Source organism: Anguilla rostrata, chromosome 15 (genome assembly GCF_018555375.3).
Source record: "Anguilla rostrata isolate EN2019 chromosome 15, ASM1855537v3, whole genome shotgun sequence".
NCBI classification, from domain to species: domain Eukaryota; kingdom Metazoa; phylum Chordata; class Actinopteri; order Anguilliformes; family Anguillidae; genus Anguilla; species Anguilla rostrata.
The window spans coordinates 11959282-12061030 of record NC_057947.1 but is presented as its reverse complement, the minus strand read 5'-3'; the positions used below and the strand labels follow the sequence as shown (position 1 = coordinate 12061030).

General features: G+C 44.5%; 2 protein-coding genes across 6 annotated transcripts; both read right to left on the bottom strand.

The window, feature by feature from the left end:
• Positions 1–11301: 11301 nt before the first annotated feature.
• On the bottom strand, positions 11302–22617 carry LOC135240908 (solute carrier family 15 member 1-like). Its single transcript, XM_064310949.1, has 23 exons — positions 22444–22617; positions 22000–22037; positions 21170–21251; positions 20673–20814; positions 20454–20573; positions 18903–19002; positions 18114–18204; positions 17629–17712; positions 17377–17459; positions 16893–16979; positions 16449–16538; positions 16213–16257; positions 16066–16098; positions 15800–15888; positions 15504–15585; positions 15163–15282; positions 14494–14631; positions 13934–13980; positions 13475–13582; positions 13073–13187; positions 12852–12989; positions 12491–12598; positions 11302–12235 (listed from the first exon to the last, which is right to left on the bottom strand). The coding sequence occupies exons 1-23, from the start codon at positions 22448–22450 to the stop codon at positions 12011–12013; spliced, it is 2172 nt and encodes a 723-aa protein (XP_064167019.1). The 5' UTR covers positions 22451–22617; the 3' UTR covers positions 11302–12010.
• A 3552-nt stretch (positions 22618–26169) lies between these two features.
• Positions 26170–101526, bottom strand: LOC135240905 (dedicator of cytokinesis protein 9-like). 5 transcript variants are annotated; one of them, XM_064310942.1, is made up of 54 exons: positions 101467–101526; positions 83303–83419; positions 75139–75228; positions 73422–73504; positions 72809–72878; positions 70074–70169; positions 69692–69826; positions 67675–67849; positions 66725–66777; positions 66128–66202; positions 65819–65959; positions 65172–65384; positions 64704–64826; positions 63542–63624; positions 62567–62689; positions 62074–62153; positions 61745–61932; positions 60871–60936; positions 60531–60623; positions 59850–59973; positions 58848–58966; positions 58181–58267; positions 57442–57531; positions 57204–57340; positions 56995–57064; positions 56704–56829; positions 56287–56358; positions 55907–56053; positions 55536–55619; positions 54992–55103; positions 54052–54093; positions 51919–52097; positions 50431–50547; positions 50174–50288; positions 49798–49931; positions 47341–47455; positions 46754–46820; positions 46404–46451; positions 44853–44989; positions 43216–43331; positions 42448–42585; positions 41805–41987; positions 41320–41433; positions 40577–40792; positions 38531–38588; positions 37111–37217; positions 35488–35610; positions 34698–34811; positions 32057–32203; positions 30855–31065; positions 29248–29438; positions 28730–28830; positions 28266–28404; positions 26170–27797 (listed from the first exon to the last, which is right to left on the bottom strand). In XM_064310942.1, exons 1-54 carry the CDS (start codon positions 101509–101511, stop codon positions 27672–27674), a joined length of 6255 nt encoding a protein of 2084 aa, XP_064167012.1. In that variant the 5' UTR covers positions 101512–101526; the 3' UTR covers positions 26170–27671. The 5 variants fall into 5 exon arrangements, with proteins under 5 accessions (XP_064167012.1, XP_064167013.1, XP_064167009.1 ...); XM_064310943.1 differs by lacking the exons at positions 54052–54093; positions 101467–101526 and adding exons at positions 33428–33463; positions 97004–97194; XM_064310939.1 differs by lacking the exon at positions 101467–101526 and adding an exon at positions 97004–97193.
• Positions 101527–101749: the final 223 nt, after the last annotated feature.

Here is a 101749-nt window from a genome sequence, read left to right as displayed (position 1 = left end):
ATGAATAGCATTTTTAATTTAGCATTATTTTCATTTATAATATTGTATTTTCGTTTCCCGACATATATTTCTCCCAAAACTCTTCAACACATTGTTACTCTTATTTCACGTTGTTCAATAAGTGATTTCCATCGTAAATCAATTAATTGCATTTTAATTTTTGCATTTTTTCATTTGGACATAAGCCTTTGTTATGTATTTTCGATTTTCCACTGACATATTTTCTCAAAAAGGCTTCAAACACATTTTGTCATTTATTTACTGGGTTGTTCATAAGATGATTTCCATGCATTGAATTAATGATTGCATTTAAAGTTGTTATTTTCATTTGACATAAGCCTATTGCCTATATTTTCTGATTTCATGACATATATTTCTTCAAAATCTTAAAAATTGTTGTCTTTATTTCCTGTGGTTGTTCAATAAAGTGATTCCGTTGGAATAATTCATTTTAATTTGCATTATTTTCACATTTTGGACAAACCTATAGCTTATTATTTTCGATTTTCCACTGACATTATTTCTTCCAAAGTCTTCAAACACATTGTTGCTCATTTATTTCACTGTGGTTGTTCAATAAAGATGATTTCCCATGCATTGGAATTAATGAATGCATTTTTAAAAATTTAGCATTATTTTCACATTTTGGACATAAGCTTATAGCCTTATGTATTTTCTGATTTTCCACTGACATATATTTCTTCCAAAAAAGTCTTCAAACATTGTTGCTCATTTATTTCACGGGGTTGTTCAATTAAGATGATTTCCATCATGCATTGGAATCAATTAATTGCATTTTTAAAATTTTTGCATTATTTTCACATTTTGGACATAAGCCTTTGCCTTATGTATTTTCTGATTTTCCACTGAATATATTTTTCCAAAAAAATCTTCAAACACATTGTTCTCATTTATTTTACCGGGTTTTAATAAAGTGATTTTCTTTGATCCAAAAAATTGCATTTTTTTTATTGATTATTTTCAATTTTTTGGGCATAAACCTATGCCTTATGTATTTTTTTTGATTTTCCCCTGACATTATTTCTTCCAAAAAATCTTCAAACACATTGTTCTCATTTATTTCACCGGGGGTTTTTCAATAAAGATATTTATGATTAATTAATAATTGCATTTTTAATTTAGTTTTTTTCCCTTTTGGACATAAGCCATGCCTTTGTATTTTTTTGATTTTCCCCTGCATATTTCTTCCAAAAGTCTTCAAACACATTGTTCTATTTATTTCACGGGGTTGTTCAATAAAGTGATTTCCATGCAAAAAAATTAATTCATTTTAAAATTTTTTTTATTTCACATTTTGGGCATAACCATAGCCCTTTTGTATTTTTCTATTTTCCCCTGACAAATTTTTTCCAAAAATCTTAAAACATTTTTATTTATTTCCTGGGTTGTTCAATAAAGGTGATTTCCATGGTTTAATAATTAATTGCATTTTTAATTTATTTATTATTTTCACATTTTGGGCATAACCTATAGCCTTATGTATTTTCTGATTTTCCCCCGACATATATTTCTTCCAAAAAAATCTTCAAACACTTTTTTCTCATTTTTTCACCGGGGGTTCAATAAAATATTTTCCTTTGAATAATTAATTGCATTTTTTTAAATTTTTTGATTATTTTTACATTTTTGGGCATAAAACCTTGCCTTATGTATTTTTCGATTTTCCCCGACATATTTTTCCAAAAAAAATCTTAAAACATTTTTCATTTATTTTCCCCGGGGGTTTTTAATAAAAATGATTTCCCATGATTAATTAATAATTGCATTTTTAATTTAGATTATTTTCAATTTTGGGCATAAGCCTTAGCCCATGTATTTTTTTTGATTTTCCACTGACATATATTTTTCCAAAAATTTTAAACACATTGTTGCTCATTTATTTCACCCGGGGTTTTCAATAAAGATGATTTCCCCTTTTCCAAAAAAATTAATTATTTTAATTTTTGCATTATTTTCACATTTTGGGCATAATTGGGCCCTTTTTTTTTCTGATTTTCCACTGACATATATTTTTCCAAAAAAATTTCAAAACATTGTTCTCATTTATTTCCCGGGGGTTTTTCAATAAAGATGATTCCAGATTAATTAATAATTGCATTTTTAATTTATTGATTTTTTCACATTTTGGACATAAGCCTATAGCCTTATGTATTTTTTTGATTTTCACTGACATATATTTTTCCAAAAAAATTTTAAACACATTGTTCTTTTATTTCACGGGTTTTTCAATAAGATGATTTCCCATGATTAATTAAAAATTGCATTTTTTTTTGATTTTTTTAATTTTTTGGGGTAAAGGGCCCTTTTGTATTTTCTGATTTTCCACTGACATATTTTTTTTCCAAAAAATCTTCAAACACATTGTTCTCATTTATTTCACGGGTTGTTCAATAAAGGTGATTTCCGTTAAAATAATTGCATTTTTTTTTTGATTATTTTCACTTTTGGGCCTAAGCCCATGTATTTTCTGATTTCCCCTGACATATTTTTTTCCAAAAGTCTTAAAAAATTTTTCTCATTTATTTCACCGGGTTGTTCAATAAAGTGATTTCCATTTATAAAAAATTAATTGCATTTTTAATTTAGATTATTTTCACTTTTTGGGCATAACCTATAGCCTTATGTATTTTTCATTTTCCCCCTGACATATATTTTTTCCAAAAGTCTTAAAAATTTCTATTTTTTCAGGGTTGTTCAATAAAGATGATTTCCATTTATAAAAAAATTAATTGCATTTTAATTTTTGATTATTTTCACATTTGGGCATAAGCCTATAGCCTTATGTTTTTCTGATTTTCCCCTGACATATTTTCTTTCCAAAAAGTCTTCAAAAACATTGTTCTCATTTATTTTACCGGGTTTTTTAATAAGATGATTTCCATTTATAAAAAATTAATTGCATTTTAATTTTTTTATTATTTTCACATTTTGGACATAAGCCTATAGCCTTATGTTTTTTCTGATTTTCACTGACATATTTTTCCAAAAAGTCTTCAAACACATTGTTTCATTTATTTCACTGTGGTTGTTCAATAAAGGTGATTTCCATCTTGGAATTAATGAATTGCATTTTTAAAAAATTTTGCATTATTTTCACATTTTGGGCATAAACCCCTTTGCCCTTTTGTTTTTTCTATTTTACTGCAATTTTTTCCAAAAATCTTCAAAAATTGTTGCTCATTTATTTAGGGGTTGTTAATAAAGGTGTTTCCCTTTTTTAATAAAAATTCATTTTAATTTAGATTATTTTCACATTTTGGACATAAACCCTTTGCCTTTGTATTTTTTTGATTTTTCCCCTGACATATTTTTCTTTCCAAAAGTCTTCAAACACATTGTTCTCATTTATTTCACGGGTTTTTAATAAAGTGATTTCCATTTATAAAAAATTAATTCATTTTTAATTTTTTGCATTTTTCACATTTTTGGGCATAACCTATAGCCTTATGTATTTTCTGATTTTCCCCTGACATATATTTCTTCCAAAAAAATCTTCAAAACATTGTTGCTCATTTATTTCACGGGGGTTCAATAAAATGATTTTATTGGAATTAATAATTGCATTTTTAATTTTTAATTTTTTTCCTTTTTGGGCATGCCCTTTGCCTTATGTATTTTTTTGATTTTACGACATATTTTCTTCCAAAAAAATTTTAAACACATTGTTCTCATTTTTTTCACCGGGTTGTTCAATAAAGATTTTTTGATTAATTAATAATTGCATTTTTAATTTTTGATTATTTTCACATTTTGGGCATGCCTATGCCTTATGTTTTTTCTGATTTTCACTGAATATTTTTTCCCAAAAAATCTTCAAAACATTGTTGCTCATTTATTTCACGGGGTTTTTAATAAGTGATTTCCCATGCATTGGAATTAATGAATTGCATTTTTAATTTGATTATTTTTCATTTTGGGAAAAAGCCTATGCCCATGTATTTTTTTATTTTCCACTGAACTATTTTTCCAAAAAGTCTTTAAACACATTGTTGCTCATTTTTTCACCGGGGGTTCAATAAAAATGATTTCCCATCTTGGAATTTTAAAAAGCATTTTTAAAAATTTAATTATTTTTCATTTTGGAATAAGCCATGCCCATGTATTTTTCTGATTTTCCACTGACATATTTTTTTCCAAAAACTTCAAACACATTGTTCTCATTTATTTCACGGTTGTTTAATAAAGGTGATTTCCAATTTAATCATTAAATTTCATTTTTTAATTTTTGATTATTTTAATTTTGGACCAAAACCTTTAGCCTTATGTATTTTTTTATTTTTCCACTGACTATTTTTTCCCAAAAAAACTTCAAACAATTTTGCTCATTTATTTCACGGGGTTGTTCAATAAAGTGATTTCCCCCTTTGAATTTTTCATTTTAAAATTGATTATTTTCACATTTTGGACTAAGCCTATGCCTTATGTATTTTCTGATTTTTCCCCTGACATATATTTCTTCCAAAATTTTTCAAACACATTGTTCTCATTTATTTCACGGGTTTTTTCAATAAAGTGATTTCCAGGTTAATAATTAATTGCATTTTTTATTGATTATTTTTTACATTTGGACATAAATTTGCCTTATGTATTTTTGATTTTCCCCTGACATATATTTCTTCCAAAAAAATCTTCAAACACATTTTCTATTTATTTCCCCGGGGGTTTTTCAATAAAAATGATTTCCCATTTAAAAAATTAATTGCATTTTTAAAATTTTTGATTATTTTCACTTTTGGGCATAAGCCTATAGCCTTATGTTTTTTCTGATTTTCCCCTGACATATATTTTTTCCAAAAAAATCTTCAAACACATTGTTCTCATTTATTTCCCGGGTTGTTCAATAAAGTGATTTCCATTGTAAATCAAATTTAAATTTCATTTTTTAAATTTTTGATTATTTTCACATTTTGGACATGTATAGCCTTATGTATTTTTTTGATTTTCCCGCATATATTTCTTCCAAAAGTCTTCAAACACATTGTTCTCATTTATTTCACGGGTTGTTAATAAAAATGATTTCCATTTATAAAAAATTAATTGCATTTTAATTTAGCATTATTTTCACATTTTGGACATAAGCCTATAGCCTTTGTATTTTTTTGATTTTCCCCTGACAAAATTTTTAAAAAATCTTCAAACACATTTTCTATTTATTTCACGGGGGTTTTTCAATAAAAATGATTTCCATGTTAATAATTAATTGCATTTTTTAAATTTTTGATTTTTTTCACATTTTGGACATAATATAGCTTATGTATTTTCTATTTTCCACTGACAAATTTTTTCCCCCAAATTTTTCAAACCATTGTTCTCCCTTTATTTAAGGGTTTTTCAATAAAATGATTTCCCCCCCTTAATTAATAATTTCATTTTTAAAAATTTTTTAAAATTTTTTTTACATTTTGGACATAAGCCTTTGTTTTTTTTTTTTCTGATTTTCCCCTGACATATTTTTTTCCCAAAAATCTTCAAACACATTTTGCTCATTTATTTCACGGGTTGTTAATAAAAATTTATTTCCCCCCCATTGGGAAATTTAAAGAATTGCATTTTTAAAAATTTAGCATTATTTTCCCTTTTGGAATAATTTGCCCCTTTTTTATTTTTTTATTTTCCCCTGACAAATTTTTTCCAAAAAAATTCAAACCATTGTTTCTCATTTTTTTTTAGGGGGGTTCAATAAAAATGATTTCCATTTTTAAAACAATTAATTGCATTTTTTAAAATTTTTTTTTTTTTTTCACATTTTGGACATTTGTTTGATTTTTTTATTTTCCCCTGACATATTTTTTCCCCCCCAAAAAACTTCAAAACATTGTTTTCTCATTTATTTCCGGGTTGTTCAATAAAATGTTTCCCCTTGGAAAATTAATTGCATTTTTTTAAAAAATTTTTTATTATTTTTTTACATTTTTTTTGGGCAAACCTATGCCTTATGTATTTTCGTTTTCCCCCGACATATATTTCTTAAAAAAATCTTCAAACACATTGTTCTCAATTTTTTTTCACCGGGGGGGTTTTAAAAAGTGATTTCCCCTTTTTAAAATTTTAATTTCATTTTTAATTTATTGGTTTTTTTTCCATTTTGGCTAAGGGCCCTTTTCCTTTTGTATTTTCGATTTTTTACATATATTTTTTCCCAAAAATCTTTAAAAAACATTGTTGCTCATTTATTTCACCCGGGGGTTTTTAATTAAAAATGTTTCCCTGATTTAATTAATAATTGCATTTTTTTAAAAAAAAAGCATTATTTTTACCTTTTTGGGAAAAAATTTGCCTTATGTTTTTCTAATTTTTCCCCCCACATATTTCTTCCAAAAAAAAATTCCCAAAAAATTGTTGTCATTTATTTCCCCCCCGGGGGTTTTTCCCAAAAAAGTGATTTTTCCCTTTTAAAAAAATTTTGCAAAATTTTTTTATTATTTTCCCTTTTGGAATAAGCCCATAAATTTTTTGTATTTTTTATTTTCCACTGAAAATATTTCTTCCGTCTTCAAACACTTTTCTCATTTTTTTTTCCCCCGGGGTTTTTTAATAAAATGATTTTATTGATTAAAAAAAAATTTAAATTTCATTTTTTTAAATTTTTGATTTTTTTCCCCATTTTGGGCATAAGCCTATAGCCCCCTTTTGTATTTTCTGATTTTCCACTGACATATATTTCTTCCAAAAATGTCTTCAAACACATTGTTACTCATTTATTTCACCGGGGTTGTTCAATAAGATGATTTCCATTGATTCCAAATCATTAATTGCATTTTTACATTTATTGCATTATTTTCACATTTTGGACATAAGCCTATAGCCTTATGTATTTTTCTGATTTTCCACTGACATATATTTCTCCAAAAAGTCTTCAAACACATTGTTACTCATTTATTTCACCGTGGTTGTTCAATAAAGGTGATTTCTCATGCGTTGGAATCCATTAATTGCATTTTTTAATTTATTGCATTATTTTCACATTTTGGACATAAGCCTATAGCCTTATGTATTTTTCTGATTTTCCACTGACATATATTTCTTCCAAAAAAGTCTTCAAAACACATTGTTGCTCATTTATTTCACCGGGGTTGTTCAATAAAGATGATTTCCATTGATCCAAATTAATTAATTGCATTTTTAAATTTATTGCATTATTTTCACATTTGGACATAAGCCTATAGCCTTATGTATTTTTCTGATTTTCCACTGACACTATATTTTCTTCCAAAAAGTCTTCAAACACATTGTTGCTCATTTATTTCACTGTGGGTTGTTCAATAAAGATGATTTCCCATGCATTGGAATGAATGAATTGCATTTTTAAAAATTTAGCATTATTTTCACATTTTGGACATAAGCCTATAGCCTTATGTATTTTTTCTGATTTTCCACTGACATATATTTCTTCCAAAAAAGTCTTCAAACACATTGTTACTCATTTATTTCACCGGGGTTGTTCAATAAAGATGATTTCCTATTGATGCCAATCAATTAATTGCATTTTTACATTATTGCATTATTTTCACATTTTGGACATAAGCCTATAGCCTTATGTATTTTTCTGATTTTCCACTGACATATATTTCTTCCAAAAAGTCTTCAAACACATTGTTGCTCATTTATTTCACCGGGTTGTTCAATAAAGATGATTTCCATGCATTGGAATTAATGAATTGCATTTTTAAAATTTAGCATTATTTTCACATTTTGGACATAAGCCTATAGCCTTATGTATTTTTCTGATTTTCCACTGACATATATTTCTTCCAAAAAAGTCTTCAAACACATTGTTGCTCATTTATTTCACCGGGGTTGTTCAATAAAGATGATTTCCTATTGATCAATCAATTAATTGCATTTTTTAAATTTATGCATTATTTTCACATTTTGGACATAAGCCTATAGCCTTATGTATTTTCTGATTTTCCACTGACATATTTTTCCAAAAAGTCTTCAAACACATTGTTGCTCATTTATTTCACGGGGTTGTTCAATAAAGATGATTTCCCATGCATTGGAATTAATGAATTGCATTTTAAAATTTAGCATTATTTTCACATTTTGGACATAAGCCTATAGCCTATGTATTTTGTATTTCTGATTTTCCACTGACATATTTTTTCCAAAAAAGTCTTCAAACACATTGTTGCTCATTTATTTCACTGGGTTGTTCAATAAAGTGATTTCCCAGCATTGGAATTAAAATTGCATTTTAAATTTAGCATTATTTCACATTTTGGACATAGCCTATAGCTTATGTATTTTTCTGATTTTCCACTGACATATATTCTTCCAAAAAAGTCTTCAAACACATTGTTGCTCATTATTTCACCGGGGTTGTTCAATAAGATGATTTCCATTGATCAATCAATAATTGCATTTTTTAATTATGCATTATTTTCACATTTGTTTCTTCCAAAAAAGTCTTCAAACACATTGTTGCTCATTTATTTCCGGGTTGTTCAATAAAGTGATTTCCATCTTGGAATCAATAATTGCATTTTAAATATTGCATTATTTTCACATTTTGGACATAAGCCTATGCCTATGTATTTTTCTGATTTTCCACTGACATATATTTTTCCAAAAAAGTCTTCAAAACATTGTTGCTCATTATTTCACCGGGTTGTTCAATAAAGATGATTTCCATTGATCCAAATCAATAATTGCATTTTTAATTTTTGCATTATTTTCACATTTTGGACATAAGCCTATAGCCTTATGTATTTTTCTGATTTCCACTGACATATTTTTCCAAAAAAGTCTTCAACACATTGTTGCTCATTTATTTCACGGGGTGTTCAATAAAGATGATTTCCATGCATGGAATTAATTGCATTTTTAAATTTGCATTATTTTCACATTTGGACATAAGCCTATGCCTTATGTATTTTTCTGATTTTCCACTGACATATATTTCTTCCAAAAAAGTCTTCAAACACATTGTTCTCATTTATTTCACCGGGGTTGTTCAATAAAGATGATTTCCCATGCATTGGAATAATGAATTGCATTTTTTAATTTAGCATATTTTCACATTTGGACATAAGCCTATAGCCTTATGTATTTTTCTGATTTCCACTGACATATATTTCTTCCAAAAAGTCTTCAAACACATTGTTGCTCATTTATTTCACGGGGTGTTCAATAAAGATGATTTCCATGCATTGAATTAATGAATTGCATTTTTTAATTATGCATTATTTTCAATTTTGGACATAAGCCTATAGCCTTATGTATTTTTTGATTTTCCACTGACATATTTTTCCAAAAAGTCTTCAAACACATTGTGCTCATTTATTTCACGGGTTGTTCAATAAAGATGATTTCCATGATAATAATAATTGCATTTTACATTTTGCATTATTTTCACATTTTGGACATAAGCCTTAGCCTTATGTATTTTTCTGATTTTCCACTGACATATTTTTCCAAAAAAGTCTTCAAACACATTGTTGCTCATTTATTTCACTGGGTTGTTCAATAAAGATGATTCCCATGCATAAATAATGAATTGCATTTTTAATTTAGCATTATTTTCACATTTGGACATAAGCCTATAGCTTATGTATTTTTCTGATTTTCCACTGACATATTTCTTCCAAAAAAGTCTTCAAACACATTGTTGCTCATTTATTCACCGGGTTGTTCAATAAAGATGATTTCCATGCATGAATAATAATTGCATTTTTAATTTGCATTATTTCACATTTTGGACATAAGCCTATAGCCTTATGTATTTTTCTGATTTTCCACTGACATATTTCTTCCAAAAAAGTCTTCAAACACATTGTTGCTCATTTATTTCACTGTGGTTGTTCAATAAAGGATGATTTCCATGCATTGGAAATAATGAATTGCATTTTTAAATTTAGCATTATTTTCACATTTGGGGCATAAGCCTATAGCCTATGTATTTTTCTGATTTCCACTGACATATATTTCTTCCAAAAAGTCTTCAAACACATTGTTGCTCATTTATTTCACTGGGTTGTTCAATAAAGATGATTTCCATGCATCAAATCAATTAATTGCATTTTTTAATTTATTGCATTATTTTCACATTTTGGACATAAGCCTATAGCCTTATGTATTTTTCTGATTTTCCACTGACATATATTTCTTCCAAAAAAGTCTTCAACCATTGTTGCTCATTTATTTCACCCGGGTTGTTCAATAAAGATGATTTCCCCATGCATTGTAAATAATAATTGCATTTTTAAATTTTTGCATTATTTTCACATTTTGGACATAAGCCTATAGCCTTATGTATTTTTCTGATTTTCCAACTGACATATATTTTTCCAAAAAGTCTCAAACACATTGTTGCTCATTTATTTCCATGGGGTTTTCAATAAAGATGATTTCCATATTGTAATCATTAATTGCATTTTTACTTTATTGCATTATTTTCACATTTTGGACATAAGCCTATAGCCTTATGTATTTTTCTGATTTTCCACTGACATGATATTTCTCCAAAAAAGTCTTCAGACCATTGTTGCTCATTTATTTCATGGTTTTTCAATAAGTGATTTCCCATGATTGGAATTAATGAATTGCATTTTAAAATTTAGCATTATTTTCACATTTTGGACATAAGCCTATAGCCTATGTATTTTTCTTATTTTCCACTGACTACTGATTTTAAAATCACGAGAAAATGTTTTGTTCAAACCCACATTGTGCTGGACCATAATTCACTTCTTTGTTCAAAACAGGGATTCAGCCATGCATTGTGCATTATTACCTCATGCAATTTTACACAAATTTTTCCAATTAGGTATTTCAATTGATTATTGAAAAAAATACAGATGACAAATGCTTTCAAGTTCAATAGCTCGTAGATAATAGAGCCTAGGACCATCAAACCATTTGTAAATTGTTCACAAACAATGGCCACAAGATGCAGAGCCTATGCTTTGTGCATTATTACCTCATGCAATTTTACACAAATATTTCCAATTATGAATGTAAACTGATATTTGAAAAAAAAACAGCTGACAAATGCTTTCAAGTTCAATAGCTCCTAGATAATAGGGCCTAGGACCATCAAACCAATTGTAAATTGTTCACAAACATGGCCACAAGATGCAGAGCCTATGCTTTGTGCATTATTACCTCATGCAATTTTACACAAATATTTCCAATTATGATTCTGGGAATAGGTCCAGACTTTGTGGAGCAACTTTGGCTTTATCGTGGCTATCCTATCAGAGAGCACATCATCAGCATAATATTTTAGTATTATTTGAAATGAAACTAATTCAAATGAAGGCATCGGGACACAGCATGTTGGACAAATGTTGTTTTATTATTCTTTATTTAAGCTCTTATTGATTGACAGGAACATGTCTGACATCCAGTTTTACTGTTCAACATGACTGAGAGCAATAGTGTCTGTTCTTACAGGAACCACTGTCCACATCATTAAAAAAACACATGTACAATAATGTCAAAAATACAAGTTACACAGTACATAAAAAACAATACGTGCAAATGCTGGAATGGTCACTTGTAATTTTTCCTCTTTCATAATCCCTTCGAATAATATATATAGGGCAAAAAAGGCAATAGAAATATCCCCTTTGCTACACGGTGCAAAATAATCATTGTAAACAAATTATTTACAATATTAAGGAAATTAAACCATATGGCTGAAATCTGACACATTTTCCATGACATGTTTATCTTGTTTAAAAAAAAAAAATTAAAACTGTTTAGCTCTCTCCCATAAATCAGAGGAAATTCACTGTTTGTGTAGAAAGTTGTGCTGCATGCCTTTACTCAGCCGTTCCCTCTCCCCCCGCTCATCTCCCCAGGGCGAAGCCTGCTAAATCTGAATTTGGAAGCATCTCAGTGTCAGAGTTAATGATCGAAACGCCGCTGTGGTGTTGTTTCCTCCTTGCCTCCAGCAGGCCTTGCCCTCATGCTCCTCAAGCTCATGCTGAAGCCCCAAACACAAAGCGCCGAAACCCAGCCGAAAAGAAGCCTATGAGGGTGTTTATATCTTGGTCTGTTTCATGTCTTCGTCGTGCTCCTTCTTTTCCGGAGATATGCTGTCCATCTCATGTTTCTCTTTCTCCTTCTCTTTCTCTGTCTCAGAGTCGTCCTTCTGGAACTGGGCCTCGATCTCAGTGGGGTCCACATAGGTGTAGAAGTAAGCCATCACGGCGAAAATCACGCACACTGCTATCAGGAGGGCAGCGAAGAGGATGTACTCTGCCCACTGTAGGAAACACACTCACAAGTAAACAACTGGTCACATCCCCAGAAACTCTTCATTAATTGTTCATTATTTATAATAAGATCAATTTAAATTCTAGGGGCAATGAAAACAAAAAACTACAGTTACTTCAGCGATTAAGGTGAAGTAAAAACACACACAAGCATTTATGAATACTCCACCCACTCATGCGCACACACACATTCACGCACATATGCACGTACATGTGCACATGTGCACACACACACTCACACACACCTGTTCTGGTATCTGCGCTGCTTCTGCCACAATCAGCACAACGATGTTGCCCACAGCGACAGTGAAGAGCCATCCAGCCTGGAGCACTGCCTTCATGTTGCTTGGCGCCTAGTAACCAAGAATGTGCAGCTCAGAGGCAAATTACAGAGTGACCAGAATTAACTGGTAGTTTAATAAGCAATATTTTAAAAATCTATTAATGAGAATTAGGAAATAAAACATTAAAACAGAACCTCTAAAATATATGATTTTTTTCTCATCCAATAATTACATTTCGGATGCTTTTTTGCTTACCCATCACCAAAGCTACCCTTTCTGTAGAGCTAGGACATAATCTGCCTGTTGGACATGCTCCCCCTACCTGTGAGTAAGAGAACTCCAGACCAGTGACAGAGAAGACCACCTCTCCAGCGGTTATGAGGAAGTACTGAGGGATCTGCCAGGCCATGTGGATAGTGTTGGGCTTGATGTCCAGGCTCTCTTTAATGGTGTCGCCACACTTGATTGGGAGACAATAAACAATCCATTCACGTACCGGTAAAGGTTGTTGGAAGGATTGAATTTTACGGGAAACCAACTCACATTTTCTGTCCACTGGATGTCACTGGGAATGACTAGCGTGTAGGAGCTGCCGAATTTGTAAGTCTTCGAGAACTGGCACGTCTGTCCCCCCTCACTGGTAAGAGTGAAGGTCGACCTGGCCAAATGAAATTGGTAAAACATCTAAACAAAAGCATAGGTGTCCAAAAAATGGGACATTGTTTTTGCGCGTCTAATAATTACAAAATATCAGAATAAATTTGATGCAAATTGAAGGAGAGATAAGCAAAAACTGAATATCAGTTAGGAAATGCCAAACTCCAGGAATGGAGACCACTTAAAATTCTGATTCCGATAAGCTAACACACAGGGAAGGTTGGCACCCACACAGATGTGTATCACTCATGCACTTCCTTTTCATGCACTCACAGGGAACACACTTACTTTCCCTCGTGTAACAGAGAGTAGTTTGAAACTGAAGAGGGTGCTATCACTCCAAAGTCCACTGCTGCGGTAGTCACGTTCACCATAGTGTCCAATCCATTAACAAATCTGTACATACACAAAAAAAGAAATAATGAGAAATAATCACAAGAAAGAATAGTGTACACTCACATCTTTTGACATCACTAATATTGCATGCCACAATGAATGTGTTGTTAAATTAGTTTTTCAACTTCCCACAGTATTAATTGAACTGTCAATCAAGGTGGTTGAGGACCAGACATCAAAATCTTTTCCAAGATCGTGTGTTTCCTTGCCAGTTTTATTTGCTCAATCTCTCTCACAGTCAAATTTAGGCCCAAACAGAAAAGTACTATTTCTGAGGACAGCCATGGGACTAACGGATGTTAAAGAGTGTCACCTGTTCCTTCTACTGACAGATAAAAAGCACCTGCGTACCTGATGCCATTGTCTCCCTGCTCCGGCTTGGCCATTAAATCATTCATCTGGAAGGGGATAATGGAAGAGTGACATTTCATTTAGAGTCATTTAGCCTTTCCCTCCTCAGGTCCTCAACCGCTAAGCTTTCATTAAAAAGCAGACGAATGTGGCGTGTGGCTCCAGGACCCGATGTAGGTTTACAAAGCTATGGGGGGACAGGGGGGATGGATGGCTTTATCTTGTGCTTCCAATGACTCCCTGCTTTGTCAACAATGTGTGCTGCTGCTGTATGGCAAATGGAGTCCACTGGTTCCAAGCATTCCAAGATTGACAGAAAAGGGTAGCCCCGCCCATTCTCAAGTTCATTAAAAACCGAGTTGTCCCATCTGTGGTTCACAGTGCAGTGGGATTTGTCCTCTATAGATTTATCTCAAACTCGTTTGGACTTGCCCAAGACAAAATGACAGCGGCTGCAGTGTGTCTGCAATGTGTGTACATATTGGGGTCCAAGGGGAAGGTCTGTGTCTGTAACATTTCCACAGCTTTATTATTTAATTAGTAAATATCGTCATAGTTACCGCCTCCATTGTTTTAGTTGCTGGATTGATTAACAGCGTCTGCCGTTTTCCTTTCTCCAACGTGATTGTTTTGTTGAAGCCTACTCCGGCAGAGACCTGAATTTCACTCTCTGAAAACGACAAATACTCTGGATTGGCCTGCAAATGGAATGGGAGACATTGGACAGGATGAGTTTACATTAACATTCTATTATATAGGGATGTTTCAGTGTAGATCCCTAGCAGGAAGTCAGAGAATGGCTAGTCGACACATCTCGTTTCATCTCCATAGTTTCTGGCTCAAGAAAAGGCATTAAAAATGCCGGCTGTGGCTCACTGAAGCTCAAAACGTGGACAGGACCTCGGCCTTCACCATGTGGTGATGAGTGGGAAGGAGCAGACCTGGGTGTGAGCGACTGAGTGACTGGGCGTGGCATTGCGTAAAAGAGGTCACAGGCTTCTGTGGTCTGAAACTTTAACTAGATGTGCCTCAGTACAAATCTATATAACGAATAAACAGGATAAAATCTATAAACATAAGCGTATGTAAGAAAATAGTGACACAATGTACAACATACTTGTCATAACCAAGGGCTACTTACATCCATAATGCAGGTTATTTGAGAAAGGGTATGGTTTGCATATTCTCATTTTATTTGTTGTGTTTTGACCTTCCTGTTGTGAATTTACCTGAAACGGTGGAACTGTCAGTGGGGCATTGGTGGCACCAGTTATCTCCAGCTGGCTGCTACCCAGGTTCAGGAATTTGAGCTGGCTCTCACTGGACGATGGGAAGATGGGTAGGGTTTTCTGCAAGATTAGCACAATTAGAAAAGCTCAATGAAAGCAATGCTATTAAAAGTGGGATCAGAGTAATGCCTGTGTGTGTGTATGTGTGTGTGTGTATGAATGTGTGAGTGTGTGCATGCATGTATTAGCGTATTTAGGTGTGTGTGTGTGTATGTGCGTGGGTGTGTGAGTGAGTTAGAGAGAGAGAGAGAAAGAGAGAGAGAGAGAGAGTCTTTACTCACGTCGATCTCAATCTGTACCAGGGCTGCAACCACAAACGCCAGGCCTGCCAGCAGCATTCCAACTGTCATTCTCCTCAGTGGCCTGCAGGGTGAGCACGCGCACACACACATACACACACACGCACGCACGCACGCACACGCACACACACACACACACACACACACACACACACACACACCTCGTGAAGTGACAGTGCAACACATTAACACACCATCAGTGTCAGTTTGCCTTCACTAGCCATGCAGACAGAAAAGCCTTTTGAACATGCAGACCTCCTGTGCTGGCAGGGACTCACGTGAAATTGAGGCCACACTTCTTTATCAACGGGTACACCGCGCTGTCCATGATGGGCACCAGCACCAGGATCAGGATAGGGTTGACCGTCTGTCAAAGAACAGGCTTTAGGATTGGACACTGTGACCAGGGACATAGGCTGATCAATAATACCATTTTGACTGGGGAGATTAAAGTGAGAGAGAGTCAGACAGAAAGAGAGAGAGAGATATGGAGAGAGAGAGATGGAAAGAGTCAAAATGAGAGAAAGAGATTTATCAAACTCACTTGCATCTGGTCTGGTTGAATAATGAGCACTCCCTGTTAAACATAAAGAAAACAGGACACCATAATTAGTTTAAGGGGAAGGCAAGGGGATTATATAAGTTACAATAAAACACAGTATCCTGCAAAAATGCAGTCTGTAACACCTACAAAGTTTCCATCCATGGTGGTGGCCTGCAGTGTCCATCGAGAGCCCTGCAGTGGAAGCCAGAGAGTTCAGGGATAGTATTCTCGGAACACACTACTACATTTCCCACATGGACTAGACTAGTGATAATTGCTACACATGCTAGCTTATGTAACATTCCTGTTTAGGTCTTAGCGTGCTCATGCATCAAAGATTTTCTTCAACAGTTGGATAACCGCTGAAGAAGTGTCCGTGGTACCTGCTGGTCAAAGAGTGCCCAGAACATAGGCAGGGGGATGTAGAGGAACAGGACCCTCAGCACCATCTTCACCTGAGCGATGAGCAGTTTCTGTAGGGGCACAGAAGCGGTGAGGCATTATCCAGATCCACATCACCCTGAGGAGGTATGGTGACCAGTGGACAGCGTGGACTGTGGAGTGTGCGGTGCGCATCAGGGTCGGGATCAACTTCATTTCAACTTAAAATTAAATGGAAATTCAATTCACAAATAAAAAAAATTGTCCATAATTGCCCATTAAGTTTTTAAAAGAAATTAGAGACTTAACTTTAATTTCCTGAATTGAACTGAACTGGTGTACTGTGTACATTGTGCAGGGTGTACAGGGTTTGGTTCGAGGGACCAAACTGGTGTACTATGTGCATCGTGCAGGGTGTACAGGGTTTGGTTTGAGGGCAGGCGTACTTCGTATTTCTCCTCAGCCCAGTCCATCCAGTGCTCCCTCTTGGGGTACTCATCGCTCCTGTGTCTGAAACGGTTCTTCACTGCAAACTGCGAAAGGGGAAAGCCTCACATGAACACGCCTCAACTTCTGTTGAGTGACAGGTAAGGAAAATGCCTTCGGTGTACTGTACACTGAAGCCGATGTTAAAATGCGGGAAGTATGTACGTATTTTAACATTTAGGTAAAATATGTAATTTTGTCTTCAAGTAATCATTTTGGAACAGCATATTTTAGTTTTAGTCTTGTTGTTTAATACATTTTGGATAAACATTTGGTTAAAATCCTTACATTTACTTTAAACGTGAGGTAAAATTAAAATTTGAATCCTTTTTATCTTGCTTTTTGGCAGCTTACAGTTAATGACGTGTATCCCTGACTTACAGTGTAAATGGGAAGGTTGGAGGCAGAATGAGGTCAGAGAGGGTGTGTTTAGCCTGAACTCACCCCAATGCATTTGCTCACTTCCAGCATAATGTTGCCCTTGGGGGCGGCCTTGATGTACATTTTGCTCCCGACAATGAATACCACTGCAGAGACACAGGACCACACCAGTAACAGCCGTCAGCCAGATGAAAAAGAAGTGGGGAGAGCATAAGGACAGATGGTAGATGAAGAGAGTAATAGATGAAGAGAGCGAGAGAAAGAGAGAGAGTGATTGTGGGTGGTATGCATGAAAGGCTGAACTGAAGATCTTACCCAGGGCGACCACCATGAGGGCGGCGGGCACACCGAAAGCCAGCGGGTAGCACTTCTGGTGTGTGTGGATGCCACACTCCTGGGCTGAGAACACAGAGCACACAGGAGACCATTACACAGAGAACCTACAATAATGGCCATTACAATCTGAAAACCCACTGACATACAGTATGACTGAAATATGGGACAAATCGAGATCATATCAGAATAAATTGAGACGTGTGAAATATGACTGAAATACAGGGCTGTCCAGGGAAAAACAGGACATGGGGTCCCCCTACAGAACAGCAACTCAACAGGAGGAGCCACCCTGCAGGCTCCAGTGCACCTCTGTTTTTAACCAAAAGGGCTGCAATGAGAGCACAATCCATTTCTATTCAAAATGTCTAACAAAGTTCCATCAACACATCTCTCTGGTTCCAGGCCAGGTTTCAGAACCAGACTTGTGTCCATTTGTTTCCATTTCATGTGTGTTTCACCAGTACCTCTGAGGATTGGGGTGATGACGGTGGACAGGAGACTTCCAGCATTGATGGACAGGTAGAAGATGGAGAAGAAGGTGCTCCTCTGTTTCTCCTTTAAGAAAGACGGTGAACAGACGGTAAGGGCGCTAAACATGTTCTCTGAGACAGGAGCTGTGATGAACAGCCAGTGACAGGAGCAGACAAATGAACAAGAGGTGGGAGGCGGTAAATGTAGATGGTAAATCATGAAGAAAAATACGGTAAACACACAAAAGACAGTTACACAGACTATGGAAAATGGTACCTTCTCTATAGATGGTGAAGATGGTGAAAACTTATGGAACAAGATGGTAAAGATGGTGAAAAAAATCAAATATAAGACAGACAAAGATGGTGAACAGTTGGTGGAGATGGCAAACAGACAGTCAAGACAGTAAGCAGACAAGCAGTCAGTGAACGATTGAGCGACCTTCCAGTATATGCACAAAAAACTGCCTTCTTTTAACAAACTGAGGTGATCGAAACTATATTCTGAATGCAGCCCTGTCTAAATAATGAGTTAATGCAGAAATGTCTTCAGTCTTTCAAGAGTTGAGTGAAGGCTTTGTCTTATCAGTGTTATGTTGTAAAAGTTCCCAGAGTTCAGCCTTGAGATGAGATAAAAGAGATAATGCCTGAAGGCTATGGATAATGCACCTGGAATGTGTTCCTCAGGTACTGCTGACAGTGTTTCTTTCAGGAGAGGTGGGGGTGGTGGTGAACAGTGGGGGGGGGGGGGTAATCACATGTAAGATGCAGGTGTGCTCTCACCTGCTCATCAGAAAACTGGTCCCCTCCAAAAGCCGCCACGCAGGGCTTGATCCCGCCTGTCCCCAGAGCAATGAGGATGAGGCCAGTCATTGAGAGGGCCCTGAGACAAAGCACAAATGTTACCATCCGCCGTGCCCCAAACCTGTAGCATTACCCCATACCTACTGCATTACCCCATACCTACTGCCCCAAACCTGTAGCATTACCCCATACCTACTGCATTACCCCATACCTACTGCCCCAAACCTGTAGCATTACCCCATACCTACTGCATTACCCCATACCTACTGCCCCAAACCTGTAGCATTACCCCATACCTACTGCATTACCCCATACCTACTGCCCCAAACCTGTAGCATTACACCATACCTACTGCATTACCCCATACCTACTGCCCCAAACCTGTAGCATTACCCCATACCTACTGCCCCAAACCTGTAGCATTACCCCATACCTACTGCATTACCCCATACCTACTGCCCCAAACCTGTAGCATTACCCCATACCTACTGCATTACCCCATACCTACTGCCCCAAACCTGTAGCATTACCCCATACCTACTGCATTACCCCATACCTACTGCCCCAAACCTGTAGTATTACCCCATACCTACTGCATTACCCCATACCTACTGCCCCAAACCTGTAGCATTACCCCATACCTACTGCATTACCCCATACCTGTAGCATTGCCGTGTACCTACAGCATTACCCCAAACCTGCAGCATTGCCCTGCACCTGCAGCATTGCCCTGTACCTGCAGCATGCCCACACCTGCAGCATTGCCCTGCACCTGCAGCATCGCCCTGTACCTGCAGCATTGCCCTGCACCTGCAGCATCGCCCTGTACCTGCAGCATTGCCCTGTACATGCAGCATGCCCACACCTGCAGCATTGCCCTGTACCTGCAGCATCACCTACAGCATTGCCCTGCACCTGCAGAATTGCCCTGTACCTGCAGCATTGCCCTACACCTGCAGCATGCCCACACCTGCATGCACTCACACCTAAGATTTGTTAGGAAAACTATTTTCCCTTTTGATAGGTTACAAATGTCAACATTGCACTTATGAGAAAATGCATTTCTACCCACAGATATTGGCAAGAGACCTTGCTGTCTCTTTCTCTATTTCCCTAAAGGCTTTAGTGACTGTCCAGACTCAGACTCAGTCCAAGAAGCAAACTGATGCCCAGTGCAGATCAAATTTACTACAATAGAAAGTTTTAATTCAAAATAAAATATATAGTAGAATGCTTCTTAGGGCGTTATATTTAGAATAAAGACTACAGAGTCCACATAGGTATACAGTGAACATATTAAATGACTATTCCCATGACAATGAGATGTGAGCCATTTAAAAGGATAAATCTCATCTATCTCTGGACACGCTGAATATTGTAAAGAAGAGCAGCCATCACTGGGTGCTCTAAGATTCAATATTTTACACTGGGCAAAATTTACTCTACCAACATTCTATAACTGTCACTTTGGGTGGTGACTTTCTGATCTGAACTGACTCTAATGGAAGGCGCATGCTCAGGGGAACTCACACATGGAAGGTCAGGTTGTTTGGAGTTCCATCTTTATCCTCGTCCGTGATGTCATGGATGGCGCTGATGGCCAGCACGGCCTGGCCGATGGTGTACACGATGGACAGGTAGACGATGGTCCTGCGGGGACAGGAGACTCAGCGCTCTGCCTGAGGGGAACACTGAGGGAGTCACAGGCGCCTCTAACGTTTTTTGGCGTGCGCTTGGCGGGTCACTCACTTGAACTTCCCCAGCCAGGAGTCGGCCACGATGGCCCCCATGATGGGCGTCAGGTAGCACAGGGCCACGAAGGTGTGGTAGATGGAGGTGGCCGTGTCGTCGTCCCAGCGGAGGAAGTACCTGAAGTACAGCACCAGCACGGCTGCAGGGAGAGGCGCATGGGTCAGCTTCCAAACACGCGCTCGCTTCCGCACGTCATTACCATTATTACCATTGCGGTTATGAGGATGATTTCGGCTATTCTTATGCTCCTTCTTCGTTTCCTCGTTGTTATTCTTATATTTACTTTTGTTCTTGTTCCTTTTGTTATTCTTGTCCCACTGCAAGGGTTTGGCAGCAAGGAAACAATTGTGCAATGTTCAGAACATGCGTTTGATGTTTCACCCCACTGTACCCGAGGGACTGGCACACCCAAATATGCCCCCGTTACTCCCCTACCTCGCGACCGTTATTGTTCCATGGTGTGATGCACGCAGGCAGACTGTGTGCATCCGTACCTCGCATGCCATAGTAGGAGAACCTCTCGCAGAACTCGTTCACCACAATGAAGAATATGCTGATGGGGTATCCGCAGACCGCCTGAGATAGGGGAGAAAGGACTGTGAGACACTGGTGAGAGATGGTGACAGGACTGTGAGACACTACAGAGACATGGTGAGAGGAATGTGAGAAAAAGACCAACATAGGGAAGAGGACTGTGTGAGGGAGATTGAGACACAGGGAAGAGTTAGGACTGTGACTAAGGAATTAGACCGACCCTAAATATTATTTTGAGGCACTCAGAAGGAAGTATTTTCTGAAAAACCAACAACCAAGATAAAAACAACAAAGATAAAAATGATAAGAAATTTTAACTCTCCCACTATCAGTTTGCTTTCTGATAATCTCTTCAGCAGTACAACCAAAACAATCCAGGAAAAATTATATTAAATGAGAAATATAGTCACCCGCAATAAAATCAATTCAAGACTTCCTCATGACACTAAGAAATGGGAAACCAATAAAGTATAACAGAGCAATCTTAGTCAATAAAGGATATCAGAGTAGACAATCAAGGATGCTTTTCTGAATAAAGACTTCATCAATAAAAAATATCATAAATGTCTTCAAAATAAACCATATCTGAGCAGGGCAGATCACAGCAGAATGACATCATAAGGAACATTGATCCTGCTGTCCTGAATGATACATGTCTAAAGACAGATCTACAGCAAATGCTTTGAAAAATCAGGATTAAATTGTACAAACTGGTTTTATATTTTTCTACTTATCTGTAATTCCTGCTGTGAAATGTGGAAATGTGCGATGGATGGTCATGATCTCTTACCTTTGACTTGGGCTTCTTCTTCTCCCTTTTCTCTAAGTCTGTGAAAAATAAAATCAATCAACGAAAGATCCACGACAGAGATCAAACACCATGCAAACCCCTGCGAGCAGGTCTGAATGTCCCGCAGTAAGAAACATCCCCTACATGCAGCAGTAATTAAGCAAACCAATTAATTACATAGGTTTAATGTTTTTTTTTTAAACTAACAATATTATAATCATTAAAAACTGCACAAACAAGGTACACACCTGTGCACGCAAAGCTGAAAAACACTTACACTCAGACCGGGGACTTGTTTAACCTAAGGTGATATGTAGTGTGTCCTGTGTGCAGCAGGCTAACACTAGGCTTGAGTTAAATGAAATATACACTTAGAGTGGGAAGTGTAAAGTGTCCCAGAGGGGCCAGTGCTGGCTCTGACAGACAGGCATCCCCATGACTGACCTGTCATGATGGCGGTGTTTGGGTAGCAGCTCCTGATGTCCTCTCTCCTAAAAGGTCCTGCAGCAAAAAGAAAGATGGGCTAAGGGCGGCTCGACTTTAACGCCGGAGAGGCTGGCCTGGGTGTTTTTGTAACTTGCGTTCTGATTGGCTCCCGCTTCCTCCTCCCAGAATGCCGCGGGTGGACTGCGCCCGGGCTTTATGGCGCTGCGGCGTGTGCGAGAACACGAGGGGGCAGGACGACGATCAGCCAGGTGAGAGCAGGCACGCAGGCACGCAGGTGAGACCGTCTGAAGGCAGTCCTGGAACTGTGGAGGGGGAGAGGTGTCTCTCACAGACTGGATTGTGAGGAGCACTGATTTTTTTGGTTGTTGTTTCACCTGTCACTTTAACTGGGGTCATTTTGGAGAGGTTGTTAATATTATTTTTTGTTTTGGTGATTGCACACCCCGTGATGCTGACTTGTATTGACACACAGTGTACTCTCATAACTGCTTATAATTGAAAAAAATGCAGGACAAACAAACACAAACTCGCTTCCAGAATTACATCCTGGAAGAAAGGCCCTGTCTGTGTGTGACTGTGGCCTGTGCTTAACCTATATTTGTCCTTAAATTTGACTTTCAAGTTGTTGCAAGCAAGCATGCCAAACTGAGTTTGGCAGTTTAGTTTCAGTCATTGCTGAACTATGAAGAAAATTCTTGCTTTTAATTGTTAGTCAAAGTAACGCTCAAATTGAATAAATCCCAACTTGCACCTGTTCACAAAGTGGCCAATCCTGTCCAAGAGCGAGGTGGTGATAGGCCTGTACTCCACTGTCCTTCAGGGAGGACAATAAAGGCCCAAAGCCAGCACTCAGAGTCATGTTTGCATGAATAAAATTGCATGTCAGCTAGCAAAGGAAATATAATCTTCTATCAAAATAGGCTGTGCAATAGCCTTACCATTCTCCATATTGTGGTATTTTGATTATTGTCTGTGCATAAAATATTCCTGGAAACTGGATTATTTCAGCAAAGTATAATCTGTGGCATTTCAAATGTGTGAAAGCATTCTGTCATATCAAGACTGAAATGATACTGAACCCCCCCCCCCCCTCCACAAAAAATAAAGGCACCACATTCAAGTGGACAAAAATAATAGCAATGATGACTACTCTAAACTTCTATTCATGTCATTTTTGACAAAATGGGAAATTAAGTCATGTAGTTCCACTTCTGTATTCGTAAGAGCAATGCTGATGTTCGCCACTCTTATCGTTCACTCTGGAGCGGAGTGTCTGCTAAATGGCTGTAATGTAACTCAATGTAACGCAGTCTCCACAGCCGATGCAGGGGAGTGTGGACCAGCACACGCTCTCCTCTGAAGCGTGCGCTGGCAGCAGTTTCTTTTCACACCACAGCAAAGGAAGACTCTTCATATGCGGCTTTAACAAGCAGAAGGGTGCTGCGAGAGAGTGATGAGACACCGATCTCAGACTAATGAGCCCTCCCTTTCCCCTGGGCAACACTACAGCCGGTTATGCGCCGCATGGTGACGCTAACGGTCACAGCCAGCTTTCACAGTTTAGTTTATTTACAGTGTAATCATTTAGCAGATGCTTTTAGCCAAAGTGACTTACAGAAGTGCATTTCACGTGGTAAGCAAACACTATAAGAGACAGAGCTAAGTGCACTTACAGTACACTTACAGTCATATTAGTGGCACCAACAAGGTGCTTGCCTCAAGACTTACATGACAAAGGATGAGAATGTTTCTATATATATATATATATTTTAAAACAGTTACAATTTGAAGAGGTGGGTTTTGAGTGACTGACAGCGGAAGAATGGTCCTCCATTGGAGGGCAGAGCTGAGCTGGGGCAGTGAGCAGGGGCTTCTGGGACTTCAGATGGGTGGTAAAGCCAGCTGGCAGGAGGATTCTGAAACTAAGTCCGGTTGGATTATATGGTGTGGTCGTTGTCTGAAGACAGGAAGGGGGAGTACCTTTTGCAGCTTGGTATGCCAGTGTGAGAAATGTGAATTAAGATTGGGCACAGTTGGGATTTGATTTAATTTGCATTAGATCAGTGCCTCAACAGGATAGGCCACTCAGCAGCCGCATACCGACCACATTTACCAGATACGTAACGTGTACAAGCGAACATACAGCTAAGGCTTACTAACGGGAAAGGCCTGGCCTCTCGATGAGCATATAGCACAGCCTGTAATTATTTGGGCAACAACACAATTTTTGTTGAATTGACTCTGTACTCCAGCACATTGGATTTGAAATAGAACAGTGAATGTGAGGTAAAAGTGCAGACTGTCACATTTATTGTGAGGGAATTTAAATCCATATCAGGTGAACTATGTAGGAACTGCAGCCCTTTTTATCCATTGTCCCCTAACACTTTGACAAATTAATTTCAATTCAATGTGTTCAACAAAAATTGTGCCACTGTCCAAATACTTTTGGACTGCACTGCATATCAGAAGCCAACAGTCCAGACCTGCCAGATGCACAATAAAGCCAGATAAGGTTCACATGTAAAAAGTGCTGAATTCATCTTTTCAGACGCACGTGTCCATCGTTTTTATACGTGCAATAAAAGCTTTGTTATTACTGGCGCATTCCAAATTCTCCACAGGTGGGAGGCAGAGATGAGAAAACAAACCAGGAGAGAGAGCGAGACAGAGAGAGAAAAGGAGAGAGAGCAATAAGAGAGATGAAGACAGACAGAAAAGAAAGAGAAAGAATAGAAAGATAGATGTAGACACAGATACTGAGAGGCAGAAACAGAGAAACGAAGGGAGAAGACGTGAACCCGTTTCACTCACATGGCAAACATGGTCCCCCTGCTGTCCCCAAACGCATGTGCCACTGCCACCGGCACAAACAGGATTAAACCTGTTTACCGGCGGCAAAAAGAGCTTTCCAGCGCATCAGCACCCCTCTTTCAAACAACCCCCACCTCACCAGACAAACCCCCAGCACAGAGCATAATCACCTCATTCAATCATACACAACACACCCTCCCTGTCCCACCACACACCGAAGGTCACAGTTCAGCTCCACTCTTAGGAACATAATCTACCAGGACCTTTGATCAATCAAATTTCACAATCAAACATTATAAATGTCTCATGAGTCATTATCAATCATAAATGAGCAGCTCGAGGCCAACACCATTTCCTTACGGGAGTTTTATCCCGATAATGAAGCCTCGTCACACATGATCTATTATGGATGGTTCTGGGAATCTTGTGATTAGCCTGTAATGATAAAAAAAGATGGATGTGCTAATTTCAGTCCTAGCTTTGCCGACTGTAGTTCGGGTGAGCCAGAGAGGAGGGTATGTGCAAAAGACAGGACTGGACTTACTGTGGGCTGGCTTACAGTGATACCTTACTGCAGACAGATGCTGTCATAATCTTACAAAGGTCCAGTAACACTCTTAAAGGAGCACCTTTCACAAGACAGGAAAATAATACTCTTATAGTAGCACTTTACTCGAGAGAGAAGAACAGTGGCATCTCACCTGGAACAGGGGTAAATAACACTCCTAAAGCAGCACTTTTACAGTGGCATCTCACCTGGAACAGGGGTAAATAACACTCCTAAAGCAGCACTTTTACAGCGGCATCTCACCTGGGCCAGGTGCCTCATGGGAGGCTCATGCAGGACCTAAATGTTCCCACTTGATTCAATATTACAATGACCCAAAGGAACACATCACAGACGTGCGCTGAGATATTAATGAACTTTAATTCAAAGAGAAGCATTAGGGAACAGTTTACAGTTAAATACAGCAGAACAGTGACTTTTCTGTTAAATAAAAATAAAAAACCCTCACTTCCCAAATATAAAATGATTTCATTAACATTAAAATGGTAAAACGCTTCATGGTACAAATGAGTGTGGACCACCGCTGGATCTACACTTCCATGGCTTTGGCATAAAGGATCAATGTCATCTTTACAGTGTATGAACCCCAAAGCAAGACACCTTGCATAAGAGGCAAATATTGCACTCCTCTTTTCTATGTACAAGAATAGTGGGACAGAGACTGGGTGCCGTGGCCGTTGGAAAAGCAAGCTCCAAGATGTCAAAGTGTTCCATAAGACAGAAGACCAAAGCTACTTAAAATCTCTTTGAAATAAGATGCGTTTGTGTAGAAATATAATGTCTTAATTTACATAGGGACTGGTGCCAACACACAAGAGGGTGCAGTGAACACTGTCCATTACGCACCAGGAGACGTGGACCGTTCCTGTCCAAAGGCGAGGTTTATCATACACCGGCATACTGTACATACAAAGGTACTGACAGTCCATAACCTGACCTACTGTAAATAATACGGAAAGACAACGAGAAAGAAAGGAATGGAAGAAAAAGAAAAGAATAGGTCAGACAGAAGCAGAGAAATGACCTGGCTGAAGTCATCCTCTTGCTTAAGGATCCCTATTGGATGTCTCCACAGGAAACAGCACAGAAAACCCCCACACTGCCACAGTGCAGGAGGGGACACGTCACAACTGCCCCCACACTGCCACAGTGCAGGAGGGGACACGTCACAACTGCCCCCACACTGCCACAGTGCAGGAGGGGACACGTCACAACTGCCCCCACTCTGCCACAGTGCAGGAGGGGACACGTCACAACAGTTAAAATTTTTCTTGTCCTCAACCCCACGACCTATCCCACCCTACCCCAACCCAACCCACCTAAACTCATCTCATCTAATCCCACCTCAACGTTCCCTACCCCACTCCACCCCACCTCAACTTAACTCTACCAACCCCACCTCAACTCTCCCTCTGCCCCATCCCACCTCAATGTTCCCTACTCCATCCCACCCCACTCAGTTTGTCCACATTTATGCTCCCATCCTCCTTTTCTCTTCCTGCCCAAACACCACTGCACTCACTCACCACAGACAGAGAGAGAGAGAGAGAGAGAGAGAGAGGGGGGGGAGATGGAAAGACAGACCTGGCTGTTCTGTGAGACAGGAGGAGTTTCTGGGTAAATGCACAGTCTAGGGTCTAGGGCTTGTCCGTCTACGGTTTTGGCCTGCCACAGACAGGTTACCTGCTCCTGGGAATGAGAACAGGTGGGGTGAAGATGGGGGGGGGGGGGGGGGGCAGGTGAGTCCCATGGCAGCGCTGACTGCCTCTCCCCACCCCCCCTCCCCTCTCCCTCTCAGAGACCGTGGAAGTGGTAGGTCAAAGTTCAAGGATCAGAGTTGAATTCAGACCACAGAGGTGGAGCTGGGGATGCCCTGTATGGTGGTGCTGGTGGGGGTGCCACTGATGGCGTTGAAGATGTGCAGAGAGTCCGGCAGGACGTTCTTCAGGCCATCTTCCACCGTGCAGATCTGGGAGAGACGGAGACAGAGTCTGGGATATTGTACTGTGATTGCATGCAATATATATACAGATTGGCCAGTAAAGCAAATAGCAAAAAAAGAAGGAAGGAGGAGAGACAGAGAGAGAGCAAGATGAGAACAGAAAGAGGGAGAGAGAGAGAGAGAGAGAGAGAGAGAGAAAGAGAGAGAAACTACAATCCATTAAACTACAACACCACCAAGGCGGGAACCTGACACCAAGGGCAGGCCAACAGAGGAGTCAGGGGCAGAGATCTTATATTGTTTTCTGGGCAAATCTTAAAAAAACACACATTACCATCCCATCTGCTTACGTCAGCATGAGGAGAATGAGGAGGAGAAATAAAGGGTTATTTTTCGTGTTACTCTAATAAGCCCGAGTCTCTTTGCTCAACACGACCAGCAGAACACTGCAGTGTGCTCATCCCGCCGTGATGGCGGGGTTCGGCTGTGTCCTACCGGCTCATGCATGATGATGGACAGCTCTCTGGCCAGGTCTCTGTAGCTGGCCTTCATCTCGTCATGGTACTCCTGCTGGTCCTCTTTAATCAGGCGCTCATTGATGCTCAGCCCTTGCCCACAGGCGTCCACAAATTGCCTGAACAGGATCAAGACCGACACATCTCAGTAACGCTCAGTGGCATGATTTTTCTGTGGTTTTTTTTCTTTTACTGTAGCTTTTGCTGTAGTGTGTTTGTGCATTGAGAGAAAATTGGGATTGTGAAAAGATAAAGGTTGCAGTTTGCAAACCCAGGTTAAGTGTAGCCACTGAAAAATGCCTCAGTTAGATTTAGCAACATATCTAGTAAACATTTTGAAGGGACTACGTGTGTAAATTATACGCCAAATAAATTCCTGGCTAAGCTGAAAAATGATATTAAATATGAGTAAATAATGATATTCTTAGATGTTCAGGGGCTCACCTGAACACCTCCTTCAGCTGTTTGACTTTGTTGTCGGGGTACTTCTTGGTGCTGCCATCGTCCAGGAAGGCCCTGGCGTACGCAAGGGGTCCAGCGTTGACCTGTTGGGCAGGACAGCAGCACAGGTACCCCCATTACAGCAATACCGATAGGCTTGGGAGGGTGGGGGGGGTGGGGAACAGCACAGGCTGTGTGTAAATGTGAGTATGGGTTTGTTTCTGTGCACGTATGCCTCTGTATGTGTGTGAAAGTGTATGTGTAGGTGTGAATGAGTATGTGTGTGTGTGTATATGTGTTCATGTGTGTATGCATGATATGGTGTGTGTGTATGATACATTGTGTGTGTGTGTGTGTGCACGTGTGTGTGCGTGTTAGAGTGTTTTTCAGCGTAGGAGAGTGTGCTGATGCGTGTGTGTGTGCGTGTGCACATGTGTGTGTGTGTTAGAGTGTTTTTCAGCGTAGGAGAGTGTGCTGATGCGTGTGTGTGTGTGTGTGAGTGTGGGTGTACACGCGTGTACCTGCACGCTGATGCTGCCCTGCAGTTTGAGCTGCAGGCGGATCATGTCCACCTCGCTGGTGGAGCAGAGCTCCCGCAGCTCGCCCACCTTCCTGTTCATCTCATCGATGGCCACCTCGATGGGGTTCAGATCCGCATGGTGCTGGTACATCACCGCGATGCGCTTCTTCACGTACGGGAAGCAGTGAGTGGCTGAGACACACACATAAGCGCGTGTGAACACACAAATACACACCCAGATGTGCACGTGCACACGCACACACAAACATGTGCACACACACACGCACACACTCACACGCGCACACGCACTCATACACAAACACAAACATACAAAGAGTGGTCTGGCCTCAGACCCAATCGTATATCTATTTATCCAATAAACACTACACACAGTAAGAGTGGAACTGGCCAGCGGGTGAACCCAGGCTGAACCCAGGCTAAACCCAGGCTGAACCTAGGCTGAACCCAGGCTAAACCCAGGCTAAACCCAGGCTAAACCCAGGCAGGCAGAACATGGCGAGGGGGGCAGTTTCTGTGGGCCCCGCCCTCTTGCCCTCCGCAGTCCCAGGAGGTTTTATCAGGCAGCAGAGATAACTGCTGCACTTTGGATCTTTCCGATCATATAATGATAAGCAGCTGCAAGGCACTTGATTACAAAAGTCATCCCCTAATCTCTCATTATATAATTATATAATATTTATATATGTATATTATATACACACACACACACATACATACACACATACATACATACGTACGTACACATATATATATATATACATAAACCAATACACATACAGTACATACACTGTAATGTATTATCACATCACACATTTATCAAGCAGCTTCTTACAGCTGATATTACCACTGATTGAGCAAGGTGCGATGACAAGGCAATTAGAATGTTCATCGTATCATCTCCCATTCCCTTAAGAGGAGTGTGAGATTTGTTTTTTTTTGTATTGAGAGAAAAAGGTTATCGCCAGTCCAAAACAGGTGGAAACACAATACATCGTCTCTGACACGATTGGTAGAAACCGTGGTTTTTTGACCCAGGCAGCCTCTCGTTGTTTGAGTCTACGATTAAGCTGGCTCCACCTGTTATGGGGTCTATGAAAGGTCACCACTGAGAGGACCTGTTGCTAGGAGGATTCAAGCAAAGATTCTGCTTACTAGATAGGCCCTCCACAAACAAACTGCACTTGGCACAGTGGTAAAGGCCAATGCCTTCATCAGCATACAGAATAACTGCTAAAAAACGTGCTGCAGATGGATCCTCTTCTGGGAGAGCCACCTTCAGAAGGCCTTACTCCCCTGTCACTAGACCCTCACTAGCCTGTAGGGCACAAGGACACCAGTAGTCACTATGCTGGAGGTACAAGAATAATAGGTGGAGATACATGGATACAAGTGTTCACTAGGCTGGGGACACAGGGATGCTTGTGATAACTAGCTTTAGGCCACAATGACATCAGTGGTCACTAACCTGAAAGTAAAAAAAAACACCTGGTGGTAACTAGCCTGGGGGATGGTGATGCTAGTGGTCACTATGGTGGCGGAAACAAGGACACTAGTGGTCACCACGCTGGGGGAAACAGTGACACCTACTGGTCAGGATGGTGCAACGCTTGCACTGCTCCTCCACCCCACCCTGCTTCTTGCCGGACACGGTGAAGGGCGTCTCGAACACGAAGCGGCGGATGTTGTGGCTCCTCTCAAAGTCGGTCTTCCTGTCGGCCAGCTCCTTCTCCTCCAGAAACGGGGTCACGTGGGTCACCTGGATGTAGGCGTACTTGGAATCCAGGTCTTTGGGGTTCACCTGCATAGAGCATTTTCGCAGTTGTTTTGCTGACCTTTGTTGATTTTGCCATAAGTTTATCATGGCATCACAATGTGTGCCAAACATGGCAAATGCCAAAAAGCTTGTATTCGATAATATATTTAATTACTCTGTTGTTGTGCTGCTCATAAGGAAATACAGCTAGCAGTGATGGCTCAGATAGAGAACACTCGGATAAGGATAAGAGCTTTGCTTCTGGAATGGATCTCCTTCCAATGAAACACGAGGTAACAAGAAAAGAAGGCCGAAACCCCATTGGCTGTTACTAATGTGAGAGTGAACATTCAACTGAAAACAGTTTGGTGAGCCAGCAATCATGGCCCTGGAGATTAGTAGCGGGGTTATCTCAGAAACACTAAATGATGAGCTTCTTCAGACTAATTATTAAACGTGACATGTCTGAAAAAAAAAAAACTATATTAAGATTAGATATTATCATTCTATCTTGAATGGTTTCTCCCCCCTCTCTTCTCCCCAGTTCGGGAGGCGCAGGAAGGTTCACGCTGCTGTCGATGTGGAGGAGTGCAGAAAAGCATGCTCTCCCTGTGAAGCGCGTGAGGTCAGCTGCCGCTTCTTATCACTCTACAGCTCACAAGGCTTGCACACATGAGTCGTAGGAAGACTCTTCGTGTGCAGTTCAGCGAATGAATTCGCAGGCACTCGATTGATCAGCAGGAGTGTGCTAGTGTGAGACACTGTCACCCCAGTGAACCGCAGTGAGCCAACTGTGCATCCCTCTGCAGAGCTGCAGCCACAGATTGGCACTGGCACAGCCTGGATTTGATACCAGATACTAGAACAGGGCCTTAACAGGATGAGCCACCTAGCAGCCCCTTAAAATATATGTCACAATAACAAGAAGAAGCAGAATGAGAATATTAGCATTGTGATTATTATTTATTATTATTTTTATGCTGATAAGATAAGATGTACACATTGCCCTGGTAGGCAGACCCAGGGAGACTCGTACCTTTCCTGAGTCCTGGATCATCTTCACGTTCTCGGGCCCAAATTTGTCAGAGTACAGCTTCAGCAGCCTCTGGGAGATTTCTGAGAGGGGGGTGAATTTGGGCTCTTTGTAGATGTACTCTTTACCATCCTCATCCTCAAAGTACCCCTGTGAGGAAGGCAGGAACACTGTGAGCTCATTCAGATGTAAAAATTGCTACGTTTATGGCACACCAACACATGTTGTTTATGAAGGAGCATCTTAGTGATGCATTTATTAGCCACTGAAAATAAATGCTTACGCCACACTAAGGATATTGAGAAAGTGACGACTGTGTTAGTTCCTCACTTAGCCTCTGATATGCAGTAATGGCACTCCATATTTCACAGCAAGATACAGAAACAGTATGTGTGTTAATGATCTCTAATTAACACCAAAACGATGACGATGAAACAAGACTAAGAAACACCTCTGAAAATCTGTTGCGGTAAAAAAGCAAAATCAAAGACACACCCATGAACACACACACACAAACACACACATACACAAACACACACACACAAAAAATATCAACCACAAAACACAAGGAAGAAAACATTAAAGGAGGGACTGCAAATGAAATACTGAAATTATTAAAGGATCTGAAGAGGGAGAACGGTGTAACTGCTCGAAGCGGTAACACGTAATAAACTATGATTGAAAATTGTTTATTTTAATTATTATATTTTCTAAATGCACAATTTCAAATAATACTTCCATGCACTCGAACCCCCCATAAATTACACCCTTAGATCTGGTATAAATGGACGACAGGTGATTAGGTGTGAATGGACTACAGGTGTTTTGTTTTGTTCAATCTCTTTCAAGCATATTCAGATCAAAAGGAAAAATAAATCCATCCTTGCAAGTCCATCCTTATTTCAAATTGTGAGTGAACACGACAGTGAATGAGCACATGGGGGGGGGGCTGATGGGAGTACCATTAATGTCAGGATTTCAATACAATGCACAGCAAGGGGGGGGGGGGTGACTAATGGTGGAGCTACCACTGGATATGAAATAATTTAGTTAATAGAATTTGTCATTGACCCTGTCAACCAATCAAAAGACTTCATGCAGCAAACCACTAGAACTGCTTTAAATCAGTGAGTCACTGACAGCTCGCAATAGCTCCACCAATTAGGAGATTTGAAACAATTCAAGTCAACCATGTAAAACAATGGCCAACAGACACCTTGATTTAACTGAAAGACTAGACTAGTGAAATGCATGGACTGGGGTAGGGACAAGGGATTAATGGTCAGGACATTTACAGTAAGTCTGACAACAGTGAGGAGAAAAGATTAAACCCACGAGGTCTAATGCAGCATGTCCACTGCAATAATAATTTACCTCTGTATCGCTCTCACTGTCAGTAAACTGGTACTGCTACAGCGCCACAAACAATAAAAAACAAACAAGATTATACAAAAAAACAAAAATGAAAGTTATTCCAAATACACCCAGAAAGTACAAACCCAACAGGAGATAAGTGAGCCTCAGACGCTCAATGAGGACAACTCTGAAAACAAACCAAGGGAGCGTGTTTGGGTGGACATAACATGCACTGCGTGGGCCTAAATGCAACTGAAATGCACTGTGCTGTGTGTAGGGGGACCGTGTGTCCAACCAAACACCTTCTCTTGGTTTCAATTCCAAATGACTCTTGTATTTTAAAAGAGAGCATACAAACACCGTTATTGTTATATGCACATTAGACACGCACTATTAAATGGCAGCAGTGTGGTTACATGTGAGCGGATATCTTGAGCGATCTATTCAGTATGCTGATTAAAAGCAATAAGCCATGTCACACAGAGCCTTCAGAGACAAAGTTCAGTTCACTTTTTTTTTTTTAAGATTCTTAAAATGGGCCACAGACAAAACAAAACCACCACGTCAAACAAAGGTGCAGACGAGACTCGGAGACGCGTGAAGGCAGACAGATGAGGCTTTCACAGTAACGTTAGAGAGGCACACTCAGACGCCGCGTTTTTAATTCTCATATTCAGCCGCATGCGTTGCTGCTGCACAGGAGCACGATGCACAGGTGAAGCTGCAGAGGACCGTGAGAACAAACACAGACTGCCTGTGTGGAGAGGTTGCAGTGAGAGTGAGAAGCACGAGAACACACAGCACTCTAAGCGTTAATCTCCAGAGGAGACAGAGCACAACCTGCAGCCGAACTTACCACTGCCTATAAGACAGACAAGAAAAGAAGCAGAGAGATTTGATTAAAATGAATCATAAAATTGGGGGTGGGGGGTGAGGAAGGGAAAATCATGCTTTTAATAAAAAACGATTTCTGCTGCATTCATGCTCAACAGAAAGCCCCTGAATACACAAAAGGAAAAGGCGAACTCTCCCCTACAAGAGAGCTTCGGTTTGGGCGTGGCATTTGAGAAAAAGCAGAAAGGCAGCGAAGTTGCTATCTGAGAGAAGAGCTTCACATGTTCACTGGCACTTCAGAATGACTGGTGAACAGAGTGATACAGGAGAGAGAACACTGGGGAGCTTAGACTTGAGTAAATACGGGGGTCAAATGTTACCATTTCTCGTCTGCGGAACACTTTGGACCGAAACACTAAACGTGGCCCCAGCAGGCCACCGTTCCTATCCTCACCTGGCCGAAGAACGCCACTCTGAAGTACGTTCCCAGAAGCCTCTTCCCCGTGTGCATGACCTCGGTGACCTTGCTGTAGGCGCGGTGCAGCGTGTCGTACAGGTGGGCCAGTTTCTACACAACACAAGCAGCGGGAGAAAGGCGCTTAGGTCACTGCACAGGAACCCCAGCATTTCAGTGGTGTTGGGCTTTCTTTGGTCCTCATCTCTTCAGCGGGGTCATCTGGTGCTCATTACACTCAAACATTTTTTTTTCAGGTGTTGCTGTACTGGTGTTACCCATGAGCATTCATGGGTTTTGGAAATACAGTTTACTGTAGTTTAAAAACAAAAGCTACATTAGGAAAAACCACGATATATATGGTATATATGAAACGAAACGAATTAGACAAGACAAAAGTTACATGAGGTAAATCTAAACGAATATTTTTGAATTGAGCCACCAATAAAACACATAAGAATGAGTTCTGCATGTGTGAACAGAAGAGCGGGTTCTGTTAAGAGAGCCATGCGGGTCTGTGAGCACGCTCATACTCTGTGTGAAGGCACATGTGGTGTGGACAGAACCTTGTTCTGTATGAACAGGGGGACGTGTGGTGCGGACAGAACCTTGTTCTGTGTGAACAGGGGGACGTGTGGTGCAGACAGAACCTTGTTCTGTGTGAACAGAGGGACGTGTGGGGCAGACAGAACCTTGTTCTGTGTGAACAGAGGGACGTGTGATGTGGACAGAACCTTGTTCTATGTGAACAGAGGGACGTGTGGTGCAGACAGAACAGACGGGGGAGCACCTCAAAGTCGCGGCGTTTCTCGTAAATGGGGATGATCAGCTTGTAGACGTCAGAGATGAGCTCATAGCGCTCGGCTTTCCACAGCCCGTCCGCACACTCCTCCAGCAGCTCGACCAGCACATCCTGTGTACACAAACACTGCTGTTACTAGCGGTGGCCAACAAGGAGGCACTCCTCCATACATATATAGCGCCACACTATCAAAGTGTCAATAATCAATATCCTACATGCAAGAAAAAAAAGAAAAAAAAACCGATCACCAGGCTTGTGTAAAAGGTAAGATGAGCTTAAAATGGTTTATCCAAATTAAAACAAAAGGACTGTGGTTACACTGGACAGAGGGCTCACAGTCCCTAATAGGGAAATAGGTAGTTCATTTTTTTCCATTTATATTTGGAGTGATTCTACATGTCAGCATGAAGAGCATCGCCCTGACATCAGGTGCACAAGCTCAGCCAGACCAGACATAAAAAGCACATCTGTGCCCACATCAAAAACAGAGCAAAAACCACTGACATGAAGTACCACTGGTTATTAATTTACTTAAAAGCTAAAGGAAATGGCTGAGAGATTCAGAAACAGAACAAGCGCTGTTGAAACTGCTCTGAGGTGCAGTTCTGATGTGGGCGGGACAGCTCAAACGCAGGCTCCCCGTGGCTAAGCAGCGCCTTCATTAGGGATCAGACGAGAGGATGAGCACATGGTAATCACCCTGCTGGCTGTTTACCCTGAGAGATGACTACTGCTTCTCTCCACTAACAGCCTTCTCCCCCGCTCTACCTGAGAGGAAATGGGCCAGCACGTGTCATAAGATAAAGGCGCAGGAAGGTGTACGCAGAGGAGGGTTTCCGGAGCAATCCCGGAGTGGACGTGCTGTGGGGGGCTGTGAGGTGCACTCCTGGTCGGACAGCATGGAACGGAGTGCATCTCCTGATTAAGGTCTTGGAAAGCATCTACTCGGTTATCTGCACGAAAAGTGCATATTCTGCAGTAGGGCTGGGCTTGAATTACACAGCACACTCAGAGTGCAATTGATACTCCGCACGGGGAGATAAGCTGGCTCTGAGAACGCACTTTATAGCATCAAAAGTCATAATCGCAAAAGCAGAGGCGGTGGTTTTGATGCGGGTTCACACCGTAGCCCGAGAAACGACTGCCGTTCCTGCAAAATTTACTGGGCGGTTGTGAAACATTCAAGGCTCGCCAAAACTAACTTGCCACCACTAGCTTGCTATTTATATTTCACTTTACAGGTTTTATAGGTGATATTGACCAAATTAAATGAAGCATAAAAAAGAAAAGTGCATGAATCAGCAATCTGGTGTGGGATAATCTATACCTGGCTTTCATCCAGAGCTTCTGGGGGACTTACTGTACATTCAGTTCTAACCAGAGAGAATGACAGAGCAGCCTCTACTGTTCCTGTAGACACGCCTTAAATGTCCTGAACATGCCTTTCCATCACTGGACCATAGATATCTACCTTTCTTAGAGTGCTTACCTATGTAATATTCCTTTTTGGTAACCTCCCCTTTTCAGGTCAAAAGGTGGGTCACACAGCTGAGGGCAACCCCCTCTTTTTTGCTCCCGACTCCCCCTCGCCCCCGCAAATGCCCCGCCCACCTCGTTAAAGTGCACGTCCTGCATGCCCACGTCCTCCATCATGGCTGCCTCCTCGTCGATGTTGGGCGTGATCACCCGGAAAGCCGAGCAGCCCTGTTTGAACATGGCTGAGACACACACAGGAGAAGGTCACCCCACACATTTAAAACAAATATCTAAGGGAGGACGTTCAGGGAAAAGGCTAATCAGTGCATTAATGTGCATATTAAATATAATGTGCGATGCTGGCTGAACTGGATTGGCCTAGCAGTGCATTGATGTAAATGTATGTAAATACACTGTTGTTGGTATTCTTGCTTGAAAATGCCTGAAAATGTGGATATTCTTAGCACACATTCATATTCATATTACACTTAAGACATTACAGTCTCAGAACCAACAACAAAAAAAATCTATGCAACTAATAAGATTCTGCTTTTTATCTAGACTTACAAAAACCAGAAAGCAGATTATGGTCTAGATTCAGCCTAGCTGCAGCATGTATTGTACACTAACAAGTGGGCTTTCCCAGCTGAACTGATGAACAAGCAAACTTTTATGCTAATATTTGAAAAATACATCAAACATCAAACCTTGTTTCTGCAAAACCTAATACTGTCCACCAAACCAGGACTTTGGCCTTAAGACTGTAATCAATTGGATAATTGGGTTCATGCAGGAACACTGATTTTTCAGTCAGTCAATCTGAGCCACTACATGCTGAAGGATAATCCCACGTCCCCCAGCTCTCCCCACTCACTGGGCTGTGGCCATGGCCATGAGAGGAACCCTGCACCATAAACCTGATTGCCAAATAATGGCTGCAAAAATGCCCCTGATATCTACAAGAACTACAAAACATCTTATCAGAGGACTGTAGGGCCTACCTTTGAACCCCACGCAAAGACAACATCACGAGACAGTTCATCTGCCAAAGTGGCAAAACAACCAAACATCACTGCTATTAATCCCTCTTTTGCCTCATATACTAAGCCTGTGCAGAACACCTGAAAAAGACCATGTGCAGTGGATTCAGAATTTCTTTTAAGATACATATTTCAGGCTGAACATAATAATAATCATGATCATTGTGATCTCTCTTTCTATGATATCTGTAACATCATATTTTAAAGCATACTATTCTGTTTAAAACAGACTGAAATTATTTTTCAAACAACTTTACAGTATATTTACAGGTCATACCAGCAGTGGTTTGATGGAAGAGAAAAGCCCAAAGTGTATGATTAATTTAAAGGTTAAATATACTTGAAAACGTGTCATAGACTTGTTGAGTATAAACATACCATTAAAAGGGCTGACTGCAAACAGACCAGCACAGAAGTGTGACTACAGGACAGTATATGAAGGGGACTAGTTTGTGAACAGAGGCACAGAGACTCTGGCGCCCCCCTGTGGTGTAAAGCCGCAGGCTGAAGCGCACCTTTTCGCCGCAGGTATTCTGCCACCAGAGCTGCCACATGCACGTAGCACATTCCTGCCTGCGGAGGACACGGAGAAACGCACGCCAATCAAAGATATGACAAGTTACCTGAGGAACACCTTCAGTCAAACACCACCCACTGGCTCTTCCCTACCACACTGACACATGCCAAGCTATTCTTTATTAACTAGAACCCATTTCAATCCACAAATTTACATCTTACATTTACATTCAGCCATATGACAGATGCTCTAATCCACAGAGACTGATGCACTCAGACAAAAAAGGACAGTCTATGATAAAAATCTCAGTCAGAAGTAAATGTCAATACACAAATTTACATCCTCGCACTTCCTCTCGTAGGCACAAGAGGAAGTGCGAGGATACTGTGCTATAAGTCACAAGGTCATTTGGAAATACCCAAGTTGTTTTTGTAAGCCTGACTTGCAAGATTGGATTCAGTTCAAAATCAATACAGTTAAGGCAGGAAATGAATTTAAGGTCACTTCCTGCGGTGGTAAAAGAGGCAGGCTGTGTCAGTGCTAGCTGTAAGCCTGTGTAATGGCGCTCAGTACGGGCTGTGTCAGTGCTAGCTGTAAGCCTGTGTAATGACGCTCAGTACGGGCTGTGTCAGTGCTAGCTGTAAGCCTGTGTAATGACGCTCGGTACAGGCTGTGTCAGTGCTAGCTGTAAGCCTGTGTAATGGCGCTCAGTACGGGCTGTGTCAGTGCTAGCTGTAAGCCTGTGTAATGACGCTCGGTACGGGCTGTGTCAGTGCTAGCTGTAAGCCTGTGTAATGGCACTCGGTACGGGCTGTGTCAGTGCTAGCTGTAAGCCTGCGTAATGACGCTCGGTACAGGCTGTGTCAGTGCTAGCTGTAAGCCTGCGTAATGACGCTCGGTACGGGCTGTGTCAGTGCTAGCTGTAAGCCTGTGTAATGGCGCTCAGTACGGGCTGTGTCAGTGCTAGCTGTAAGCCTGTGTAATGACGCTCGGTACAGGCTGTGTCAGTGCTAGCTGTAAGCCTGTGTAATGACGCTCGGTACGGGCTGTGTCAGTGCTAGCTGTAAGCCTGTGTAATGGCGCTCGGTACGGGCTGTGTCAGTGCTAGCTGTAAGCCTGTGTAATGACGCTCGGTACAGGCTGTGTCAGTGCTAGCTGTAAGCCTGTGTAATGGCACTCGGTACGGGCTGTGTCAGTGCTAGCTGTAAGCCTGTGTAATGGCACTCGGTACGGGCTGTGTCAGTGCTAGCTGTAAGCCTGTGTAATGGCGCTCGGTACGGGCTGTGTCAGTGCTAGCTGTAAGCCTGTGTAATGATGCTCTGTACGGGCTGTGTCAGTGCTAGCTGTAAGCCTGTGTAATGGCGCTCGGTACGGGCTGTGTCAGTGCTAGCTGTAAGCCTGTGTAATGGCACTCGGTACGGGCTGTGTCAGTGCTAGCTGTAAGCCTGTGTAATGGCACTCGGTACGGGCTGTGTCAGTGCTAGCTGTAAGCCTGTGTAATGGCACTCGGTACGGGCTGTGTCAGTGCTAGCTGTAAGCCTGTGTAATGCACTCGGTACAGGCTGTGTCAGCGCTAGCTGTAAGCCTGTGTAATGGCACTCGGTACAGGCTGTGTCAGTGCTAGCTGTAAGCCTGTGTAATGGCGCTCAGTACGGGCTGTCAGTGCTAGCTGTAAGCCTGTGTAATAGCACTCGGTACGGGCTGTGTCAGTGCTAGCTGTAAGCCTGTGTAATGGCACTCGGTACGGGCTGTGTCAGTGCTAGCTGTAAGCCTGTGTAATGGCACTCGGTACGGGCTGTGTCAGTGCTAGCTGTAAGCCTGTGTAATGGCACTCGGTACGGGCTGTGTCAGTGCTAGCTGTAAGCCTGTGTAATAGCACTCGGTACAGGCTGTGTCAGTGCTAGCTGTAAGCCTGTGTAATGGCACTCGGTACAGGCTGTGTCAGTGCTAGCTGTAAGCCTGTGTAATGCACTCGGTACAGGCTGTGTCAGCGCTAGCTGTAAGCCTGTGTAATGTCACTCGGTACAGGCTGTGACGCAGATACCTCGGACAGGTCCCCGTTCTTGACGTGGATGCGCGCCATGCTGTCCAGCCAGGTCTTGCGCAGCTCGGGGGTGCTGGCGTAGGACTTGGCCAGGCTGTACTGCAGGTCCACCAGCATCTCGGGGTCCCGCTCGTGCTCCTTCATCTGCTCGGTGGCCATCAGCACCGTGCGGATGCGCTTGGTCAGGTCCTTCACGTCCGAGGGGAACGCCGTGTTCTGGAGGGGGGGGGCGGGGGCAGGGGGGGGCGAAGCAGGCACACGGTGTTTGACTGCAGCCAGCAGAAATGTTTTGAAGCGGGGGAAACCTCCACACCCAGGAATTCCCACACATGACTGAAATTTTGACGACTGAGGTTCTGCATGCTACAACCTGCACCAGAATTCTATTAAATATTTGTGCGCTAACATTAGCTTTAGCAGCACCCGTTTTTAAACTCATCAGCAGAGGAAAGCAGTTTTAGTAGCCATGGCAGTAAACACACTGCATCACATACATACGGGGCAAATGCCATAGGCTCAACAGTGCATTAATGTGCATTAAAAATGTATACCGTGTTAGCCTTGCAGTATAAGGAAATTAGCATAATGCACTGGCTTGGAAATGTAGTGCTGTACATATAAATGAAAACAGCAGAGTTCCATTGCAAATGTCCAGTTTCATACATGCCTCAAGTCTGTGTAGAAACAAGATGGTGCCTCACACAGAGGTTATCACAGAGGATGGCAGTGGTCAGCGTGCTCACCTTGATGGTCTTGTCACTGTTTGCGCAGGTGTTGATGATGGAGAGGGACTGCTGGAAGCGGGTTCCGCCGATTCCGATGACATCAGCGATCAGCTGACTGACAGCGATCACCACCTGGAGAAACGGGGCGGAGACTTCAGGGGGAATTTGGGCACAGGGCCACCCTGAGCGATGGGAATATTCATCACTGCGGGTGAGCTGAGAAGTTGTGGCTTTAAATCCATTCAGTGCACAAGGGAGAGGGCAATGAGGTCACTTCTTTCAATACTCTCACTTAAACTTGACATGTAATAATACATTTAAAATAACATATAATAATAATAATAATAATAATAATAATAATAATGATGATGATGATAATAATAATCTTTTAACCCTTTTTTCTTTTCATTTCCATTATAAATGTTCTGAAACAGGAATGAAATATGCTTCATAAAGATTATTATTATTATTATAATAATAAGAACAGTGCAGAGTCCCCTGACCTGCAGGTGTGTCCGCACAAAGGACTTGCGGCCTGTGTAGTCGAAGTTGCTCTTCATGAGGAAGTAGAGCAGGTGGGCGGCGTCGCTGCGGATGGAGCTCAGCTTGGAGTTACAGCATTTCAGGATCTCATAGCAGAACGAGGCACACATGTCTGCACGCCCCTCGAAAAACGTACAGGGGAACTGAGAGAGGGAGGGAGGGAGGAGAGGGAGAGGGAGAGGGTGAGAAGGTGACAGAGGGAGAGAGAGAGAGTGTGTGAGAGAGAGAGAGAGAAAGAGAGGGAGAGAGAGAGAAATGGGGAGAGGGAGAGAGAGAGAAATGGGGGAGAGGGGGAGAGAGAGAGAGAGAGAAAGAGAGAGGGTGGGAGAGGGACATAAATACATCTGTTTAAGGATTTGTCATATACTGTAATGTAATTGCTGTGTTTTTCAAATTAAGCCACGTGTGACTGCTTTGGTATGCAGTGCCAGTTAAAGTGAACGGGGAGATAAAGAGTAGAGAGAGCAGTGCAAAATTATAGAGAGGTTAAACTAGGTTAACTTAACTAGGTTAAATCTCTCAAGGATCTGAGCATCAAGAGACTAAACTGCACTTAAGGTAAAATTGGGCTGATTTCCTCTGCGTGACCCAGATGATCTTTACCTTGTAGATGAAGGTGCGCAGAGAGGTGAAGACCTGCTTGAGGGCAGCCTCTGATTGGTTGATCCTCAGGAAGCACAGGTGGACTGCGAACACCTTCTTCATCAGGGGGTTGTGACCGTAGTCGGCACACAGCTGCGTCTGAGGGCACACAGCATCATGTGAGAACCTTCCAGAGAGGGCCCCCAAACTCCCAAATTAGACAGAACAGAGTTTCCAGGGTGAGAGGGTAGATATTTCCCAACTGAACACAATAGCCTTCCATCCAGACAGAGATGTGGTCCCCATTAAATTCAATGATCCAAACAAATGCGTCTTAAGGGAAGTGTGCAAACAGGTATTAATGGCAGTGATAGCTCAGGTGAGAGTGCACACAGGTATTAATGGCAGTGATAGCTCAGGTGAGAGTGCACACAGGCATTAATGGCAGTGATAGGTCACGTGAGAGTGCACACAGGTATTAATGGCAGTGATAGCTCAGTTGAGAGTGCACACAGGTATTAATGGCAGTGATAGCTCAGGTGAGTGTGCACACAGGCATTAATGGCAGTGATAGCTCAGGTGAGAGTGCACACAGGTATTAATGGCAGTGATAGCTCAGGTGAGAGTGCACACAGGCATTAATGGCAGTGATAGCTCAGGTGAGAGTGCACACAGGCATTAATGGCAGTGATAGCTCAGGTGAGAGTGCACACAGGTATTAATGGCAGTGATAGCTCAGGTGAGTGTGCACACAGGTATTAAAGACAGTTACTCCTGTGCTCATTGTACCTTAAAGCCCATGATGAAGATGCTGAGGGTGTCCAGGACAGTCAGACACACTTCAGTGGCGATGTTGCCCTCCAGCAGGGACTGGTTCAGCACGTCAGCATCGGAGTGGGAATAGGCTGCAACAGACACGACACACAGCTGTTAGCACACGCCTACTCCACTCCACACCTGCACCAATCACATTTCACACAGCTGCACCAATCACACGCTCAGACTTCACAAACCTACCCCAATCACACACTCACATTTCATACACCTGCACCAATCACATGCTCACATTTATGCACACCAGCACCAATCACACGCTCACACTTCTGTTCACCTGCACCAATCACAGGCTCACACTTACACGCACCTGCACCAATCACATGCTCAAACTTCACACACCTGCACCAATCACACGCACATACTTCACACACACACACACACACACACACACCTGCACCAATCACATGCTCACACTTCTATTCACCTGCACCAATCACACGCTCATACTTCACACACCTGCACCAATCACACCTGAGCAAAAGGGCTACAAGCCATGGCCAGTCTGGCAGCCAGATATCAGGCACAATGCAGGGGCAGCCGTATTCAATAGCAACATAGCAAAAGGGACAACCAGTAAATAAGAGAAAGCTCACACTGCACTTAAAATAAATATGTATGGAGGAATATTTAAAACATTTAAGATGTGGCAAATGCAGTGAAATGGAGTATAGTCAGTAATGGAGGAGGACAGGGTTCAGAGGATGGGAATGAGTGGGTGTTTTTGGAGGAGAACATGCCCAGCTGAATCTTCATGCACTTTCCAATGAATGCCATTTAACTCTAACGAGCTGATAACAGCTTGCAAGCTGGCTGCCAACCTGGTACATTCTTACCATGGTCTACAGAAATTCCAAGAACACTTGAAACTTTTCTCACACTGGAAACACAGAGGAAACCATTTTATTAAAGGTGAATTAACTTCAGCCTGACCTCTATAAGCCCTCAAAAAAGTTCTTATTTTCAGTGAAATACAAACCAGCAGATAGCTCAGCAGCCTCTATGACCATTGTAGTCATGTTGTGCAGTTGTGGTCCCGGTCACTTGGTAAATGTGTGACCACCTTCCAAGTTGCCACACACACACACACACACACACACACACACACACACACGCACGCACACGCACACACGCACACACGCACACGCACACGGCCCTGTTCACACAGGGAGCTGTGCCAACATAGTATGGCAGGGCGGCTGTGTCGAGTCAGCCTGATTGAGATGTGATGATCAGAAAGGAGGTTCAGAGGGGAAGAGGGAACATGGGATAGAGGAGGAGCAGGAGGTAGCTGCATTTACTGGTTATCGGGATCCAGGGGAAGGGGGCATACGGTAAAGTGGGAGTTCAGTGGAGGCGGGCAGGTAGGGCGGGCATTACTGTGGCAAGGTGTAGAGTTATCCAGTGGGATAGGGCGGGGCACTTACTGTGGCTAAAGGTGTAAGAGTTATCCAGTGGGATAGGGCGGGGCAGGTTAGGGCGGGGCACTTACTGTGGCTAAAGGTGTAAGAGTTATCCAGTGGGATAGGGCGGGGCACTTACTGTGGCTAAAGGTGTAAGAGTTATCCAGTGGGATAGGGCGGGGCACTTACTGTGGCTAAAGGTGTAAGAGTTATCCAGGCTGCTGAGCTGCTGCAGGCGGGCATGCGTCATTCCCGCCCTGCTGCGAGACACAGGCAGCGTCTGAGACTTGCGCTCGTGCACGCTGGGCCCCGCCCCCTCCTGGTGCCTGACGCAGGAGCAGAGCAAAGGGGGTTAGTACGGGTACGGTAAAGGGCAGGTAATGCCGCTTAGCACCTTCATCTTCAAGATGAGAGAGAAGCTCAACACACTCACTATCTACACAAAGTGCCCCTGAAGGAGTTTGTGTAACAATGAATGCACACATAAATAAGGTCATGCAGAAACACCTTTACTTGAACTAGGCTAAGAGTAGTTTCTTTACCATTATTCTACACAGTTGCATATTGCATTGGTCATAAGCTGTAATACATTGTCATGAGAGGTGTTACTTCACACTTTGGTTTTTATGGCCAAAGGAAAGTGTTGCCAGATACATGAATATTTTATCATTGATTCCACATCTTCCCCACTATAGGAGCCGTATGACCTCACGGTCTGATTTAAGGGTGTTAAAGCAGGGTGTAGTGCAGCATGCAGAACTACACACATGCAGATGCAGCGCACATGCACACACAGTATCTGACAACACAAGTTAGCGGTAGCGGAGTCTCAGCTGTACTGACGGACTGACTGATGGACAGACAGACTCACTGTTATCCCAGAGGAGGACATATGCTGTGTTGTGCTGTGTTGTGTTACAAAGTGGCCAAGCAGGACACAGAGGAGATACCGCATGCATTCAGTGAGGGCGAGGGCAAAGGCGAAGAATCCCCCCCAAGTCTTACCCAATCAGGAGAGGGCAGGAACCATGTGATTTATTATGTTAATTTTGAAAGCATTTAAGCGCAAACAGAGAGAGTGATGGTGGGTTAGAGAGTGAAGAGACCCACAGCCCATTGTACCAGAGAGAGAGTGTGTGTGTGCATGTGTGCATGTGCATGTGTGTGTACTGCATGTGAGTGTGTATGTGTGCCTGTGTGTGTTTGTGCACGTGTGTGTGTTACCCTACAACAGCATAGAGTTCACGTGTTACATTTCTATGGAGAGCAACATCAGCACTCACACAGAACATTGCTGGAAGAAGAATAATGTAAAAAAAAAATGGTGCAGTTCACTAATTTCGGTTACTCCATTACTTTTTATTTCTGTAAGTTCCTGGGACCACTATGCATGTCAATTTATATTTAATATGAAATGAATTTTTATTGCAGTATACATATGTGGGAGTCACTTATAAGTATTTCCAAGTCACTGCATCTTCTGAAAGCTACTTAAGGTGACATTTCTCTACTTTCTTATAGATTTTTTTTGTTTCTCTGAAGCAATTGATGTAAGTCTGGCTCTACACAACTCAATATTTAAGTAAATCAATGGCTTTTCGTGTACAGCTAGACATTTTACTGAAGCAACTGAGGCAGTGCCACAGCACTGAATCAAAGTATTTCATATTGTGTTATTGTACTCTGTGAAATTTAACACTTCAATTGGACTGACAGCATCAGAAAGAGTTTAAAAGTTACCTGGCAATGTAGCGCTTCCCCATGTACCTGAACTGGTGGAGACACACCCTGCAGGAACACAAAGAAGACCAGAATCCTTCTTAAATTGTGGGTATACTGTATGGGGGTCTGGATCAAAGGTCACTTTAAAATTGTGCATGTTGCCATCCACGCTGCCACATTTTACATTTACTCTTTTTTTAGTAGCAATGGCTAAAAACTGTAGGCTGCTAAACTAATGGCTTATGGCTAATTGCTAAGGCCCAAAAGCAGAGGCCACTCTGGATTAAGCTCCCAGGCCTAGCTGTTGGAAATGCCCGATGCCTCTGGTGATGTCAGTGGGAGAATGTCACCTGGAAGAGGGGACTTACTCTATAAGCGTGAAGAAATCCATCAGCTCAGCAGAGCTGGCCTTGTTCCAGTAGGTGAACAAAGCATCTGTGGGGAAAAAAGGAAGTTAGAAAGATAGAGGCACACCCTTCTGACAAATCAGATGTAGTTAAATGGATTTTCATTGAACCTAGAAGCATTTCTGAAAGGAAATTCAATATGAACATTTAAGTGCTGTGTGGTCTGGGTGAGGCTAATGAGGAGGTTTGAGGTGATGAGGTGGTGTGGGGTGATGAGGAGGTGTGAAGTGATGAGGAGGTGTGGAGTGATGAGGTGGTGTGGGGTGATGAGGAGGTGTGAAGTGATAAGGAGGTGTGAAGTGATGAGCTGGTGTGGGGTGATGAGGAGGTGTGGAGTGATGAGGTGGGTGTGGGGTGATGTGGGGTAATGTGTGGTGGGGGTCAGTGTGGGGTGATGAGGTGGTGTGGGGTGGTGTGAGGTGGTTTGAGGTGGAAGGTGATGAGGTGGTGGGTGGTGTTGGGTGATGAGATGGTGTGTGGTGATGAGGTGGTGGGCAGTATGTGGTGATGCGGTGGTGTTGGGTGATGAGGTGGCAGTGGCAGCCTACCTTCAGACATGCTCTTGAGCACGTGCAGGAAGCACATGAGCAGGCTCTTGACCTCGGCCTGCTCCAGCCTTTCACAGCGCAGGATGCTGCTCCCCAGGGCTGAGGTAGGCTGGTTCTGGTGGGGGGGGGGGGGGTCAGAATCAGGGCATAACAGAGAGAAAGGAACTCCCCACACCAAACACACAAACACACACCTGCAGGGAGAGCTCCCCTGAAACAAAGCTGATCTCACTCAATAATAATAATAATAATTATTCTTATTATTATTATAAAAATATTATTTTTTAGGTTAAATTGATTGGAATACCAGGAACCCCATTTCTCGTGACATACAGGTTCATAGACAAGGCCTTTCTGTGTGGAGTTTGCATGCTCTCCTATGTCTGCCGGGTACTGCAGTCTCCTCCAATGAAACACTCCAAACACTTGCAGTAGGGTGAGTGGAGATTTATATATTGCTTTCACACAGGACACTGAGAGCACAAAGCACTTAGATATTACTCTCTAATGAATGTCTCTCGGCCTCCTACTGTAGTTAGGCGATATTGCTCTGTCGCTCAAATGAGTCTAAATCACTCCGAGTTTATCTCTCTCTAATCAATCATTGACAGGATGCACCACATTTGTGCAACTGTGTGTCCATTTGGACCCTGGTCAAACAAGAGCCTGAAGTGCTCACACAAACAGCATAAGGTAGATAGAGGTAAATATATCATGGAAATGAACATCTTTTCCATTGTAGTCAGAACTAAAGAACACAAGACGCCAAGAAAGAGTAGGAACTGTCAGGGTACGTTGCGTCTTTAAGGAAAATCAGATTGTACTCCACACAAGCCAAACTGCAACAGAAAAGCACAGCCAAACTCCAACAGCTGTGGCTCTGAGTAACTCAAGACGAGCAGCAGGAGATTGGCATCGCTTTACACTCTGCAGTCCATCCTCAGTGGAAATCTCTCATGTGTGACCCAAGTTCAATTCACAAAGTGCATAATGAGCAGGTACTCAACACTAATTTACACTACTTATTTAAATTCATCCAGTAATCATACTTGATGTTTGAATCAAAAACGGAATCTGTTATGCATCTTAATGATACTCATAACTGGGTTACACACTTCAGGTTTTCACACAGTTTGAGTTTCCACTAGTCTAAATCGCTAAAGGCTCCAATAACATCACCAACTGCATGTGTCAAACACAATACAGTGCAGAAGCTAGAGCTTTGTGAAGTGAAACTACAAGAAGAAAAACAAAAACACATTGAGGGTGTCGTTTTAACGTCTCTCTTCAGCAGTACTTCAAGACCAGACACTAAATCTAAAAACTGATTGTAATTTCTGCTTTGTGTTAAATGTAGGAAATCATGGACGTATTTACCCAAGACACCCCCAGAATGAGCTGAGTTTGAGAGTGAGAAAGAGAGAGAGAGCTGGAGGAGCTGCTGAGGTGAGGGGCATGGTCCAGGTATAGGTATGCCTCCTGAGGTTAGCACGGGCGTGAACATGCTACCCTTCTCACAGTGAGCAGCAGCAAGCCCATGAAGCCAGACGTACTGTTTCATGGTGGCGCCAGCCAATCACAGGCCCCGCAGAGACAATGGAACCTCAGCACAGTCAATCGCACAGGCCCCCTCCCAAACCATGGGTACGGGGGCAGAGAGGGGACAGAAAGCGCGTTGCTGTACTTGCAGCACCAGGCTGACGGGCACGGCGTTCCCTGGCAGAGCGGGCACCGTGAGCAGGGAGAAGTCCACGGTCATGTGCTTGGGGCGGGCGGAGGGCGCCGAGTCTTCCGTTTGGGAAAAGAAGCAGAGCACGTTGGCCGAGTGCCTCCGGGCAAACCTGGCTCTCTGGGGGCGGTGGTGAGGAGAGGCCGGAGCAGGGCGGGGTTAGTGGTGCAGGGAAAGGGTTAGAGGAGGCGGCTCAGGGATATAGCCCCACGGGCAGGACAAAAACACGCACCTCTGGCGTTCAACACACACTGGCTTAGTGGCGCAGTGCTGGTACGAGAACGGCCTTGGGTTGTCATGGTGCATTTTCATTAGTTTATTAGCCACACACCTCCCCTTGTAATAGCAGTGAAATCCAATGTGTTTACATTTCAGTTCTTGGAAAACCTGAAAGGTTGCTGTAATGATCACTAAGTAAACACGTACATAGATAAGCAAGTAAGTAAGTAACTAAATACATAAAGGGAAATGACATCACAGCTGCTGACATCACAGCCTCTTTATCCAAACGGCCTCCTGTGTGATGCTTTCATACAGCACAGAACACCGGAAATTGTAGAACCCTGCCCTCCAAAGCCAGTTCTGGTCTGAGTGAGGCAGGTCAATGGGAGTGCAAGGGTCAGAGGTCAGAGGCATGGCAGAGGTCAGGGGTCAGGGTTCAGGGGCAGGGCAGAGGTAAGGGTTCAGAGGCAGGGCAGAGGTCAGGTTTCAGGCGTCAGAGGCAGTACCTTCTCCAGGGAGCAGGCCTTTTCGCTGCTCCTCTCGGCGAGGCTGTTCCCGGAGTCAGTGCTGATGAGGGAGCCGCGGGAGTCGGTGTGGCGCACAGAGTTAATGTTGGGAGTGGAGGAGGCGTGAGGAGAGGCTGCAGGAGGGACGCAGTGTGAGGCCGTGATGAACAAACACACACATACACACGCATGCACACACACACACACACACCCTTACACGTACACACGCACACACACAAACTAAAAAACACCCTTACACACAGACTCACATAGGCTAACACACAGACATTTGCTGTGATACATATGATACAAACATTCGCTAAAACATATTTACATTAATTTAAAGCAGCTAAAGGAGTGAGCATTTCTCACACACCTGTGCCAGAGATCACTCCAAACAAGTCCTTATGCAGGCTGCTGTTCTCCAGGCTGCCCCCTGCTTTCTGTGGGGTCACCAGGGAGCCGGATAGGATAGAGTCCTCTCTCCCATTCTGAGCCCGAGAAGAGAAACACCATGAGCTTCATGCTTTGCCGCTGTATTTCCATACACGACCACTAGGGGCCAGCCTTACACTGTAGGAATGATCCAGGACAGGTATAATTGTATATATGGCCAGTAGGGATCAGGCTTACATTGTTGGACAAGCTGATGGGGAAAGGGGAGACTTCCCTCACGTTGAGCCGATGGACGTTCTCCTGCAGCAGGCCAAACAGAGGCAGGTAGAGAGTGGCCAGCCTGGCCTGCTGGCTCTGGGAAACGACAAAACACCACAGCAAAATCCACTAATTAACATCCCTCCAGTCATTAATGCACACCATTATTACTGCAGTATATCTCACAAGTAATACATGATCTCATTCATACATCCCACAATTAACAGGCTGTCAATAAAATATCCCGCTGGTAATACAGTGTCCAACTGTTACAATAAGAGTATCTCGCGGCACATGCCTGCCCACTTGCAGCGCTGCATGTCAGTATTGGGGTGCTGTGTCTGTCAGTATAGGGGCACTATATGAATACAGTATAATGGGGCGCTGTGTAAATTAAAAGTTGCTGTTTGTTACAGTTCTGGGAGTTGTGCGTTAGTATTGAGGGTCTCTGCCTGCTACATGCAAGTACTGGAGGTTGTGTGAGAGTATTAGAGTGCTGTGTGTGAATATGGGGGGTGATGTGTGTGAGTATGGGGTCGTGTGTGTGAGTTTGGGGTGGTGTGTGTGAGTTTGGGGTGGTGTGTGTGAGTACGGAGTGCTGTGTGTGAGTTTGGGGTGGTGTGTGTGAGTATGGAGTGGTGTGTGTGAGTTTGGGGTGGTGTGTGTGAGTTTGGGGTGATGTGTGTGAGTTTGGGGTGGTGTGTGTGAGTACGGAGTGCTGTGTGTGAGTTTGGGGTGATGTGTGTGAGTTTGGGGTGGTGTGTGTGAGTACGGAGTGCTGTGTGTGAGTTTGGGGTGGTGTGTGTGAGTATGGGGTGGTGTGTGTGAGTATGGAGTGGTATTTGTGAGTTTGGGGGTGTGTGGGTGAGTATGGGGTGGTGTGTGTGAGTACGGAGTGCTGTGTGAGTTTGGGGTGATGTGTTGAGTTTGGGGTGTGTGTGAGTACGGAGTGCTGTGTGTGAGTTGGGTGGTGTTTGAGTTTGGGTGGTGTGTGGAGTACGGAGGCGTGTGTGAGTTTGGGGTGATGGTGTGAGTTTGGGGTGGTGTGTGTGAGTACTGGAGTGCTGTGTGGAGTTGGGGTGATGTGTGTGAGTTTGGGGTGGTGTGTGTGAGTACGGAGTGCTGTGTGTGAGTTTGGGGTGGTGTGTGTGAGTATGGGGTGGTGTGTGTGAGTATGGAGTGGTATTTGTGAGTTTGGGGTGGTGTGTGTGAGTTTGGGGTGGTGTGTGTGAGTACGGAGTGCTGTGTGTGAGTTTGGGGTGATGTGTGTGAGTTTGGGGTGGTGTGTGTGAGTACGGAGTGCTGTGTGTGAGTTTGGGGTGGTGTGTGTGAGTATGGGGTGGTGTGTGTGAGTATGGGGTGGTGTGTGTGAGTACGGAGTGCTGTGTGTGAGTTTGGGGTGGTGTGTGTGAGTATGGGGTGGTGTGTGTGAGTTTGGGGTGCTGAGTGACGGTACGGGGGCTCTACCTTGGAGGCGTATCGGTCATCGAAGGTGTGCTTAATCATCAGGTTCTTCAGCACTTGGATGGCGATCTGCCGGATCTCCCGGAACTCCTGCAGGGCTCCGCACACCTCTCTCAGCAGAAGCCCAACCAGGAAGTGGTTCTTACAGAAGTCATCTGTCAGCGAGTAGTCTAACTGCAGATCTGAGAGAGAGAGAGAAACAAAGTGACACACCCTTCTGACAAATCAGATTTAATAAAGTGGAGAGAGATGAGCGAGGGGTCCGCCGCCCCCTACTGCCCCTCCTCAGCGTGCACTCCCCATTACACACGACTTTTACTGTTTCAAACTCACACTGTCATCACCAATTCAAGGCCAAATCTGTTCTGGACTTTTGTCCTATACCACTGGTGTACTCTGTCATTACTCAATGGCTGTAAGTTATTATAGTACTTTACTCTTTTTCAAGAATTACTCAGTGGTCTTAGGACGCTATCGCAGTACTCCACTGCTGTGCTCTAATCTACCATTACAATGACCATACTGTACTATACCACTACTCCACTGCTAGGTCTTCAAGAATGTGTAGAGCTGGGTTTGATCCAGACACTTTTTAAGTTGCTGAATCATCTCCTATTAAAAGCCATCTTCAGAATTCTTTAATTAATCTGAGATTAACATGCAATATCTGTTCCCATTGGATCACTGGAAAGGTACAAAGCTCTAAAACTCGTTAGGAACACTTGAGTGAACAGTAGGCTGACCTGCAAATCTAAACACGTGACTCCTACAGTAAGTCAACATTTGGCTTTGGAAAATGAACAGGCCCAATCTTCCGTAAAAGGCTGTCTTAAAGTTTATATTTAAAATAAGGACCTGAACACCTGAAAGGGCTCTAAGACCAGGTATCTTTCTGTGTGCTTGTGTAGATCGTTTAGCCTCTGTCCTGGTCTTGTGAGGGCCACCACTGCAGTTTCCATTCTAAAGGCTGGTAAAGTGAGTCTTCCGGATCTGTACCAGATAATGTGTGCTATTGTCGAAACGGCACTGATATGCAGTCAAAATCAGTAAAGAATTTGCTTTAATCTGGGTTTAATCATCTAAAATGATTAGGCAGAGAGATTAACGGCACACAAGTGCACTCATTGTCCGGTATGGGGTTACAGTACAGCCAAATCCACAAGGCAGACAAAACAGAATTTAAACCCAATTCCGATTAGGCGATGGCTGGAATGAGCTTTTGATGAATGATTGTGACATGTGATCTAAACAGTGTACAATGTAGCACAAAGGAACAAAAAAAAATGTAAAAACTAAAATAAGCAACAGAAACTACTCACTCAGACACAGCGAACATAAGGAAAGCACTAAATAAGCAGGCTAGTACTGCAGCACACGGTATTTGGTGCAAGTAAAACACAAATCTAATCACAGCAATCACTCAGAAAAAAGCCCTCTGAAATAACATTGGTAGCCACGCAAACCGTCCACCTCGTATGGGCTGTAATTGGTTTGAGCTCACATGTGAATGTGAACAACGCCTCTGAGAAAACATTTTCTTTCACTCACATTGTTTGGTACGAAAGATTGGGGGTACTGCTCACTCCGGGAGGATTACTGTCACATGATTATTAGTCTGCTGACAGTGCATTTGACTGGAAGGATGAAAATATATTTACTCATTTTAATTTGTGCTTTTCCTCAAAAATGAATAATTTAATCTCGCTGAGAGCAGGATCTCCAGCACAGTTCAGACCTTCTTCCCCCATAACGGACCTGGCGTGTGTCACACACACACACACTCACCTCGCTCACACACACACACACACACACACACACACACAGGAAATAAGGACTAAGTTAATTATGTTCAAATAATTATATCCTTTATAGATATCCATAATTAGGTCCCTGAGTATGACCTCACAGGAGAATCAGCCAATTACAATCCACGTTGATGGAAACCAATTCAATCATTTAAGATTTAGTAATGAGTGAGTGTGACAGATTAGTCATTCCACACCAGATACAAAATGACAGAGGATTGAGTAATTGAATTAGGAGGGCAAATCCATTCATTCCTTGCGGTATCCAAGAGGAGAAGCCAAATCGAGACGTCTCAGGACAGTAAACGCAAGCAGCACGCCTCACACCTACCTACTGGACCGTCATGTGACTCCACGCTGGGAGACAGAAAAGCTAATTCACCAGGAAAGAAAAGGGGAACAACAAAATACAAACAAATAAAAAACAAACAAAAAAGTGCCAGTCAAAAGAGCAGTAGCTGAAAATGAAGAATATTAATGCACAGAAACCCCTGCAGTCCAGTATCTGCACAGGAGAGAGCATGTAGATGAGCTACAGTATACACATCTCACTCTGAGTAGAGAGACTGCAGAGGCGACTCATAACAGCTACAATCGGAGTAACACAGGACATGTTGCTATGACAATATCCATAGCATCTCAGGGTATTTAGATAATAGTAATATCTGCAGGTTAAAGCAACTGACATGTTACTGTGGCAATGCCTACAGGCTGAATCCCAGGGCATGTTGCTATGGTAACATCTGTAGTTTGAAGCACAGGGCATGTTGCTATGGAAATATCTACAGTTTGAAGCACAGAACATGTTGCTATGGTAACGTCCTTTAACCAAGGGAGGGTTATCCTCAAAAGAGGCCAAATTCCAGTATCGCCTTCACACACGTGGGGGCAGAATAGCTCATTTAAATCTTCTGGGTGTGTTCTGGCACCAGAGTTTAGAATCAAGTGGGAGGAGCTCAAGCAGAGTGACAGGTAATACCGTGGATCAAAAAAACACCCCCCACAGACCAGTGCTGTTCACTCCTGCCACACCCTCCTACACCCTGACCCCAGTCAGCTCAGACTGTTTGCTCAAACGTTACTGGAGGACCTGACAGCACTTTTGCCCATCGTTAGGGTGCCCTACAGAGTGTTTAAACATTGATGGGGTTACCTGAACTGAACTGCTGATGCTGAGCAGGAGACTTAACCTGCTGTGCCGTCACTTAATAACGGTAGCGAATGGAGGAGAGTGTGGGAGGTGCACAGGTGAGAGGGAGAGGGTTCTTTACCTTGAAACCTCTGTATTCTCCCCTTCCCAAAAGGCATGGGCAGGTTCAGAGGGATGTAGTGTTCGTGGTTACACACCACGCGCAGGAACTCAAACTTTAACTCGTACAGAGTCTGAAAGAGAGGGAGAGAATGTGGGGGCTCCATCAGGGCACTGATACACACTCTGCCCATGTCAATTACATTCTCACACACCACACACTTCAAGAATTTCTGCAGCTGCATACTGATGCTGTTCTGTGGAAGTGACTTCAAGGGTATGGCATTAAAACTCAGAGTAACTACATCAGATATTGGATGTTCCATTGTTCATGAGATCACCAATAAATTCTATTGTGTCACACTTTCATAGATAATGAGCGGTTAAGCATAACTGTGAAGTAATTTCACTCTTTTAATAATGTAGATTCCTTATTGTTTGAAACTTCCAGAGCTTATAGTATGGCAAATACTACTTGACTGATTGACTAGAGAATAATGCTGAATAATACTGAATATACAGTACGACTGGTAAATTAATTCATATGAAATCTGCTGCCAAACTACCTTGGAGTCTCCTGGCAGGAAGCAGTTGACGTAGTTGTTGATCTGCTTGAAGACAAAGCCTCTGTCCATGAAGGTGAAGCAGCGCTGTGGGAAAGCAGAGCAAATTAAGATAAATTAAAGCAGGTAAACTGGATTAAGGCAGGTAAAAAGGATGAAACCAGGTAAACTATATTAAGGCAGATAAACTGGATTAAGACAGGTAATCTACACTAAACCAGGTAAAATAGACTAAAACAGGACAACTAGATTAAGCCAGGTAAACAGAATTAAAACAGGTAAACTAGATTAAGACAGATAAACTGGATTAAGACAAACTATATTAAGACAAGTAAACTGGATTAACACAGATGTAAACTAAATTAAAGCCCAACCTTGATGAAGACGGCGAGGCTGTGGTTGGCATTGCGGGCAGCGTCCAGGTTGCCCTTGTACCTCTGGGTGATGTGCGGCATCAGCATGGTAACCAGCGTCTCCACTGTGTGATGGAACGAGGCTGAGAAACGCTGGTTTCTGGACAGCTGACAGACGGGGCTCCAGTTAACTTTCAGAAAATGGCAAATCCTTATCTCTGACAGTGTACTTAAGAGAGATGATCTGAGATAGTGAGAGTAATACAGCTGTCACTGAGTTTAGCTACTGATTACAGTACTGTGGGCTATGGTTCACATTATTAACATGATATAAAGTTTGTTGGGTATTACAGTATTACAGCACAATAAATTGTGAAGACGCAGTAAAATGTACGACTTACCCTGACCTTGGAGCTCTCTATTAGATACTGGGCCATGGACTTCACTAGAGCCTCAAAGAAATACCAGGAGTACTGAAAAACACACAGAAGAATTAAAACACACACACACACACACACACACACACACACACACACATTAACTGGTCAAATCTGGCACCACTCACAGAGGTACATACTGCAATGCAATGCAGTTATGCATTATGTTCATAACATAATGTTCACCTTGTAACAATCCCATACATAAATTCTGCATAGAATGCTGTTTCTCTCATACAGAACTCCCACCAAAGCACGAAAGAAGAATTTTGTTCTGAATACCGATGAAATATAATGTTTATTTTAAAATCGTCAGTAATCTGCTGAAGGGCTTAAAGTATTTCAAACAGAGCTGTCTGAGGCTCGGGGAGCAGGCGTTACCTTGAGCAGCTTGTTGCTGGTGAGGAAGTCCGTAGAGGGCTTGAGGATGGTGGTCATGGCTTTGGCCAGCTCCTCGTGCACCGTCCTGAAGCTGGAGGCCGAGTACGGCTCCGTCTTAAACACGTACTGCAGGGAAGGAGCACAGGAACACACACACACACACACACACACACACACACACGCACGCACGCACGCACACGGGAGATGTGTTTTAAATCTGACGGGGTAGTATGGGACGGGCTGGGGTGCAGTGGGGAGAATGCAGCACTGCGCAGCAGCGACTGCGCTTACCTTCATGTAGGAGCGCAGGCAGTGCTCCAGGCCCTCCTCGTGGCACAGGGAGACCATGTGGATCATGACCCTGCGAGGGCAGGAGAGTGACCGGGGTCAGGGGTCAGAGGTCACAGGTGTGAGACAGGAGGGTGAATCACAGATTGTCTATAACCCAAACAGACTGTGGGAAAGGGTTTGGGGGGGGTTGGGGTAGGGGGGCAACTCACTTGGTGACGTTGACAGCTATGTCCTCATGGGTGGCGCTGGCGTCCTCATAGGTGGAGCTGGTCAGAATGCAGAACAGCTGGTTGAGGATGGAGGGCAGGAAGTTGATCATCACATGACTCTCCATGGCATGCAGACTCTGTGGAGGGGGGGAGGGGGGGCAAAAGTAAGTAGTCTCATTTATTGACTGATCTATTCACCTCCTTTTACTCCTCCATCTGACTGCGCCTCCTGCTTCACCTTCAGGAACTTGACCAGCTCCCCCCCGGCCCCCTCCTCCGCAGGCTCCACGCTCTGGCAGTGGTGGAAGAAATTGTGCAGATGCTGGTCCTGAGGGAATGGGGGGAAAAAGGCAGATTTTTCATTCATTTTCTATTTCTGTTGCTTTTGTAGTCTTTATTCCAGGGTGCTTATGTGGCTGATGCTTTACACAAAGCTGGGTATGTACTGAAGGGGCTCTTGTTAAATGTTAAATTATTATAATAGTGCCCCACGCAATATTACATCCAAGTACTCAAAACCTGGTCCTGATAACTGAGTGCTGCTTGACTGCCTCGCCTCTGAACATTTAATGGCGTCTCGTCTCCCACTAGACATAAAGCAGTCTAATCTGAAAAAGGTATTGGGTAGATTATGCTATTTTAAGTACCTCAGAATTCCTGCCCTACCCTGGGGGTGTATTATGAGGAAAACCAAGCATTTTGCCAAAAGTTTCAGCTGCCATTGACGGTCGGAGAAAACATTTTTCTTCACGACAAGAGCCATCCTCTATACAGACACCCCAAAAACCCCTCTAGCATACCATCACCCCAAAAATGACATACGGCCTTATTATACTACAGCTCCGGTGTCCGTAATGTTAATGTGACCACATTGCTAATTATACCAGCTCTGATAATGCAGCGATACCGGACCAAACCCAAACTGAAACAGGTGCACAGTAAGGGACACGTGACTCAGTCCCAGAGATATCACTCACCTGAGTGTAGACAGTGGAAACCAGGTGAGTGGACACCTTGAACAAAGGTTTTCCCCCGTCCACCCACTTCACTTCAGCACCCGAATGCTGTCATTGACAAGGAAGGACACCAGTAAATAAACATCTAATGCTGCATCTATCTTCAGCAGCAAATAGATACCAAAATGCCAATGGACAACCTCATCTTAGAGAAGGACTTGTATTACTCCACAATGGATTGACATGCATTTGGCTCATGCATTTGTCAGACTTGATTGAAACTTGTCCAAATGTCCAAATGACTTCTGCTACATATTCTGATCTGTGCCCATTGAAATAAAGATTCAGAAAGTCCCCATTTAATCGTCACTCAATAAATAAGGTTCATCTGTCTGATCTTTCTGTACAAAATTAGTCAGCAGATAAACGGCAGTTGTGCTCACAGTTACAGGACGTTAGCTGATAAGCTAATGACCTTTGAGTGACCCTGAGAGGCAAACCAGGCAATGACCACAGAACCGACTCGAAGAATGCGTGTGCACACCATTGCACACCTGTACACTCCTGTACACTCCTGTACACACACACACACAGGAACACACACACACACACACACACGGACACAGGGACACACACACACACAAGCCCCCCCCTCCCCCCCCCCGGCACCTCCACAGGTGATCGTTACCTTGCCAGCGCCTTCCTGGGAGCTCAGGTACCCAGCAGGCAGGTTGGCCGACACGGGGACCTGCTGCTCACTCATGATCACCCTGCCGTCCTTCAGTAAGGGGAGCCAGGCGTACCCCACTGCACACGAGGGCACAGGACAGTCATTTATCTGTTTTCATCAACAATCTCTTGAATTTGCCCAATTGTATAAGATATTTAGCCAAATTTGTGTGTGATTCAGTTGGTTATTATCAGACACACCACTCTACCTGAAGGATAAATTGCCTACAACGGATAAGAAAATGCAACTTCGTTTTTGTTTTTTTATTTGCTTGCACATGAATGCTGGTTAAATGAACATGACACATAAATAAGCATCTGCTATTATTTCAGCATGTGAATATGCATGAATGAACTTATTCAACCAGCCGTTTCCAAAGTATTTATTACCAACAAATTTGATTTCAGATGTATTCTTCAATTCGGACACTAACAATAACACAGACAATATGAAGCGACAAATTTGTTTCACTAATCTACGAAAATATTTCTTAATTATCCCATGTGAATTCTTGCTGTATACGCTCAGACAACAGACACATTTGGAATATAGAATTATAGTGCATTGTTATGTACATGTATATTATGAGATGTTAACTCTGATCTAATTTTGCTGATTACATATTAACTGCTATGTCACATAAGCGCTGGTATCCTGTGCATTAAACTACTCATAGCCTATTTGAAACTTACAAGCTATTTTTCAACTTTAAATGGACTGACCCTGTGTAAGATCTGTGATTGGCTATGGGACTACTTGTTAAAAATAACACTTATGACGGGCGATATGTCCAATCTAGTTTGCTCATCACTTTCTCGACTTTTCAGATACTTCCGGGAAGGAAAAGAGTGGTGGGGAACTGGAGAAAAGTGGCAAAAGCACTGGGACACACTCATGAAGTGACATGTGCCAACGGAAGACACAGGAAGTGACATATGGGAAGTGAGGCTGGAGACCTACCCTGGGTCTCCACCTGCTCCTTCCTCTTGGTGCTGGCCTTGCTGCTGGTGTCACAGCTCACGTGGTAGAAGGAGAAGAGCAGGTGGTGCTTCTCATGAAGCTGGATGGGGAGCTCGATCTTCACCTGAGAGACGAGTCACAGACAATCAGATACAAACACCTCAGCCTTTCAACATACACATAGCTGCTAACAATACAAACACACACACACACACACACACACATACTCGTGCCTGTACTCACACACACAGCTGCTAACAAGCTTAACATACATGTGCAGCAACTGTAACAGCACACATAGCCACTAATGATCCAAGACACAGGTAAACATATTTGCTCAGATATAATTGTGGCTTCTAGTCCAGTCACTCTTAAATACATGTTTCTCTGACTCACCCCCTTCCTAACACACATAAAGAGTTTCCCTAACTCAACCCTAAAACATTGGCACAATGACTGGGCTTTCAGGCATACGGGTGACCTCAACACAGGAGTCACTCACACTCCAATAAACATTCTGTTGTTCTCCAAATAACAAATCTGCAGTAAAGGACAAAGAACAAATCTGAATCTTCATTTCAGCACCCACTCTGTTCATACATTTCCACTTCATACCCCAGCTGGGTCAAGGAGGACAGGTGGCTGTTGCAACAGGTTCAGCTTAAACGTGGTTCCACTCACCTCATCATAAAACTCTGGGTTCTGTTGGTGGTGCAGTACCGTAGCAAAGGCATTTTTGGCAAATAGGGGTCCCCCGGGACGGCCATATATACACTGCAGTGTCACAGAAACACAAAGGATTATTAAAAATTAAATAATAAGCAACAGTTTTTTAAATCTAATTTAGCATTCAGAACGTGTCTTGTAGTCCACAAAGCAGAAGTACCAAATTAGATAAAAAAGAAAATGTATTTTCTTTAAAGACAACATTATACCACTCTCTGCCCTGTTCCTTCTGCAGAGGAGACAGCCAGGCCCAGGCCCAGGGACAGGTGACAGGTGACAGGTAGCAGGAGCTCACCTTGAGGGGCTGGGCCTCCTCCTCGTCCGAATCCCTGAACTCGATGCAAACGGCGATGTTCCTCGCCTGAGGAGAGAGAAGCAGCCCAGTCAGTCAGAGAAGGGACTTCTGCAGCATTCGATTCCAGCTGATTATTTTCACAACCTATACATTCTTTTCCTTTTTTTCCCCTGAAAGTGACCTGGTTGGCACAGAAACGCAGCTCAGCAGCACAATATTTCAACTCCAGCCGTGGTGTAATAATCAAGACAAACTGGCAACTGGGAGCAATTTAGATCTACCAGATATTATTTACAGCTTACGGTGAGTCACATTCAGAATCTCTGCTGTGGCTGGAAAGTACTGTACACTCTGTAATACCCAAGGATTTTACGATTTGCATTAAACTTTATGGTGATGCTTAAGAGTGATATGTGGATAGTATGTAGCATATCAGTCACCACCATCTCTACACCAAAAAATACTCTCTTAAACACTCTCAGGCCTATTACTGTGCACAAATGTTGGTTATATTTACTATAATCATATTTTACCCCTGTAAATATTCTTGCATACACGAGCTATGGTTCACAAAATAAATAAATAGCTTGAATACCAAAAGTTTATGTGGGGTGGTAGGGTTGAACCTTCAAAATGAATCAAAAATAATTTCACCGAAAGTAAAAGAGCCAGCTCGTAATCAAGGTAAAATCGTACATCTTCTCTATGATATTGTCACTTATATAGTCAGAAAGATTACTCCAAATAAAACTACTCTCCCGAGACCCAACCAAGCCTGTAACTCCATTTTAAAAATCCTGCGCTGTTGTGCAAGCTCGCCTTGTGTGTGCGGGCCTGTGTGTGGTCCAGGTGGAATCCAGGTGTGTGGTCGTACCTTGGCGAATGCCTTTTGGCCGTCGTACTTCAGGCTCTTGGGGTACAGGTACAGGTGGTTGTTGTAAGTGGTGAAGGGCTGGGAGCACTTGGCAATGCAGGGAACGAACTCTTCCACCTCAAACAGGACGTTGCCCCGCCCGTTGGTCTCAAACTGCCGCACTGGGATGTAGGACGGCGTCACACAGTCTGCTCGGGGAGGGTGGGGTTGGTTGGGGGGGGGGGGGGGGTTATAAATGAGAAGTGCAGTGAGATCCAAACTCCCCTCCACTGGAAGAGGAGAAGATGCTTTGTGGTTTTGCTGTGCATGTTGAATTCAGAGATTCTTACTCATCACGTCTGGTGCCACATTGTCGATGGTGACGTCCAGGTTTCCTAGGATTACAGGAAGCTTGGCCATCTTCTCTGGCCTGCAGAAGACAGCCAAATACACAACGCTGAAAGTCTGCCTTTAGCTGGGGGATCAAATTTTGGCCAAATTTATGGATATGAAGACTATTTCAAAACATAGGACGCTATTGCTTCACTCTGAAATATTTCAATGAAAGCATCATCAATCACTGACTGGTGAGCCTGAATTACCTAAAAAGATAATGCAGGATTAATTAGATTGTATGGCCAATCTTTTCACATTTGATTTTCCAGAAGCACCAGTCTCCCAAATACAGGGATGTTTTTGGATAGTTGGTGCTTTCCTCTGTGCGGGTTCATTGCAGTACTAATACACATACAGAACTGGAGGAGGTGAGGTACAGTTCGCATCCTGTAACCCGGCTGCTCAGGACAGCCCCCAATGCCTCGAGCGTTCACGAGTCAGACTAACTTTTTGAAATCCGCCAGCAGTTTGAACATGTCCTCATTGGAGAGTTTCCCGCTGTCCTGCCTGTAGAGGGCGGAGAAGCGGGCAGACTTGTCCAGGATCCCTGACGCGTCTCTGAACAGGGGCCTGTGGGGAGACAGGGGGGTCAGACTGGGAGGAAAAGGCTAAACTCCAGCAGCGTTCCACTCTCCAGGGTCACTCAGAACAGGGCCTTCAGAGCGTTCCATCTGGCTTTTCCAATGTTCCGTCAGCCATCTTGGCTCATCTTTTTTTTTCTACAGGGTAAACACAGTTTCCTGTTTCCTCTCACAGACTTTATTGCGAAAGTGCATATCTGAATGCATCTTCTTTGGCAGGATAAAAATCATCCTCTTTGCCAAGTGTGAGGGACGTATACTGCTTGCACAGCCACAGGAAATCACTTTAAACTAGCCAGGAAAGGGAGACCACTGAAACCTGCACTCACACAATCCGCTAATATCAGGACAGAGGACACACTATCTATAACTGCTGTGCCACTCACTGTTCTGACCCGCACTTTATGGCCTGGTTACTCTAACGATCATAAATATACATTATAACCATAACTATGAACAACAAAGATAAATACAGTACTATAAATCATAAGAATACCACAAAAGCACTGACTTACCATTTGCTAGCAGCCAGTGGAAATTCAATTCAATACTCCTATCAATCCATTACTTTAAGCACTCTACAATCTCTGCACTACAGTTTAGCTCTGATAGGTCAGATGAATTTATTTCTGGATTGCAGAATAAATAAGGAATTCTGAAAGTGATCCCATCGATGTTGTGATCATCAGGACAGGTCAAAGATGTCAAATATTCCATCTGTATATAGACTGGCTGGCTCATATCTACTTAGACTTACTGAGTGAAAATGTGCAAGATTCAGCTTCATTTTCCATTAGAGCAGCGCATGCATGATGTCACTGGACAGGTGATTAACCCTTACCTGGCTGCCCAGGCGAAGGGCATGCGGTATTGACCCAACCTGCTGCAGGCCAGCTTGGCATTCCTAAGAACCTTCTGAGCAGCCTGAGAGAGAGAGAGAGAGAGAGAGAGAGGGGGGGGGGGGAGAGAGAGAGAGAGAGGGGGGGGAGAGGGAGAGAGAGAGAGAGAGAGAGAGAGGAAGGAAAGGAGAGAGAGGGGAGAGACAGAGAGAGAGTCTCAATCATACATTCAAAATGATCACAGGGGAATCTCATACTTACATTTTACTGAAAATTCCAACACAGCACTACAACCGCCAGGCAGAATTAATGAAAAGAGTGCCTTTAAGTTTGTGGACTCATTTAATTGTGGACTCATCTACATACATACACTCTCATGCAGAGTGACTATTCATTAATGCAGCAAAGCATTTATTGAAGCACTTCAGGTAATCTAGCTTGCACAAGGGAACATTATTAGTCTCCCAACAGTGATTTTATTCTACATCCACTCAAGAGGTTGATTACTTTACCAAAACAACACATTTCTCTTCCTTAACTGGGGGAGAGTTCACTGTTGGTGGAGTCTGAGTGAGTTAATGACTGGTCTAATGGTCCAATCAGAGCGAAGTACTGCAGTTTGGTGGAAACTGGTTTTGTGTGAGATACTGTTTAATAATTAGTGTAGCATGGAATACAGTTTAATTATTAGTGTAGTGCGGAATAAGGTTTAATCATTAGTGTAGTGTGAGATGCTGATGAATCATTAGTGTAGTGTGAGATGCTGATGAATCATTAGTGTAGTGTGAGATGCTGTTGAATCATTAGTGTAGTGTGAGATGCTGATGAATCATTAGTGTAGTGTGAGATGCTGTTGAATCATTAGTGTAGTGTGAGATGCTGTTGAATCACTAATGTAGTGTGAGATGCTGTTGAATCATTAGTGTAGTGTGAGATGCTGATGAATAATTAGTGTAGTGTGAAATGCTGATGAATCACTAGTGTAGTGTGAGATGCTGTTGAATCATTAGTGTAGTGTGAGATGCTGTTGAATCACTAGTGTAGTGTGAGATGCTGATGAATCATTAGTGTAGTGTGAGATGCTGTTGAATCATTGGTGTAGTGTGAGATGCTGTTGACTTGCTGGTGTGGTCTTTAGATATTGAGGGCTTCTGTCATTCGCACCTTGCTGGAGTCCGAGCTCTTCATGTACGGCTCTGCACAGTGTGTGATGCCGCCCTGCAGAACCTTCTCGATGCGAGCCACCAGGAATATGTCCGGGTGCGGACACGTCACAGAAAACACGCCCTGCAGACAGACAGACGGACAAACAGAGCTTCAGCTGACATCCGCCAACTTCACCATTCACCACTTCTCCTCACTGAATCAGACAGAAAAACTACAATAAATCCAAAACTAAGAAACGTGTACATGTTACTGGGGTATTTTATTCCCTGTGTCAATACAAGAGTTATTCCATTCTGTGTGTTAAATGGGGACCCACCTGGATGAAGGTACATGTTATCATCTTAATTGAGCAGACAGCACCCTTTCCTGTTTGGAGGTATATATTGTATTCTGTATTGGGGAAACAGTGCCCCCAGCTGCCTGGGGTAAACACTGCGTTCTGTATTTGGGAGATAGTGCCCCCACCTGTCTGGGGTATTGCAGTAGTGCCTCTGGTAAGCCACAGGGCAGCCGCTGGGGACTTTGGGGGGCATCTCCGGCCCCATTCGTCAGCTGGCCCCCAGAGTTGGACGCCATCTGTCGAACCGAGGGGTGGTTCAGGTCCACGTGGAAATCGGCTGAGATCTTTCTGTTGTTCTGGACGTCGAAGAGTGACAGAGTGACGTAAAATGGCTCCACCTGGAGACAGAAAACAGCCCATCCAGGTAAAGTCAGGTACACAGGGAGCACCTACTGCACAGGAGGTCATGTTATTTTCAGATGATATCAGAACTGGTTTGAACAGAATCAGACGCATCAGCGACCCTGTAGTGCCCTTTTAGTTATTAGTGTCAAGGCTTCCTGAATGAAAAAACAATGCCGCCAGTCTACTGTGTGTACAACATATGTGTGTGTGTGTGCCTGTGTGTTCTCTGTTGCGTAGGTATGGTAAGTGTGTGTGAGCATGTAACCATGTATGTTTACGTGCATGCTTGTTCATATGTGCGAGTGGGGCCATGAGTATGTCTATGCTTGTATGCGTGTGTGCATGCATTTTTGTGTCAGTGTGCATGTGTGTACATGTCTGTGCACGGATGTGAGTGTGTGTGCTTAGGTGTCTGTGCGTGTTGTACATTTGTCGTTGGCCCCTCCTCATTCTCCGCCACACAGCTCTGCAGGTTGAAGGACAGGTCATTGCAGTTCACCAAAATGCGCTTCCCAAACTTCTCCTCAAACGGTTTGACGTCTGGCTCGATTCCTGAGAAGTCCAGTTTCTGAAGAAAAGAGAAACACAAAATCGGACCGTATCTCCACAGGCATAAAATCCAATGGCAGGATATTTCAGTGAGAGTTAAAGGAGCTCTGGCAGCATGCAGCGTAGCATGACTCAGGGCTTTATAAAATGTCTGACGCTGTAGATACTTCCTGTTGCACGTACTCACCTGTGTGTCGGGGTCCAAGGTGAACAGCTTCAGCCTGGTCTCACTCCGCATTTTACATTCAATGTCTCTCGTGCTCTGGTGGGAGGGGGCAAAAAAGGCATCAGAACAAACTTCCCTTTCACCAGCTCAGATCCAGCACAGCATTTCACAAACAGCGCACTCTCTCTGCACAGCTACAGTACGCACCATTTCACCGTCTCTGCCACTGTACAGGAAACGGCACAGAATCAGGCCATCATTACCAGAAGAGCTGTGCCTTAGACTGGGGATATTTTTACCCCCTCATTACAGGGAAAGTGCTCAGTCAGGGCACAGCACGCAGCTTTAGCGCTTATCACCCAAATCTGCCCTGTCTGTCAGCCCCCAAGTCCTGTCCCCACCGGGAGGGATCATCCCACTCCTGTCTGTAAAGGGTCAGGGATCAATACCATTTCAGTTCAGTCAGCTCAGGAAATTAAATGAACTGCAATGATACAAATCAACTGAAAATCCTCACAGAGAGATTGACTCTTAAGTGATTGGCTGTTACTGTTTTGTGGCCTGATGGGAACACGCACGTCCTGAGTCCTGACCTATGACCTCCGGCCGCAGACTCACCTGGAAGCTGTCTAAACTCCCGGAGTAGCTGTCCGCTTTGCCCAGCTCCTCGTCTGCAGAGGACATGAATAATTCATCATTAAGAGCCGAACGTGCAGAGTACAGAAACCCTTCCTTTGACTTAGAGCCATTTACTCAAATCAAAATGTGAACCTACAGGGGGATAAGCAAACTCAGTTCCTGCAGGGCTTTAGTGTCTGTGGGTTTTTGTGGTTTCCTGTTTCCATCAGCAGCCAGTTCAGGCTTTGTAAACAAGGTGTGTGGGCTCTCTAGCCAATCAATGAAGCACTAAAAAGCTGAAATGCACCGGAAGCGAGCTGAGAGGACTCAGCCTGTTTTGGATTTCTGTCACTCCCATACCAGAGAAAGCAGATCCAATGTGCACCCAAAATAGCCATAAGGACCAATCGCTCAGCCAGCCCTGATGTTCCCTTGCATGTGGCTGTGTGGGATTTGACTTGCACCATCACTGAAACAGGAGGGGTAAGGGCACAGTTCTAGCTCAGATGAGACGTGTAGTCAAACAAAATCTATTTTATTGGTATGGCGCTAGGGAAAACTGTCAAAAAAAGACACTCTTACAGGGTAGCAGAAAAAGAGAAAAGGCCAGGCCCAAACAGCAAGCACATGAGGTAAAAAAAAAAAAACACACACACAGGCACACATACATGCACACACGCACATGCACACACACGCATACACATACACATGCACAGGCACACATACACACGTACACGCACGCACACGCACACACATGCACGCACACACGCACGCACACACGCCACACGCACACACAAACGCGCACACGCACACACACACACACACACACACGCACACACACACGTACACGCACGCACACGCAGGCGCATACGGACGCACACACGCCACACGCACACACAAACGCGCACACGCACACACACACACACACACACGCACACGCATACACACACCATCGTGCAGGTCCCCGTTCCTCTTCTCCTGCATGGCGATCTCGAAGCTGCTGTGGAGGATCCTGTTGAGGGTGCTGATCCACTCCTCCATCTCGGCCTCGCTGTCGGCCGCCAGCAGGTAGGTGCTCTTATCCTGCATCTTCAGCTCGAACGCAAAGCGCCGCACCTTCGTGTTCTGCACACAAACACCCGGCACACTGAGAGGCTGAAACCCCGCCCATATCCCATACAGTGGGCACGCAGGAGAGCTTCATTCTCTCTGTGTTTTACTCAGAGAAAGGGGTTTAATGCCAGGCAGATAGAAAGAGAAGACATGGACATTTCCATTCACATCCATACTGCACACGCTGGCCAGGAGAGTGGAGAATTTGTGCTATGACTGCATTTACTACATATTCATTCACATATAACATATTAGGGTTTGGAAAGAAATGAATGATGAATTTAACATGAAAGACAGCAAAAATAATTTTTTTTGACATAAATGAAGCCATCTACAGTCATGGCAAATAAGCATGCGGCATGTATTCACATATACCTGATCTAAGACTTTATCTAAGCAGATTTGCTAATCAAAGACCTGAAAATAACGTATAGCATGGGTATCATATACACAAAACAATTGCAGTGCAGTGACCTTGATTTCCTACGGGGCCTTTGAACAGCTAAGAACAAACCTTACGAACACACCAATTACGTAGGTGCAATTCATTATTTTTATAAACGCTATGACCAGGAATCCATGGCAGGAAGCACTGTGGATCCCATCCCACGAGGGGAATGTGGGCTCAGCTGGGGCCAAGGTTCCATAGGACACTGTTACATCAGCTCCTGCCAGTTATCCACTGGGTACCAGCTATCACCGGAGAAAGAAGCGCCTCTCAGTCTCATAATGTACTCACACACGCTCGCATGCACACACGCACGCACACACACACACACGCTCGCACGCATTCACAAACGCACACACACACACATAAACGCATGCACAAATGCACGCACCCACACACATGCACGCACGCGCACACACACACACACACACACACACACACGCAAGCACATATGCACACACACACACACATACACACTGCAGGAAATCTAGGTAACACAACAGAACAGAAGAGAGATGGAGAGAGACCACATTCCTCCTCTGCTCTCCTCATCATGGAAAGTCTGGAGGGATAATGGGGTTTGGCCCGATGGCTGACAGAATCAAGATGGAAAATTACGAGTTTCCAGACCTCGATCTCAGTGGTGGGGATTTTTTCAGAGGTGGGGGACAGATGGGCCAGTGAAGGCCAGTTGGACTTGGGGGGGTGAGCCAGTGAAACAAAGGGGGCAGAGGGACAAGGTAAACTGTGAAACAATGTCATCAAACACATGGGAAAAAGAAGGGCCTGCATACTTCTGATATCAGAGAGGACACAATACTGTGCAGCTGCTAAAAGCTGCTCCAGGGAGAATGACTTCCTTTGTTTTTTATTTTTTCTATTATTTAAGCAGATCTCATATTTAATGAAAAGGCAACTGCAAATAAGCCTTGGCCTTCTATGAAGAAAAAACAAAATTCCCCAATAGGGTGACACTGCTCAGTGCCCAGCAGAGGGCGCTGTGGAACTGCCCTCTACATACTCGTGGAGTCAAGGGTGAAGGACTACCTGGTTAGATGACAGCTTTCTCACTGCACCACACACACCACACACACCACACCTGGACTCCACAATACTTTAAAGACTAAAATACCTGGATATAATTTAATTTTGGAATAAAATAAGACAAGGGACTGGAAGAAACATAAACACATTGCTCAGATACACATTGACCAACACAATGCTGGTGCTCATGCAACAGCGACATCTTTTCTGGCCCCTAAAAGAGCAGGTACCTCCACACAAACAAACTGTGGGTTCTAACAATTGATCTCGAAACCAACCTGGAGTGAAATGTCTTGGCATATCTGGTACAGCTTGCTTGTAGCCAAGGAGACTTGTGGATTATTAAGAGGCTTTGAAGTTACCTGGATGACCCCCATGCAGGAATCCAGGAAGATGGTCCCCTTCGGCTCCCTGGAGATTTTCTCATCCTTGTAGAAGTTGAGGTTGTACGAGCCATCCCCCAGCTGGGTCAGGTGGAAGTATCTCCTCTTAAAAGACTGGAGAGCAGATGGAAAATCAAACCCAGCTCAACAAAAAGCAAGTAGTGCCACGTGTTATAGAGGAGTGGACTAGCAAGTGCAAATCTGATTGGCGCAATGGATGTGCCTGGCAGTTGGGTGTGATTCAGTGTACATGTGATTTATTGTATGCGTGTTATTTCCCGTGTGGATGTAATTCACAGTGGATGTGATTAGCAGGGTAGACATGATCACAGTGCGGATGTGAGACGGTGGTCTCTCTCACCCTCATGGTGACGCTGATGGCGCTGTTCATGTTGCCTTTGTAGAGCCAGCCGTGTTTGGAGACCTCATCCTTCTGCGACCCCAGTGAGGCCGTGTCCTGGTAAAGGAAAAGACAGCCGATGAGTGTGTCCAATGTGTATGCACTCAGCCACACAAGCACGCAAACACACCCACACACACACACACACAAACATACACACACGCACATGCACAATGCTTTTCTTACACAACATAATTAGGAACCGGTGTTTCAGTAAGACTGAAGGACACCTGCCTCTCTCCCTCCTCTCCCTAGTTGGGGCTGTGAGATGGGGCAGGGCAGGGAAGGGCAGGGACGGGGCCTGCAGATAGAACAGTGGTTCCCTTGAGCACCATGGAGAGGCAGAACCAGCTCTGAGACACGCCCACACTGCGAGACCTTTATCCAAACTGAGCTCCCCAGCACAGGAACACCACCTACTGCTTTCATTTTACTCCCTACTACTCTCCCAGCTACTCTCCTGCTCCTTTCATACACGGATAATGAATGGGTTATTGCTACCTTAACTTCTCCGGCAAAGCTAGTGGCTTCACTTGGTCACACAACCAGTGACCATCTGTTATTCCGACACAGGGTTCTGTATACCTGGTTCTGGAGAGCCACAGGCTCTGCTGGTTTTCATTGTTACTCTGCACTAAATCAATTACAGCAGCTGACTACACAGATAACTCATTTCACCTGGATACTTGGGTGTGGATTGGGCGCTGATTTTAAGGTGAAAACAAAAAACAGCAGGGCTTGTGGCTCCCCAGGACCAGTGTTGCAGACCCCTGCTCTGCCCGGTTGATAACCTTCACATATGAGCAAGTCAGAAATTGCTGCCTGAAGAAGTGGCAGTCAAATGTTCAATACGCTACGGAAGTACGTGAAGAGCATCGGCCTAATCTTCTGCAGCTTTAGAAACTTTTGTGGCACAAAATGGCAAGTGACAAGGACAGCATGTACTGTGTTGCTATTTAGCAATGCATCATCCACTTGGTGTACGTGCTCCCTTTACTTTCTTATTTTTTTGTATTAGTAAGCAGCAACGTAGCTGGATGGAATAAATATTACATCAGCTCTAGCGCTTAAGGGAAGGGAAGGGAAGGCAGGAGACAGCTGGTTTTCATCCCGCTCGTCAGCATTCTTACGTTCCCATGATTAAAAGAGCCGTCCAGAAGTTTTCCAACTCATTTCCATCGACATGAAAAAGTGGCCAGATATATTTTAAATAGTAAAACAAATGAGTTTTCAATATTACACTTCCATGACGTAATTTCTATTCCATTTATTCCTACTATAAATGGCTTTCGCAGCTTTGCCAGAGTGGAGAATATTTTTGGCATATCGTACAGTCCTCTAGCCTCAGCCCCCCTGCTCTCACTTGGATAAAGCCCTTCCCTTAAAGCGGGGGGGTTGGGGTGGGGGTCAATTTATGAACGTTTGCTTTCAGTGAACTGCTGAAATGCCCCCCGGACAGTTTGGAGGGAGTGCCAGAATGCACAGTTACTCTTAACTCCAGTCTTTCTGCGTTATTTGTGGAGTCCATCAGGCACAGTTAATCCCTGTGAAAGGCAACAATCCCTGTAATGATCCCCACTGTGGGCTCCGGGCTTCAGAGGGCAGTCAGGGTGGGGTGGCCTCTAGCAGCTCAGTGTTAGCGATGGGAAAGCCTCTTCAGACTGACCCTCACAAATAAAGGCTAAGAAGATTCATTCATAACTGGCTGCAAAAGCTGGGCTCCCTGGTCACTCTAGTTGAAGAGCAAACTGATGGGTGGTCTTTCTCATTGAAGAGCAAACTGAAGGATGGTCTCTCTTGTTGAGAAGTAAGCTGAGGGATGGTCTCTCTGACTGTCTGAGGCCATGCTTGGCACTCGCATAGTCAGGATAGGACCCAGACGGACTGAATTTGATTAGAAAAACTGCTTGTAAGCAGAAGGTAAGGATCAGTGTCTCAGAGATACAAACATAGGAAGAGAGCTATACAGTACTTGTGTAGATGGAATGCAGTTCCAATCTGACACACTCTGAACTCAAAGCTGAGAGGATGAACACATGTGGTACTGGAACTCAGGGACAGGTGCAGAGAGAGCCCTGATTAACTGAATGAACTCACAGGCCTGATTCCACGCTTGTCAAAGTTAACAGACATCGCACTATGCAGCATGTAAGCTTTCAATCACTTCATTGTTCAACTCCAAGCAAAATAAATATCTCTCTCACACAAATCTGCAGGACAATGTGAGTAATTATTTATAGAGAAAACGATCAGTCTCCTTGCAGGATAACTGAAAAGAACACCCCTAACACAGTGGAAAGAGGACGTCAGCACAAAACTAATCGCCTGAGCAAAACAAAAGAAGCTAAAGTTTATGCTCCACCATGCTGGAAATAATGCTAATTCAGGGAATAATTCACTCTGATGGAATGAGCGATAGGCTGTTTCACAGAGAGACTTCTCTGATTTCAGCTACACCAGGTCTGAGTACTTCGGCACGGTCCAGGAGGCGCTCATATACGGTCGGTGAGACTCCAGCCAAACTACCTCATCTTTCACCAGACTGAGGGCCGGTGGAGTTCAGCCAAGGTTCATATCACCCTCAGTGTTGCTCTAAATGAGCTGTTTAAATACCGTTTTACTGACCCAGGCCTGGTCCCTGCACAGGATGCAGCGGTGCACAGGGAACCAGAGGGCCTTATGACACGCCCACTCACCTCATCTTTATCCACATCTTCATCCACCTCAAACACATGGACCGCCAACTTCTCCGGCCTGGGCACCTTACTATAACACACACACAATGAGACAGGTGTGTTAGTAGAACTGGAGGCATTCAGCTGCAGGATTTCAGCTGATCCCAGTGCAGGAGTAACAGGGAAATGATGCCCTCAGATTTTTTTATAAAAAGGTCATGATTTTCCGCCCCTATCCTCCTAAATCAAATGCGCATCATGTTCATGCTGCAGTGCAGCCACTGCTGCTGAATCAGGAGAGTGCAGCAAAGCATGCGGTCTCAACCAACGCATGCAACGTCAGCTGCCGCTTCTGCAGTTCACACAGACATGAGTCAGAGGAAGACCTTTTACGTGTGGTTTAACAGACAAACGTGCAGGTGCCAGAGCGACCAGTGGGTGGCACTGGTGTGTAATTGAATGAAGTCATCCTGGCTGACTGAATCCCGCTCATCCCTGACCTGCGCCAGGCCCAACCGTGGTTCGTCCTGCAGGGCTGCTGGCCACAGTCAGGAATGACATACTTTGGATTCGACTCCAGACGTGAAGCTGTCCGTGCACCAGAATAATCACGGTATTAATATTGCAGGCTTACTGTGGCAGCTGACGGAAGTCTCCTGAGTAATCTTCATACTTGTAGTTAAGGACGTGCCAGTCAGAGACGTAGGTCTTGATGCACTGGAAGAAAAAGCAAATAATAAAGTGATAATAAATTGGGTATCTTTCATTTTTATGAACTCCAATGAAAGTAACTCCCAAGCAGTGGAGGTATACACTCTATGTGTGGCAATACCACTGTGAGTGTGCATGTGCCTGTGCATGTGTGTATATCACAAAGCCTGCTGATGGGTTTAAAAATGTTCAGGAATTTCCTATTGTAGAACATTAGAATAAATGCACGTGCAAAACATATCTTTTTACAATATGAGGCCAGAAGACAAGCATGTCTGACACGTTGCCAGTCTAGGAATCTGTCAAAGATGTCTTTTGGAACAGATCTCATGCCTTTTCCGGCTTTCCCGCCAACATCATTCAGACACTCGAGGACGTCAAATGACTTCAGCTAAACTCAATGTTTAAAAATCCCTTGATGTCCCTGTTCAGTATGGAACAGGAATGCGGCAGCAGGCATGAATCCCAGCTCAGGAGGACAGTCTGTGGATACAAACGACTGGCTTCGGCGGATTCCAGACAGGTCTGCTGGCTGCAGATAATAGCCGCATTCACAGGGCCCGGTGAGATTCAGCCGGAGCAGGTACGCACTGGGGGGGGGGGGGGCACAGGAGCGTGTATTTACGGCCCTGCACCCGCAGGCTTAACCGCGCCGGCCGAAACGCCATGTTTCACTTTTACACTCTTTCAGCAATGACACCCATTCCACCGGCAGGAAGGAGTGATAATCAGATCCAGAGAGATGTTTTTCACACTGTTATTAGGCACAGGTTGTAGGTATGCAGTTGGGCTTGGTGTTCGACTGTGTGTGTGTGTGTGTGTGTGAGTTCAGCTCTGGCTCACTGCAGCTCCAAACAAGGTAACAGTGACAAATTGATGGATGGATTTAGCTACAGACTAACATCTTTTATGCTGCAGTAGCAAAGAAGTCTGGATGATCTCTGATCCACAGAAAGGAGAGAGAATGACACTGGAATTGCAGGCCTTCTTGGAGGCGGACTTACTGAAACACACCTGCAACCACAGGCTCAATAGAGGATCATCTGACCATACAGTCCAGTACAGGGGAACAAGTGGACCTTAAGTACTGTTCCATCTCTGGTAAACAATTCTGCAAGGTAAAGTTTTACCTGCATCTCAGGTAAAAATTGCTATACCAGTGCCAAAGTAAAGAATGTCAAGGATGTCTCAGGTAAAGAATGTAACAGATGTCTCAGGTAAAGAATGTCACTGGTATTAGGTGATATCCAGAGGTGGAGACAGACGTCTCACGTCTCAGCCCAGCAGACTGTCAGCTCTAACCGGCTGCTCCCTAACAGACCGCAGGTTAGGGGAGACGCGGGTTCCAGACAGATGATGTCGCCCAGCTGAGCCCAGGCGAAAGACGTGATTAAACACCTGTGGTGTTGTAACTGCCCATAGAACAGATTCCAAGAACCTTGGTGAGTCCCACGCAGGGTTCGAGACACGCTCACATTCTGAGAATTACAGGGGGCCTGCACAATGAACATCAAACCTAATGACACCGCAGGCGAAAAAGCTAAAGCACGGTCCCGCCTGTCTGCAGGCTCAGCGCTCGTAATGGCTCCGTTAATGGAGCATCGCCGGGTTACGGACGCCGTCGCTCGAACCCCTCTTACCTCCCGCACGAACAGGCTCTGCGCCGCCTCCTCCGCATTTTCGGGCACCGAGGGGAACAGCGTCCTGCCCTGGCGTTTGGGAGTTAATATCTGCAGAAGAGAAAAGGCACAGATTAACACCGGGGACAGATGACAGCTTCAGGTAGCCATGCGCAGGGCTGGGGTCATTTCAGTTAAACTCAGTGAATTCACTAAATGAATTCAAGCATTTAGTCATCACAGAATATCAACCTTTTCAATTTATCTATTTGAATTTCAATTCATTCCCTGACTGACTTGTCATTGACAATTATACTTGGTTTTCTATTATTTTTAGTTTGCTTAGCCAGTGTGAGATGTATTTCTTATTTATACAACTGGATGTTTTATTGAAATGATTCTGGTTTAGTACCACACTTGGGATTTGAAACTGCAGCCTTCTGGTGACAAAGTAAAGCACCTTTTCCACTACACCCTACTACTGCCTACGCTCCCTGCTCACACAGCTACTTTTCTCAAAAGGATCAATAGCATTGACAATTTTATTAGGTCTTGGTTAATTAACTCTTCTGAAAGCGCAGGACAGAATTGAGCTTTGTGACACTATAGGGTTGTTCAAGAGCTCAGAGACAATAACAATTGTGGCAGTCGCCAAACAAAAACAGCAGGAAATTTCCAGTTAAAATTGCCAAAGCAGCAGAATGTCTACTCAGAACCAGACCTTATTCTCAATATCATTGTTATATATCAGCTGGTGCTGCATATTTGACAATTTAATGTGTCTTTAGTTTCAGGACACTGGTAAAGAGATACCTCCCTCCTGACCAAAGCAGACAAATGAATATGTACTTAACAGATACTAACAGAAAAACCAGACCCATGATGGATTCAGCTGAAAATCATGTCCCCTTATCAGGCTGGGACTTTGAGAGGCCTCCTCAAGTGGAACAGGGAAAGAAAAGCCCCTCATGGTGAAGGGTGGAGTTGCAGGAAAAAACTGAGTAGGCCACACCCCTCAGTCCTGGACCCCCGCCCCCAAGGCCCAGTGTTCCCAGAGGAATTTAAACATGTTTGTTTGCTCAAGTACCTTCCACATACTCTGGCTGACCTCATCACCCAGCACCTGAGCTTAGGCTATGGGAGTTAGTGGAATGTTGGGGAGTGGGGGGTGGGGGTTGAGGTGGACAGCGGTACCCATTTTTGGAGTCTACAGGACAGATCCCTTCCTGTCTTGTCACCTCTCACCATGACGGTTACCGATGGTTACCCCAGGTTTAAGACGACCCTGGCTGAATGGCTGAATGGTGTAACATTGTTTCTCCCTCCATATAATTATTCATTTCCTTTCCTTTACACTACTTCAGAGTACTGGCTGACACATACCTTAGAATATGTAGGAAAGGGAGATTGTCTCTCTTGACTGAGCATGCAAGTACATGTTCATCAACATGTTTAACACATTCAGTCATCCCTAATGCTATGTAAAAAAGTTGTGTAAGTTGCTCTGGATAACAACGCCTGCTAAATGCCTGTAATGTAATGTAATATGTAATGAGCCATACCTGATGAGCAAATACAATTAGGTACCAGACAAAGGCAGGGTTTTCCTCCTCTGAGGAAGTGTGACACTGAGAACAGTCATTCATCCCTGCAATAAGCTGATGACCGATCAGAATGGTCCTTTCATGCCCATTAACCCTGGTGTTCTGTCCCTGTTACTCTATTGGCTCCCTGCACACACAGTCACAGTCTACTGGGGCGTAAAATCTGCTGACCCGGCAGGCTCGGGCACAGAACACAGAACTCAGCCCAAGCTCTGTTGCCTTTTACACTCAAGACAATAACCAGTCTTCTTTCAAGACCCAATGGAATGATTTAGATATGAACCACATAATAGCAGCTTCAACCTACCCCCCCGACCTCACATTCGCACGCACGCAGATCCTACTCCACTCACCTCCCACAGGGGCAGCTCTCTCACACACCCAGCTAAGCTAATGTAAACGCACTCTGACTGAAAGCCCTGGAGTTACAGTGTGCTGGAAGCTGGGTGTGCTTGACCTGAGGTTCAAGGTTTTTACTGAAAATCTGGCCTGGAATGAGATCATATATTTACATTGTTAGCAGAGCACTGACACTGTACCTGACCCTGCACCTGCCACACACACAACCTGAACTGAGATTACTCTCCCTCACGCAGCACCCCCGAGGCCCTCTCCCAACCTAGCAGAGAGCAGAATGCCACAGAAACAGCATCGCTACCCCCCCCCCCAATTACCACATCCTTTAGGACTGAAAATAGACTCACAGCCCAAAAGGTGCGCAGTCTAGCCAGCGGACTCTGTGCCAAGCGCACTCAGCTCTAGCTCAGGCCGAGCAGGGCAGAACTGAGCGACTGCTGGCCGTGGGGGGGAATAAAGCTGGTTTAGCGCTCGGCGCACTGCGCTAAGGCTAACCTTTTAAAGGCCTGATTAATCTCCCTCAGCCTGGCCCACAAGCCAGACTCCAACAGCCCTGCTTGGTCATCAGGGTCGCTCTTCCAGAGACTGCCCTGCTTCTAACCGAGCAACGCACAGGCGTACTCTCTCTCTCGTCGCCGGTCACCTGCTGCGTGCTCCAGCGCTCAATCAGGCAAGTGGCGAGCCGCTTGGCTGGAACCCTCAGTGCGTTTCTCAGCTCACCGATTGAAGCTCAGGGTGTGTGGCCCTCCCTACTGTGACCCAATGCTGTACGGTCAGGCAGAGCCCTGCTTCTCCTTATGGAAGCATCGGTCTCCAGGAACCATGGGATTCTGGAACATTCCACAGGGGACTGGCTGTGTGGGAATCTGGCGAGGAGGAGTACGCCGGCCTGTTTGTCGGAGAGCAGGAACTACGCAAACAGCGCTTGGCAGACCGTCCCCCTGTCAGGGACAACGCACACGCCGCCATCCTTTAGCAAAATGAGCCACACTGCGTGACTGATTTCACTACAGTCTGCAGACCGTAAGAGAAAACCACACGGAGTCTCCAAACAGTTTCACGCGCTTCAGAAATACATGGCAGTTAAACGAGGTGCACTTAAATTGTCGAGCGACACAAATCATGTGCACAGTGACGATCCCGCGCACGTCTCCTGCACTGGGGAACCATTAGGGTTCCATTAGGCTGGGGCAAGGAGGGAGGGCGCACAAACACCCCCCATGGGTGATGAATTGAAAAATAACCACAGGTTGGAAAACAGTAGGCTTTAATAGGTGTCACAGGAGCAGTAGCGGGTCTATTTAGAGCAGAACCAGTGGGGGACCACTGGGGGGGAGGGTGGGGGGGTCACGGCCTGGCTCAGGCATTTGGCCCGGTGTTACCGTGCCCCCCCCAGCGCCACGCCGCCGGGAAACGCAATCAGCGGAGGAAGCCGGCGCGCTCTCCCTGCTCTTCCTGCTGGGGGAGATGGGTATCTCCGTAATCTAAGAAACAGAAACAAACAGGCATGTGTGCCACAGTGGGGGGTGCGGGTGGGGGGGAATTAGTGTGTGAAACGTGTGACTGTAACTGAGTTTCCATCCAAATGTTTCGCAAACGTTCAGCAAATTTCTGAAAAGTCAGCAAATGAAAATGCAAATCAGTGTCTGTTTCCATCAGCTACTGTTTTTCTGATATTGTGAAAAGGGCGCAACAACATTACGGTATGTAATCAAAGGAGCACCAGCCAAATACTGGCTCTTGGAAGAGTGATCCTAACAGCCCTCTTACAAATATACATCACATGCAGCTCAGAGACTTTGAAGAGGGCATGCAATGGTCTATTTAATTACTTTTTTGGGCTTCCTGAAGCTGAAGCGTGTGATTTAGATCCCCATCACATCATCATTTATTTAAAAAAATCTGTTTCCATCAGCCTTTATCACGTTTTCTCCACATCGATACGACGATTTTCCACTAAACGTAATAACTTTTTTGCAACATTTCGCCGTTTTCACTCAGGTTTACTTATGTGCAAATGGAAAAATTCACATAAAAAACTGCTGAATGGAAGTCCCACATGCGTGGGGAGGGGAGTCAGGGTGTAGGGTGGAGAGAGACAACGCAAGGTGAGTGAACTGTGTGAGACCCGCCAGTCAGAATGCAGCACAGGCTCAGGAACTCCAGACATGTGGACACTGCACACATCTGCACAGGGAATGGAACATCATGCACGCAGCCAGGGCTATCCCAACCCTCCCATCAGTTTACAACACTGCTCATAATAATGCAGGCCCCCTGGAGCGCTCCATTTAAGACTTAATTAATGCAATGAATTAAAAAAATTAAAGCACTGACAGGAAAACAACAACAAAATAAGTGACGTTTCGAGAAGACGCAAAGGAAAGCTGCCTTGGGACACAGCTCTGGTCTCACCTGCGCTGCTGAAACCCCTCCTACTGCTCTACCGTTTCAGAGAAACAACAACTAACATCACCATACTGCACCACAAGAGATCTGAAAGTGAATCAGGATGAGGTTAGATGGGCCGAATAGCCTGCTCCTCCTAATCAAACATACTTCCCTTCTAAAATTAGAATGCCTAAATAATTCAGTCAGAGACATAAAGTATCTTGTAAAAACATTTCAAGCTTTTAAAACAATGATATCAGAGTTTCCATTGGAGGCAGATCAGCAGATGAATATCCTCCGGGCTCTGGGCTCTGGGCTGGGTGTTTGGGGGGGACTCTCTTGGCACACCACTGCCCTGCACAGCTGGATGCATCTAACCCCTGGGAGCGCCAACTCCTCTTTGAAAACACAGCAGCTCTTTAAATCTACAGCACACATGCATAGACGCAAGCACGCACACACTCACACACACGTGTGCCCCCCCCCCCCCCACACACAAACACACACACACACTTAACCCCCCGCTTGGCTGCGGTATCTCTACACCTCAAAGATAAAACAGAAGGCTTCACTAGGCTGCACGTGGACAGGCGGTAACTGGCCAGTCACTGGGGAGCAGGGCTGGAGCTGATTTCAGTCTGATTTGTGCATTGCTTTGGTGGAGACACAAACCACAACATGAGTCTACAATGCAGGCCTGGCGTGTAATGAATCAATTCAATGGAAAGGCCTCAAAGACAGAGCGTATTACATTACTGGGGCTTCCTCTCCTGCTCCAGCCGTTTTCCTCCTGCCACAGAATCAGGAACCGGCTCGCCCCGTCTCCCTTACACAGTCTGACAGCGCCTCCGGCAGCTGAGGCCTCTGATGTTCAGCTGGCGGGACCGTCCCGTGCACATCCGAAACCGAAAGGCCAATGAGGGACTGCTCCCATATGAGTCACTGGAACCGCCCCGGCTCGGCGCCCATAATGACCCAAACCAGATGGACTTCATGTAAACACAGAGTTCAGAATTGTATTTAGTAAACATCCCCAAAAATCAGTGTTAGAACAAAACTTGGTAACAGTCCCCAAAAGAGGCACTACTGTATTCTCACAGTGGGGGAAGGGGGGGGGGGGGTGTTAAAGCCAGCTACATGACTTGGACTCCGGTTGGCAACAGCTCACATGACCACCAAAGTCAATTTTTGCATTGCTGGCCCTTCACCTCCCTGAGCTACACTCTCGCCAACATCCTGACCTGTGCTGTGGTCCATCCGTAAACTTCATGCATCAAAAGCTGCAAGTTCTCTTGCAGAACGTGGGACAGTTGTGTACACTGCCATTGCTCTTGCATAATGCGATTGTGCCCAAAGGCAGCATTTACAGACAGATGTTGTGCAGAGCCCATGTTTGAGAGTCCATGCTGCTATAACGGCAAATGACATCAAGTACACAAATCACAGCACAACCATTTAAAGTTCACAAGCCCCAGATCCCAGCACAGTGACCGTCACCAGATCCGAGACTTCCTCAGTGTTTTATAGCCAAGTCCACAGAATGGAATATTTCACACTGTTTTCATAAGACAATACAGTGGAAATGAGGAGTTGGCATGCTGTGCTAAATAAGCTCAATTTCCCCCCCAGCAGCACTCCCATCAGCCCCAGCAGCCCCAGCAGCCCCATCAGCCTGTGTGCTGTGGAGAGCGTAGGGCTGTGATCCACAGCGGTCTGAGACAGGCAGATAGACAGGCAGGCAGACAGGCAGACGGACAGGCAGGCAGGCAGACAGGCAGACAGGCAGACGGACAGGCAGGCAGATGGACAGGCAGGCAGGTAGACAGACCGACAGACAGGCAGGCAGGCAGACAGGCAGACAGACAGACAGGCAGGCAGGCAGACAGGCAGGCAGGCAGGCGGACAGACAGACAGACAGATGACAGGCACACCGCTCGCGCACAGTTCCTTAAGTGCAGGCAGATGTTAAGTCCTGTCACGATGCCGTCTGAGATTTCAAGACCTGCCTGAACACACCTGCTGTTTCTCCACACAATGGAGCGTTTGTAACCGACACACTCCAGTCTAATGGAGAACGCGCCAGACTGGAGCCCTGCCCAGCACCCAGAGCCCAGGACACGTCAAACAGAGTCTTTTCCTATTAAATATGCGCTGAGAAAAAACCTGGAATCTGTACAGCACTACGATATATACAAGAATACAATGCAAGCAATAGGGACTTATGTAATATTTCCGACTTCTCTGAAAAGTGTGTTCTGTTTTTGATCTGTTCTCTGTAATGGAGACCAGATTTTTTAAAAATGTTCAAAATCCCACTTTGGGTCGTGAAACGGGACCAAGGCTGTTAGCAGCATGGACACACACTTCCTGCTTCCTTCTTTAAAAGACACATTAAGACACACAAAGGGCTCTCATTTCCTGTTACTTTTGCCCCAGAGGAAGATCCCGTCTTGTCCTGTCCGTCTGGCTCCTCCACAGTGCACAGCGTCAATGGAAAAGCTGATGGGGACAACCAGCTTTCTCATTGGCCGCACTGAAGGGAATCTACGTTCTCATTGGTCACACCAGGGGAAACAAGCTTTCTCCTTGTCTGCACTGATAACCTTTGCCCTACCACTGCTGAGGAGGAAAATTCAACCAGCTTCACCTCCGACCTTCCTCTTGATGAAAATAAAGGAAAGCTGTGAAAAAGCCTCTCCCAGTGTTCAAAAGTGTGGTACAGCTGTTCCAGGGTGGTAAAAAGTGGACTTTGGCTGCTTCAGAGACATCCTGTACTTTGGTGGATCATGTGATCTATGAGTAAATGATTCTGCAGTATTATAAAATGCACAAGTGGGAGTTCATGGATGCTTGCTGCGTTCTTGTATTCATGCATGAAGCATATCGCTGATTCATTAGTTAACAGGTGCTCTTTTTCAGGGTTAGTTAGACTTCAAGTCCATTAATTCGATCTATTTGCTGTAAATAGCTTGATCCGATAAAATAAGGCGTTCTGCTCAGAAGATCCCTGACTCATTTGAATGAGCAGCCCTGTGCTTGCAGGCCAGGTTTCCTGATGCTATGCTGCAGTGTTAGTAGACAATGTAATCATGAATAAAACTAAGCAGGCCCAGGGAAATTAGTTTGGATAATCAGAGATAAACCTAACACAATGGCATTATCACTGTGTGTTCTTAAACTCCTATTAGTACCCATGTATTTTGTCTGTATATGTTGAGCGTGATATTTGAACCCCCGGCCTCTGACCCTGAGGTCATAAGGTCAGAGGTCGGACAGCCACTCCCCAGTTATCTCAAATGGCAGCCAATGACAGACACAGCTCTGAAAGTGTTGGTTCCCATCGCCATGGAGATACCTGTCAAAACACCGCTTTTGAAGGCAGAGGCCCTCCTGCAGGCGGGGAGGTGTGGAGATCTCTGCCTCCGAGCCGTGCTGAGGTGTTTCAGAAACGTCAGTCTCACCTGGTGGGCGCCAGTCCTCGGGGACCAATCAGCTCCTCCTGTCAGCCTGTCTCCTCTTTACGCATCACTTCCTGTCACCTCATCACACACACCTTTTGATCCCTACCACTGGAGCTCTCTTCCATAGCCCGTCAGAGCCGCACCCCCTGACTACATCTTAGCTTTCAAGTGTGAAATGAGGACAGGGATTGATTCCATCTAACCGCTGCTCAGTGGAGTAAAAAATGCCTTCCTGCAGGTCTCTAACAGCCTGTTGCCCCAGGAAGTGGTGAGCAGTGAGGTACAGGGGGAATGAGGTGGTGAGGGGGCGTGAATGGAGCTGTGAGGGTGAGGGTGAAGCAGTAGGATTTTTGTTGGGGGGTGGGGGCTCACCAGGAAGTCCTCCAGGGGGAACTGCAGCATGTCCCGCAGCACATCGCTGAGGATCTGGGTCTTCCTCTGCACCAGAACGGTCTCATAGTCCAGCGGCTCGATCAGCTTCGGCTTCACCTGAAGACAAACATAATAACACCGTTACAACATTTTACATGCTTATACAGCCTTGCTCTCCACACTATCTGCCACCCTCCATTCACTAGGTCTGCAACTGGATTTCAGGGTCTGCAAAAACACCCTTTTCTTGTCCAAGGTGTTCTGATATTCTATGGGCAGACAGCCCCATATGAAAATCATTAAAAGACTGCCCACTGAGCCGGCTGCATACCAGCATCCCCTCTGTGCTTTCTCCTCAGCTGTCTCATCCGCTAAGGATTCATGCTATCGACCCAAAACCCAAACCGCCAAAAAACAGCCTTTCTGGAATCTTTCTGGAATGGTTCGTGAAGGCAACACCACACATCACACCAGGACAGGCAGGGTGCCAAAGAACAGACGCCCAAGCGGAGTCACTCAGTATCAGATTTCTCCCGGGGCGTGACTCAATCGGACGCTAAGCGCTAGGGCCTGTCCGGTTTACGGCAGCCAAGCGCTACCGCAGACAGTACAGCTTTAGCCCACAAAGAATGTGGAACGAGGAAGAAAACAAGAAAACGGGCCCAGGGTTGGTGACCTGCCCTAAAGCTAAATCATTAATTGCGGTTCTTTGGGCTGCCTGGTGGCTCATTCGGTGAAGGCACTGTAACAGCATGTGGATGGGCCCCATGGCCTGGCATCCAGACCGCGCCAGTGCCAGCTATGGCTGGCAGCCATGCAGGGCTACGCACCATTGGCTCTAGCATCGCGCAGGGATGGGAAGGTTGCATCAGTCAGATGGAATGACCCACTGGATAACTGCTTGCCTGCAGGTTGGTCTGTTGAGCTGCACATGAAGTGTCTTCCCCTGACTCACGTCTGTGGGAGCCCAACTTGTGAACTGCAGTGGTGGCTGACGTCAAGTGCTTTGGAGAGAGCACATTCTTCCCTGTGCTCTCCAGGTTCAATCAATTTTTAGGTTTTTAAAAAAGCTTGTAAACGCTATATATAATTTAAAAAAACTGATGCAGTCTCCAAACATTTAAAAAATGACATAAAATAGTTTTTGGTAGCAGACTGGTAATATTTGTGTTTTATGTTAACAAGCTGTTTCCAGTGATAGGACAATGTATAGTACAGTTGCACTGGGACCGTGGGGGAGTGAGGGGCCCAGTCGGAGTTTGGGAAGTCATTTAGGGAGAGAAACTGACACCGGCAGCGGGACTGATAAGGCACAACATCACGCCCCGCGAAAGTCATGTAATAACACTTGCCCATTGCAGAACAATCCACAATCACTCCAGGAAACCAGATTACTGACTCTCTGACAAATTCTGCATGACATCACAATGACCGCTTCCTGATCCAGCTCAAACCTGTTGTAATGAGCGCTTAACTTGTTAAGTCAGGTATTCATTAGGAAGGAGAGCTACACACGCATGCGCACACACACACACACACACACACACTCACCTATTCATACTCATGCATTCACACACACACACACACACACACACACACATATATTGTGTGTGTGTGTATTTAGGGTCAGCGCACAGCCTCCACACTGCCCTCACATCTGGTGCTTATAAGGAAAGCAGGGTCTCACAGCCTGAGTGCTGGACAGTCTCAGCATTGTGCAGAACACACTCTCCCTCCCACTACATTAATGGACTCCATTCTGCCAGTGACCAGACAGCTTCACAGCACTGTGTCACACTTAGACATTGTAAAGATGAGTATGTGTACAGTCTCATAAACACGAACACGCACAAGCACACACACGCAGGCATGTGCACACGCGCACGCGCAGACACACACGCACAAACACCTACACACACACACACACACACACAGGATCCCATACCATTCATCTCCCACAGGAGCAGTGCTTGGACAGGTGTGCAGTCTCCACAGCTGCAGAGAGTGCAGGTGAGTCAGAGAGATTACAGGCCTCTGGGAGATAAGGGTACTGATCCTGTGAGATCAGGCTGTACAGACATCTGCACGTCCGACTCCAACAAGATCACAGAGCACAGCACCGGGGGTCTTACAGGTCCGCCCCGCCCACTCAGACTCACACAGCCACATCACGCATCGCACGCCAACAGCCACGCCCACATCACGCATCACACGCTAAAAGTCACGCCCACTTCACGCATCACACACTAACAGCCACGCCCACTTCATGCATCACACACTAACAGCCTCGCCCACATCACGCATCACATGCTAACAGCCACACTCACATATGAAAGCTTATTAGCATTTACCCTCTTTGAGCTACCAGAGCCCGTCTCTAAATCCATTAAAATGGTGGAAGTGCTTTCATTATGTCTATGGTGGAAGTACACTTACCATATCTAGAGGAGAGAGCGTTTGTTATACCTATTATCGAGATGCTTTTTACTGTATCTATGGGACAGTAAGACCCACCCTGAAAATAAAATAAAACAATCCTGAACCAGCACTTTAATCGTATACACTCCAAGAGCTCTCTTGACCACTAATTAAAAAGGACATATAATTGCCTTCTGTGTGAAAATGGTGTGGCATTACAAATAATGCTAACTGATACAGATCCCAACCTCTATGTGGCAATAACAGTTTTGGCCATTTTGCATTATAACAGATTTTCTCGATTGAGGTGAGTGCAACAGGTATTTGGTTCTTTGATGTTAATTGTTTCTCTGGTTACTCGGTTATTGGCGTTCCTACATGTTTGGATATTTGAGGCGATAATCAGTGCTTTTAGTCATTTGAAGATGGGGTTGTGGGAATTTGTTTTGATCATTTGAGGTCATTGCAGTTTTGATCCCTTTGACCCTCTGTTTCACCAGTTGTACTCCATCTTGTGTGGAATTCCAAGGCTCACTACCTCTCTCTTTCTCCGTCGCTCTCTCTCTCTCTCTCGTTCTCTCTCTCTCCCTCTCTCTCGTGACTAGAATCTCCTCCCTCCCTTTTCCATTCTGGCTGCACACACACAGATGTATTCCACATTCCAGAATCAGAGAGGGGACCGCACTGTGACCGCAAGGCGACCATCCCAAACAAATCTGCTCTGGTGCCTGGAACTTGTTCATCCGCTCCGCCCACTCCGTTACAAAGCCGTTGCCGTGCCAATCCACCTGAACAACAGCCTTTCAGATCGCTCAGGGCTCACAGTGTGCCGGCCGGGGAGAACCGCGAAACATCAGTGATGTAGCTGCATGTCAAACGACATGAAGGTGTGTAACTGCCAAAGCTTCTCCAGACACACTGCTACCTGAGACCTTAGCGCTTCTGGAGATAGAGCCACATCGTTTTCTTATTCTCTTTCCTCCATCAGATTGTCGGCTGTCTGGGCACAGCTGCCCTTTAAATAAAAGAGCAATCAGATAAAGTCCAACTTCCAGCAGCGCCAGCGGCTCTGTCCAGTGGAGCTGTCATAGGACAAGACACACACACACGCACACACACACACACACACACACAGACACACACACGCACGCACACACATACACACACACACGCAGACAGACACACGCAGACACACAGACACACACATGCACACATAGGCAGTGGGAGGTGGGGACACAAACACAGAAGATAACAAGTGCTGCCAATACAACACACACACACACACACCCAATTTTGTGTGTGTGCATTTGGGTTACTTGGGGTGGTAGGAACACACACGCACACACACACATACACACAAGGGGTGTGGGCATAAACCTTTCAAACAATAGCAGGTGGGGTTTAGTCCTCCAGATACCTGTGTTTGAGTTGGCTAGTGAAAACGGACTTCAAAGCCCGACAGCAAAGGAACTCACAGACAAAAGGTCTCAGCACACTCAAATCCTAACTCTATTAACAAAATATTCCTTATGACATCAAACTGGCTAATTCGTGCATAAGGAAGGGTACTGCCCCCATGAACTGATTGTGCTTCCTTAAGTTACAGGCTTGATTTCAGTGATTATGTTGCAGGGTGTTCCCCACCACCACTGATCTCAATGCAATCGCACCACCTTCCCCATGGGCCAGAGGCCCGTCCCGTGGACGAAAACAGGAGCCAAACGAAACCTGCTGTTCTAGAGCCGTGGTTTTTATTCCCCGTCGTTACGAGCGACTTTTGAGCCCTGCGAAACGCTGCAGTTAAGCCCTGGAGAATGCAGCGCGAAGGCCAGGTATTCACAGCGCTCCACCCATCAGCACGCAGAGCTCCCGCCCCCCGATGTAAACACAGCTCCTAATGTCTGGGATAAAAGTAGGAACCAGAGGAGCAGATGATAATAACCGCAGACTCAAAGACAGATTTAAGAGAAGTCCAGGGCTAGAATCGAGGAGGTAGAGAGGAGATTACATTTATTTGCTTTACAGCCCTGGTCTCCTGTCCGTGCTGATAACACAGGCATCACGGTGTAATCACAGCCCTCTCAAGATCACCGCTCCTCTACTGTACTAGAGCGGCACTGTCCTACTGTCCATAATCTTCATGCCCGGAATTTTTAATAAATTCATAAACTCACAGATAGCATCAGATCTCTCTGCCCACAACAATATGATCAGCATCTCTCCTCCTTTCAACAAAGAATGTGACTACAGCTTAACACCATTTCATTTTATTTATATCCTGGCATGCTACTTTTCCTACTGGTTGCCCTAGCTGTGCATCTCCTTCCTGTTCGATGATAATAAATGCGCATAAGACACTAAATCATGAATATGAGCTGCTGCAGACAAGCAAAAGCAACAGCAGCACAAAGGCAGTAGTCAGTGGCCTGGCCAGGCTCTGTACAGTATGAGCAGGTAAGCAGTGCAGTGCTGAAGGGGCCGCAGCAGGCTGGCGTCAGAAAAGTTGCGGGTTCAAATCCGGGACGAGGCCGCTGCCATTGTTAGCGCCGAGCCGAAATGCCTCGGATGGTAGCCGGCGGTATAAATGGACGCGGCTCGTGAAACGCGAGCCCGGCAGCGCGCCCCCAGACGAGGGCGCCGGTCAGGAGAGTAAAGGGAGCCGCGGCGGGCTGGCCCGGCGCTCACACTTACCGCCGCTCGCGGCGCAGCGTCCAGCTCGGCCTCCAGCACCAGCAGGCTCCGGTAGCGCTGGGGGGACGCGATCACCAGCTCCTTTTTGGGGGTTCTGCTTAACCTCCCGTGCATCCTGACAGTCAGGGGCAGGAACACCCCCGCCCCTTACCCCCTCCTTAAATCCCAGAATGCTCCTCCGTTGCAGTCAGCTGTGCTCTTTACGCACACTCAAACACACACACACACTGCACACACTACTTGTGGCAGCAGAAAGTTAGAGAGGAGTCCTGAAATCCCTCTTCCTCCTTCACTCACTACTGGCCACTAAATCACAGCAGCCCGGCCTCCTGCAGTCGCTAGGAGAGGACAGCCCCACCCACACAGGAGGGGGGGGGGTTAGACCGATCACTCACTCACACACACACACACACACACTCCATTTCACACCTCCTTCTTACAGAGCTGCCACTATCCCCACAGCCAGCTAAATCCCCTCACAACCACCTGTAGGACAGTGACAGTGTACTCATAGGGGTGCACACACACACATCTGCACACACACACACACACATACCCACTGTTCTCTTCTGGTTTCAGGTTGTACAACAGTGCTTTCCAAATAAGCAAATTTGAAACAGAATAGCCCATCTGTGGCCAATTTTTTTTTTTTACGCTTAACTAGATCTAATGTTGTAGTTACATTAATTATGTTTTCATAATTATCAAAAGTATACGATGAAACCTGATCTCCAGTTATCGTACACAGATTATGGATCAGTGTGTTGGTAATACTTTTGCATTATGTTTACTGTGGAACTGGAAAAAAGCAACCCCTGGTTCACAAGATGAAACCGACCTCTTGTTTACTATTCTCCAAACATGCACCACATGTTGTGTTGTTTTTCATTTTTAAGAAAATCAAAACAATTCAAATCGCAGCGAGATGACCGAACAGAGCTGAATCATGCTCCAGGGAATGACACGGCTGCCAGGGAATGTGCAGGGGAGTGTTTCTGAACAAACGGGACAGGAACCAGCTATTTCACCTAATCTAGTTACCTAATCTACAGCCTCGCAGTCCCACCGAGTTCCAGCAGACCCTGGAATGCATGACAAAATCTTGTGTGTGTGACAAAGTCTGTGTGGCTAAGGCCGCGCCTCTTTTCACAGTTTAGCATACTCAAACAGGAAGTGGCGTCACCTCTCTGCTGGCCTGTTGCAACCTGCCCCACAGGAAATTCCATTCCCAGTGTGCTGAGGGCTGATAAACGCACAGCGCAAGTCACGCAAACCCCAGCGTCAAAACACAATCAAAAAGCACGCGCAAAAGTTTCCACTCAAAATAACAACGTAACTGACAACTACCCCGGGAAAAACAATACGGTGAACATACTTTCAAGACCTAATGCTACGACAAGCAGTGTTTTAATATAAATCAACAGGGTAACTTAAAAACATAAGAAAACATCAAGGTGAGAACAGGCAAATCAGCCAATCAAGGCTTGCCATTTACCTACCTAGCAAACTTATTATTGTTATTAAATTATTTTTTTTAATTAATAATCATTTAAAATTACAATAAATGAACACCTCATTATTACTCAAATTATGATGCTGTAGATCATTCATAAATGCATTCATACATTCTGACAGCTGGTCCAGTCCCCTAGACACAGTGCTGCTGCTCATGGGAAGACAAGACAGCAGAGTGCGATTCTGGTGGTTTCTGGATCGGGGGGGTTAGTGCTGTGTCTCTGGTGGTGACTGGATGGGGAGGGTTAGTGCTGTGTCTCTGGAGGTTTCTGGATGGAGGGGGTTTGTGCTGTGTCCTTGGTGGTTTTGGGATGGGGGTTAGTGCTGTGTCTCTGGTGGTGACTGGATGGGGAGGGTTAGTGCTGTGTCTCTGGTGGTTTCTGGATGGGAGGGGGGTTAGTGCTGTGTCCCTGGTGGTTTTGGGATGGGGGGGGGTTAGTGCTGTGTCTCTGGTGGTGACTGGATCGGGGGGGGGGGGTTAGTGCTGTGTCTCTGGTGGTGGCTGGATCGGGGGGGTTTGTGCTGTGTCTCTGGTGGTGGCTGGATCGGGGGTTGCTGGTTGGGGGAGCTCCAGGGTGACCTGTCCCTGCCTCCCCCTCTCACAGCTGGGAGAGCCGGGGGGGCCACCCTGGAGCTGCCCCAGGGGGAAGGGTCTGCTTTCACACCAGTGTGTGAGCTACACACAGCTGTTTCTCTACGCTAACACCTGGCCTTACCAGCTACACTGTATGAGCAATTCACACACACACACACATCCTCTCACACACCAACACAGAAATTCACACACACACACATCCTCACACACACCAACACAGAAATTCACACACACACACCCTTCCTCTGCTCTCTGATGAGATGCTATTACAGTGACTGTGCAGATGCTTTAAAACCTCTCAATCTTCATACTCTTGCACAAACGCATAGTTCACCATTTCCACAACCCCTGCGTCTGTCCCAATGACGTGACAAATTACAAAACTGGACCATGAAAAATGCATTTCCGTACATTTACAACAGCTCAATGCGAAACTGGTAACCACAATCACTGCTACATACCAACACCCACCAAAAGGAATCAAAAGTTACCAAGGAGACCATCTCCAGTGTCACAATGACATACTTCAATGGTTTTTGGACATGGAGATGAGCTCACTTTGACACGCCCACACACAATCTCTCTCCTGACTCGGGTTTCATTATGATATACCACTGCATGTCATAATGCAGTATCATGTGGCTACACCACTGCACATCACATGTAGACTACACTCCTGAAACAGACTGAAACAGGGGTAAACATTAACTGTGGATAACATTATGATATTCTGAAAGTTATATTTTATTATGATGCCGCAAAAGGAGCAGCGGTGTGGTGAATTGTCAGAGAGCGGGGTGTAGTTCAGGGTCATAGTTTCGATTGTTCACTTACACAAGGGAAGCAGCTGCTTTTATTGAACACTCAGCACCACACCCGGCATGTGGGCGTGAACCAATCAAATAAACAAAAAAATAACTAATTTCCAAGATCCAAACCAAAGCCAAACTAACAAGAAATCACGGCATGGCGTAGGAATGAAAGACATTCGGTTCGTTTTTCCGTGGGGGAAAAAGACAAAACAAACAAAGAGGAACAGAATGAAGGATAAGAGTTCCTGTGGCCACATCCATTTGGCTTAATTGCTGTGGGCATGACACAGCCTGGCCTAGAGCAGCAGATCTAATCCGAGGGGAGGTAATGCAGTTACAAAAACAAAACAAAACAGAACAAAAAAAATGAAAGACACAATGGATTCATGCGCAGACGTTTCAGACCCTGTCCTACGTCCTGGGACCGGACGGCAGTAACGAGCGCGGTGAGAGAGGGATGCCGAGAGGCGCGCGGCGGATTTCCCGCTCTCCCACGCGAGGAAGGACTTCAAACACACTTCCTCCCCGCTCCGAAAACTCGCGTCTGGAACTACCACTCGATTAGCGGCTGGTGAAAAAAAAATCTGGTGTGAAATGTTTTTATTTATTTTTTTTTTTATAAACGGCCATCCTTTTGATAAACGGCGAGCTTCTTTTGATGCATTTCAGTGAATGGCAAACAGCTTGTTTTTGAAATACCGTATTATTATTATTATTGGTACTGTTGCTATTATTATTCACTTACGAGGCGTTTTCATCCAGGGTGACTCGCTCAATGCTGCAACAGCAGCATTCTGTCTGTCTCAGACTAGCATGTGCATAGGAAAGATTTATCTGAAGTAATTTGGGATCAAGAGTAAAGATAAAATAAGACATAACAATCATGAAATGGAGTGAATGTGAGTACGTCATGTTTCTTAAATGTGGTGCAAAGAATACAAATGATTTAAACCACAGCATTCACTGCTATACACAGTAAGCTATGTATGCAGCTAAACATCCAGGCTATTTTTTGATTTTTAACAGCTGTGTTGCTGTTTGAGTGAGGCAACTTGTCAAAAAAATAAAAAACCCCAGAGGTTGACTGTGTTGATTGCACACCACACAAATACTCAAACAAAAAGTAAGCACTTTTAAAAGTAAGACTAACTATTTACCCAGTATGTGTTTGAAGCAGCAGGCTGTCTGTAATTTTGGTAAACAAATGTTGACACTAAATGTGGGTAATAACTGATCTCACTAAGTGCCATAAATAAGGGAGCAAACTCTGGAGAGCCTACAAGGCTGTAAGCATGTCCCCTGTTCTGCTGCAAGTAATACGAAGACAAAAAAGAATACAAAGAAAACAAAGAAGAAACTATCATTTAAAAAAGAGCCAGTACTTGTGCACAATGGCATATTCAGCATGGAAAGGACATCCCTATTCCACTGCTCCACATCCAGAGCTGCACGGTCACTCTCATCAATGGCCCGTATGGATTTTAAGATTGTGTTGCCAGCAAAGATCATTTCCCAATAAAGGTTTCTTCTAGGAATTCTACATTAGAAACCACTGGGGAATCCAGATTTGAACGACAAAATTGCTGAATTATTGTAATTGATGAGTATGTTCAAACAGAGAATCCCCCATTACAGTACATTTCCCCAGACAGGAAGTTGGCAAGGGGTTTTTTGTGTTTCCATGGGAATATGAGAGTGTGGGAGTGCAGGCAGTTCTAGGGTTATTTCAGCCCAAATTGGATCCATGGTTTGGAGAGGGCTGTATTTCAAACAGCGAATTCAATTAATATGGATTCCTCCAATGCAATTCTGATCGCTAGACTGGTGGGAAAGTGGTATAATGAATCAGCCTGGTTCCAGCTCTACAGTGGGAAAGGGGTATAATGAGCCAGCCTGGTTCCAGCTCTACAGTGGGAAAGGGCTATAATGTGGCAGCCTGGTTCCAGCTCTACAGTGGGAAAGGGGTATAATGAGCCAGCCTGGTTCAGTTCTACAGTGGGAAAGGGCTATAATGAGCCAGCCTGGTTCCAGCTCTACAGTGGTAGAAGGGTATAATGAGCCAGCCTGGTTCAGTCCTACAGTGGGAAAGGGCTATAATGAGCTAGGCTGGTTCCAGCTCTACAGCAGGAAAGGGATACCAAAAGTTCACACAACAGAACACATACGTACAGAGTATGGAATTTCTCAGTTTGCCTCAGAAGGTCTGGGATCAGTCAAAAAGTTCACCTCCCTCCAAAAAAATCTGTGTAGACTGGCAGAAGAGGCGTGGCCAGCATCATGTAATTATGTGACGCAGTAGTCGGGAGGCTTGACCACAGGGGAATGGCAAGGGTGTGACTGGAATGCAGCAAATACGCGTGTTCTGGCCCTCACACTGGCCATTTCACCCCAGCACAAGCTCAGAGCCTCCCACTGAGGTGGTTCACACAGGTGAGGGGGAGAGGAACAGCAGTGTGGGGGGGGGGGAGGGCAGCAGTGGAACAGGCCAGTGCTGGGGCTGCACCTCTGTGCATGGGAGTTCAATCCAAGCCACTGCGCTGGACTGTGACATTACAGCACAGAGAGGATAAGTCACAGAGCCCAGCGTCAGAACCACACACGGCTGCGGAGGCCAGCTATAGAGCAGTTATAGAGCGGATATAGAGCTGCTATGAAGGCCAAAAAACAGCTATGAGATCTCAATCTGCACTCGTGAGATAGAAGCTCATTTTTCACTGGCGGGCTTCAAAGAGAAACCAGCTGGGCAACAGCTGTGTGTGTGGGTGTTCATGCTTGAATAGGTGCATGATGTGCGTGTACGTGTTTGTCCATGCATCTGAAAAAGCAGGGGGCAGTGGGATGTTGGGTGGGGTCTATGTGTGAGTTTGTGAAAAGGGCACTGTGGTTTCTTTTTTCCCCAGACAGGCCATTGTTTTTCACCGTTCTGGAAAACTCCCAGCCAGTGCAGGGAAGCACATTCTGGAAAATGTGAGTTTCCACAGTGTGTGTGTGTGTGTGTGTGTGTGTGTCTGCGTGAATGTGAGAGAGTGTGAGAGAAAGATGCATATGCACACAATGAGGAAAAAATAAGGAAAAATACAAATAATAGGACAAATAAGGAAATTCTCACATGACTACAAGCCTTGAGGGCCACAAGAGACAGCACAGAGTGCATCCTTCTGTCCAGTGATGACTGTTGACCTTTGCCATTCATCCAGTAATTGATTTTGCACTGATCAGCTTGTTTACATTTACAGTCCATGGTAAATAAGCAGTTAGCTTTGACTCGAGGCCAAGTAGCAAATATATTTGAAAAAAACAAAATCTTGTCAAATCAATTTAAACAGTACTACTGTTTGTAGTGCACATGTTATTCCTCTGAGAATCTGACACTGGAAGCTTACAGAAAAATGTCAGAAAAAAATAAAAGTTGCAGAGCATCTGTACTGCATACGGCAGATCACATTATTACCCAGGACAGCACTGCCATTTTCCCATGGAAACGCTGTAGATTCTGTGATGCTTGGGAATGACCTGCTACACTCTGCACTGTGTGCGTCCCCTCTTTCACATGCACATGTGCTCGAATCCACACACACACACACCCACACACATGAATGCACCACACCCACCTACCTACACACATCTACCCATCCATTCACACACACACACCCATCCACACACACACACACACACCAATTTACCCATTCACCCACATGCACTGCAACAAAACCCTGAGTTACTACTACACACAAAGCAACTACAGGAGAACAAACACAAGTGCAGTACAATGTGCATTATACCCAGCCCACATTTGAGAACCAACTACTACACCCAGTAAGGAACTGGACATACTGCTACAGTGTCAATGCCATTTTAATGGCCAGACTTCATTCTTCCTTATTTACTTCACTCAGTAGAAAACACATTCCCCTGATACAGCTTTAATCAGGTATTTAATACAGAGAATGGTGTGCTATTGCTGAAAAGAAATAATTTTAACAAACTGAGACAAATTATCCTAAACACATATCAACACATATTTCTCATAATATTTTAAAAATCTTTAAATCTTTGTTGCATGTTTAATTTGTTGTTGATTTTTTTCCAGGCTGCACGGCTCATAATCAGGCAAGTAATTTTCCAGAAATTGCAAAGATAAGCAAAGTACCATCAATAAAATACAAATTTTCCTCCCAAACACATTCCCGGCCAAATGAAGTTTGCCTCCTGGACTTCTCCTCCAGGAATGAGGGATCATGGGAAAAGGAAAACGTTTGGCAGTGAGAAAAAAGATAAATTGGTGCTGAGCAGAAACTGATTAAATCTGCGTGGAACACTTCCAAAAAACGCACAGCCCCTCTTAAAAAACACTCCCCTATCAGCAAGCCCACCAACGTTTAACCTCCACATCCAACCAGGCGCATTTTCAGTAAACATAGATTCAGTGGAACTGTCTGTATCTCGTATCGCTTTAAAAGATCCTCTGACAAATTGAATAAACCTGGAGCGATCGGCTTCCTCAGAAGTTATCGCTCTGCCATCCCTTTCAGAAAAACATTCTAGCAGATTTTGCGCTGCAGCGCCGCGATTTTGTAGAAACAGGGTTGAATTACGCAGCCAGCATTATTTCCAGGGAGGGAGCGGTAAAGCAGTCTCCTCCACAAAAGTGGAACCGTGGCGATGCTTTATGGACATTGCAGGTTCGGCGCGGATGCTTGCGAAAGGATGTCACCCCTTTCAATTTATCCCAGTCTCCCGCAGCGTGCTTTAACCTTACCGTTCAGGCTCTGCCAAAAATACCGCACTTTGAAGACGCAGCTCATTAATACGCTAAGCACTCGAGAAATACTCCTCGAGCTGTTAAACGGGCGAGGGGAGAAAAGTTCATTTCAAAGTCAATTTAGCACGCGATCGGAGCGCGTGGGGCGCGGTGCGGTTTTCTGTCATAATGGAACTTGCAGCCCCAGCCGATGTTTTAAAAAGTAAGAAGAAGCCCGGTTTTAGAGAAGAACCTGGCGTTGCTTTGTTCCCTCTGGAGAGATCATCGACCGCGTATTTTCTGCAGATGTGTACGGGAAACTGATCTGTAGAGTGAACAATTTAACCTGCAATCATTGAATAATTTATCTGTTCTACCACGCCCCGCCATTACTTTCGGTCAGGAAAGTGATATGTACTGTACGATGTTCAACAAACGCCCCCAGAAAAACATTGCAATTATTTGGTCAGTTTCAGAGCACTTACACTCAGACAAACACTGGAGTTGATTGCAGAGATTTATTGGGAAAATCTATTTGAGAAAGACGCTTCCTACAGCTGAAAATGCATTGACTATGGACTTCTAAGAACGGCCATGCAGCTGTGTAACAAGGAAGAGTAAAAAACCTTTCCCCAAAATCACACACGCACCTGCATCTCTCCCTCTCCTCCAGCACACACCCACACATACACACACACTCACACACACACGTACACACACACTCACACCCACACGTGCACGCACACTCATCTCCTCCAGCACACACCCACACATACACACATGCACACACACTCTCAAGCGCACACCCACACACACACACACACATGCACACATACACAAGCACACTCACTCTCACACACACACACACGGGCACACACACACACACTCTCTCACACACACACACGGGCACACACACACAGTGCCATTACCGATGCCGACGCCGTTGCCCAGGTGAGGGACTCAGAGCGGCTGGGTGATGGCCCCGCCTCCCCTGCCGCTCCGTGCTGGGAGGCGCTCTTGCAGATGTAGCTGCAGTTCCTCTGGATGGCCGTGCGCAGCCCCTCGAACAGAACCACGCTGGTGGTGCAGCCCATCCCGTCCCAGGCCTCACGCGTCCCCGCCCGCCTCCTGCTCACCGTCCCCTCAGCAGTGCCAGCCGATGACCCGCTTTCCCCGCTGCACCCTGGCACTGCCTCTCCATCCCAACGCACCCCTCCGCCCTCTGTCCCCAACCCCCCTCCAAAACCCAGCGGCCCCAGAGGAGGCAGATCCTGCGCTGGACCCCGGGCGTGGCAGTCTGAGGCTGTGCGGAGAGGAGCGCCGGAGGGACAGGCTGCATGTGAGTCGCCCAAGCCAGGAGACAGGGCCTGTGGAGCAGCACGGCTGGGCTTCTCTGCTCCTCTGCGTGCAGGGGGAGGGATGGAGGATGCTGACAGCACTGCTGCTGAGTTTCTCTCTCTCTCTCCTCCTCACTCACTCCCTCTCTCTCTCTCTCCCTCCCTCCTCCTCCTCTCACTCCCTCCCCCCCTCAATCCCTGACTGCTCATCTCTGCTGTATCCTAATGGAAGTGAGTAGCTTGCTCTGATTTCATTTCTTTGACCCACATCACAAGCCAGTTTAAGCACACAAAAATGCATTCAAATTTATTGAAAGACTCTCCTGCTCTCTTGTTCTCTCTCAAACAGGCGTACATATAAACGACTAGAGAGGCACAAGGACATGCACACAAAATCAGAGGCGTGTGGAAACACACACACACACACACACACACTTACACACGCATGAACACACACACATGCACACAACACACACACATGCACGCACGCACACTCACACACACATCAGCAGCAGCAGATGAATCAGAGGATGACAAGGTGAAAGCGGTACAGGAAATGCAATACCTGCCCAGCACCCACAAACGGACACCTGGCATGAGTGGCATCCTCTTACTCAATCTTCCAAAGTCAGGCCCAGAGCAAAATGACTGACTGCTCATTTAGAGAAGGTTAGCATCAAAAGAGTGAAGCATGGCTCGGCCCCTCCCCTGTGTACATGGAGAATGGCAGGTAAGCAGGTACTTCCATAGGTAATATCTCCAACCAATGATTTCCTTAAAGTTTCTGAGTACTGCTTTTCTTCCTCCCTTTACTGGGCCATATCATGACCTGTGGACTTGCCCCCCCCCACCCCCAAATCAATCCCCTCCTTCCCCATTCCACCCGTATCTTTCACTAAATGCCATAGAACCTATAATTGCCACAGTGGATCAGCCGGGGTTTAATGTCTCATCTGAAATTCGGCATCTCCTGTAGCAGTGTCTCTGCCACTGCACAGAGGCATTGGTTTTTTCTCTATGGTCCAGCAGAAGCAAGACTGCCCCCTACAGACCCACACACACTTCTTCCAGCACAGCCTCCCAACCAAACCTGGATTCAGCAAAGTGACACGAGTGTGGCAGTATGTCTGCTGCCATCTGATTACTTCACTCCTCAGATTCACCCTCAATCCTTTTAATTTGGCAAAGGAGTGAATGGGAGATTCAATCATTGAGTGAATATGGCAGTTTTCTGCTAGAAATGTATTACTATGAAGGACTCCGTAATACTTGCAGGTCTAAGGAGGTCTTGACTGCTCTGGACTGGGACAAGTTTCCCAGCCAGTTTATCAGGAAAATAAGTCTGCAGGAAGACAATTACACTGCTGAAGGCATCACAGTATCAACTCTCACGCTGAGAACTGTGGGTAGCACATCCATGTATCAATTCTCACACTGAGAACTGTAGCTGTGTGACCTGAAGATAATGACATCATTATGGATAATGATATCAGTACAACACGTTGCATTCTGGAGTTTAAATGTAACCCAGTTGTATATATGTTGAGTTTATGTGCTTTCGGGAGGCAGGTAAAAACATGGAACGACTGTAAAGCTGTTGCTCTTAAATTAAATGTTTTTTCCAGAGGCATGGAAAATGAAGAAGCTGTACCTGAACCCGCAGTAAAAAACCTCATCATTTTCCCAGATATGATGGGTCTTTTTAAGAAGTCAGTTGGTTTTAATTTGTCAGAGGTTTCCTCTGAAAGTGAAGACTTACAGAGCAGTGCTTTCACCCTCTCCTCAGGAATCTCTGCTTACATAACACACCAAGGCCATGCCACCATCTAAAACCTCCCATATTTTCACATCAAACAGGGTGTATCTCATAATAAAAGATTATATGGTGCCCATATCAGAAAAGGCTTGTGGAAGAGAAGACAGATAACCTCACAAGACCTATAAAGTCAGTTAATACCACAGATAATAACAGTATTGATGATAACATATGAATATGCAAATAATACTATTCAAACTCTAATTGTCGTCATATGAAAAATATAGAAAATATAATCTACAAAGAGAAACTGGAAATTGAGGTCAGAAGATACTCAGATTTAATTAAGACAACTTTGGGAGCAACTGGAGAAAGTGGAGACTGGATACATTCAGAGTAAAAAAAAAGAGTCAGTTCCATGATAGCACCCAGATAAGCACTGACATAACTTCAATGCTGGGTGAGCACTACTTGAGTAAGACTTGAGTAATGAGCGAGGCTGGATCACTGGGGTTATAATGCAGAATAAGATGTAGCATATGTACGGAGGTCTCTCACTGAGAAAAGCACTCATTGCACTCTCAAGTCTCTCATTGCTGATATTTCAGTTTTCTTTTTCTTTTATGGGGAGGTGGGGGGGGGGGGGCAGTAGGAGGAGGACTGTTTCCAACAGCTGCGTGCTACACATCCAGGTCTCCACGGTAACACAGCTACCTACCAAACCTTCTCAAGGACATGTGGAAGGTCACCTCAGCGATGACACACAGCACTGAAGCGATTTTAGACCCTTTAAAGAACAGCCGTTGGCGCCAGTCCACATACCGTGACCTCACTCAGACACCGAGAGGCCACTTCCTTAAGGTGATATTACCAGTTTTTAGACCCTGTTCTCGGTGCACTGCTGTTAAAACCACACAGCACAATGAAAACTATTGTACCATTGAACCATACCTTCTGTAACACACAGCAAAAATCCTTATCGCACATTTATGAAAGCGTTTTTTTTTCCAGTTGAAGAAACTGGTCACAGCAAAATCTGTTACTGTTAATTCAGCTTTGATAGAGTAACATAGTACACAGATGCAGTACATTTTATCCACTGCAGACTGATAGAGTTAAATTATTACTGAGCATCACTTGCAGTAGAGTGCAATGATTTGGTAGGGTTAACTATGGTAATCAAAACCAACATAATTTTGTCAATACAGCAATTTCTGCTGAGCACCAGACCTCAGCGTCGAGAGACTGGTCAAAAGGGTAAACACTGAGCCAAACCCACTCGATAAATTACAGCATAGCCCCACACGCAGTACCCATAACAATGCTAACACACCAATCAATCCCATATTCAACTGAGCAGGAACACCACCATCCCCAATGAAAACTCCCATACACCTAGCTTTTCTAAAAATTGGGCATGGTCTGGCTATACTTTGTTTGTTTTGCACCATGTATGAAAATTACATGCATAATAAAACAATGCATCTCAACCACTATATTCATATCTGAACCTCTGAATCTATAAACCGCTTTGACAATGAACCTAATGAAGTCCTCTGTACTGGCCTCATTCACCACTGTACAAACCAGAGGCGAATGAGCTTGGGTCTGCCTGTGGCTTAAAGGGCTCTGTAATTGTGTGGATGGGGGAAAGAGCCAGAAGGCTCTCAGCCTACTGACCGGGAGAATGCCTTTCCCTGGGTAATGGGGAGGCCACACTGAGGCCTGTGCTAAATGTAGCCAGCAAACAGGCACAGCACGGCGGACTGCTAAAGGCATGTGCGGCAGCTACGCCTCAGCACAACAGACATGCTAACAATGGCATCCTGCCAAGCTTAGGATTTTAGACTAAAAGCAGTGCCACACATTTAGTGGTTACACATTCAAAAAGTAACAATAATAATAATATTACAAAGAAGAACAAGAAAGGTGTTTCATCTCCTTTCCACCAGATGAACTCTGATTTCACACCCGCATGAATATGAATGTTATTAAAAACTCCATCATGAAATGTCAATTGAGTGTGAGGTTTAAGACCCTGCCCCATTCTAGAGCGTTCCGAAAAGCAAATCAAGCAAAACAGCTTCAGTTCCCCTCAATCCAAACCAGCGAGCTCACAACCTGGGCTCCCTGCAATGCCAGCACAATACGAAGAGGACACTAAGAGAAAACATTCCCCTGATGAAAACAAAACAAAGCCACGATAAAACCACATTCTCAAATCAGCACAGTGCCTGGACACAGCCCCACGCAGATATCCCAGCAGCTGAATGTAAGGGTGAAATGAGAGGTACAGTACCGACTCCGGATCAGCCTCTGATGAAGGGGTCTCCGAGTCGCTCATCTCTCCAAAGTCTCTCCCCACAACTCCCGCAGCATTAGACAGATGGAGCCCATTTTATGGATATCACGCATTCCTCAGGTCGAGTCTGTGCAATAAAACCCCCCTGGCGTGAGAACCACACCCAGAGAGGGCCCTGCCAGTAGCTGAGCACATCTGAATACGCTGTACTCGCCAGAAGCTTCAGAACCCCGGCGGTGTTTCGGTGGGTCCCTTGGGTTTTCAGGGGTCGTAAAGGTGC

Coding starts and splice junctions, on each gene's coding strand:
- LOC135240908 (XM_064310949.1), bottom strand. Junction 16,099..16,212: donor CCACCATGGATGGAAACTTT/GTAGGTGTTACA, acceptor TATGTTTAACAG/GGAGTGCTCATTATTCAACC. Junction 15,889..16,065: donor TTCAACCAGACCAGATGCAA/GTGAGTTTGATA, acceptor GTTCTTTGACAG/ACGGTCAACCCTATCCTGAT.
- LOC135240905 (XM_064310939.1), bottom strand. CDS start 97,168: ATGGGCTGCACCACCAGCGTGGTTCTGTTCGAGGGGCTGCGCACGGCC. Junction 83,420..97,003: donor GGGCAACGGCGTCGGCATCG/GTAATGGCACTG, acceptor GTTTGTCTTCAG/GTGAAGCCGAAGCTGATCGA. Junction 58,967..59,849: donor GGAGCAGGTGGAGACCCAGG/GTAGGTCTCCAG, acceptor CCTCGTGTGCAG/TGGGGTACGCCTGGCTCCCC.